The sequence below is a fragment of the Malus sylvestris genome, chromosome 3 (genome assembly GCF_916048215.2).
Source record: "Malus sylvestris chromosome 3, drMalSylv7.2, whole genome shotgun sequence".
Lineage (NCBI taxonomy): Eukaryota > Viridiplantae > Streptophyta > Magnoliopsida > Rosales > Rosaceae > Malus > Malus sylvestris.
In genome coordinates, this window is record NC_062262.1 from 27038529 (window position 1) to 27150261 (window position 111733).

The window sequence follows — 111733 nt, forward strand, 5'->3', positions numbered from 1 at the left end:
TGACCCTCACTGGCTTGCAGCTATGCATTCTGAGCTTGACGCACTTGAAGCCAATCACACCTGGACTTTGGTTCCTTTACCCCTCCACCAACGCCCCATTGGATGTAAATGGGTCTTCAAAATCAAGTATCATTCCGACGGTACCATCGAACGCTACAAGGCTCGCCTCGTTGCCAAAGGGTTCACGCAGCGCGAAGGTATTGATTACAAAGAGACGTTCGCCCCCGTTGCTAAGCTCATTACTGTCCGCTGTCTCTTAACCATTGCTGCTGTTCGCAGCTGGTCTCTTCACCAAATGGATGTCCAAAACGCTTTCCTTCACGGTGCACTCCATGAGGAAGTATATATGTTACCCCCTCCTGGTTATCGTCGACAGGGGGAGACTATGGTTTGTCGACTTCACAAGTCATTATACGGACTCAAGCAGGCATCTCGCAGCTGGTTCCAACGTTTTTCATCAACCATTCAAGAAGTTGGCTTTCAACAGTCTCATGCAGACTACTCATTATTCACTAAAGTTTGTGGACACTCCATTACTGTAGTATTGCTCTACGTTGACGACATGATCATTGCAGGAAATAATGAGGAAGCTATCAGTCAACTCAAGCAATTTCTTAGTGGATGTTTTCGAATTAAAGACCTCGGACCATTAAAATATTTTCTGGGTGTCGAAGTTGCACGGTCCAAAGCTGGGATCTCCATTTGCCAACGAAAGTATACTCTGGACATATTGGAAGAAGCTGGCTTGCTTGGCGTAAAACCTGCCAAGGTACCTATGGAACCCGATTTAGTGTTGACAACAACAGGTGGTGATGCCCTCAAGGATCCGACTCGATATCGACGTCTGGTTGGAAAATTAATATACCTTACCATCACTAGGCCAGATATTACGTATGCAGTGAATAATCTCAGTCAGTTCATGCAAGAACCAACACTCCATCACCTTAAAGCAGCACATCGTCTCCTCCAATATCTGAAAGAAGCACCAGGACAAGGGTTACTATTCCCTACGGAGAACCAACTTAATTTGGTTGGCTACTGTGATGCGGATTGGGCTAGATGTCCGATCACACGACGATCAGTGACAGGTTTTTGCATCTTCCTTGGTAAATCACTTGTATCGTGGAAAAGTAAAAAGCAAGTCACGGTGGCAAGATCTTCAGCAGAAGCCGAGTATCGCTCCATGGCTGCAACGACTTGTGAGCTTACTTGGCTGAGGAATTTGTTGAAAGATTTGCGTGTAAATCATCCTGAGCCGGCAAGGTTGTTTTGTGACAATCAAGCTGCTCTACATATTGCAGCGAACCCTGTGTATCATGAACAAACCAAACACATAGAGCTGGATTGTCATACTGTCCGTGAAAGGATTCAGAGGGGAGAGATCGAGACGTCTCATGTGCAGACGGGACGTCAAATAGCAGACATATTTACAAAGCCACTGAGAGCACCTACCTTCCATTCACATCTTGGCAAGTTGGGTGTTATTGATATCCACACTCCTACTTGAGGGGGAGTGTTAAAGGTGCTCTACTCTGATGCTAGACAGAAGGAATATGATCATTCCTTCACAGCTAGGATAGCATGTGTGGATGCACTATTAACGTGGACAGCAAGGCCACTGCATGTGGTTACTGACTGCTTCAACAAGGACAGCATGGATGCCACTTTCTGTCCTTTGTTTATTGCATGCCTCTGTAAAAACCTTGTATATAAGTTCTACTGCAATTGTAGCAGAACATTCATTCAAATATATTGGATCCAAACTTTCATAGTACCAACAGATACAAAACAACAAAGCATTATGCTTTTATATCACTGCACTACGAACAGCTAAAACTTATCTTCCAAGCCAAACCAACCATCTTGATTTTTGCATTGTTATCTCCAGACCTCCCTTTACTGGACTCCTATTTATATCGAATTCAATTGCCTTTGATCCGTCACTCACTCTCTTGCACAACAAAAGCCACCCGAATCATGGATGCCCTTGTCCTCACAGTTTTCCTCTTCCTCATCCCCGTCTTCTTTCTCCTTACAAGAAGAAAAAAATCATCAGAACGGCTTCCTCCCGGCTCATTGGGACTACCCATTATAGGTCAAAGCCTTGGTTTTCTTGGAGCCCTGCGTGCCAACACTGCCGAAAAGTGGCTTGAACAAAGAATCGCAAAGTACGGTCCAGTTTCAAAGATGAGTCTCTTTGGCAAGCCAACAGTCTTCATTCATGGACAGGCTGCCAACAAGTTTGTATTCAACAATGATGGCACATCATTTACCAGTCAACAACCTGAGTCTACTCGTATGATTTTGGGCGACCGGAATATACTGGAACTGAGCGGCGAGGATCACAAGCGTGTCAGAAGTGCTCTTATGCTTTTCTTGAAGCCCGAGTCACTGAAGCGATATGTTGGAAAAATGGATGAAGAAATCAGGAATCATCTTGAGATGCACTGGCATGGCAAGCAAAAAATAACAGTAAGTTAGCGTCCTCGGCAACTTTTGGGAAAAATATACCATGACCTTGTATAGTTTGGCAACAGGTCATGTTTTTGCAGATTTCTGTCGTGTTCGTGTTTTTTGCAGATTTCTGTCATGCGGTTCAAATTTACTAGGTTTTTAAATTTTTGATAGGTTTTGCCCCTCATGAAGAACCTCACATTCAACATAATATGCTCTCTACTTTTTGGGGTTGAACGAGGACCTCGCAGAGACGAACTCATTGAGTGTTTCCGACATATGATAGAAGGAATCTGGTCGGTCCCTGTTAATTTGCCCTTCACGCGTTACAACCAAAGCCTCAAGGCGAGCAAGAAGGTTCAAAAAATGCTCAAGGAACTCGTATGTGAAAAGAGGGTACAACTTGAGCAAAAAACTACTTCTCCACTCCAAGACCTTATAACCTGCTTGCTTAACATTCGAAACATTGACAACGAAGAAGAATTAACGGAAAATGAGATCCTACACAATATCATGGTAGTTATGATCGCAGGATATGACACTTCATCTGTTGTGATTACTTTTCTTTTGCGGCTTCTAGCGAATGAACCTGCTATCCATGCAGCCGTTCTTCAAGGTATGCATAACGCATCCCGTGCCTACAACCTCCCACATAACTATTTAACGCAAATCTAGTATCGAAATTGAAGTGTTCGATTTACCTTATTCGGTCTGATCACTAACAAGTTGGCATATTCGTGATAGGGCATATTAATAGAGTTGTCAACAATATCCAAAAAAAACAAAAAGACTGATGCAATGTTTTAATTTTTGCTTTTGCAGAACAAGAGGAAATAGCTAGGAGCAAGTCCTCAGGAGAATTTCTAACATGGGAAGACCTTTCCAAGATGAAATACACATGGAGAGTGACAATGGAAATTCTGAGGACGACTCCGCCCGTCTTCGGCGGCATGAGGACGGCTATCAAAGATACCGAGTATGGAGGATTCCTCATCCCGAAAGGGTGGCAAGTAAGTTAAGATTTAATATATCATGCAGTATGCACATCTACAGATTTCACATTCCCATTTCTTTCTTTTTTTAAATTACAGAACTAGTCATGAAATTTCTAACTATATATCCAATATTGTTAGGTATTCTGGGCCATTCCTATGACACACAATGACGGTAGTATATTCCCGGAGCCATCAAATTTTGATCCAAGTAGGTTCGAGAACCAAGCATCAGTTCCGCCTTACAGCTTCGTTGCATTTGGAGGAGGATCTCGAATATGTCCAGGATACGAGTTTGCCAGGATTGAAATCCTTGTTGCAATCCATTATATGGTAACTCAGTTCACGTGGAAGCTTTGCGCAGACAACAAATTCAGCAGGGTTCCCATGCCGGTGCCTACACAAGGACTGCCTATTGAAATCATGCCAAGGAAACCAATGAATTAAGTAGAGGTCGATTTGATATTATGATTGCGATTTGAGATAAATGTGCACTGGAGTAAGAGCTCGCAGTTTGTTAAATAAATAAAGAAACCCACAATAATTCACGATTTTCATTTATTAAAATATAAAAAAAAAAATTGTAACATATACATAAACCACTCGCCTCGATCGGTAACTGAAACCTCAGCATGACAAGCTATCTACCGAATCCCACCAAGACAGCCAACTACTTTCTGTTCTTTCTTTTCCACTCTCTTTATTTCTTTTCCCTCCCCTCACTCTCTGCGTAAGCACTCTTACATTTCATGCATTGCATACTGGTTCACTCTTACTTGGTAACAGTAGGAACTACACATAGGGAAATGATGGCGGCAATACTAGATAAGTCTGCTAGTTTGAATGGATAAGATTCAGCTAGAAAATCATTAATTGGTGTTGATGTAGAGCTTGTTTAAAAGTACGTTTAAAAGTACTAAAAATGCTTCAGAAAAAATATTCACGTGTTTCCTTTAAGAAGCACTTTTTAGTGTTTTTTTTTTTTATGATTTACTTGCATTTTTACTAAGGATTGGTTCCAAAAATATTTTCATCAAAAATATTTCAGCCATTTTAAAAGCACTTCCAAACGAGCTCATAGTTGTTGCTTAACTTGTAGATGGCTCGTTTGGATGTGCTTTTAAAATGACTAAAAGCGCTTTTAGAGAAAATGTTTTTAGATTCCAAAAGCACCTAAAGTGCTTTCTACAAGAAGCACCAGTTATGTGCTTCTAAAAGCGCTTTTAGAGAAAATGTTTTTAGATTCCAAAAGCACCTAAAGTGCTTTCTACAAGAAGCACCAGTTATGTGCTTCCTGGAGGAAGCACCTTAAGTGCTTTTCTAGGGTTTACTATCTTTATTAAAGATTGGTTCTAAAAAAAATTCACCAAAAGTGCTTTCAGTCATTTTAAAAGCACATCCAAACAAGCTTTATGTAGTTTGGTTGGTCCAACATAAAGTAATAATGTATATGTCCTGATAAAGTTTACAACTCCATGCAATGTAGGGTTGACATATCAAACTCTATAGATGAATTGCTCCAAACAAACCACGACTAAATACTAGCATCCAATACTCAACCTTGCTCACAAGGCATATATATTGAAGACATTTTGGAGGTGATAAGAGGTGAAAGAAGTCATTAGCAATTGACAAGGGATATGAGTTGTAGATTATTTAATCATATTTGGTCGGCCATGCAAGTAATAAAATGGGCTACAAATTGGCTGGGCTTAAGATTGTAGTTAGGGGTGGTTTGGGAGTGAGGTGCTTAAAAAAAAGCACCCATGAAAAAAAGCTGTGAGGGTTTTAGGTGTTTGGTAAACTGAAAAAAAAAAGGCTTATTTTGGAAGCTACTGTGAGAATAAGCTGAAATCAAAGGAAAAAGCTGAAGCTGCTATTTGCAGCTTTGGAAAACTGGCTTATTTTCAAAGCACACGGAACTACAATGCTGCTTTAATGAAAAGACTCACTATCAGACTGCTTTTTTTTCCAAAAGTAATTTTACAAAAAAGTTTACCAAACACTCTGCCGATTTATTTCACAGCCGCTTATTCTCACAGCACAGCAATACCAAACCAGCCCTTAGTGTCCAACTTAATTAAAAGGTTAAACAATCTAAAATAAGTTCTATGTGACTCCCTGCAAAAATAACTAATAAATAATTCTAAAAGTATAGATTCTCACGACACACCCGCTGCCCTATCTTTTGAATGTGGATTGCGAGGATCTCAGGAATTTTCGTCAGGTACTTTTTGTGTTCAATTTTAAATAAAACAATTTAAATGATTTTTGACCACACGATATACGAACACAATTAAAGAATCCTCGGGATCCTTTAATCATGTTCATTCATCGTACATTGTGCGGTCAATTTTCGTCAAGTACTTTTCGTGTTCAATTTTAAATAAAAAAATTAAAATGATTTCTGACCACACGATGTACAATGAACGGACATGATTAAAAAATTGTCGGGATCCTCACAAAGAGAATCCGAACAGGATCCTCATTCCTATCTTTTATTTTACAAATAACTAGAAGATGAGCACACACTCTGTGTGTGTGAACAATTTTATTTTATTTTTTGTTTTTGATTAAGGAGTGTGATTAGTGTGTGTGGACAATTTTATTTTATTTTTTGTTTTTGATTAAGGAGTGATTAGTTTTTAAAATTTAAAAAAAAAAAAGTATGAGACAATGATGATGAGACAATTTCTCTTAATAAGGGCATTTTTTTAATGGAAAGGGATCCTCTCTAGATCCCTTCCTCCTAATCCACCAAAGTCCGGGGATCCGGGCTGTTGAAATTTGATTCAACTGCTACAAACAGGAGCTTAATTTAAAAGTTATAATAACTTAAGGGGAATGGATCCGGAGAGGATCCCTTTTCTTTTTTAATATTGGGTAAAATATGACAAATAGGGATATAATTATCATTTTCTCAAAAGGTACATAATTACTGTATTGTCCTTCTTATGTAAACATTGTGTATCAAAAATGAGGGTAAAATAGAAAAAATAAGGATATAATTATCATTTTCTCAAAAAAATGATATGGAGGGTTTTCTGAATAATAGTATAGACTAGCAACGGTGCCCCCGCGCGATGTTGCGGGTTTAAAATTGTAGATGTTCAAATCTATTACAACTGTTACCAATTTGAATGAGATGTACAAAGAATTTGTGCAAGCTGGACACATGGAATATCAATAGTGACATAATTTTTTCTTAAGACATTGGAAAAACTAAGTTAAAACTTGTAATCACACGACTCTTCAATCACATGACACAAAACACAACTACTGTTCACAAACATGTATTAGCCAAGAATGGAAAATCACCAACGATGAAATGTGGTAACAAATCAATAACCTCACTTATATAGCTTTAGGATTAACTATGCTAATTTGTTTATGTAAGTGATCTGTCTGCCCACATTTTTCCTTTTTTTTAGCAAACAATAGACATATTTTGTTTTTTTTAAATGTGCGATGACATATAATACTGTAACAGAATGATGAAACGAAACAGGTTAATTTTTTAGCACAACATGGGTTAAAATTACCTACATTTTACATATGCAGATTAAGGGAAGTGGTGGCAAACCTTGTAATTTGTGCAAGTTGATCATCTGCAATATCAACAGTGACATAATTTGTTGTTAAGGCACTGGAAAAATTATATTAGAACCTGTAATTACATGACACTCGAATCACGTGATAGAAAACCACAGAGAATAGAAATTGAAAAAAAAGAAGTTGATAGAAATTGAAAAAAAAAAGAAGTTGAACACATTAAGTCTTCACAAAACTCCCAAGAATGAAAAATAAGCAAAAATACAGATTACCAATGAAGAAATGAGGAAACCTATCAGCAACCTAAATTGTACGCTCATTTTAAATAAGTATGATAGAGAGTTAACATTATAATCAAATTTGATGAGCCCAACTGGAGCAAATTGAATACTAACATTCAAAGTGGATTAAAAAGATGAGAATATGCTTTAAATAAGTATTAAGTCTGTATTTATGTGTAGTACAATTGTGTGGGATTAGAAATTGAATATACTATCTTATAACTGAATGATCATGCAAGGAAAATTACCGTGAGATTGTAAGGAGCATGGAAAAGTAATCTAAACAATTAACATTACTGATTAGTAGTTAACTTCTTAGCATTTTCATTGTAAAAATTAAATATAAGGGTGTAAAAAGATGGATCAGATTTAGTTGGTTTGGTAATTTTCCAAGTTATTTCAGTCTTCATCATTTGGAGGAATAACATCACTTCCATCTTTCAACTGTTACTAATTTATACACAGACTTTCTTCTTTTGACCTATTCTAAATGCATGATTAATCACTTGACTATACACTGAGTGGTTTAAGATGGACATCCACAAGTATAAACAGAGATGCTACCACCAAAGATGCACCCTCTCCACATGCTTTAGCCAAATAACACGTTAGGAGTGGGGGTACTATTAAATCTAATTAATGAGTGATGGGAATGGTTTATGGATAGATTTAACAATTCCACCATTACTAAGGTGTTCTTTGGCTTAATTAAAGCTTGTGGAGAGGGTATATCTCTGGTGGGGACATCTATAGTCATACTTTTGGATGTCCAACTTAACCCCTTAGTGAGCAGGCAAGCAATTAGCCATGTATTGAGACCAGGTGAAAATAGGATAGTATGTATGTGTGTGTGTGTGTGTACATATATTGGTAGTGGTTAACTCCCCCAAAGAGAAACAATAGCAAACATTGAATTTAAACGCAAAATGCCAACGAAAGAAAACCAAGAAAATCTAAAAAATTTCCCATACCATTGGATCCTTGCGAAACCTATTTGTTGAAGCTGCAGCTTGGTTGTTGACTTTGTGATTTCTTCTCTCTTTTTTTAGTGTGTAATTGTTAGACAAAGCTTGTAACATCTTATTCCATACCTAGACACTAATCATACAAACTTCATTCATTAGAATATGACTGATCTTTCTGAAATTCCATGAATTGTAATTTTTAACCAAAAAATTTGACAGAGGTCAATATCACACTCTCAACCAAACATTAAAAAAGTGGAGGGACAAAACAAACAGGTTTTAGTCCTCACTATAGTTAAAATAGTTATGTTATTTGACAATTAAATAGCAGTGATAAGTATCATCTGGATTAAGAAAATTAGTCATTGAAGAATCTCCAAGAAATTATCAAAGTGGATTGAAATTTATAAAATTTTTATTAAAATAAACTAAAAAAAGTAATAGAAATCAAGCTAACCTGTGTTTGGTATATGGAAGATACTGGATCTCCTTTTGGCCTTTGTAAATGACATGTTGTTCATTGTGTACAAAGCTAAAAAAACACAGTAAAAATGTTAATCTAGGCCAGAAAAAGTATATATAGAGTGTATTATGTAAACATTTTCATATAAAGTAAGAATATTTAAAACAATTAATTGCAAAAAAATAAAATTTCAAAGATAAGTCAGAGAAATCTTTGAAGCAGAGAAATATAACAAAAGTTTTTCCAATTGTAGCCATGCATAAACCACTAAAAAAAGCCAAGTATATTGACATAGCTGGAATGCTAACCATAAGACATTAGGTTACGTGGATAAAAATGGATTCAAATAGAATTGAAAAAGGGTAGAAACAAATTTTTCGGATTGAAATTGACACATGTATAGCAAAGAACATTAAGTTTTAACTTTTAAGCATATCAACTCATGAAGCATCCCAACATATATATGGAAAAAGAATGATACAAATACCAGCATACACATGGAAAAGCAATTATTAACACAACTAACAAACATTTGTAAATTAAAAATTTTGCACTATTTAACAGCCCGACTCACCTTTCCCCTTTTTTTTCTCAATTTGACCAAGAACACTTTGCAGCTCATATAAAGTGCTTCCATACCAATCTGCAGCAAAAAGTGAAATTACAAATTAAACACACACAAAACAGTAAAAGTAAAGTATTTTTCTTTCCATTCAAAGCAATGCATAACTGAAAAAACCATAATTGTAAAAAAGATTAAACTTTTTTTTTCAAAGCATATACAGTCTAAAACCCAACGTTTATAAACAGTCGCATTTTTTTTGTCAAAATTGTATTTGCTTTACCTCCATAAGTTTGATTTCTTTTCAGTGTTTTTTAGAGCTTGACGAAACCATGAAGAGACAAACAACAGCACTCAACTGTTTTTGCAACCCTGTAACCAGTTACACAAATAAGAATGCAGCATTTCTATTAAAGCATGTAATTCTCCTCTTCCTATATTCTTCCCCTTTCTCTAGCTAAATAAAAATTTCCAAAACTATGTACCAAAAGCTCAAAAGTGGGATTCAAAGAGTCAAAATGTTCAAATGCTATATTTTTATTAGGACTTCATAGTCTATTTAACACTTGGTTTCTCGAGTAGTAAGTTTCCCATTCTTTGTCTAGTTAATTTCACACGCCTACAACAAATAAAATAGTTGAATAATTTCAGTATAATTACCAAATTTTGACCATTCAACGCTGAATCTCCTTTTTTATGTACCTACTAAAGTACACATATGAATATCAAAACAAAAACCTCCAATTATCATAGCATTCCCTTTCTATCTTTATTTTTGAAAAAGAAAACACAAATGGAAGAAAAAATTCCACAATTTGAACTTGTAACTCATAACCACAGAGAGTCAAAAGCACTTCAATTATGTAAGAAGGGAAAGGGGGTGCAAATAAGTGATGCTCAATTGAAATCACTGCCTGGTTGTCAACTCTTTAGTGAGTTTATCCCAATCAGCAACACTTTAACACATCACCTTCCAAAAACTATGCATGTATACCACGGAATGAAAACACTTTATACTCCAACCAACTTAACCCAGATAACATATGAAGTCATCCAACAGTTGCAGGGGGGGAATGAAAACTGTATCTAATGGCACAACAACATAAAGTTATTTGTGGCAAATCTTACCATCATATGCGTCTCGAACCATTTGATATCTGACGAATCCTGAAAAAAAAAGTCAGCCGAAATCATGAAACCAAAAAATCAGAATGTTTACAGAGTATTCCTTGAAGCAAAAGCATGCGCGGGACATTCACTTAAAAAAATGAAAAGCTTTCAGTACCCAAATAGCTAAAAGCCGAGAACAAAAAAAAAACAGTACCTTTGCGGGTTTGGAGCTCTTTTCTTATAAATATTATAGTATTGGTGTGGCGCCTCAATTCGTGGTGTTTCCGTCGATAACAATCGAAGGTGGGGCAGCTGGTTTAGGTGAAGAAGAAGAGGAGGATCCAAACCTACAAACAGAATCACAAAAAACAAACATAAACACAAAACCCATCTGCAAACGATCGGATCGGAATCGAAACGAAAGAGATAGAGAGATCTAAACAAAGGCAAACGCAGACGGAGAGAGAGGAGAAAAGAAGAGGAAAGGGAAATGCCCAGATCAGAAAACCACCACAAAGAAAAAAAAGGCGGAAGTTGAGTAGAATACTCTCGAAGCGAATAGATCAACGATGAAAGACACGTGGCCAACATGGGTAAAAGAGACTTTCCACTGCACAAAAAAGGAATCAATGCTTTGAGCCATGAAAAAACAAAGGGCATTTCCGACCAAACACTGTTCACGAACAGTGAAAAACAGTACCGGGTAAACTGAGTTTTAGTATAGATAAAATATTCGCAATCTTTCACAGAAATATTATTGCAATATAAGATTAAGTGACATTAATAATTGCATAATTTTTTAAACTAATGATTCTTTCAAGCAACAACATTTGTTAGGTAGGTTTTTGGTTCCCCAGATGTGGTTTCCGGCATATTTGACTTGCAGGCACATGAGATCCCCTCTCAGAAGCCAACAAAACTCCCACTCTTCAGTACTCTCTACTCTGTATACTCACCTACACGGACAAAGCCTGCATTGAAAAAAGTTGATATTTCACCGTACAAATAATTGACAATATGAGAAATAACTCAATTTATTTACAAGTTTATGCAAAGTCTTTCCTCCCATCAACGTGAGATTCATTCTCAACAGGCTCTTCACGTAAGGCGAATTTTCAAGCCTAATACGTAGACAATGGAATGGGATAACGTGGAGCGCGTGCATGTGACCGTTGACTTCACAGTTTACACGTGGGATAACTTGCTCTGATACCGCGAAGAAAGTTGTTTCACCATAAAAATTAATTGGTAATATGAAGAGTAGTCAATTACTTATAACACATACAAATTCCTCATTTCTCTAAAGTGGTATTCAACTCTCAACACACCCCCTCACATGTAGTGAATTTTCAAACCTAACATGTCCCCAACGATTTAACTACTACTCAATTGTATATCATATTACAACTACAAGTCGTACTTTGCAAGCAACAAAAATCCATGGAGATTTTGTTTACCAAGTTCTTAATGGAATAGTTTACTTAATTATAGGCATATATGAGATAATCCAGCTTAGGGGTCAACAGTTGGCACGCGACCGGAGGATCGATCCTACCTCCCAGATAAGGCAACAAAAACATGTTTTAGCTTCGATTAAACTCCTCCTCATCACTCACTCCACAAACAAAGCATTTCACAAATCATGAATACCCTTTTCCTCACAGTTTTCCTTTTCCTCATCCCCATCTTGCTTCTCTTTGCAAGGAGAAAAAGATCACCAAAAAGGGTTCCTCCAGGCTCATTAGGATTACCCATAATCGGCCAAAGCCTCGGTCTTCTCCGAGCCATGCGTGCCAACACCGCCGAAAAATGGCTTCAACAAAGAATCGAAAAGTACGGCCCAGTTTCAAAGCTTAGTCTCTTTGGCAAACCAACGGTCTTCATTCATGGACCTGCTGCAAACAAGTTCATATTCGCCAGTGATGACAGCACCATTTCCAGTCAACAAGTTGAGTCTATCCGTCTACTTTTGGGTGACCGGAATATACTGGAGCTGAGCGGCGACGATCACAAGCGCGTCAGAAGTGCTCTTATGTTGTTCTTGAAGCCCGAGTCACTCAAGCAGTATGTGGGAAAGATGGACCAAGAAATCAGGAGGCACCTTGAGATGCATTGGCATGGCAAGCAACAAATAACTGTAAGCCCAAGTGGTGTTTGCAACAAAACTATTTTAAAAGAGCAACTTTCGGTGAAGGAAAATGATTTCTGCACTCTACTTTTCACCTTCTGCATTCGTCTGTTTAATTGTGTCCCTTTATTCTCCAATAATTTCTTCAATCCAGTGACAAAGAAAAAAAGAGTTCAATACACACTTTATTGATCCATTTTCTCTGCCTCCTCTAGAACTTCTTCAGTATTATTGCATTAGGCACCGTTTTCTCTTGTCATATTATGAATAAAATAAAAAATGAACTCGAATTTAGTAACAAACGAAGATCAATGTTAACTAACAAAGTTCTTCTGTTTGATAGGTCTTGCCCCTGATGAAAAACCTCACATTCAACATAATATGCTCCCTACTTTTTAGGCTTGAACGGGGAACTCGCAGAGATGAACTCTTGGAGTGTTTCCAAAAAATGATAGAAGGAATGTGGTCAGTCCCGGTTAAATTGCCCTTCACGCGTTACAGCCAGAGCCTCAAGGGAAGCAAGAAGGTCCAAGACATAATCAAGGAACTCATATCGGAAAAGAGGGTAGAACTTGAGCGAAAAACTGCTTCTCCACTCCAAGACCTTATCACTTGCTTGCTTAGCAGTCGAAGTGATGACAATGGAGAGGTTATGACTGAAAAGGAGATCCTGCACAATGTTATGTTAGTGATGGTCGCAGGTCATGACACTTCATCTGTTGTGCTTACTTTTCTATTGCGGCTTCTCGCTAATGACCCTGTTGTACACGCAACCGTTCTTCAAGGTGTGCATAGTGCCAAACAGGTTTAGGGTTTTTATTTACTTCTAGGCTGCTAGCATTAATTAGATTAATTATTAGAGGCAAGATTTTAAACTTTCCTTGAATTTTTGAGTAATAGAGCAAGAAGAAATAGCTAGAAGCAAATCCTCGGAAGAGTTGACATGGAAAGACCTTGCCAAGATGAAGTACACATGGAGAGTTGTTATGGAAACGATGAGAATAACTCCTCCGATCTTTGGTGGCTTCCGGAGTGCATTGAAAGACATCGAGTTTGATGGATTTCTCATCCCCAAAGGGTGGCAAGTATGTTCAGTTCACCTGCATAAATTAATTAGTTATTGCATTTTCATTCTCTCATTGTCTTCCAAAAATATATAGACCAGATGAAAATCCTAACATACAATATTTTCAGATATTCTGGGCTATGCCTATGACTCATATGGACGATAACATATTTCCGGAGCCATCCAAGTTTGATCCGAAAAGGTTTGAGAACCAAGCATCAACTCCACCTTACAGCTTTGTTCCATTTGGAGGAGGACCTCGAAAATGTCCGGGATATGAGTTCGCCCGGATCGAAATCCTTGTTGCAATCCATTATATTGTAACTCAGTTCACATGGAAGCTATGTGCAGACAACAACTTCAGTAGAGATCCGATGCCAGTACCCACTCAAGGACTACCCATAAAAATCATCCCAAGAAAGCTTGTTAACTAATAAGAGTTGTTGGCCCATTCTCTAACAGGTTAAGACTTTGGACCCTGTTGTTATCCAATGGTGTTATCCAACTTAAATATTTATAATGCTTGTCTAGAATATTGCAAAAATAAAGGACCCATATCATGTCTTAGTAGTACAACTCTATTAGCCGTGAATGAACATTTGAAATATGTAAAATTCTACCACTCAATATATTTTGAGAAATTGTATGTTAACTTAAGCGACTGCTGGAACAAAAATTATCGGTTATGCAGCAAATAATGTTCTTAGGTAAAAGAAGATCAAGAAAATCTTGATTCAGCATAAGCAAGGAGAGAGGCCTTTGCCACGCCTGATTCGACTCACGATTTATTAGGTCTTCTTTGTCTGCGCAAAGGATCTGGATTAGCTCATTCCCTCCTAAACTCATTCAGCATTTGGGGACCAAGAAAGTCCTCGGGATGCAATCGCCATGGAAATCAATCATCCAAGGACTGAAAGACTCAAAACTAGTCAAGAAGGCTTAACTAGAGCAATCACCCAAGAGAATAAAGGATTTTCGCTTTGGTTGAGAAGGGCAAACCATCTTTGCTATAGGGAGTAGGAAGTACATGTTAAAAACATTTGAGGTTAGTAGGAGTTTAAGATGCAGTGCAGTAAAAAAAAAGGTAGAATCAAGAGGGATAAGTTTTATTTCAAGAATAAATAAAATGGCAAGTGCACTCTTGCCATGACTTTGTATATGTACTAATTAACATCAATATAATTTTGTCTTCATACATTTTAGGTTCTAATTAAGTTTACATGGTGAAAAGATCAGTTGTCTTCATATATTTGACAGCACCGATGCGGATACCTGACATGAAGCTAATAATCTTAACAAACATAAGCTTTCATTAGTTTCTGATTAAACAAACAGAACAAACCCCACTTAGGATGAGGAATCGGTCAGACTTGTTTCCTTAGAATCCAGTGGGTTGGGGCCTGAACAAGCCCAACACATGTTTTCGGTCGAACACATTGTTCTGCATTGTAGTTTTGATTTTCTGATCCCTTTGCTCTGCAGTTTCTTGATTTGATTTCAATTTTATCGTCTCTCTTTTTAAGGATACTGAAATCAAATTTTTAGTGCACTGTTTGATTCAAAATCATTTTTCACATGGTTGTTGCTTCTTGTATCAATTTTTTGTTTTTCAAAACTGTTGTTTTGCATTTCACTTTAGAAATCTCAGCGTACGTTGAATCTGCATATTTCACATATCATACAAATCTGAGCATGTGTTGAATAGTGATGTATTTTATGTATAAATCCTAGTTAACTCTATGTATTTATTGATTATGAGCGTATCTCGAGATCATAGTGTAATAAATGCTTGATATAGGTCGATATTGTTTGATCTTGATATGGATGTTGATCAAATTTACTATATTTTTTTGTTGAGAATTATTGATTAAATTTACTATATTTGAATTTAGTTTCAGTTTCTTCTCGGCAAACTCATGAAAAAAGTGTACTTTTCGATCGATTTAATAATTAATTAGGGAATTTATTTCAATTTTCTTGAAGTCTAGGTTCCTTATATTGGGGATCAAATTTATTTGATTTTTTTCCTAATTTTATATTTTTCTTCTCTTATAATTAAATTCCTCCAAAATGAAGAAGAGTAAGACATTTTAGCAACCCATAATGCACTTGAATTGTCTCAAGAACAAGACATAAGCCTTTCACAAATCATGGATACCCTTCTCACAGTTTTCCTCTTCCTCATTCCCATCTTGCTTCTCCTTGCAACAAGAAAAAAAAAACAACAAAAAAGGTTCCTCCGGGCTCATTTGGACTCCCGTAATCAGCCAAAGCCTCGCTCTCCTCCGAGCAATGCGTGCCAACACCGCAGAAACATGGCTTCAACAAAGAATCGCAAAGTATGGTCCAGTTTCGAAGATGAGTCTCTTTGGAAGGCCAACAGTTTTCATCCATGCACAGGCTGCAAACAAGTTTCTATTCACCACAGGTGGAGCACCTTTCCAATCAACAAAATGACGAGTCCATTCATACGATTTTGGGTGACCGGATATATTGGAGCTGAGTGGCAACGATCACAAGTGCATTAGAAACGCTCTTACATTGTTCTTGAAGCCTGATCAGTGAAGCAGTGTGTGGGAAAATGGACCAAGACATCAGGAAGCACCTTGAGATGCATGCGCATGGCAAGCAACAAATAACATTAAATTTAGTCCTATTAACAAATTTCTCAAGAGTCTTTCTCAATATACAATGAAAGTTTAAAAAAAAAAATAATTGATGAAGCTGAACTCAAATAAACAAACGAAAATCAATTCGAACTAAACAAGGTTTTCCGTCGTTTGATAGGTATTGCCCCTGATGAAGAACCTCACGTTCAACATAACGTGCTCTCTGCTTTTCGGGCTTGAACAAGGAACTCGCAGAGACAAACTCATGGAGTGTTTCGAAAAAATGATAGCAGGAAAGTGGTCAGTCCCCCCAGTTAACTTGCCCTTCACACCTTACAACCGTAGCATCAAGGAAAGCAAGAAGGTTCAACACATGATTAAGGAATTCATATCTGAAAAGAGGGCAGAACTCGAGCAAAAAAACGCTTCTCCTTTACAAGCCCTTGTCGCTTGCTGGCGTAACATCCGAAATGATGACAATGAAGAAGCTTTAACAGAAATGACAACTTGCACAATTTCATTCTAGTCATGTTCGCAGAGCATGACACTCCCATCCGTTGTGATAACTTTTCTTCTGCGGGCTCTAGCTAATGAACCTGCTGTTTATGCAGCCCTTCCTCAAGGTATATTTACATTTGCTGAAGAATGTAAAGTCCCGCATCGAAAAAACCTGAATTTCCACTATTAATTACGAGGTTTTTTGTATAAGACCCCACACATTGATGTTGATTAGTAGTGAGCCACTCAACGCTCTTCGAAACTTTGGCATGCATATCCCAAACAATCGTTTTTATAATTTTTTATCAAGCCAAGATTTTGAAATTTTCTTTCATAAAAGGCACTGATGCAATGCGACTGTTGAGATGCTTCATGGCATACTGCCATGGCATGCAAGAAGTGACAGTAAACTTTTTAAATCCTAGATGGTGTGTATGTAGCACAGAAAGGCAAAGAAAAACAAAGAGCACCACCACTGTAACATGGATTCGGAGCATTGGGAAATTATATGCGAAACGAGGGCATAACTGCAAGACCATTGCATGCATAGCATCATCAACCCCTGTCGCAACGAATTAGCGACTGAGAGAGATCTTGCACAAAGTCATCTGTTCTCATCAATAATGTTGTGGCACCCAATTACAGAGCTGTTCGGAATGACAATACGAAGCAAAAGAAAAAACACGTTCCGGAAAATGATGAAATGCAATACCCTTTCGCATACAATTGGCAAACTAACACCGCCTCCATTTGTACCCGACAGATGAACATATTTACAAGAAACGATAGGCGTAACAAATTTGTAAACGCAACAAATTGAAGACTTAGCAATTCCGTGGCCGGGAGTACTTGGGGGGCAGCGATGGGCACCTTTCGTTCATATGGGGGTACGGTTCCATAGTGTTGTATAAAGGTAATTCCATTCGATACTTCCCTTTAATTTGACAGAAAGGAAGCTTCACAGTGTCCCCATCATTGCACCACTTTGGCAGGCGGCTTGAATTATTTTCAAAGATATTGAGCATGTAAGCATCTTTTATCTGCATTAATGACAGAAAAAAGTTGATTAATACGAACCAACATGTAGATCAACTTCATTACAACGTACCACAATCGAATGACTTTCTCAATTGAGAGCTACATTAACCTATTAGCAAGTAAAAACATTACTATTATATCAATTCATGTTGAAGAGGGAACAAAAGATATTCGTCATTCATCTCGTCCCTCCCTAGAACTATTATCAATTCTCCTCCTTCCCAGTCAGTGGATTAATTTTGGAGATGATGCAAAAAGATGGCCTCGTTATTCAAGGCAAACAGATTAAATTTTGTTCACGATAAACTCACCGTAAATTCAGTGACCTGGATAGAACCTGCAATTGGATCAAACAGTCCTGCCTCCTTATACATTTCAAGAATGAAGGCCACACACGATGTTGACTTCCCATCACTGTATACCCAATCATCCTGTTCGGGAATTGTCAGCAGTTGATCAAAAGAAGATCCACTCTTTTCAACTTCAACTAGAATATCGGGAAAACTGAGGTTCTGCATGAAATGCAAGGGGTACATCAGAAACTCAAATGGATATTAGCCACTCCACAATATTGACTAATTGCTTAACTTCAAACCAAAAATAAAAATCTTAACCAATTGATATTGCAATGCCAGGAAAAAGTTTAAAACACCTGTGTTCCAAGTCTCTTGTTCAATGCTTCATTCCACATGTTTGCAGCATATGCAGGCTGTATTCGATTCCAAACAGTCATAACAGAAGCCACCTGCATAATTATAGAGCTAATGATCAGGAAAAATGTTTAAGAAAACATCTTGAAGCTCACAGAAGCATCCACAAGCAGAGAGATAGAGAGAGAGAGAGAACCTAACTATGAACCTAAAAAGGCATTTCTTTCTACCCTTATCCCCATCACAGACCCCTTTTAGTCAGCTACGAAACAATCGTATTATATCTGCATCAGCACTTTGATATAAATACATCCGTACCCATCATGTTTATGAAAGTGGTTGTGGGAAAGCCAGTAGTTATTAATCATAAAGAGAAAGATTGGGGTAAAGCATCTAACAGTTGCCTTTTCACTTCCTCTATGGAATCCCAGGACTCAACCCAGACGGGTAATGGAAACCACCAAGTTCAATATAATCACTAAATAAGAAATAAATAATCATGCCAAAAGAAATACTAGGAGATTAGTTTCGATTCTAGCATTTACTAATACCGTAACGTAGCTTGATAATGAAATCTTAAATGCAGTTAAAATATGGTACCAGGTGAGCATCCAAAGGGGGTGGATAGTTGTCTTCTATAGTATCTATCCAGCTGAATATCATGTTATGATAACCATAAGGCTGGCCTTCCATGCTCCTTGCATACTCCCAGGCAGCAGTCTCATTAAACTTTGCTCGTATATCAGGATGCAAGGGAAGCAATGCAATATGGGGATTGGAATCATCTTTATTTAGCTCAAATTCCCACCACTCATCCCATGGCAGCACAGCAATAATATCTTCTCCCTACAACATGAAAAGAAAAGGCGCCACTTCAACAATAACTTTACCAAAAGCAACCCGTTCAACATTAACAGATTGAATTATGGGTAAACATATGTATAACACGATATAATATTTGATAAACTTTGCAGCTCACCTTCTCATTTTCGTGTCCTGATTCTCCAACCCATAGCTTTCCTTCAGAATCCTTTAAACAAACAGCAGAATGACCAGCATAAGCTCCACTCACCCACTTCTCTAGAGTCTCAAATCCACCCCACCGCCCACGAATCTTGGATATTGCTAGGAAATCTCCAGAGTGAATATCATCAATGCTAATATTTGTTACCCAAGGTTGAGGACGCTGATCAAAGGAAGCACCCATGTGCTTCTCGAGAAACCCAATATTGGAATTCTCACCCCATCCAGTATTTGTAAACAATGGGAAGACATCCCACAACGCTTCAAGGGTACCTAACATCCCTGCTTGCATAAGGAAAATAGAAACTCCCCTGTTTTTCACCTGTAAAGGTAAGATTAAAGACCACATTAAACCCAACTTTTCCTTTCAAAGAAAATCGAAACATCAAATAATATCTGAATTAGAAAGTGACAACTCACATATTCAAACTCATCTTTTCCTTGCCACTCTTTAAACTCAAGTGTATGCTCCCGAGATAGGAAATAGTAATCCCACGTGACAGTATATGGAGTTGCAAAGACATAAATATCCATACATGTCCAACTGTGAGCCTTACTAACCTGCACACAAACACAAACACAGATTCAGTTTTTAATAGTTAAAATACAAGTATGGAAAACCCACTATCAAACTAAAACGTAAGATCATACATATCCTAAATTTGGTATTTTCTTTACTATAGAATCAAACAATCATATGAAGTTCAAATTCATAAAAACAGAATTAATGATACCTATATCCACACACCTGATACCTATTACCTGAATATTCCAAAACACTAAGCCAACATGACATGTTTTGGATCATAAAACCCGTAAAACAGTCTAAAGAAATACCAGAAGCTCAACTCGAAAGTAATTATCTTAGGTCGGTTTGATAACCATTTCAGTTTCGGTTTTCAATTTGTTATTTTTACTTTTATTTCTACTTTCAGTTTTCATTTATGGAGTGAATGAAAACCGAAAACTGAAATCAAAATGGTCATCAACGGCCTTTAGTATCCAACTTCCCCAACTCTGATGTGTCCAATAAATTTACCAATTGGTTCACTGAACCTGAGAAAAAACCAACAGCAGTAAACGCACAAGCCTAAGCTCCCACTATATAGTCAACAACTTCAATACCCACAAAACCGTCCAAATTTCTACTAATTCACCTGATAGCAAACTAAAATCCCTATAAGTAAATCATAAATTACTTCTTATTCACACTAGAAACCGCCTTAAATTTTTCAAATTTAGTGTCCTGATAACCATAACTTCAAAGTTCCACAAACCCAGCTAAAGAATCTCAATACCCAACAATCCAAATACTCAAAAACTCAAAATTTCCAAAAACCAAACTCGAAAACGAAATTTAAAAAATGCCCAGAGCTTGATTCGAGACCTTGAGATGAAGAGTTCCGCCGCCGAATTCGCTGCCAGTCTTGTTGTGGAACTCCATCCACGCTGTGTTTTGGTAAAAGCACGCGCCTTTCCACTCCACGATGTGGTTGGGGGACGACGCCGAGCCGACGAAAGTGGGCAGGAGGTCGACCGCGCTGTGCAGAGAGTTGAGGATTGGCCATGAAATCTGTCTGGGCAGGAGAGGGAGGACGTCGCGGGGGTGAAATGGTAGTTTGACGGAGTGTGCGGAGAGCAAAGTGAGGGCGGTTATGGCGGCTGCGAAGAGTAGGGAGGGAGAGGAAGCCATGGCTGTCTCTGCGTGCGAGTCTGTCAGAGCCAGAGGAGAGGGAGATCCCCCAGGTAGTTGAACTTCAACCCGTTTCGGTAGAGATAGAAACGTTTTCTACTAATTAATTTCGAATCTCCATTTCCAACGACGAGTTTGTATTTATTTTTATTTTCCCTTTTCCCTCGTTTTTCGAATGATTTCTACCATGTTTAATTTATTTTCTTCGAGAGCATAGAATTTTATTAAATGGAAAACGGCCCAATTTAAGCTATATGATAAAAAGCCGAATAAAAGCTCAGGATAGCTAAATAGTTCATTTAACGATAAGACAAAAACATAAAAGGAAAACAATTAACCCTAATCTCCATCAAGGAGTATACCGTCACCACTGTAACCACTTCGCCGACAGTTACAAGCGTAACACCCTAAGAAAATCAACTCCGCATTGAATTCAATGAAGGTATTGCAGCACAAAAGTTTTCAACCCGCAACAAGAAAGTATTTCCAAACAAACTTCATCATCAAAACGGACGCACCAAAGAACTTCATCATCAAGTGGAACAAAAAACTGAAACAAAAAGAAAAGGGATAGAGGCTAAGGGGGCATCTAAAACACCATCGCTTTAGTTTTCCGGTATACAAGTCCGATGCAGAGCCATGAAGGGATATAGATCTGAGGGCCAAAACAAGTCAGACACAATTGGCTTTGATGGATGGTGGTTGTAGGATAGAGATTCATTAAGTGATTTTATCACTTTACCTGTTATATGAACTGATATACCACATATCATATTACAATTGGAGAGAAACTGAGAATGTATGTAATCTCTTCACTCATATCATGTCATGACACATAATGCACTGAACCTCGTTTCAAATACACTGAAAAATCGTTATGATTTATTCACCAAGAAAACTAATGCTCTAATTTTATTTTGTTTTTCAAATTTGAGATGTTAAATACTTGCAGGAAAAAAATGAATTAGACTAGTTGGCTAGTCTACATTAGTGTGTTTATCGTCTTGCATTGAAGTTTCAGATCTTAGGTTTAATTCTTGTCAAATGCGAATTTGAACCACATTATTGTTAGCTCATTATGAGTCTTAGCTCACTCTCTACCCTTTAGTATATATAACATCATTTGTTCCAAAAAATAAAATAAAATAAAAAAGGCATTTCAAGTATTTTTCAAGTAAATACTTTATTTTTGTAATTCGAAATTAGTTTTTAAGTTATTTTAAAAATATTTTTCAAACATGCACATAAAGTATGAAGATTATAAAACAGTATATAAGAGCTCAAGCAAGATAACAATAATAAAGCCAATCCGAGTCGGCTATATAAAGATATAAAACCAGAACAGTGAAAAGTTAATAGGAATAAAGCCAATCCGACGACATACACACGCACAAAAGTTTCTACTTTTTTGTATTCAGCTTCAACGCAACTGATCGCTTTCACGTCATACTTTGGAACATCAAATTATATTGCTTTGCTGAGGAAAACTCCATTATTCTTATCCAAATTTAATTTAATTATCAAACTTAATAAAAACAATGGTTTCTAAACAAAAAATTCAAAATATTAGTCTATGAACTAATACAAGGTGTAGTATGTTGGAGAATATGATTCCATCATATGACGAAATAATATATAATTATTATATAAGGGTTTTTATTCTTAATAATAAGTGGTTAAGTTGAGACAATATCGATAATATTAATTGTAGACCTACATGGATCTACAAAGTTTATCATAGCAATGGTTATCAGGTAACTTTGTTAGAATTTGTGTTGCTCTACACTATGGCAAATTTAAGAATCAAGAATAATGAATTTTGAATTTTAGGATCAAAACTCCAACTGAGCCAAAATTTAGGACCAATAATGCTCTAATCTTTTATAATTTTAAAATTGATGAGCAATTATTGTAATATTGACAAGAAATTCATTTGAAGGATGCCGTATATGCTGTTCTTATTAGAGAATCTTGCTAGATGGTTTTGAGGACTTGAATGACATCATCAACTACTTGACGAGTGTGTCATTATCATTGCTTGAAATCCGTGTATTCTAATCTACTTTATCTTATAAGAAACATTTGAACTTAGATACAAGAATAAATATACATTACTCTGCCTAACGAACTTATATTTAAAAATAACGAAATTCAGAAAGGTAATATCATGTGTTAAAAAATATAAAAAAATAAAAACCGAAAACAGTCCCATTTTAGGGTCGGGCTTATGCCTATGGGCCCTATCCCCTTTAGTGACCCAATTGTTTTTTAGCACAATTGGTCATGAAGTGTTTTTGTGGAAAATTTCCTTCATATTTTTGTAGAATCAAGTATTGTTCTTTAGTTTGGAACAATGGAATACACAGTTCGATTTAGCCGGTTCACCTCTAAACTGGTTAGTAAGTTGGTATAGAAGAGAATGCTATTTTGGAATAATTGTATATTTTATTCATCTCTTAATGAGGGATTTATAAGATGTTACAATCCTATCAATAAGGGAAGAAATAATTTACATAAAAACATATTAAAGTAAGAATCCCTCGATTACAGGAATATACACAAAAAGTCAACATTCCCCTTCAAGTTGGTGCATGTATGTCACACATGCCCAACTTGTGTAGGAAACTTGAAAACTTATAACTTGAAACAACTTTTGTGAGGATATCTGCCAACTGATCTTCCGTTCTTATTGATAGTACCTCAATTATCTTTCCTTCCAATTTTTCTTTGATGAAGAACCGGTCAACCTCAACATGCTTTATTCTATCGTGATGTACTAGATTATGTGCAATGTCACGAGCAGCTTTATTATCACAAAACAATTTCATAGGCTGATTATATTTTATACCCAAATCTCTTAGCAGAAGCTTAAGCCATAAAATTTCACAAATCCCTACGACTATACATTTGTATTCAGCTTCTGCACTAGATCGGGCAATCACATTTTGTTTCTTACTCCTCCATGTAACCAAGTTACCCCCAACGAATGTAAAGTAACTTGACGTTAAGCGCCTGTCATCTGTTGATCCTGCCCAATCTGCATCAGTATAACCTTCAACTGTAAGATGATTATTCCTTTTAAACAATATTCCTTTGCTTGGGCTTCCCTTCAAATATCTCAAAATCCTCATCACTGCATTCATATGGTATTCTCCAGGATCATGCATGTATTGACTCACTGCACTCAAAACATATGCAAGGTCTGGTCTTATGTGTGCTAAGTACATTAAACGGCCTACTAACCTTTGGTATCTCCCTTTGTCAACTGGTACTTGATTAGGATCAACACTAAGTTTCAATCCTTCCTTTAATGATGTAGCTACTGGCTGACAAGCTGGCTGACATGCCGGTTTCGTGTAGTAAATCAATAATATACTTTCTCTGAAACAAGTAAATTTCAGAATTGCTTCTCGACACCTCAATCCCTAGAAAATATTTTAGGGATCCAAGATCTTTCATCTCAAATTTTGTAGACAAGTATCTTTGCAAGATTGCACGTTCTTTCGGATCATTCCCTGTTACAACCATATCATCTACATACACAATGCGTGCAGTAAGCTTCCCATTTCGTCTTTTCAAAAACAGAGTATGATCGGAATTACTTTGTGTAACCAAATGCTCTCATAGATTTTGTGAATCTTCCAAACCATGCTTGAGGAGATTGCTTCAAACCATACAAGGATTTCTTCAACCTGTATACCTTTCTTTTGTATTTATCCGGAGCACTACATCCTAGTGGAAGATCCATATAAATTTCTTCTGGCAAATCTCCATGCAAAAAAGCATTCTTCATATCAAACTGCTGTAAAGGCCAATTAAGATTCGCAGCCAAGGACAACAAAACACGAACTGTGTTAATCTTGGCCACATGGGCAAATGTATCTGTATAATCGATTACATATTTTTTAGTGTACCCTTTTGCTACCAGTCTTGCCTTGAAATGATCCACTCTCCCATCAGCTTTGTAATTGACAGTATAGACCCATTTACATCCCACAGGCTTCTTGCTAGCTGGCAAGTCCGTGATTTCTCAGGTAGCATTCTTCTTCAACGACTTCAATTATTCATTCATTGCTGCTTGCTAACGTGGATCAGCTAAAGCCTCATGCACACTGTTAGGAATAGATATAGTAGATAATTGAAACACAAATGACTTATTTGATTCCGATAGGTGGCTGGTAGACACATAATTACCTAAAGGGTATAACACATTAGATTCTTCGTTAGGTCTATTCATCGGGTACCTAGTTTTTCATTTAGGGTTAACTTCATAAGTAAGTTTAGGAATACCTTCATTGACACAGTTAGGGAGACGATGTGGTGGTGGTGTATCCAGGATCAAAGACGATTGACTAGGTAATTGGGGCTCAAGGGTGGTGAGACCGACTATGAGGTAGTTGGTGACAATGAGTTGTCCAATGGTGAGGAGGTTGGCAGTGAATTTTCCGACGGTGTCGGCTCATCAACATTGTTTTCATGTGAATGATCACCTCTTAACTCCAAGGCATTACCACTTAATTCCAAGTCATTCACATCATTATTTTCTTGTGAATCATCACCACTCGTTTCCAATACATCACCACCTAAGTCCAAATGATTCACATCATTATGTTTTTGTGAATCATCACCACTTGTTTCCAATACATCACCACTTAAACCCAAATGATTCACATCAGGAATATTATAATCAAGAGTTTGAACTTCTGTCTGATTCTCCCCCAGAAATGCAGACTCAGAATGGGCAAAGTGCATATCGTTTTCATGAAATGCAACATCCACAGTGACAAACAACTTTTTTATCGGAGGATGATAGCAGCAATATCCTTTCTGATTAGAAGCATACCCCACAAACACGCATCGTAAGGCTCGAGGTTCAAGCTTACTCCTATACTGTTTATGGAGATGAACAAAAGCCACACAGCCAAACACGTGAGGTGGAAGATTTGGAACTGCAGGAGCATCAACATGGGAGGAGAGAGCCTGAAGAGGCGTCTGAAAATCAACGGATCGGGATGGAACACGATTAATGAGATACGCAGCCGAGATTAGAGTTTCTCCCCAATAGGATAACAGGAGACGCCCATCGAGTAAGGAAGCATGGACAACCTCCAAAAGTTGACGGTTTTTATGCTCTGCAGCTCCATTTTGTTGTGGAGTGTATGGACATGTCGTTTGATGAACAATACCATGATGATCCAGAAAGGCACGAAGGTCAGAGTTCGTATACTCGCCACCATTATCACTCCTGAGAACCTGTATTTGTGACTTATACTGTACTTGCACCATATTGTGAAATTGCTAGAACAAGGAAGGAACTTCACTTTTTGACTTCATCAAACAAACCCAAGTCTTACGTGTGCAATCATCAACAAAAGTAACGAACCAATAAGCACCACCAAATGTAGCAGTTTTAGATGGTCCCCAAACATCAGAATGAATTATCATAAACGGAACAGAACTTTTTGTCAAACTGGACAAAAATGAAGTACGATGACTTTTAGCTAGTTCACAAACACCACATTTAAAGCTAGAAACGTCATTCTTAATAAATAGGCTAAGAAACAACCTCTGTAAATAACGGAAAGAAGCATGTCCAAGTCGACAATGCCACAACCAAACGTCTGAAGCTTTATTCCGCTCCCCTGAGATCCTCTCACAGTAAGAGCGTGAGTCAACATCTAGGTACTGTTCGATGTCAGCTCCAAGTGGTAAGGCCTTCCTTTTCTGATACCATAACCAATCGTCTTGCGTGTCCGAATATCCTTAAAAACACAAAAAAAAGCCAAAAAATAACAAGACAATGTAAGGCAATAGTTATTTGAGCAACATATAATAAATTATAATCAAGTGAATGAACAACAAGCACGGTATCAAGATTAAGGGTATCTGAAAAGGAGACAGCACCTTCCCCAATAATAGGGGCAGGATTACCATTGGCAAGACTGACAACAGTTTTGGTGGATGGTTTTAGGGTTTGTACCTATCTAGAATCACAAGTCATATGTTCAGTAGCACCGGAATCAATTATCCATGTATTATTCGTAACAGATGCAAAAACCTTTAAAGCCTTACCATCGTTAACTGTATGTTCAGAATGTACCTTAGTTTAAGCAATTAATGAACGCGGCTTATTACACCAGGGATCACGAGTCTTATCCTAATTAACAGGATAGCCAATAAGTTTGAAACAACGATTTTTGGAATGTCCTCTCCAACCACAATAAGGACAATTGTTGGATGGATGATAGCAAGAAGCACCGAGCAGTAATGATTTCATCGCGAGCCATTTTAATTGTAGCATGTGGGCCACAAAAAAAAAACAAACTGCAATTCAGAAACAAAACAATGATTTTCCCTTTTTTTTCCTTTTTCTTTTTTTTTCCTTTTTTTCCTGTTGTTTCCTTTTTTTTTTTCTTTTTCTTTTCTTCTTTTTCTTTTTTCTTTTTCTTTTCTTCTTTTTCTTTTCTTCTTTTTCTTTTCTTCTTTTTCATTTTTCTTTTCCTTTTCTTTTTTTCCAACACAGCAATGCTTCTGCTTTTTCTCCCTTTTTAATTGTTTCCTTTCTTTAGTCCGCGCAAATACTAAGGGATTGCAGCGGATGGGATTTGTGCAAGCAAACGAAAACTTGCAGCAACTGGTTCGTGGACTAGTGCGATGGTGGGTGCGAGCAAGTTCAATGGCGGATCTGGTTGGTTCATGCAAGGTTGGGTTCGGATTTTGGATTGCAGCATGCGACAGCCAACAGTGGCAGATATGGAGATCTGAGTTCTGGGCTTCAACACAATATGTATACTCTGGTGCAGCGAAGCAAACGAACAGAAGGGATCGATCCAACAACGACAGCGTCGCTCGTTAGTTATACGGTGCACAGCACAACTGGCGGTGCGGCTAATGATCGGACGACACGCTACACAATTTGGCGTGCGGCTTGGTGATCTGGATTCTGCACACAGCAGCGGGGTTTTTTTTTTCCCTTAACCTAGGCTCTGGTGTCAAGAAGAGAATGTTATTTTGGAATAATTGTATATTTTATTCATCTCTCAATGAGGGATTTATAAGATGTTACAATCCTATCAATAAGGGAAGAAATAATTTACATAAAAACATATTAAAGTAAGAATCCCAAGATTACAGGAATATACACAAAAAGTCAACAGGTATTTGGCTTTGAAAAATATTTAAGGCTTGTTTGGTGGGCTGGATAGGATTGGGTCTTGGTAAGATAAGAGTTGTAACCCATGTATAAGAGCATCCTCAATTGGGGCTTTATCCTCATGAGGTTACTACATTTAAAGTCTTAGTGAGAAATTTTATCCCCAATAAACCGGAAAATGAAACTAGATCCACCATATTGGCTAGCAACTTTCTTTATTGGGTAACATAAATTTGGGTTGCATCTAGCCCTAAAAAACAATGGATCCCACGAGAAAAGTAGCAACCCATGTGAGCCAAATTCTTTCACTCTCCTTTCACTTGCGAATACACTTATACTCTCCTTTTATTCTTTTTTTTATTCTTTTTTCTTACATATTTTTGTTCAAGAGATCCTCCTACATTTTGTTTGTATGTTTAATGTTTAAGACTTAAAATGATATAAGTTGTTTGTACCATACTTGACCAATCCTGAAACTACCGAACACCAGTCAACGTTATACCTTCAAGGACCCAGAAGAGTTTCCCTCCAATCAGGAGGCCAATCACATCGCGACACGTGTCGACATCAGAAGCCAATCATAGCACGACACATGTCAACATCGGAAGCCAATCACAACACGACACGTGTCAATGTCAGATCAAAGCTAGAAACTCTCTTCTATAAAAGGAGAACATTCTTCCACAATATTTCCTAATATCATTTGTACTAAATCATTCACTAATACTCAATAAATGAGAGCTTGAACCTATGTACTTGTGTAAACTCTTTACAATTAATGAGAACTCCTCTACTTCGTGGACGTAGCCAATCTGGGTGAACCACGTACATCTTGTGTTTGCTTCCCTGTCTCTATTCATTTGCATACTTACCCACACTAGTGACCGGAGCAATCTAGCAAAGGTCACAAACTTAACATTTTCTGTTGTACCAAAGTCCCCACTGATTTTTTGCATCAACATAAGCTATTATAGTAAAAAGGCTCACTTGCATAATACTAATTTACCAATTGGTGCTAGGTAAATGGTTGTGTTGTACGTGAAAATCAAATTATTACCGAGGATGAAGTGGGGGTCTATATCTTTCAACGGATGAGATTGAGATAAATGAATCTAATCCAATGAACGGTTCATAAGTGATGAAATCTAACTATGTCAGAATTTTGAACCTTTTTAGGTTGAAAATTTCATTAAAAAAATAGAAGATAATACGTCCAAATATCAACTTAAGAAAAGTTAACACAAAAAAAATATCGCATAATCAAATTACCACATAAATAAATATATACAGCCTCATATAGAGCCCGAAAGAAATAGCGCCCCCCCCCCCGGCATTGAGAAAGGTTCTTTTATAAAACCCTAAAGATTTCTCAGAACTCTAAAATTGGCTATATCCACCACTTTTTCAGCCATATATATAGAGCCTTTCATTGGGAATGCTCTAAGAATATGTTAGATAACTCACTCTATTGTAGATTCATAACACATTATATCCAGTCATGTCCATCTCAAATTTTGAAACAACAAACAATGGATTAGACTTAAGTCTATTTTAATTGATCACAACCTATCGTATCTAGCTCATCAAACGGGACCTTGGGTTTTGAGTTGCGATAGAGGAATGGTTGGTTGAGCTTATAGAATGAAGCCTAATAATTTAAAAAAATAAAATTAATGAACACATTCACCCCTACTAGTACTACGGTTTAGTAGTATTCCTCTTTATTGGTAAGTGAGAGGTCTTAGGTTCGATTCTAGCTAAAGACGGATTTTAACCACATTATTACTAGCTCATTATAAGGCTCAGCCCACTTCTCCACCCCTTATATAGATAATATAGTTTGTTAAAAAGAAAAAAAAGCACACATTCACTCCCAGTTTGGTTTGAACCGGATTTTTGAAAGCAAAAACTAGAAACTGAACTGTTTTAGGCCGCTTTGTTCCGGTTTTGGTTTTGGTCAACTAGGTTAATTTCGGCTAATTGACTCGGTTTGTTTCGGTTCTCAATTCACCGGTTTTTTCTTCTCGCCCATAATTTGAATGATGCTGGAGGACTAATATTCACAGCCGAGTACTTTTAGTCCTGTAATTTACAAGAAGCATTCTCAAGGAGAAACGAAGAATTCCACCACCCCATCTCAAACCTTGCTAATGACCACACGATTAAACAGCTGACATGTTTCCACGTTTGTAATTTGCCATATGAAAGGCCATTGACTGTTCAACTGAGTTTTTTGCGTGGTCTAGTTGAATACAAAAACATGTCCACTAGTATTGTCAAAGCTCAAGCTGTCTGAGAAGCATGCCATGAATTTTCATTTTCATCACCATATAAAGAAAAAGATAATGTTCTCTTGTTAATGAGGCGTTGCCAAGCTGCTAATAGCTTGCGTTTTTAATTACTTAAGCTACAAATTATTTGAATTTGTATTCAAATACACAATTTAATATAATATATCTAACTATTACACGACATTCACCTCTTTCAGACCCTGCGTAAAGCGGGAGTCTTGTACACTGGGTACGACCTTTTTAACTATTACACGACAAAGAAAAATCATCATAGCAATATTTGAGTATTTTATATGGGGGAGGGGAGGGTGACATTTTAAGTCCAAAAGAACATTATCTGTGACAAAGTAACAAGAAGGAGATTGAGGAGTTGATAACCCCACGCTACCCTATGCCTGCCACAATATTTTCTCCTTAGCTTCTCATCACCACAAACAAATGTTATATATATATATTGCCTCCAGTTAGCCTCTTATACTCTTTTCTCATTAGCACCCTCCAATGGCTATCTTAACCCAAACCAAGTTCCTCCCAAGTCCCAAAAACCAACTCCACACTTCCCACACTCCAATCCTCCGCACTCGAGTGCATTGCTCCGCCACCAACACCACTACCAAGGCGAACCCCAGCCCGGAAAAGCTAGTCATCAAACCGCCACTACAGTGGCTCGAGCCCTCACCCTCACCCTCACCCTCACCCTCACCCTCACCCGCCCTACTCAGAGACACTCACACCACCATCCGTCCTCCACGACCCAATGACCCAAGTTTGCTATCCACATGGTCTCACCGTACATGGGTGGCAAGTGGGTGCACTACTGTCCTTGTTTCTCTAGCCAAGTCCATAACTTGTGCAGCTGATTCACACATATGGCTCGAGCCCATTTTGGCAGGCTTGGTTGGGTATGTGCTGGCAGACCTTGGGTCCGGAGTGTACCATTGGGGCATTGACAATTATGGCGATGCCTCGACTCCAATTTTTGGCGTCCAGATCGAAGCGTTCCAAGGCCATCATAAGTGGCCTTGGACAATCACTAAGCGCCAATTTGCCAACAATTTACATGCCTTAGCTCGCGTGGTGACTTTCATTGTGCTTCCTATAAACCTTGTGTGTGATGATCCGGTTGTTAATGGGTTTGTTGCAATGTGCTCCGGCTCCATTATGTTTAGCCAACAGTTTCATGCTTGGGCTCACGGCACTAAAAGCCGCCTGCCACCGCTCGTGGTGGCGTTGCAAGATTTAGGAGTCTTGGTATCCCGGTCGCAACATGCAGCACACCATCGGCAGCCTTATAACAACAATTACTGCATTGTAAGTGGGATTTGGAATGAGCTTTTGGATCAGCACAAGGTTTTCGAGGCATTGGAGATGATCTTGTATTTTAACCTAGGGTTAAGACCCAGGTCTTGGAGTGAGCCTACCTCTGAATGGACTGAAGAAATTGAGACTGCTTCACAACTTCCAGCCCAATGAACCTTTTTGTTCTTTTGGGGATTTTAATTAAAGCGGGTGATTTCCACACTCACATTTTCAATTCCAACAGTCCTCGATTCTATCTACCCAGTACATTGAATAATTCATAGGAGAATGAACGACGGAACTAAAGAGAGGAGTGTCGGAGGTGAATAGGGAAGGGCAGAAAGTGCGGAAATCACTTCCCGTAATTGATTACCCACCATTTCTTCAGTTCACAGAATTATTTACTCACTGCATATGTATAATGCAGTATTTCTTTCAAAAGATTAGTTGATGTCTATGTATGTGATCACCAGTTATTGTATCAGCTTCATCTAGTTCAAGATTCATGTATCAAGAAAACACGCAACTTTCAAATGCAAACGTCTTCTTTATACCATGAAATACATTATCCAGCAGCAGTCTGTTGAACCAACTAGTATTACAAAAGGAAAATACAAATAAATCACAAATGTTTGGGTATGCACCTATAACCCTTTTGAACTCCATTATGTTGAGAAATTTCGTGTTTGTTAACTGTCGGCTCCTAGTGGAGTGGAGATGGAAGATACACAGGGGAACCAATATCGGCGTACACCATCTTTGTGACCATCATCAATCATTGCAAGACCCTCCTGAGAAAATCAATGGTTTATTGAGCCCCGGGAGTCCTACTATACATATAAAATAGACTAAAGGGCAAGAGTGAGGATACTAATATGAGTAGATTAGTAAATGTCATCAACTTACATCTAATAAAGTGTCAAAGGCATCGATTGCACGGCCAGTGGTCCAAGATAGCCGTCTCTCCACCTCAGGGACGGTCACAAAGCCTTGAGCCTAATAGAACAGAAGCGGAGCATAACCATAAATAATCAATCTATGATAAAATTTCCATGTAAAGTTAGGAGGAAGATAAAACAAAAGATTGGAACCTGGGCTAGCTCTAAAATTTCATTATGGTCTTTGTTCAACTCAGTTGGAACAGAACGAACAAGCTTTCTCTTTCCAACAGAAATAACCTCATAACCATTACCTAATACCTGGAATCAAGTAATACATGTAAGTACAATGCGTCACTTAGTAAAAAATCATGCTAGTATGGTACATCGTACTGCAGGGATACGATATGATGCATTGCTTAAGAGAGAGTATATGAAATGCTTAAGAGTCAATAACGTGATAACGCGATTCCAGATCATGAAACACAGAATTTGAGATGAGGTCAAAATAAGAAGGAATTGTAAGCTTTGACGTGTACTAAACGAATTGCGTAATGTGGCATGAAGTCAGTAGAGAAAGTTATACTATTTGCTATTCATACAGTTGCAGTGACAAACTCACTTAAAGTCAACTCTTCCTCAAGATGAGATTATACTCTAACAATTATTACCATCATCGACAATGATAACAATACTTAATATCCCTTCCAGCAATCACCAGGCAGTGTTGTCAGTCCCATGACAAAAATGTGGCATGAATTCACGGTGAACCTCTTCTAGTAAAACCATAGAAGCAAACAATCCACTACTCTTACTCTCAGTCTGGGTGGAAATCACTTGACTAAGGTCTCCCAAACAAAGTGCCTTGTTCGCATCAACTCTGAAGGAAACTTGTACATGTAATGTATGGAAAAGCTAAAACAAATTACCTTGAGCTTGCTTATAGCACGCAGGCAATCATCCTCGGAAACAGCTTCACGGTCACTCTTCCGCCTCTGACGAAGCAGACTGCAGAGTTCCTGCAGGTTGATCAAACCCCCATTGTGGGGTCTTGTTGCCAAGCAAATGTCAACAATTTGCACCCCTGTCTAACCAAATTCGCTCCCTTTTAGATCACACATATATATCCGAACAATCTTGGCAACAACCAAATCAATTCATACCCAATTAAAGGCATGCAATGATATTAAGATGGGTACCAACCAAGTTCATAGTAGAAATCACCAATCCCCAAAAGCTCTGCCCAGAAACCCTTATTGGATGCCAAGGGATCTACTCCGACCTTCGTGCACATGTTGTGAAATTGTGATCTGAAAGCTGGGTTCTTTCGAATGTCATTCTGCATCATCCATATCAAACAGTCGATATAAACTTTGTACCACGAAGCGATATTCCTAGTCTTACGGAAGGAAGGGGAGGGTTTGAACCCGAAACGCAATGGATTAAGAGGAACAATCTATCCGCCAGGACAATCTACCACTTGCCAAACAGTAAACTTTTTTGACATAATTTGGTACTGAAATTGATTGATTGAGAAGAAAAATGGGACCTTGTGCTTTCGAGCGAAATCTTCCAACTGCGTTCGGAAAGTGGTGAGCTGCTCCTTCATGAGATCGGTTCTGATCTTGGCAACATTCTCGCCCAGCAGACGATATTGGTCCTGCAAATAAAGGACAGATTTGGGTAATCGGATTCCAGGAATTGGCGGCCGAAATCAAGGGCGGAGAAGAAGAAAAATCACAAACCCTAGAGGCAGCGGCGTTCTGCAAGCCGCCGATTCCAGGTCTCCTCCTCATCGTTGTTCTTCTTCCGCGACCCGCTTCAGTGGAGTTGAGGACGATGAGGTAGCACGGGAAGCCAACTCCCAACCATTAACTAGGCAAAATCTCAATTTTCAATAAATAGTTTTGTGGGAGTTGAATTCTTAACAATCAGAGTGGCGCAGCGGAAGCGTGGTGGGCCCATAACCCACAGGTCCCAGGATCGAAACCTGGCTCTGATATATAAACCTTTTTTTTTCGGTTTTGCTGAGCGAAACCGCAAATTTAGAGAACTCTAAGTTCCAAAATGTTGACACTTTGAAGAAAGGGAAGTGGTTCGCAGAGACCCTTTATACACTGCACAATCTTGCAAATAAAATGAGAATCAAAGGACGTTAATACACGAGTTATTATAAAGGTGGATGACCCACTTGAAGAAAAGTCACAACAGCTAACAAATATTGAAGTTGTGCTGTCTACTTTTACATTTCTTAACTTTAAAAAAGAAGATATAGTTTCTCTATATAAAGACCTATCAACTTACAAATATGATAGAGAAGCATAAATACAATGTATTGTTTCCATTACTTTGTAATTTCAGTATGATAATTGAGAGAGACCACTTCTACTATCCTGAGGATGTAGGCACACTTTCCAAACCTCGTAAATATTGTGTCTCATTTACTTTATGTTCCACTGCACACATACCGTCGGTTTCACAACACGTTATCAGCATAAGAAGCTTTCGTGTCAGTGGAAAACACAACACCATTAATCCGGTGAAGTGCTACTTACCTTTCACCTCTGTCGGCTGAAATCTCATAGATAAGAAAATCCTTTTACTTTACCTTCATACCTTAGTACGACTAATTTTCTTAAAGCTAGTATGTAGCTTGTTGTATGAATGTATATTATTATTAGCATAAGCAAAGAAAGGTACGGACATGTGTCCAGAGCCTAGGGATCAAGAAAATTGGGCCTTTGATTGTGTGAAAAAAAAGAAAGAAAAGAATCAGAGTTATTGGTTTGTGTGAGATGGGTCAGCGGAATGAGGTAATGAGAACTGTCGGGTTCAATTTGTGCGTGGTCCAGATTTTTTTATCCCTAGGCTCTAGACACTAAGGTTCAGAGTGGATCCAATTCCCTATTTTAGGGATTTTTTTTCTTTACACTAGAAACATGCTTAGGGCACCATTCTAAGCACACCAGCTTAAATTGGTATCCATATAAAGATTGTTTGCACTATTGGGACTCATTTGGAAATGCTTTTAAATGATTAAAAGCACTTTTGGTGTAAATGTTTTTGAAACCAATCTCATACTAAAAATCCAAATAGATCATGAAAGTGCTTCATGCAAGAAAATATATTTAGTGCTTCTTCCAAAAAGTATTCAAATGCTATTACAACCCAAAATCGATTTTATCAAAAACAATTTCAATTTTTTTAAAAACATTTCCAAACAGTAATATTGGTGGCCTTCGTATTTGTCATGCCGACAAACGGAGGCAATGTAACAGTCTGAAAAATCTAACCAATTATTTTGCTTTCCAACCAAAGAAAGAAACTAATTATTTTTGTTCTTATATCTATCTTAAAATTTTAACTATTGGAAACTAAGCCATTCTCATTGCGGCGCCCAACTCCTGGTAGAGGAAATCGAGCCTTGATTCTTAATTGTTCTTTGCTCGAGAGCAACCAAACCAAAAGCCCAATAAAAAATTCATGAGTGCTCTGGAGTACATGGTACTCTGAATGTTTTAACCGTCATATCTTGATTTTTTCACATATCACATATATATAAATTCCGCGTAGTAAATTGGAAATGTGTCATTCACAAGTTTCTACAACTTCAAAATCCAGTGTGCATCTGTAAAGAACTCTCAATTCGAGAAGATCTCGCAAAAGATATATATTCGATTCTTTTTCACTAACTATGAAATCCTCTACCGTATTAGACAAATGACAAATTTGAACCTACGCCGATAACCCTGTAGCTTCCTTTGGTATCAAAAACAGAAAGCCAATCGGGATGAAAGTGCAGAGAATTTGAATGGCAATTCCCAAAGGAAGGTTGTCAAAAGAACCTGAAGAGATGTTCAGAACTGATGCAACGCCAGCGCCGACAAATGACCCCAACGTAGATCCTAAGTTGTTTATTGACATAAAGAGGGCAAACAGAGTCCCTTCAATTCCCGGTGGGCATAGCTGCCCAGATAAGATCAGGAACGGCATAAACCTGCAGTTCACGGGATCTTTCTTGTTAGTAAGACGGATTAAGTGATGAATAAAGATTTACTATGAGAAAGTATGCACATACTTGAATTGATTGATCGCGTCACTGAGAGCTGAGCCAAAAAGAACCATAATTTTGTCCGATATTCCGTATGAAAGATTTACTCGAGTGACTAAAACCAGATCTAGGAGTGTCAAGATCGACAAACCAAGATGAGACAACCTGCATGGATCAAGACCAATACACCATCAACAAAATAATCTCAACAGAAAGGGATAGAATATTAACAGAAGATCATTGTACTTACATCAGTATTCTTCTTAATTTCATCGTCTTTAAGTAACGATTATAGACAAAGGTTCCAAGCATGAGGCCTAACCATCCCACAACACGTGCAGTGCCCAAAAAGGATGCATCCAAGCTCAAATACTCTGTCTGATAATAAAACATAACAGTCGAGAGGTTCGGAATGGAAACGTGTGCTAGGAAAAACCAAGCCATTGGTCTGATCAGACAAAGTAAAATCAAATGTAAGCAAGATTAAAATTCAAAATATATCCACATCCTGAGAAAAATAGCAAATTATATCTCCAGGAAAAAAAAAACATTTAGATTGACATCAGGACCAAGTAGCAACGATGGAAAGAAACATTTAATTTAGACTCCCTAGATCTCTCTAGAGTTTCCCCATAAATTCTAGACTCTTGGAACTTTTTATTCACGGACCAGATCATTGTGTGTTACTGTAACAATGGCAACAGATCTAGAGAGGGAAAATCTCAACGTGTTCCTTCAACTGGCATGGAAAGAAACTCAAGTAAGGTCGTACCCAGTGCACAAGGCTCCCGCTTTACGCAGGGTCTGGGAGAGGTGAATGTCGGCTAGCCTTACCCCCATTTATGGAGAGGCTGCTCCCAAGTCTCGAACCCGAGACCTACCGCTCATGGGCGAAGGCACTTGCCATCGCACCAAGTGCGACCTCTATGGAAAGAAACTCAAGTAAATAAACAAAAATTGAATTACCTCAAAATTAGTGGTTGTTTAAATGCGTGGCACAAACTATAAGTGGCTGCTTTGAGAGAGTGAAACCACCGTGAAGCCAATGAGTCTTCTTTTCCAGCAAACTCGAGTTTACCAGAAACTGATTTCTTTTGCTTGCCCTTATTGCTCTTCTTCCTCCTTGACATGGTGGTATTGGATTTCTCTGAGAAATTATCATCATCCAGAAAACTACTATTCCCATTCGCTCCATCGGAGCTTCTTGAATCAGAAGATTCAAGCAAAACTTTACTATCTACAGATTTCTCCTCAACCAAGCCACATGACAACAACTGTATGGATGGTAGAACAGAAAAAAGCAGAAAAATTGTGTGTATCTGTAAGTTGGTCAGTGCATATCCTCCTAATAAACTCCCGCATATGCCACCAAAAGCCATTGCAAACCATGATATCGACTGGAGGTCTCCAGCAAATGAGGCCCTGATAAAGGTAATTTTAAGATATCAAGTTGTATCCTTTAACACATTAACAAGGGAACAAAGATCCATGATGAACTAGACAAAATTTCAGCAGAAATAAGGGGGAATGAAATATGCACATCTTCATTTGGGGCAATACAAGACATTTACAGGGGAGCCTACTGTAGGGCCAGTTACAATCATGCTAATTCCCGAAATTAAGGCATGAAACGTAAGCAGTTCATCTGATTGCATGCCAATAGATCTTTATGTTGGCAAAGTAAGTTTGCAGGGTACTTGATATGCAACTCAAACTGCATTGCAAATAAATTGAAAGAATCTCAGTTTTGTACGTACTTTTCATGTCTTACTGCCTCAGCAATCATTGCATCAACTACTACATCTGCCATCGCTGAGCCCAGGTTCTGGACTGTTAAGAAGGTCATGAGTTGCCAACTGGAATTCCTCAATGTCGCATTCAGGCCAAGAACAAGCCATGGCACAAGAGAGAGCACAGTTGCAATCACTAAGTAGGGAACCCTTTTTCTTCCTTTTATTGGAATACAATCAGACACAATTCTGCATAAAAGACACGCAAAATCAGGTTCGAAAGAACTAATAAGAAAATGCAAATACAAAAAAGGTAGCTTTAATGCTTGGACTGCAAACTCAGGAACTGCAAGCTAGCCCCTTTTTTTTCCTTTGGGCACTCAAAGATAATCGCCATTGAGATGTGTAACTCTATGTCTAACTAACTGTATTTGCTCATGCACTCGCATGAAATGTATTAATACGTGGGCACATTGCGAAAGACAAAAAAGCATGTCCCCCATTCCGACTCTCTGAGCTACAACATAAATTCAATGCTTAGGACGACAGTACCCTTATGATAATAAGCAAAAGAATCAAGCACATCTTTTGTCACATTACATGATGATTTCTTTTTCATTAAATTACTCCAGATTTGTTTCTAAATGACTTCACTACGAAGACTAATTTGTGCTTTGAATTCAAATAAAAAAGGATGCAAACAAGCAGCACATAAAGGTTATGGAAGCTGCTATACAGAAGAAAGCCTTTTAATGCTTACATACTTAAGAACACATCTAAATTATCTAAAACATCCAAAACGTGCACGTTCCTTGTGTGTACTGAGTAACAGAAGATCCATACCCGTATAGCGGTTTAACGCTCCATGGAAAGAAAGCTATCGAAAACGCGAACTGGGAAGACGATGGAGACAACTTAAGCCTATCTTTCAGCTGGTAAGACACTGCCGTCCATACAAAGGATCTGAAACCCTACCATACATCAAACAGGCACTTATCAATCACCATACAGATTCTTCTTAAAACCAACATCCAAGAAACAATTTCACATCAATCGTGTTTAATTTCGATAATTTGAAAGATAAAAAATTTCACATGCCTCCTAATATAATATCATTCCCAACTTCTACATAAGGACACTTTCAAATACAGATCTCTCTCAAAAATCACCCAAATCAATAAAAACACAAAACCCAGCAACCCAAAACCTTAGAATCGCAATCTCCACCTCCTAGAAATGCTAAAAACCTCATTCCGCAACGCCCCAGAAAATTAATTTCCTCAAAAATCAAGAAACTAATTAAACAGCGAGATTCAAAGTACACCAGGATCAACAAAAAAGATATAATTCTAGAGAGAGAGAGAGAGAGAGAGAGAGAGAGAGAGAACCTGGGTGAAGTAAATCAAGCAAACGAGCCAGATGAACGAGGCGCCAAATGCAGCTCTCAACCTCGTCAGCCATTGTATCATTTTTTCTCTGGGAGCTTTGAGTTCGAGCTTATTCTGCGTTTGTCTATCGAACGCAGACAACTCAATGTTTTTTCGGTTTCTTCTTTGGAGTCTTCCAACGGTTTTCCTTTCGGCGTTAATTTGTCCGATGGACAATTTTACCCCCTATTTCGTATCTCGCTTTGTAGACTTGTAGTGGAAAGTTGCCTTTCATGGGGGAGGGGGGGGGAGAGTTTCGACATTTTGGGTGCAAATAGTTAATGGATTACACGGTTGCTGGCCACGTCCAGAGATCCTCCCATTTCTTGACACCTCAGCGCCCTGGCCCACATATAGTTAATAGATTACATGGCCGCTGGCCACGTCCAGAGGTCCTCCCATTTCTTGACACCTCAGCGCCGGGGCCCACAGTAAGTCCACGAGTCCTCACATTAATCAGAGAAGATCTTTTCCGGATTCTTTTAGTGAGGATTCTAGGGATCCATAAATCATATCTGTGAATCGTAATCAGTTTTTATCAAGTACTGTCATGATCTAAAATATCGATGATATCGTAAATATCAATAGTTTAAAAACACGAAAATTGTAAGAAAAACTTGGAAATTTTTATTGAAACTTTGCAAGATGTTTATTTAGTCAATTGTCTATTAGTTTATCACAAAAAATGGAAGGAAATGCATTGCATGATGGATTTAACTGATTTAAATTGATTATATAGCAAGCTGACAAACATTGTGAGTAGAAAATATGTAGTAATTAATGAAAGAAGTTTAAACACACCATAATCATTTATAAATAATGAATTAGTACAATATTTCACACTTTGTACATTGCATAGTAAAATACATGAGTGACTTAGTACCACATAAAGTTCCTATAAGGTTAAAAAATTTCACTATCTTCATCATCTCTATGTGTAAAGTAAGTGTATTGTGAAGAGTAGTCAGCAACCATGACAATGGCTTTCAAGAACCAAAACCCAAAAGTCAATAGAAAACCGAATACTTCGGTATTTTTCAGGATTTCGGGATTACCAAACAAATGGGATTTGGAAACCAATCCCATATTGAAAATGTCGGTATTTTTCGGAATAGTTTTGGTTTGGGATTTTTCGGTTTGGGTTTGGGACTTTTTCAGTTTGGTTTGGGATTTTCAGGAATTTTTTCCAACCCTACATGTAAGTGACCAAATAAAAAATAGAAAAATTAAAAACCACATGTCATTGACTAAGTAATTAATTGACACAATTTAAAATATACTACCACAAAAAATTTGGACTATGTGCAAATTTGTTTCTTGCAAAAAGAATTCAAAACAAAACCATATATATAAATATTTTAGCATATTTTCACAAAAACATAAGTGATATGGTGTTCAAGGTGTTGAAGGAGTCAAATGGGAGGGGTTCGAATCCTTCTATGCGCAAGATTGAGACTTTTCAGAAATTTTCAAGTATTTTTGGGTTGCATCTCGCAATAATATTGATATTTCGCCGATATTATCTATATTTTGGTCCATGAGTACTGTTTATATTTATTTTTAAATAAAATATTTAAAATGATTTCTGATTACACGATGTACGATAAACGGACACCATTCCCATATCCCTCAGCACCCGGGCCCGGAGATTTTCGACATTTTGGGGTGTATATAGTTAATAAATTACACGGCTGCTGGCCACGTCCAGAGGTCCTCCCATTTCTTGACACCTCAGCACCCGGGTCCACATATAGTTAATAGATTACATGGCTGTTGGCCACGTCCAGATGAGATTGAGACTTTTCAGAAATTTTCAAGTATTTTTGGGTTGCATCTCGCAATAATATTGATATTTCGCCGATATTATCTATATTTTGGTCCATGAGTACTGTTTATATTTATTTTTAAATAAAATATTTAAAATGATTTCTGATTACACGATGTACGATAAACGGACACCATTCCCATATCCCTCAGCACCCGGGCCCGGAGATTTTCGACATTTTGGGGTGTATATAGTTAATAGATTACACGGCTGCTGGCCACGTCCAGAGGTCCTCCCATTTCTTGACACCTCAGCACCCGGGTCCACATATAGTTAATAGATTACATGGCTGTTGGCCACGTCCAGAGGTCCTCCCATTTCTTGACACCTCAGCGCCATGGCCCACAGTAAGTCCACGAGTCCTCACATTAATCAGAGAAGATCTTCTCCAGATCATTTTAGTGAGGATTCTAGGGATCCGTGAATCGTATCTGTTCATCGTAATCAGTTTTTGTCAAGTACTGTTTATATTTATTTTTAAATAAAAATATTTAAAATGATTTCTGATTACATGATGTACGATAAACAAACACCATTCACGAATCCCCTGGAATCCCTACAAAGAGGATCCGATGAGGATCCGAACTCCACATTAATGGACCATGAACTACAAGTTGGCTAACTGATAATGGTTTAATATTATTATTCAACTTATGTGGTTTTTAGATTCGAATTTTGTGGCGAATTCGAAAGCTTATAATTTTTACAAGGGAGAAATGACAAGGAGACTCTTTTAAAATGTAATTTTTTATAATTTTTTTGTCATTTTATAATTTAACGTTAATTTCTATATCAATATTATGAAATATTGTGTCAAAAATATAAGGTAGCATAGAATTTATGAAGAGTCTCCATAGCTCTTTTTATAAGGATAATATTAGCATTCTCTCTTTGGGGGAGGAGCTTATTCATTCACTTGCAATTACTGTTTCTTCATCATAAAAATTGCCCAATTGACAATTCTTAATCTTCATTTAGAATAAACCAACAAAATATCATTCGAACCAGAGATCGTTTAGTCATTAAAATATATCAAATAAATCAATAATGTAGGTATCAAATAGCATATTTATAATGAACGTTGACTTATTTGATATATTTGGATGACTAAATGATCTCCAATTTGAATGATTTTTCGTAGCAATGAAAGTAACAGATTAAACGGTTCTGATCATGAAATTTTTATGGTAAAAATACGTTATTTGTAAGTGGTGGAATGAGTTCATCCTTGCATAAATAAAATAGCATTATCCCCTTTATAATACTTTGAGCTCTAAGTTAATTGGTATTTTTCTTCTTCTAATGGTAAAAAGATGTTTCGAATTTGGCAATTTGACTGTTTCAATGATTCTACAATTTTCGGTTGCCAAAAAATTATAGGCCTATTGAAAAATGGGTATATACGTGCTATATATAATAAGTTTATAGCAAGATTTATTTTTGGATTGCCAGTTTAGAGTTAAATTGGCTTCGGCTGAGAAATGAAGATAATCCAAATTCATAACTTAGGGCATCGAAAAAGAACTTTGGCTAAAGAGAGATGCTTCTAAGTGCTTTTACAACCTAAGAAACTTTTGTTTCGAACATTTTCATAATTCATAAACAAGAAAATTGTAGCAATGATCATTTAACTTTAATTCAATAGGAGCAATAGTCCTTCAAGTGAAAATCAATGACCATTGGTCTCTTAACTTATCAAAATATGCAGCTATGGTCATTTTTGTTAATTCCGTCAGAAATTCGTCAAAATGAGTTATGTTAGAAGGATCATTGCTACAATTGGGTTAAAGTTGAGGGACCATTGCTCCAACTGGGTTTCAGTTGAAGTTGAGAGACCATTGCTCCAATTGGATTAAAGTTGAGAGATCATTGCTCCAATTGAATTAAAGTTGATGAATCATTGCTATAATTTCCTCTTCATAAACGTTCTTTATTTATTATGTGAAAGGACTTTTTTGAAAAGCACTCCCAAACAGCTGTAGAATTTTCCAGGTCAACGAACCGAGGGCCCACTCCAACAACACCGATACTGTTCCCACTTTACCACCCAGTCAATCCTCAGGTGTGAGATTTTATTACAAAACGTCTCGGTATTAATTAGAGTAAGATAATTCTATTTAAATTGCTTTCTCTTTGGCACTCATACCCAGTGTCATATTAGAGCAGTTCCAACGGGGGTGAGAAAGGCCAACACCCAGCCAAAAAACCAGCCTGGCACCCAGTGAAACCACTCCAGGTGCCGAATGCCAACGAGATAGCTTTTGTAGGCAACAAAACCATACTGAAATTGGACAAGGATTGTCTACCCTCCCACTTCCGGTGCCCTCCCGTGCCTTCCTGTTTGTGTGGTCACGGTTAAGCCACGTCAACATTTTATATTACTATTCATTTTTGTCTTATTATCTGTATAAAAAACAATATAAAATGTTAACGTGACTTAACCGTGACCACACAAAATAAGAGGGAGCCGGAAGTGGGAGCAGTGACAGAGCCAGGATTTCGGGTTAGGAGGGGCCGCTCACAAATATTAAAAAAAAAATTAAATCGATAGTAGTTACAAAATTGTTAACCAAAACATCATAGTATATAGAAAAGTAACCAAAATTCAAAATAACTTAGCATCGATAATATTACATATTTCCAATAATTAAAATAATTATCCTCGACGAGTTTTCATAATTTGAAACCGTTGCATAGTATATATATGCTAATTTTACAAACTAAAACAAATTAGGCAAATAATTAAGAGAAATTGCAAGACATCAATTTAATCATAATTTATAAACAAAAAATTGTACGAGAAATTGAGAGTAAAATACATACTTTGGGTTGTTGATCAATTAAATAAACTTCAATGTCTTTTCTTTGATGGAATGATGGAATAATGAAATTCTTCTTTAATCTATTAAAATATATATATATATATATATATATATTATTTGTTAAATTAATTTACAATTGTAGATGACAACATATATGAATTAGCAAATTGCAAAAAAATTGAAAATGACAACTTTGGAGATTTGAAGTTCATACCTTTGAGGATCATGGAAATTGAATATTGATTGAAAAGTAATACATAAATATCATGTAAGATCCCACATCGCCTAGGGAATGGATCATGTAAGCCTTATATGTATATTCTCATCTCTACATAGCACGAGGCTTTTTGGGAGCTCACTAGCTTCAGGTTCCATCGGAACTCCGAAGTTAAGCGAGTTCGCTCGAGAGCAATCCCAGGATGGGTGACCCATTGGGAAGTTGCTCGTGAGTTCCCAGAAACAAAACCGTGAGGGCGTGGTCGGGGCCCAAAGCGGACAATATCGTGCTATGGTGGAGTCGAGCCTGAGATGTGATAGGGGCCCAAGCCGAGATGTGTCAATTTGGTATCAAAGCCAATCCCCGGCCGGAAATGTGCCGACAAGCACGTCCGGCCCCTAAGGGGGGTGGATTGTAAGATCCCACATCGCGCCAGGGAGTGGATCATGTACACCTTATATGTATATTCTCATCTCTACCTAGCACGAGGCCTTTTGGGAGCTCACTAGCTTCGGGTTCCATCGGAATTCCGAAGTTAAGCGAGTTCGCGCGAGAGCAATTCTAGGATGGGTGACCCACTGGGAAGTTGCTCGTGAGTTCCCAGAAATAAAACCGTGAGGGCGTGGTCAAGGTCCAAAGCGGACAATATCGTGCTATGACGAAGTCGAGCTCGGGATGTGACATATCAACCTTAACCCAGACTGGCAGACTGCAGTCGACTAGAAACTTGGAGAATAATAAAATACTAATTTTTAGTATTGGGAAAATGAATAGAAGTGTTGGAAGTTGGAATAGATAGGCTTTAGGGTTAGACTAGATTACATAAAGGGAAATTTTATTTGAACTCACCTTTTGTATCTCAACACCTAGCTTACTTTTTATACCCACATTTTACATTATCTCTTTACAACCAACGTTATTTTCGAAACCGCCCTTACTTATCAAAACTCAACTCAATCAAACTTCTTTTTACACCCAACTCAATCTACTTAAAAATAAAAAATAAAACCCTAACCAGCCCATCATCTCCATGGAGCAAAGCCCCTTCTCTCTCTCTTTAAAAAATCCTTCCATCTCCCATGGTTGTCATTCTACACCCCCATCTACTCATCCGTAGTCATCCAAACCTCTTCCTCTTCCTTTTCTTCATCATTTGACATCTCTAAATTTCTAGAGCACTAATTAGCTTAATAATTGGTATGTGTTTGATCGATTGGTTCAATTTTTACGTATTGATTCCTTTTTCTTTTCAATTAAATGAGCTTCTGGTTAGAGTGTTTAATGAGTTTGGTATGTTTCAATTAAATGAGAATCTTCTAGACTCTATATTCCTATCTGTGGTAGAAAAATGGGTACATCCATGATAACTTTTGGTAGATCAATGAATATTTTTAAGCGTGGATATATATATATATTTTTTTGTCGAAACCGTGGATATTTATTAGATACAAAAGTTGCAGACATCAATTTACATTACATTGAATTGTGGCTAAAAAGTATATCACCCTTGCACGTTTTAAAGGCGAACTCATAGCTAAGCAGTTTTTATTGTGGATCAAAACTTCGGGAATTGATCTAACCTGGATGTGTAATTGAGTTTATGCATTTTAATGATTAAACTAATAAATATTTCAACCACATATGAATTTAATATCGTAGTATCTTTTAGCCTCTATATGCTACAAAAGTTGCGGACAAAAATTCACAATACATAGAATTGTGGTAAAAAAGTATATTGCCCTTACACATTTTATAGGTAAACTCACAGGTAAGCAATTTTTATTGTTGACCAAAACTTCGGGAATTGATCTAACTTGAATGTATAATTGAGCTTATGCATTTTAATGATTAAATTCATAAATATCTTGACCGCATATGAATTTAACATCGTAGTGTCTTTTAGCCTTTATATTGGTATCTGTGGCAAAAAAATGGGTATCTCCATGAGAAAATATTGTAGATCAATGAATATTTTCAATCTGAATATTTATTAGATACCAAAAATTGTAAGTCTATTTGTGAAATTCTAATTCAATGCCACGTACAATATTTGTTATGATATATGTTGATGCACAAAACCGGAGAGATCTTGGAATAACGTAAATCCGACCGTGAATATGCAAGAAAGTAAATAACACAAGATGTATCGTGGTTCACCCCAATGTTTGGGCTACATCCACACTGATTGTATTTCTCTGTAAGAGCTTGATTGTGAAGGAGAGAGCATGAGATAGCTTAGAGCTTAGGGGATGTGAGGAGGCTTCTGAGGGTGAGAGTGAGGCTCTCTCCAATTGTGAGGGTGAGGGGTCCTTTTATAGAATAAGGGCTCCTCACTTATTACATATTTGCCCCTTTCTTTATTACATAATTACATTTAAGTCCCCCGAGTATTTATACGAGGTCTAAATACGGAAGCCCTAAGTATGGTACAAACAGTAGTCCCCCAAGTCTTCAGTCAAGAGAGTCTTTTGGCTGGAAACCTGAAATTTAGTCCATGTGTGAGCCGAAGTAACTAGATGTCATCTAGAACTGATACTCGATATGAGGTGGTGCCCAATCTGAAATGATGCTCAACTAGAAGTAGCACATGTTGCGAGGCTGCTTTGCTTGTGGCTTATGATGCCTTGGTTGGCTCGGCTGGTGGCGTTGAAGGTGAGGGAATCACTTTTATAGAATAAAGGCTCGCTTCTCAATACATAAATGATGGGCTAGAGTCGATGCTCGCGGCGAGTCGGTTGCTCAGCAGGTGGCGATGTTCTCTAATGGTGGTGAGGAAGTCCCTTTTATAAAATAAGGGTTCGCTCCTCAATACATAAATGATGGGCTATGTGTGATGCTCGCGGCGAGGCGGTTGCTCAGCAGGCGGCGATGCTCTCTAAAGAAGGTGAGAGAGTCATTTTTATAAAATAAGGGCTCGCTCCTTAGTACATGAATAATGCGTTAGAAGTAATGCTAGCGGCGATGCGGTTGCTCAGCAGGCGGCGATGCGGTTGCTCAGGAGGCGGCGATGCTCTCTAATAAAGGTGAGGGAATCCCTTTTATAAAATAAGGACTCGCTCCTCAGTACATGAATAATGGGTTAGGAATGATGCTCGCGGCAAGGCGGTTGCTCAGCAGGCGGCGTTGCTCTATAATGATGGTGATGGAGTCCCTTTTATAAAATAAGGGTTCGCTCCTCAATACATAAATAATGGGCTAAGTCCCTCAAGTATTTTTCATGAGGCCCAGTTGAGGCCCAATATATGGTACATAATGTAGTCCCCCAAGTCTTCGGTCAATAGAGGTTGTTGGCTGGAGACTTCAAATTCAATCCATGTATAGGCCGAAATGGCGGTTGTTCGGAGGCGGTCTTTGTAGACCATGCACTGAAGCTTTGTAGGTGAAGCTTTGCAAGTTGAAGTAGAGCTCTGTAAATGAAACTTTTGAAGCTGGAACTTTTGTAAATGAAGCTTTTGAAGCTAGAGCTATGTAAATGAAGCGTTTGAAGCTAGAGCTCTGTAAATGAAGCTTTGGAAGCTGATTGACATGAGTGATGCTCATGAATGTTTATGTTGATTGACATGAGTGATGCTTATGGATGTTGACATGAGTGATGCTCATGAATGTTGACATGAATGATGGTCATGAATGTTTATGTATGATTGTCATGAGTGATGCTCATGAATGTTTATGTATGAATGACATGAGTGGTGCTCATGTATAGTTTTGGAGTACTGGACGTACTTTTGATCACCTAGTGGGTGATAATAGCGGCAGGCTGCCGAATAATTTTAGAGTACTGGGCGTACTTTTGATCACCTGGTTGGTGATAATAGCGGCAGGTTGCTAAATAATTTTGGAGTACTGAGCGTAATTTTGATTACCTGGTTGGTGATAATAGCGGCAGGTTGCCGAATAATTTTGAAGTACTGTGCGTACTTTTGATCACCTAGTTGGTGATAATAGCGATAGGTTGCCGAATAATTTTGAAGTACTGGGCGTACTTTTGATCACCTGGTTAGTGATAATAGAGGGTCTGGCTCTTTTGGGCATATGGGCCTTTGCCCTCCACATAATATTCCAGCCCATTATTTTGGGCTTGCCTTTTTTTATTTTATTTTAATTACCCTCTGATGGGGTTTATACAGATGTCTCCGAAAGATAAGAAAAATAAATCACATCATACAAAAACAAGAAAAGTAAATCACATCATTCTGGTAGGGTGTTTATTCCTTGCTTTTGCTTTCTCTTTTACTTTCTCTTTTGATTTTGCTTTTGTTTTCTCCTTTCTTTTTGCTTTTGTTTCTCCCACTCCTGTTCTTTCTCTTTTCTCTTTTGGCAGATGGCAGACAACGCCAAAGTGGAATAATGGTATTGTTGTAAGACAGCTTATCTGTATCTCTACTTTCATTATTGGCAGCGGACGGTGATTTCATCTTTTGCTTTTCTTGGTATCTCCATCAGCATCTGTTGAAGGTTTGGAGGAGGAAGTCCGGCCTTAATGTGCTTCGCTGGCCACAGAGGCGGAAAGGGTCGGCGGAAAAACCGGCTGAGGGTGGAAATGGCGCTCTCGCTCCGCGACGGGGACGACTTCTTGAGGTAATGGGCAGGGCTGGGATTGTAAAAGGAGTAGAAGACTTCGGCCCGCGACTGTCGACTGTGGGATTGCCACGGCTTTGATATGAACGTAATGATTATTTTAGTGGTCCCTACTGTTTGCCCGCTTCACTTGGAATTGTGCAAACTCGCTCGTACGATCATGTGCGGAGAATTGGAGAATCTGATGAATGTTGTTTTCTTGATCAAGCATGTAGCGCAAGTACCTGTTGTTTTTGTTTGATTTCAGCACAAAAGCGGTTCCAAGTTGACGACTGTGTACACATCCATATCGTTGTGGAGGTTGGGGGTGTTTCTCTCTGCAAAGAGGCACTGGTTGAAGTCGTTAACAGTGAATGGCGTCACAAAGTGCCCGAGTTGCACCTGGAGTAATTGGAAGACTGCCTTGTTGTCTGAATGGACAACCACAGGCTCGAATAATGTGCAAGACCAATGTTTTTTATCTTCCTCTGGTTCATTAGCTTAAGCGACAATCCAATACTGGTGATCGTTCGCCCTTCTTAAGTACTTGTTGTTGAAACAGCATTTGATATGCACGAGTCCTCCGTAACCGCTATCTGCCACTCCATTTGGAACTTTGCGTACTCGCTCTTAACATCCGCTTCGGATAGTTGCACAAGCCCATCAAGATTCTCGATACGTTGATGTATGTAGCACAAGTATTTTTTGTTGTTGTTTGATTTCAGTGCAAAAGACCTTGGTAGTATTGTTGCCTCTGTGATCGGTCCCCTAGTTTCTTCTCGATGGTGGGATTGCCAATGCTGTCGAATAATTTGGCTAGTCTTGACGCTCTCAATGACAGAGAACGCGCCGCCGATCAACGCCACCAGGAAGCAAGACCTTTTTTTGCTGAAGGTGCATAAATCTCTACTTAGATCAACTGAGCTTTTAGAGGTTATGAGAAATTTGAGGGTGGTTTTCTTGTTATTTTAGCTGCAGAGAGATCTGGAAATTGTAGTCGGCGCGCTTGCGCTCGTCGATTAGGATCTGGTAGGCCTCGGAGACCTGCTTGAATCTGACGGTGACTCTGTCTCTCTTCGCCTTGAGGGAGGTGGAGTGCTTGTCTAGGTGCAGCTTCACCGCCAGCTTCCTGAAACCCGGCCTGGAACCCGGCTTGTCTCGGGTTAACTTTGTCTTCCGCCACCTAGAACCCGGCCTTGATCAGGTCCTTGGCGTCGGTGCTGTCACCCGCCACCTTCTATAGGCTGCTCTGGCAGGTTTCTTTGTAGGTTGTGGGCTAGCATATGGTCTCGATGGTTTCTTTGTATTGCACTTGTCATAGGGTTCATTACTTTTGCCAATCTTTGAAAAATCATTGACCGTCCGATCCGACAAGAAACCCATCAATTCGGATTTCCAATCATACAAAAATCGAACGGATTGCGATGCATGCAGAGAATCTGAAAGCTTTTGTTTTAGGGCGAAAGGGATCAGAGATTTCCAGGAGATTGAATCAGGGCCATGGATGATGGATCTGATGATTGATTCTTTTTTTTTTTTGGAGCTTTTGGTTTTGTGTTTTTATAGATTTTGCAGATTTTGCGGTAGAGGTGAAAAAATGAAAGAGAACCGACATAATTTTTTGCAAAAACACAAAACCAAAAGCTCCAAAAAAAAAAGAATCAATCATCAGATCCACCGTCCACGACCCTGATTTAATCTCCTGGAAATCTTCGATCCTTTTCGCCCCAAAACAAAAGCTTTCAGATTCTCTACATGCATCGCAATCCGTTCGATTTTTGTATGATTGGAAATCTGAATTGATGGGTTTCTTGTCGGATCGAACGGTCAACGATTCTTCAAAGATTGGCAAAAGTAATGAACCCTATGCCAAGTGCAATACAAAGAAACCATCGAGACCATATGCCAGCCCACAACCTACAAAGAAACCTGCCATAGCAGCCTCGAGAAGGTGGCGAGTGACAGCACAGACGCCAAGAACCTGATCAAGGTCGGGTTCCAGGTGGCGGAAGACAAAGTTAACCCGAGACAAGCCGGGTTTCAGGAAGCTGGCGGTGAAGCTGCACCCAGACAAGCACTCTGCCTCCCCCAAAGCGGATGGAGACAGAGCCACCGTCAGATTCAAGCAGGTCTCCGAGGACTACCAGATCCTCATCGACGAGCGCAAGCGCGCCGACTACAATTTCCAGATCTCTCTGCAGCTGAAACAACAAAAAAACCACCCTCAAATTTCCCACAGACGCCGCCAAATGTTGATGCACAAAACCGGAGAGGTCTTGGAACAACGTAAATCCGACCGTGAATCTGCAAGAAAGTAAATAACACAAGAAGTATCGTGGTTCACCCCAATGTTTGGGCTACGTCCACACTGATTGTATTTCTCTGTAAGAGCTTGATTGTGAGGGAGAGAGCATGAGAGAGCTTAGAGCTTAGGGGATGTGAGGAGGCTTCTGAGGGTGAGAGTGAGGCTCTCTCCAATTGTGAGGGTGAGGGGTCCTTTTATAGAATAAGGGCTCCTCACTTATTACATATTTGCCCATTCCTTTATTATATAATTACATTTAAGTCCCCCGAGTGTTTATACGAGGTCTAAATACGGAGACCCTAAGTATGGTACAAACAATACATTTAGGGAACTGTTATTAGCACTCCAAAAATCTTATTCTATACTTTACACATGTGTATTTTTCTTTCTAATTATAGAAAGTTTGGAGTGCCAAATGAGATTTTTGGAGTGCTAATAACAATTTTCTATATTTATATACATTTTATTTTAGTTTGGAAGTCAACTTCCTTTTTCTTTCTTTCTTTCTTTATCAAGTTGGGAGTATCACTGACTGTGACCCTGTGCAACTAGTTGTTGATTCATTTTGAATAATCAACATTATTTCTTACAATGTCTTAGACGTATGAATAACAGAAAGAAAACGGTCATGATACAAGCTAAATAAGAGTAGTACTAATTAGTAAACAACTTGTGCATGATGTTTGCTTATAACCAAGTGGCATGAAGGGACAAATATGTATGTTTCATGTATGACTTGGAATAGTATTAGTAAAGTCACATAGGCCAATCAACTTGTTGGTGAGTGGCCCTTTACCACAGTGGTGAAAAAGTGTTGTGCTCTTGCATGACGGTGTGGATTTGAATTGTGTTGGTGACTAATCTAACATCTAACTTACTAATGCTATCGATGTCCCTTCATACCACTTGGTTATAAGCAAACATCATGCATTTACTAATACTATTCCAAGTCATGCATGAAACATACACATTTGTCCCTTCATGCCAAGTCATGCAAAAATTATGAAAGCAAAAGAAATGAAAAACTTACTGTGAGATGAAGAGAACAAAAAGATTGAAGATGAAGAGAAGAAAATGATTGAAGATTGAAGATGAAGATTGAAGATTGAAGATTGAAGATGAAGATGAAGATTGTGGGTTGAAGATGAAGAAGAGAATGAAATCTGAAACTAAAAAACTTTTGGCATAAAAATAATAAACTAGTAAATTTTTGTCGGTTTTAACCGACAAAAAACTAAAATAATAACCGCCAAAATACTAAAATAATAAACTAGTAAATTTTTGTCGGTTATAACAGCTACCATGAACTTCAAAACCGCCAAAATATTAAAAAATATATTTTTTAAAAATATTCAAAATTCCTGGCGGTTATAAAAATTTTGTGTCGGTTTAATCAGACAGTAAATATCCGCAAGTAATTACTGTCGGTTATATGCGACAGAAATTTACTTTTATCCGACACTAACTAAATTATGTGTCGGATATCTTTTATCCTACAGAAGTACTCGTTAACCGCCACCATCATCCGACACTTAAAACTAATATTGTAATAGTATCCCTTACATAAATATCCTTAAAATATTTAAAGAGGGCTAAATCTTTTGTCTAGAAAATTGAAATGGTTTAAGTGAAAAAATCTTGAAAAAGTGAGTAAAAAAAAAAGTAGTATTAATTTTTTTTTTATAAACAAAAGCAGGTGGGCCTAGAACTATTGTGGTTCTATAGTCCCTCTACCGTTGCTTGGAGGGCAGACAATCCTTGTCCACTGAAATTCTTCAAGAATTGTAGGCTAATTAGGTAAAACAACATATTCAAATGATAATTGACAGAAAAATGTCTCTTTGTATTCCATATAACAGTGTTACAAATTTAAAACTATGAAATATAAAAGAATAAATGAATCCACACAAAATAATAAATTGACAACCAAAAGTCTTAAACACCCCCACTCTACATAAAAATTGCCCAATTGACAATTCTTAATCTTCATTTAGAATAAACCAACAAAATATCATTCGAACCAGAGATCGTTTAGTCATTAAAATATATCAAATAAATCAATAATGTAAGTATCAAAAAGCATATTTATAATGAACGTTGACTTATTTGATACATTTGAATGATTAAATGATCTCCAATTTGAATGATTTTTCGTAGCGACGAAAGTAACAGATTAAACGGTTTTGATCATGAAATTTTTATGGTAAAAATACGTTATTTGTAAGTGGTGGAATGAGCTCATCCTTGCATAAATAAAATAGCATTATCCTTTTTATAATACTTTGAGCTCTAAGTTAATTGGTATTTTTCTTCTTCTAATGGTAAAAAGATGTTTCGAATTTGGCAATTCGATTGTTCTAATGATTCTACAATTTTCGGTTGCCAAACAATTATAGGCCTATTGAAAAATGGGTATATACGTGCTATATATAATAAGTTTATAGCAAGATTTATTTTTGGATTGCCGGTTTAGAGTTAAATTGGCTTCGGCTGAGAAATGAAAATAATCCAAGTTCATAACTTAGGGCATCGAAAAAGCACTTTGGCTAAAGAGAGATGCTTCTAAGTGCTTTTACTACCTAAGAAACTTTTGTTTCGAACATTTTCATAATTCATAAACAAGAAAATTGTAGCAATGATGATTTAACTTTAATTCAATTGGAGTAATAGTCTTTCAAGTGAAAATCAATGACCATTGGTCTCTTAACTTATCAAAACGTGTAATTATAGTCATTTTTGTTAATTCCGTTAGAAATTCGTCAAAATGAGTTTTGTTGAAATGACCATTGCTACACTTGGGTTAAAGTTGAGGGACCATTGCTCCAACTGAGTTTAAGTTGAAGTTGAGAGATCATTGCTTTAATTGGATTAAAGTTGAGAGGTTATTGCTCTAATTGGATTAAAGTTGATGAACCATTATTATAATTTCCTCTTCATAAACGTTCTTTATTTATTATGTGAAAGGACTTTTTTGAAAAGCACTCCCAAACAGCTTTAGAATTTTCCAGGTCGACGGACGGACGGACCGAGGATCCACTCCAACAACATCGATATTATTTCCACTTTACCACCTAGTCAATCCTCATGTGTAAGATTTTATTACAAAAAGCCTTGCTATTAATTATAGTAAGATAATTCTATTTAGGGTAAAAGACTGTTTACCACCCTCATGTTTCATGGTTTTCAACATTTAGTACATCAAGTTTTTTTCGTTCCAGAGTCATACATAAAGTGTAAATTTTGGGACAATCTCATACATCTGTTAGTCAAACTGTTAGTTCTCCTGTTAAGTGATGACGTGGCGCCCTGATTGGACGCCACGTGTCATTAAAAAAATAAAAAATGTATTTAAATAAAAATAATATTAAAATATATTAAAATATTAAAATATTAAAATAATAATAAAATATTTTTTTTCTTCTTCTCTTAATAAAATATATATTTTTTCTTCTTCTCTTTTTTTTTTTTTTTTCTTCTTCTTCTTCTTCTGGGTTCGGTTTTTTTTTTTTTTTTTTTTTTCCTTCTTTCTCCTCCTCCTCCTCCTCCTTTTTCTTCCTTCTCCTTCCTCCTCCTTCTTCTTCTCCTTCTTCTTCTTCTTCTGGGTTCGGTTTCTCTCTTCTTCTTCTTTTCTTCTTCTTCTTCTTCCTCCTCTTTCTCCTTCTTCCTTCTCTTTCCTCCTCCTTCTTCTTCTCCTTCTTCTTCTTCTGGGTTCAGTTTCTCTTTTTTTTTTTTTTTTTTCCTTCTTCCTCCTCCTTCTCCTTCTTCTTCCTTCTCATTCCTCCTCCTTCTTCTTCTTCCTTCTCCTTCCTTCTCATTCTTCTTCTCCTTCTTCTTCCTTCTTCTTCCTCTTCTTTTCTGGGTTCGGTTTTTTTTTTTTTCTATTTTTTTCCTTCTCCTTCATTCTTAAGAAGGAAGAAGAAGGAGAAGAAGAATGAGGAGGAAGGAGAAGGAAGAAGAAGGAAGAAGAAGAAAAAAAAAAAAAAAAAAAAGAGAACCGAACCCAGAAGAAGAAGAAAAAAAAAGAAGAGAAGAAGGAAAAAAAATATTTTTTTATTTAAATATTTATTTAAATATTTTTTAATATTATTTTTATTTAAATAAATTTTTTTTTAATGACACGTGGCGTCCAATCAGGGCGCCACGTCATCACTTAATTGGAGAACTAACAGTTTGACTAACAAATATATGAGACTGTCCCAAAATTTACACTTTAGGTATGACTCTGTGACGAAAAAAACTTGATGTACAAAAGGTTGAAAATCACGAAACACGAACGAGGGTAGTAAACAGTCTTTTACCTTTCTATTTAAATTGCTTTCTCTTGGGCACTCGTACCCAGTGTCCTATTAGCCAATTACAGAGGTGACAACAGCTGGTGCCGAATGCCAACGAGATAGCTTTGTAGGCAACAAAACCATACTGAAATTCTTCAAGAATTGTAGGCTAATTAGGTAAAACAACATATTCAAATGATAATTGACAGATAAAATGTCTCCTTGTATTCCATATAACAGTGTTACAAATTTAAAACTATGAAATATAAAAGAATAAATGAATCCACACAAAATAATAAATTGACAACCAAAAGTCTTAAACACCCCCACTCTACATAACAATGACTGCAGCGAAAACCCCAACGGCTAGAGCTCCGGCGGCGGAGAACTGATTCAAAACGGCACCATTGGCAGGAACTGGAGCCTCGGAGGGAGATCCAGAAACTGAAGAGGGAACAGTCGCCGGGGACGACGATGGGAGAGAAGGTGGGGAGTCGGCGACGGGAGATGAGGAAGGCGAAGCCGATGGTGCAATGCTCGATGGAGAAGGAGCGGCGGCCGTAGGTGGAGTGCTCGAAGGAGAAGGAGCGGCGGCCATAGGTGGAGTGCTCGACGGAGAAGGAGCGGCGGGAGCTTGTTTGGGAGAAAGCGCAGGAGACTTGGCCGGAGACGATGCAGGGGATTGCGCCCCCGTCGAGGCCAGCAAGAGGGAAGCCGTTAGGACCAAAACGACGCCGCTGAATCGGGCCATTTGTAGAGAGAGAAACTTGAACAGAGATTTAGAGAGAGAGACAGAGAGAGAGGAATCTAGTGAGGGTCTGAGAGTTGAGAGGCGAGTTGCTGATGGGATTTAAGGAGTGGAGATCGGGGGTTTATATAGAGGGAGGGGGAGGAGACGCGTGGCGTGTAGAATACCGTTGGACGGTGGAGATTTTCTTGCTGTGATGATTGAAAGTCGGTAAAGAGAACGTGTGACCAACTCGGAGGCGTGGTTGTTTAGAGGACTGGTCTGGTTTTTTTTTAATGGCCGTTGGATGTACGCTTTACAGCGTGTAACGGTTAATTTTCCGACGGTGCAGATGGTAGGTTATCTGGGAGATTTGCTTCTTTTTTTTCTTTTTACTTTATGTTTGTCGGACTTTTCTTTTTACTTTTGAAATCTTTTTTCTTTTCTTTTCTTTTCTGGCACTCCCAGATTGTTTTATTAAAGCAAACGGATCCTTTCTTTCAATTTCAAGTGCTAGCCACGGTCCACATCAAGTGGTCCAGCAGTAAGGATGTGTATACTGCGGTTCTTTAAAAAACAAAAAAAATGTGAAAAGTTTCGAGTTCAATGCTTCCAGTTGGTGAGTTTGCTTAATTATGGCTATGGATAAAGTAAAATTTCACATAGCTTCTTTGGACCGGAAAGAGGTGAATAATCGTTATTTACCATCGATTGTCTTGTTTTTTTAACAAAAAAAAAATCAATTTCAAGTGCCAGAGTGGACAATTGGAGATAGGGCGTGTTGGCTAAGATTATAATTTTTTTATCGTACCAAATTGTAATTTTATTGTATATAAAAAAAATAAACGGTTAAATAATTTTGAATTTGTTTGGTTTATGTAAAATTAAAATGAACCGTTTTTACAATTAAGCAAATATATCACTTTGAGGTAACTAGGGATAGTTTGATATTGTTGTGCTTTGAAAAAAAACCGATTATGTTGTGCTGTGAGAATAAGCAACTGTGAAATAAAGCAACAGAGTGTTTGGTAAACATTTTTGTAAAAGTGTATTATAGTGTTTGGTAAACTTTGATGTAAAACAATTATGATTGTGTGAAATGACCAAAAAGGGTATAATACTAGATATGTCATTAATTTAATTTTCTTAACAAATAAAGGTGAATTACTAAATGTACTTTATTTTTATCTTAAATATTAATTAGTATGATAAACTACTTCAATTGAAATATTTACTGTTTGGACCCAAATTTACATCATCGGCCTGTGTAATCAAGGCCGTTGAGGGAGTATAGTTCTTAACCTTTGGATGGAAAAGTGGAGATAATTTTTGTTATTGTTAAAGGATAATATTATGATTTTTATCATAATAATTATATTTTAATAAGAATTATCTTAGCATCTTTTTCAACCAGATAAATAGGATGCGAATTATATCCCAAACAAGCAGTAGAGTTCGAATTGATTTGGGATGTCTGACGGCACTTGGAAGCTAAAAATGAATTTGAAATTCATTTAGATAGGTTCAAGATGCATGCGACAATAAAGATGATGGATTTGGATGATGATGAGATAAGCCTAGGTAGACTAGGCCTTTTTGCATAATGATGATGTTGTCATATGGGTTTAAAAGCCACTGATGGAGTTTTGATGATGAGATAAGAAGCCTAGGTGAGTTAGGCCTCTAATGTGATGTGACCAAGCTTAGATAGGCTTTATTTTGTTTGAAAAGTCATGAAATCTGAAGGTTCACATGGATCAATTTCAGTTTCATAAAGTTAGAGTTGCAGTTAGACTCTACAAAGCTTTCAGGCTGTGCCAGGCAAAGGACAGCCACTATAAATACAGAGTCGCATGCAACATTGAAGGCCCCCAACTCAACACAAAAACTGCCCTGCGCAAACTCTCACTCTACGCGAAACCTCTCAACAACCTTGAGATTTTTATTTTCTTTTTCGCTAACATGCTTTCAGTTTGGATAAACAACACTGTGAATGCAACTGGCGAACACCTTTAGTTTGGATAAACATCATTGTTGCCGTAGAATCAGCTAACCGCGAAGCACCTTCAGTTTGGATAAACAACACTGCGTCGAGGCCGACTGATTATCTATCCAAGTCTTTGTCAAGAAGGATTTCCGAATCCTTATTGGCAGAGGTCATCTCATTAGCCTTCTCGGCGAAGTGAGGTGTTACAGGTTACTACATTCGGCATGTTGAAAGCCAAATTTGATATTGAACTTCACGGAACTAGTAGCCTTGTTTTCAGGCTCTAGAACTCGAAGGCCGAGACGTGTTCTTTTCTCGGCCGCAGTCGCAAGATCAAGAAGTCAGCAGTGCGCTCAACACAACATCAACTCATTTAACTCACCGGTCGAGCTTGACCGTCAAGTTGCCTCGCACACAACCAAATGACGTAGTTAGCTCATTAGTTATTCGGCCTACGCGTCACGTAGGTTTGGTAGTTTTTAGGGTCAACATTTACACACTCAATGATGAGTGTTGAAGTCCTATTAGATTAGGAACGTGATTGTGTTAATCCTAGTAGATATAGGAATATCTCTTATATTCCTATTAGGAGTTGATTACCTATTAAGAGTTGTAATCCTAAAAGGGTAAGAATTTTACCTATCCTACTACTATAAATAAAAGCACAATGCGATGAAATATAACACACCTGACAATTACACATCTCTCTTTCTCTCTACAATTGCCGCATCATCCTTCTCTCTAAGGCTCCATAATTGTTTAGTAAATTAAGCCTACAACAATATCACAATTTTTTATTATTTTTATTATGTAATATAACAATATTTTTTATTTTTACTTTATTTATAATCTGAATCTTTCTAGAACTCTCCTCTCCCTCAATTCCTCCGACTTGTTTTCCGTCTACTTCATCTTCATTTACCAAAAAAATGGCATCTTTCATTTACCCAGAATGTTAATTCTTCATTCCCTCCATCCGCAATATAGAAATGGCGAATTCTCTAACTAAAAATTGGGTTTTGGGTGAGGTTCGGTGGGATGGGGAGGTCATGCCACTCCAACCCCAATTCCTTCATCATTACGTGTCTCTCCCAAGCAACCATCCTCCCTGTCTCTCCCCACCCACTCTCTCTATCCTGCAACACTAGGGGTGGGCACTGTCCGGTTCGGCCCGGTTTCACCCTCAAAATGGAACCGAAATCAGAAAATTTCAACGGTTCAGTTTGGTGCGGTTTCATTTAAATTTATTACTTAAACCATACAGTTCAGTTCATGCCGGTTTACGGTTCTAATCAAAATTATATATATGTTTTTTCTAATTTTCTACTTCTAATACCAAACACATATTTCAACCACAAATTCAAGTAATTTTGAGTTTCCAATACTAGATCTACAAGTTTTGTGATCGGAAGATAGAAAGTGTGCATATAAATATAAATCAAAAGATAGAAAGGCTCATATCAAGATCAAAGTGTAGATCTTAAACTAAAACTAAAATGTTCATAATGCATAATATACTGGAAAATAATGGAGAAAAATAATGTAGGGGGAGAAAAGTGATAAAACAACAAAGGAGGGGGGGGAGAAGTGAAGAAAAATATTGGGCTTATGCACATGGTCTTCTTGGAAAAATGTCTTATCTCTACTAATTAATAAAACTCTCTTTGTCAACCAAAAGATGGTGAAAAGACAAATTAGTCATCTATCACAAAAAATAATAATAATAATAATAATGGGCAATAATGTAATTTCACAAGTCCAAATTTTACTATTTTTTATTGAAACTTCACCTACATGTGATGTTAAAATACCTCTATTATTAGAAAAAAAAAAACTAAAAACAAAAACCTTTCACTCCCCCACGTTCTTTATCTCTCCCTTTCTCCTTCTCATTTTCTCTAAAAAATGTGTTCATACACACAAACTGTGTAGGCAAATGCTAATTTATATAAAAATAATAATAAAACAATCATTTATATTAAAAGCGGTTCGGTTTTTGTTCCAGTTTTGACTTTTTTGATCAACGCGGTTTTTTACCATTTTTTTTGTCACTGTTCAATTCGGTTTTCCGGTTTGGAGGTTTTTATGCCCACCCCTATGCAACATACTGAACCAAATTCAATTTGTTACCAACCCTTTATCCTTTCCCTACTTAATACAAAAACAGAAACCTAATTCAAATACTTCATTGTCGCAGCTCTTTCTCGGCACATTCGTTAAAATTTAGATAAGTTCAATTGTGGGTATTTGAAATATATCAATATTTAGCTTGAATTTATCGAATTGGATTCTGGGTACCTCAACTTTTCAGCTATGCTAGGTTTAGGAGGAGATTGGGTCAAGAGGATAGGTCGGGGTTCAAAAAGGGATTGAAATCAAATTATATAGGAGTTTTGATGTGGCAAGAGGTGGAGGCTTTAGCTGGGAATGAAGTTTCAAGTTGGGGATTGGGTTTGGGGCGTCGAGTTGGGAGTGAATGAGTGAGACGAGAGGGAGAGAACCAGTGAGATGGCAGAGCAAGGAAGAGGACAACGCGAGAGGTGAGGGTAGGATCGGCATTTGCAAACTTTCATTAAACATTAATGTTCACCCGTGTTTCTAAGATAAAAAGTTGGTTTTTGAAAGCAGCAAATAGCTGTTTCTCGCAGCAATTTTGAAACAAGTGTTTTATTGCTGAGTTACCAAACACAATATTGAGCTCAACTTTTTTTCATCCCTGCTTTTAAAAAAATTTAAGCACTACCAGGCTTTAGCCCAAGTGAGATAAAAGAAAAAAAAAACGAGTAGTAATTCAATTGTGAGAAGACTCAGTGCTTCACATGTTTCACTTAGTTTAGGGGTTTAAATTAGGGTATTGTTGACCTATTTTACATATTTTCATTAGTTTATATCGTATTTTTTATGTCTATTGTTTATGTTCGTTTCTTGTTTTTGTTGTATTTTTTTTTTATAAATTTTAACGGAAAGGGACTACGTTTATTCTGTCATTTCTTACCAATTTTTTTTTATTCAAAAGCTAGTTTTAGGATGCGGCAAAGATAGTGGCAAAAACTCCCTAGCACAACCAAACTGGGCGGCATAAGATCGGTGCGAAGGATTAAAACCTTCTCGGCCTCAATTCACTATGTACATATGGTTCCAATTTGAAATTAACATGCAGTTTCGATTAGGCTCAAGAAGTTCCTCGAACACACAGTCAAAAACAGAAGTTACTTGGATGAATCATGAATGTAGGGATAATTTGGTGATAACACACTGAAATAATAATCGGAAAAATGTATCTTTATATATTCTCATATAACAGCGCTACAAATTTATAAATTGTGAAACATAAATGAATAAATGAATTTAGTACAATAATAAATGGAAATTCAAAAGTCCATAAACACCCCCACTCTACATAACAATGAGTGCAGCGAAAACTCCAACAGCTAGAGCTCCGGCGGCGGAGAACCGATTCAAAACGGCACCGTTAGCAGGAGCGGGAGCCTCGGAGGGAGATCCAGAACCTGAAGAGGGAACAGTCGCCGCCGCGGGAGACGACGGTGGGGGAGAAGGTGGAGAGTCGGCGACGGGAGATGTGGAAGGAGAAGCCGATGGTGAAGTGGTCGATGGAGAAGGAGCGGCCGTAGGTGGAGTGCTCGACGGAGAAGGGGCGGCGGGAGATTTTTTGGGAGAAAGTGCGGGAGACTTGGCTGGTGACGATGCAGGGGATTGCGCCCCGGTCGAGGCCAGCAGGAGAGAAGCCATTAGCACCATAACGACGCCGCTGAATCGAGCCATTGTAGAGAGAGAAAGAGAGAACTCAAACAAAGACTTAGAGAGAGAGAGAGGAAGTAAGTGAGGGTTTGGGAATTGAGAGACGACCGAGTGAATGATGGGTTTAAGCAGAAGGGTTGGGGGTTTATATATAGGAGGGCGGAGGACACGTGGCTTGAAGAATACCGTTGGACGGTGGAGATGTTCTGGCTGTGATGATTGAAAAGTCGGGTTGGAAAACGTGTTAACAAACTGAGAGCCAAAACGCGCTTTGTTTTATCGGGCTGGTGTTTTGACCGTTGGATGTGTACGTTAGCCGACAACGGTTAGATTTTCTACGGTGGAGGTGGTAGGTAATCTGCCGGATTCGCTTTTTTACTTTCTTTTCTGGCAGCACAGATTATAATTGAAGTGCAGAGATTCGAAAATTGGAAGCTAAGAAACGGGTATTGACTGCTACAATTGTTATTTTTATTTTGTACATTAAGAAATAAAATTTGTTTATTTAGTTATGGGATTTAATTGGATGCACACGATCAATGAATTCGATTTATTTAAATTCATTCACTATATTTTTGTACTACATTTAATAACGTATGATGTGATGTACTTAATTGATATCAAACATAATGAAATAGAATTCTTGATTAAATTATAAATCACTTGTCATATCGTGTGATTTAAAAATGCTATCTAACTAGTAGTAGTGTTATATTTGTAGAAGAACAATGTTTGGCTACTCAAAAGACGAGTAGGAGTTCTTACTCAAAATTGTTCGTTGTTGTTTAAAAAAAATTTGTGTATATGATCTGAACCGTTTATATTATAAATCACTCTACAAAGATCGTCTATGCATAAAATCAATTAAAACTAAAGTTCCTTAGTCATTGAATTGTATAAAAATAAATGAACGGTACTCGTAAAAGCATTACTGACTCTGTGTATTTGCAACAATATATTGACTAAACGACCTTAGTTTTAATTCATTTTTTTACATAAATGATTTTTACAAAGTGACTTATAATATGAACGGTTCTTATCATGAACACAAAGCTTTGTAACTCGAACACGAATAATTTTGAATCATTCCCGCAGGAGGTCCAACTCCCTTTTTTTTTTTCTTCTGATTCTACGATAAAAAGATTCATTCTCTTCATAAAAAAATAGGAGGTAAAACCAATAACTATTTCTTAAGGAGTTCCTACTCATCTTTATGTAGCCAAGCATTATTTTTTTGTAAAATATGTAGTGTCGGAGCATGAAAGAAAAATTAAAATTGTTTGAGTAGAGAATAAAATCTGCTCTATTTGACCCGCCGAATAACCAGGCCTTCATGGGTGGACTTGAGCCTAATGATTGAATGCTTTGGATGAAGAAATGCATCAGGCTTATGTCAAGTTGAATGTGGATGACAGTAGGAAGAGTGGCAAGGGGTGCTCTAGTGCTGGTGGGATTTTACGTGCTGCTGTAGGTGTGTGGATTGTTGGTTTCAGTATAAATATTGGTGTGGGGAGTGTGCTTAATGCTGAGTTATGGGGTCTTTTTCATGGCCTGACTCATGCTTGGAGATTGGGTTAAAGAAAAGTGCTTGTTGAATTGGACTTCGTTGTGACTGTTACTTTAATAATGGATTTTAATTCCTCTATGCACCCTCTTGCTCATCTCATTTTGCCGGGAGTTATTGCGCAGGGATTGTATTCGCTCGGTTTCACATGTTTATCGTGAGAAGAATAGAGTGGCTGATGGTATGGCAGATTTAGGCCATAAGTTTGACATTGGTCTTCATGTTTTTTAAGAGCCTTCTCCTCTTGTGGATAGGTTGATCTTTGAGGATGCCGTTGGGTTTCCTCATACCCGTTTTGTTAATAGTTAGTTGTTTTTCTTGGGTTTTTGACCCCCAATCTTACCAAAAAAAAGAAATGCATCAGGCTTAGGCCGGCCCAATCATAAAATGTAAATGACTGTAACAATGGGGGGATGAAAACTGCATTTTCGATATATATCGTTTGTATTCCTTTTTCTAAATCTCTAGAATTTTGCATCCGGGCGATGACTTGATGAACACGAAACCTGTTACAACTTACAATCGATCGGAGTTCCTGCAAGAGTGTCATGACTCGTAAGATGCTTAACTCGAATCGATGAAAGCTAGTTTCCAACAGAAGTGTATCTGTAAGCTATTCCAATCAAGGATTGGGCTTTAATACTAACAGGAACGATGTTTAGCACAAACTACATGACACCATTAACCTCACACAAGCCCTCTAATAATTACATAATCTCTTTTCTCCTTCCTTTCAGTTGAAGCAAAGTTCATACTGCAACTACGGAATAAAGATGTACATCGATCCTAGAATTCTCAAATGCAGTATGCCGGTACAATTGCTGGTCGATAGACGAAAGTTTTAACGGTGTGAGAATAGCCGGATGGGTGACTGTAAGTGAACTTTACGCCTGAGCTACCACCCCCGAGATGAGTGCAGTGCTCATGGAAGCTGCTGATAGGTCGTGCCAGGCATGCATCCCACCTGTCACTCTCGGGCATTGTCTCCGCCACCGTATATACCCCCTTATCATTCGTGAATGCCTGGTAATTTAGAACTTCCCCTGATTTTGTAATGCACAGTACAGCTACCTCAGCACCTGCACCATAATGAATCAAAGCTCAAAATTATTCACTTCACCCTTCAACGTTGTAAATGCACCCCAGATGACGGTTAAAAGCTTAAACGCCCACTATACCATTTTAACTTCATTACCAGATTCAAATGATAAAAATCACCGAAAGATCTTGTGGATGTGGACTTATCACAGTTCATGTAGCAGGTGGACACAAAAACTAATAGACGGAATCACCCAACAAAAAGGTTTTAGAAAAGCACATTCGGACGAATAAACTACATCTTGTTTTCATGGTTTATAGATTAAAAGTTGCTTTCTAAAATATAAACTGTATCAGAGTCATGAAAAGAAAAAACCCGACTTGTAAGTTGTGTTTGTGAGGATATCCTAATGCTTTAAAGGGTCGAACTTCATCCAACAAGATCAACCTCAAGATCAAGTGTAAAATGCAGGCATGAACATGATGAAATAGCAGTTATGTCAAGTTTTTTTCTACTAATTGGACGACCAATTGAGCAAGTTTCTATGTAGAAAGGTAGAGAGGTCCCCACAAATCGCTTAAATCTCATGTTCGACCATTGGAAATGGAACCTAGAATCCATGTACCAGGATGTCAAAACATTTTCTATTAGATTGCTACTGAAATTTTTCAACCACAATATTTTCTCTAAAGATAAGCAAGGCTTTAACATGTTTCCAACTGAGCAAAATATTCGCCAATTCCAATAAAAATTCAAATATCATGGTCGTCCTACCTATTTAGCAAATGTTAAATGCAATTTTGGATTTCTAGGCAATTTTTATGCCTTTTTTAAGTACATGAATCACCACGTCTTGATTATCACACGGTATTCTTGATGAAGTAGGAATGCATAGAAATCAAATTGTTCAAGTATAAGAATGGTATGAGAGCGATTTTGGAATGGTACAAGACCTGGTTGAAATTGGTGATGGAACACATACTCTCAACGTGCGATCCACCTACTTTTTCATTCTTTGTGTGTTAGTAAATGCATGATATGTCAGGACTCAGGAATGAGAATGATACCATCCCTTTCATTCCCATTTCTAGGAAGTAAACATGCCATTAGGCGACGAATTCAAATTGGAATATGAAAAGACTTTGTGCAGTAAAATGACAGAAATCATTGTTCTACTCGGTGTGATCTAAATTTACTTGTAAAGATTTGCTATCGTTCTAAGGACTAGGCGAAAACCTGAAATTCTTATACATCTTCGTATCTAGGATGCGAAAAGTATTCCAAACCCGTTAATCATACAGCTCAAACTAAGACCATTAAAAACACAAACCAATGCAGAACAATACAATTACAAAAAATCAGACTGGCAAAATAATCAAACAACAATACCAAGCAATTTTCAATTTTTCAAAATTCTCAGAAAAATCATGTCACTGTAATCTAATAACGCTCTTAAACAAGCTGGCAAAACACATCCGAAAAACATCAATTGGAAAAATGAACCATTTATATGATCGCCCACAACCCATCAAAATTACAGCCTAATTACTCAAACAGATGAACGAGAAATGATCAAAAACTACCAACCCATAAAAATCACAAGCGAAAGATAAAAACCCAGCTCAGAATTTTCACAAATAACAAATAATCATAAAAATAAATAAATGGGTAATCGGCGGGTTGAGCAAAGAGAGTGAGAAGCTGACCTTCTAGAACATGATCTTCGGGTCCGATGGCGGAGTCGCCACAGACATCGCAAACAACTCTGCCGTGGATTTCACCAGTCCAGGCTCCGACGCCGGAGATCAAGACTGTGAAGAGAACAAGTGCCACGGCCACCGCCAGCTCCTTCTTCATCGTCTGCGCTTCCATGGCTCTGCTATCTCTCCTCTTTCGGGTTCGAAACGCCCACAACTCACTGTTTCTTCGAAATATGCGTACGCAAATGTGCGAGTACTCTTTGACTCTGTCCCACTGGGCCCGACTTCTCTGTTGTTGCGGGACCTACTGTTCCTTTTGCTTTGTTTGGCTTTAGTGTCGGTAGAGTTTGGAACTGAAGGTAGGTGTATTGGTCTCCTTCATTTGTTTATCAAAGGGTCCGTTTGATACCGTGTATTCAATTGAGATTCTGGGAGAGTTTCAGGGAATTAATAATTCTAGGGGTATTCAATTAGGAATTTAAAAGACTTCATAAAAGTTTAGGTGTATTCAATTGAGAATTCTAAACACTTTTTAAAAGTCTCTAGAAATATAGGTGTATTCAATTGAGATTTCTAGAGACTTTTTAAAAATTCCTATAAATCTAGGTGTATTCAATTGTGATTTTTTCAAAGTCTCTAAAAATTTAGGTGTATTGGAAAACGAATTGAATTTGAAGGAATTTGTGAATTGGTGGATTTTGGAGGATTTCAAGGTGAAACCTATAAATACCAAAGAGCCTGTGAAATCTCACCTCACCCCTAGAAATTTTGAGCGACTTTGTGGGTTGCTCATTCTCTCTAGAGACGGCGCCTGCTCCAAAAACAAGCTTGAAGGTAAACTGTTCACCTTGTACATGTTTTCTTCAGATTTTTCTTGTTTGGATACTGTGTAATCTCGTTCTAGGGTTAGGGTTTTCTAGTCTAGGATTTATCAGGATTTGAATATGGGTTTGGGTTTATGATTTCGTGCTTTGTTGAATATGCATGTGGGTTTACGACTTGCTGTTGGATGTCGAAAATCTATCCAAAAAAAAAATCTGTGGGTTGTTGAATTAATTTTTTCACCTTGTACTTGCTTTTGATTGTAAAAAATATCAACTGGAATCCACAAAGATGGTTTTGGGATCCATTGACTGTGGGGTTCATTATGTGTTTGGTTATCATGTTTTTAGCATCCGTTGATTTTTTGTCAAATAAGGGTGAGATAGCTTTCGGTCAAAATGTCAATGTAACTAGGGTGATACTTGACTGGTCTGTTGTTCAATTTCTTTTGTTCAATTTGTCTTATTTGCAATCCTATGCATGTAGTTCAGTTTTTATTATGTGCATTGATTCATTGTATAATTATGATGTATCATCTAAAAGATCATAAATGGGAGATTCACAACAAGAAAAGGGAAAAGGAAACTATAATCAATGGTCCGTGGAAGAGAGCAGCATGTTGTTGCAACTACTTGTTGAGGCCTAAAAAATGGATGGCGTGATGCTAATGGCATAATAAGCAAGCAGACTATAGAAGCCAAAATTGTTCTTGTGCTCAATGAAAAACTTGGGTGTCAAAAAACTCAAGATCATGTTAAGAACCGTGTGAAAACATTGAGGGGTCGATATCAATCAATATGTCAACTTTTTAGGCATAGTTCGGGATTTGGTTGGGACCCCATCACAAAGAAGTTCACGGCTAGTGATGAAGTATGGGAAGGCTTCCTTAGGGTGAGTTCTTTTTCTTATCGAATGTATTATTTACATGATGATCTTTCATTTTTATTGATTTTGTATTTTAACATTTATTATGTTTTTCTTTTTTGCTAGTCCCACCCAAAGAGTCAAGGTATTCGCAAAGAGACATTTACGGACTATGAAGATTTGATGACTGTATTTGGCGATGGAACAGCTAAAGGAAATAACTCAATTGGATTGGGTGATGATACTGATGCCACAACATATACAGTCGAAGAAAGTAGGCCAATTAGAGTAAACGAATTTCCTTCACCTGATGAGAGCTTTGAGCAACTTGATCCATTATTTCAAAATCCATCATATGCATCATCTTTCCTAAATGCAAATTTGGAGGGTTCCGCTCCAACACCCGTACAAAAGCTACTTCCAAGGAAAAGATCTCGACCTGAGTCTGAGCTAAAATCAAATGGGACCACCCCTCACATCGTTCTTATAGAAAAAGTTTCCCTTGGAATGGATTCGATTGCTGCAATTGCTACTGAAATTCAAGGAATTCATAGCATAATGGAGAAAAGAGAAAAAGCTAGAGAAAAAATGGAAAAGGAGAAAAAAGAAGAAGAGAAAAACAACAATCTTTGGGATGCTATCAAAGAGACTCCAAACTTGGATCCTCCCGTTCGTTACAAAGCAATTGCATTGGTTCAACAGTTGGGAATGAAAAAAGAGTTCTTGAAAATGACACCAGAAGAACGCTCAGAGTGGATAAAATACAATATGAATTGAATGTGGTTATTTCGGATTTGTTACATCTTGGAATATTTACTTTGTTTGATAATATGTTGACTTTAGTTCCGTTATTTAAAATTTGATATTGGAGCATTTACATAGTTTGATAATATGTTGAGTTTGGTTCGGTAATTCATTTTGACCTTGGAATATGTACTTTGTTTAATAATATGTTGACTTTGGTTTGAATGACAGAAGAAGTAGTTTGCTTCCTTACCTTTGTTTCTTTTATGCTCTAATGGATACATTTTTTATTTTTAGGTGATTCTCTCTCTCTCTCTCTCTATATAATGTCTGAAAACATGTATGAAGAGGAAATGGAAAGAGAAGAAGTAGATGAAGAAATGGACGAAGAAAGAGAAGAAGAAGAAGAATATCACGAAGCCATTAAGTTACTATTGATGGCATTACAAGCAATAGTTCAAGTTCTAAATGCGTTAATGGTTATCATACATGATGATCATATTGAACGTCCATTGGCTCGACGACCAATTAGTAGAATTGGTTATAATTATATTCACAAGGTATTGAATGAGGATCCTCAAGAATTTCGAGTACTATATAGAATGTATCCTGATGTTTTCCTAAAGCTATGCGACATCATTACGGAGAAGACGCATTTGAAGGGTACAAGATTTATTTGTATTGAAGAAATGGTTGCTACATTTCTACTTACCGTTGGTCAAAATTCTCGATATTGCCAAAGTCGGGACACATTTCGGCGGTCACATTTTACAAGCAAAAATTTCAACATCGTTTTGAAAGCCTTGAACACAATTGCACAAGATTTGATGGTCAAACCTGGGTCCACGGTGCCAACTAAAATAAGAGAAAGTACCCTTATTTTAAGGTTAGTAAGTAATATTATTATAGTAATTGTTATTTCAATTTCATAAGCATATACATAGCTATGTATTACGTAAAAGGTTTTGCCCTTATTTTAAGTTTTTTAATTAACTCTAGTACATATTTTAGGATTCCATTGGAGCTATTGACGGAACACATATACCAGCCATGGTATCAGGACCCGAAGTAGCTAGCTATCGTGATCGTCATGGAAAAATAACACAAAATGTATTAGCTGCTTGTAACTTTGATTTGGAATTCCTATATGTTCTTAGCGGATGGGAGGGTTCAGCTCATGACTCCAAAGTGTTAGATGATGCTGTATCAAGGACGAACGGACTTAAAGTGCCAGAAGGTTCTTATTCATTCATTTATTTGTTGTTTTTTATTCTAGGAATTACTAGACATATAATTTTATTTGTTCTTATTTTAGGTAAATTTTTTCTAGTGGATTGTGGATTTGCCAATCGTCGTCAATTTTTAGCTCCGTTTCGAGGTGTTCGGTATCATCTCCAAGATTTTGCTGGTAACAATCGTGACCCTGTAAATGCAAATGAGTTGTTCAATCTTCGACATGCTTCCTTGAGAAATGTAGTGGAGAGGATATTTGGTGTATTTAAATCTCGATTCACAATTTTTAAGTCAGCACCTCCATTTCCAATTAAAACACAAGCAGAGTTAGTGTTAGCTTGTGCAGGATTGCACAACTTTCTTCGCAAGGAGTGTCGTTCTGATGAATTTCCAATTGAATCTGAAGACGATGAATCTGATGATGAAGAAAATGATGATGAACCAGGTAATCAAACCCAAGAGCAACAACGACAGATTGCTAATGCATGGAGAGCTGGCATAGCTACAAATATGTGGACAGATGCTGTGAATGATAGGATTCAAAGATGAGAAATAGAGGGGATTATTTGATTTTATGGATTTTTTTTTTAATTTCTATTCTTGATCCCTCGGATTTTAGGATAGTGGTAGAATAAAAGGCTTGAGGACCATTGGCATATGTTGAGTTTGAAAAATGTTTCTTTTTCGTGTTCAAAAGAACTGTTTGGTACATTCCATTAGTGTTTTTATTGATTGAGTTGAGCACAATTTGCAGGTTGGTCTCTGTTTCTTACATGTAAGTCAATTAGGAATGACTGCGAAGGTGGCCTAAAACCGGGAGAGCCATTCAAAGTAACCTTCAGCCAACCACCTTCTATGCACTTTGCAAAATTATGTGAGACTTGAAGTGGGCAAATGCAATCACAAGCTTCCGCTTATTAAGTGAATTGTCAAGGAGATACCTTGCATATTCATTTACACTCACGAAACGAACCTTAACTTGATCTAAAAGCCATTTCTCCAATGTCCCCTTCCTAGAGCAAGACTGGATAGCTTCCTGTGTAGTTTTTGGCATAAAGCGAAGCCTACCGGCAGGTAGAAACTTGTTGTTCCAATCAATCAGCCATGAGACATGATCAGAATCACTGGATATGTAAATCTTACTATCACCATTCTGTATTGCACTTATGCGGCACAAAGATTCCGTTCCATAACCTGAACATTATATTAGTGGTACTTTCTTGATGTTGGTCTGGAAATTTTTCTCCCTGATATAGTTGCCTATAAATGGATTGGTCAAAATTCAAGAAGTACATCAGAGTTTTTCTTTTGCCTTCTGGGACAACCCAATTTTACCAATCAATTTGGCTTTTCTTGAAATAAAATAATCATTGTGATTTCATGGGAATTCAAACAAATCTCTTGAAATTCATGAATAAACTCTCTGAAATTCTCTAAGCCCATGCAAAGAATTCTCTCACAATCCATGTGAATTCTATGAAACTTTAACTCAAAATCCCTGGAAAGTGATTTTTTTTCACTCAAATTCCCTCAAATTCCATGGAATTAGATTCTCTGAAACTCTCTCAAAATCTCAATTGATTACACCCCCCTAAACTTAAAAAAAAAATTCGTTTAATAATTATTTTGATTTTTAAAAAATAAAAATTATAAATTAAAGAGTAAAAATAAAAAAATAAAAAAAATTGAAAAGATAAAGAAAGTGATTTCACTTTTGGTTTGAAAACTAAAAACTTAGAGTAATTATCAAATGATTTTCAATTTTTTTTAAAACAATTTTCAATTTATGAAAATTGAAAACAAATGGTTTTCAAATGGCCCATAAAAGAAATGAGATTGCAAGATTTAGCATAATGTTTACATCCTGAAATTGCAATGAATGAGATTTTACATTGAGCAAATTTGAAAGTAATAATAATAATTGTATCTCTTCATTGGGGAAGCACATATTCCACCTCTTGTGAATAATGTGTTTTTACCGTATAAATTTTGGGACCATTTTTGCTCACCGCCATAAACTATGATGTATGCTCACCATACACCTAATCAATTGACATGTGTTCTTTCATCTAACTCTAGTTAACTTTCACATTAAATGTTAGTTTTTCAATTTTGAAAAAAATTAACCAAGATTAAGTGAAAGAACACGTGTCAATTGATTAGGTGTATGGTGAGCATACACCATAGTTTATGGTGGTGAGCAAAAATGCTCCCATAAATTTTATAAGAAAAAGCGTTCAAATTCTTAATCTTCATTTGAAGATCATTCAAATCAGATATAGTTTAGTCATTTAAATGTAGGAAACAAATAGTCAATGTGGATATTAAATAACATATTCATGACGAACCTGTTGAAATTTGTTAGTTTATTTAGGAAATTAACTAGCTAGAGAATTGATTTGATTTTGTAAAGGGTATATTTGGTATTTGCGCATTAGGAAAAGACGCTGGTTTGAGTTGTGTTGATTTTATTTCTTATGAATGTTGATATAATCGGATTAATTCTAAACCGGTGATCCTCTCCACAAAATCACTTCAGGTGATTTTATGGTGGTATACTTCCCAAGCCAATGTGCATTGTTGTGTGGAGGTGTGATTAGTGCTTTACTTCTACACAGCAGTTGCGGAAGAAATGGCGAATGGATGCCAGGCCGGAAACAGGTGCGCGATTCTTTGAACTGTTGGGATGTGATGAATCCGACGAGTTGTTCAAGTTGAGGACATGTTTAAGCATACTAACAAACCGTGAGTTGGCGGCGGGTTGCATGCATGAAAATGGTCAAACAAGTGAGAGCAAACGAAGAAGAAGAAGATGATGTTAGACAAACCACATTGTCAGTTTGTTCACTAAGAAACTAATTTCAGAACCTATTGATATATGTAGGCTTTGACAGACAGGTTAAGTAGTTACCAATACATTCCAGCCGCAATGTATAAGCAATGCATGGAACATCTACGAAGTTTCTGATATTCCCAGAGTTCGACTCTCTTACTCCATTTTCTTCTGCACACAAAAAACAGAAGGACAAAACTTCAAAACTCACGGTTTCAAGAAGTCATTGCTATGTTGAATAGCAGAAACAAACTGCAAGTGTTTTCTACATAATTTGTATTTGTAATAAAGTAACAGAGCGTCGACTTCTTGAAAAATGAAACTAAAATTGCGTGTCTGCTAGCTTGTGAGCGGTAATTCAAGTTTTTAGAATGTTGTTATTGCTTAAAAAGTCGCTGTATTGTTAAAAAAAATCAAGTTACTTTGTATGTTTAACCTTACTCCACTACAAACTAAAAGAATTCCAGATTCAGACAACGATATGTGTTCATCACTTGTGATATTGAAGCGAAAACACAGTAGTAAAAGCAAGGTTTTGGACATACCAACTGAAATACGGCCTTCGTTTTAAAGCTTTACTACGATGTACATCCCTCTAACTTACCTTCCATTCTTTCAAGCCTTGTACTGTTGCACACCCAGCTTTAAGCTCCAACAGCTTTTTCTCAAATAAAGAGGTACTGCTAGCACATCCATCGCCTGCGATTCTCACAAAGCCCTCATCGGACTTCATGGTATTAACACAACATTCTTCTGCAACTGGAGATACCATTTTATGAACTTGACCCGATAATTTCTCACGGTCACTACTTTGTCTAATCCCACTACTTTCATGCTTCTTTCTACATTTCCGAAATTCTGATATAGTTAGTTTATCTTCTTCATCCATTTGTTCTTCAGCTTCTGTTCGTTTATGTTCGGAAGGAAAACCAGAAGGAACAGAAGGGTGGTTCGCCCTCAATAGTAGCAATTTCATACTCTTTGATCTCTCTGATATCTCTTTCCGTGGCACAGCTGCTTCACACTCATCTTTGGAACCTGACACTGATTGGTTCCACCACTTCAATTAATTTGTGCGGACATCGGCCTCGAAAAGCCAAGATGGGATACAGTATTACCTTCTTGGTTTCCTTGGTGTAATACCTCTTGTGCTTCAGTTGAGTAAAGGAAGAGCTTGATCGTATCCAAATTGCATAGCTACCCGATGCGGAAAGTAATGCTCTATAGTACCTCAAGCATCTAACAAATGACTGTAGTTCATCACCCGAATCAGGTCCAACCGAAACCCACTTTTCCTTTTGTGGATAGTATTCAGGCAAATGCCAGTTCTCAACGACATCCAATGCATAAGGCCGCCACAAGAACTCTTCTCCAGCTGAGTCTAAAGCCTTTCTCAAGTTTTCAACTCCCCGACCAACCATCTACTGTTGGTATATGGTCCAGCCCATGACCAATGTTCTAGATTATTCTAGTAAGCAAGAGAGGTGGCTGGAGCATGCTAGACAATTCTAGCATGTTATTAAGTTGATGGAAGAAGCTAGAGAGTACTAGCTTCCTTGGTTGCAAATGGAAAGATCTAGAAGCTACAATTATGTGGCTAGTCTAAAATTTTCTATACTAGAGGTTTGAAGAAGGAACTAGAAACTAGTAGAATGCCAAGCCCTCACCTATAAATATGGGTGTGATGTAACCAATTAAAAACCAAGTGTGAGTAGCAAAAGATCAAGTCCAAAGCTAGAGTTCCACTCCAAGAGTGAGAGTGAGAGTGTTCCACTACACATTGTGAGTGAAGTTTAGAGTGATAGAAAGTGTGTGTCATACTTTCTTGTATCCATCAAGCCTTGTCTTTGGCTTGGTAAGACTACTCTTGTTGTACTCATCTTTTTCATATAGTGAAGATTGATCCTTGTTTTGTGGACGTAGGCATAAATTGCCGAACTACATAAATTCTTGGTGTCCATTTTCTACTTTACTTTGAGCATTCTTTATCTTGTAGTACCAACATTCCTAACATCTACTTTGTCCCATCTTGCCATTCTTGGCTCGCCATTGTTGAGATGATTGGGGTTTTCTGGCCTAAGGTCCGAGAATCGTTCCCATGCCCAAACCTGAACTAACTGAAATGGTGATCGAATGACGAGGTCTGAAACAGCACCACAACTACTTTCTAATTGGTTAGAGTCTACGATTGCCTTTTTCAACACACCCAAATCTCTATAAATGCTGGTAAGAACAGCCGGTGTAAGGGCGATACGAGTCCCCCTAGCTAAATGAATTGCTACGGAGATAACATCGTTATATATCATACTACGATTACAAACAAAAACATAGTTGCGTAGCCAAAAAACACGAAATGCTTTATGCTCGATTTCATTACCACTGTTCATGAACTTTCTCTGCCAATGTTGTGTGGTAACTGTTCCTCTATTTGCACCAATTTCTCTTTTCTCTTTTCTCTGCACGTAGTTTCTCATAGATTTCTTTCAGTTGTGAACTCTCCAGAGGGCATAAAATAGAGTCCCCTAAAACCGAAAAACCGCCTAAAACCATGACATCTTCCAACGTGATTGTTGCTTCACCCCATGAAAAAATGAAAGTATTAACACTATTTCTCAGCAAACCAGAAAACCAAATCAGTTTGTCACTTGATTTGGTATGTCGAACTGAAGATCACTTCGTATATGCCAGCCTTCTTCCAAGTAGATTGGTGCTCAGAAGCCATTTGATGAACCCAGTTTTCCAATGATTACTTTCTCGTGGAAGCCATCCACGAAAATTGACCTTCAAAGGCCATTTCTTTGGCTTGAAATGTGATGGAAGGGAGGAGAAAAAAGGTGGAAGCTTGAAAAGGGGTATATCAATGGAGGAATTCTGCGAAGTGGGTTTTAGAAAGTAGGCTTTTTTGAGAAATGGGTTGCCACCAGATGGTGGTACCCTTACCTCTTCGCTCTCTTCCACCATGAGCATGGATTCTTCTGCCTTCTCCATCCAAGGCTTCTGAGCTAAGAAGAAAATGGGGATACTCTCTCTCCTAAGAAAGTTCTGAACTTTTTGGGGGTTTTCGGAAATGCGATTTTCTGGGCCACTGTGAATTGGGTTTTTTTTGAATTTTGTGATGAGAATCGAAAATGGTTTTGCCTAATTTCTAATTTCCAATTTCCATTGATGGAATTAATAAAACAGTCTCTCTTTGTGTGTGACAGTGTCAGTAAGAAACAGTTTGTTCTGGTTGGTTTGAAAATTTGGTACGAGGGCTGCTCTATCCTTCTACATTAATGCTCAGATAGGAGGTGAAGGTCCAATCATGATCCTCCACCTTTTAGCACAATTCTGCCTTCCGTACAAGAAACACTTAAATGCCGGTTCACTCTTCTTTAAAAAAGAATCGAGATATTCTCTGGATCTCATATTCCAATGCCGATGGATCGAAAAATTTGGGTCATTAATTTTAAATCTTTAACCTTTTTTACTGGCTCACCTCACACAAATCAAGAGTTTGAATCTCTTTCTCGCTCTCTTAAACGATCTAAATTTCTTAATCCATCGATTTTGGATTGCGAGATTCGAAGAGGATTTGAATTCATTCAAGCAATGCTAGGTGGGAGGGAAGAGAAAATAATTTAAAAATTGATAGAAAATTATAATAATAAAAAAAAAAGATACGTGTCATCCAGAGCCTTTAGATAGTCAATTTCATATTCCATAAGTAAAAAATAAGCTTTACTTTATTAATGTGTTTGTACTTTTAATAATTAGAATTTTGTACTAAATGGAGTTTGTGAAGGGGTTTGATAGCTTGAAGGAGAATATTAGGACCTTTGGGGTGTGTTTAGACAAAAAAAAAATACAAAAAGATTTTTTAAAAACCTTATGCAATCGAAATAATCATTACATATTGGAGCAAGCAAGTCAGCTAACAACATGAGAAACGTGCCAAATTACATTAGGTGTTTTTTACTAACCAAATTACGTTAGTTAAAATAGAATAAACCCAAACCGAAAAACTTCAATATTTCATGTCTTAGAGGCCAACATCACGGAAAAATAAAACATATTAGAATGTGAATATCCGACCCAAACCAAATTGCCAAATGGCTAAAGGGCTTTGACCTCCAATATGGGATACTCAAACGCTATCTAGGCTGGAAAAAAGTTCACCCAAACCGGATTCAAAAAGGCATAATATCAAAACCATATTCCACATTTTAACCGTTGAAAGTGGGGACTTCAATTTACACCCTTTCTATTTGCCAGAAAATTTAATATTTTCATGTACAAGCTTAAAAGATACTGTCATACAAATTCCATTAAACATAAAGAGCAAATGTTTAACTCCACAAGTTCAACAGAGAATTGATAAATTAAACGGAATCACGAATTTTGTTCTTCATGGTCAGAATATATGGTTAAAAAAGCAATTAACTTCTTTGATCTTAACAAATTTGCAGGCTTTGATCAAAAGGTTAAGTATTCACCAATACATATTAGCTGCAATATACTAGCAAAGCATTTTTCTGATATTTCCACAGTTCTATTCTCTTCCTGAAATTTCGCTGCACCAAAAAAAAAAAAAAAAAAAAAAACGAAAAAATTTATCTCACGATCTCAAGAGGTCGAAACCATATTGCATAACAGAAACAAAATGCAAAGTGTTTTACGAAAAGTAATAAGAGGTAAGTACTGATCGGAAAAACAAAGTAGTAATATTGATTTTATACTTCAGTTTATACACGTCATATTTCTCTCTCTAAACTCTTTGTGTTCATCTTTTTTCTGTTCATCTTTCTTCTTGATTTTCTCTTCAATTCTCAAATATTTCAATGTAGTTAACAAATTCAGATGTCTACATATACAATGTTTACAGCATACAGAGTTTTAGGATAAGACCAGTTACAATCTACCTAACTACCCTGGCTTATGGATTATGTCTAAATGTGAGTCTTGTTCCGTCAGTATCGTAGCTTCTTTGGGCATAGTTAGTACAAGAAAGAAAAATGTCTTTAAATTAGTAAAAAGATGAAATTAATTTATATGTTCGACCATCTCATTCGGCTAACAATAGCATCCACATTCAGACAGCAAACAAAACAAAAATAAAGTCAAATGAAGAGAAAGAAGAGTGTTCATCACTAAGCAAAAGCACAGTAATAAAAGCCAGTGGACATACCAACTAAAGAAAGGCTTCTTTCAAAAGCTTGTCCAAAAGTTGCTTCTCTCAAATGAATCTGCTTTTAACTCCATGACCATACTTTCAAGCCTTGTACACCTCGTTTTAAGTTCCCGCAGCTGTTGGTCAAATAAGGAGCTACTGCTAGCACATCCATTGCCTACGATGCTCACAATTCCCTCATCCGATGTCATCATATTAATAGAACTTTCTTCTGCAACTGGAGATGCCGAATGAGCTTGACCTGATAATTTCTCAAGGTCACTACTTTGTCTAATCCCACCACTTTCATGCTTCTTCCTATATTTCAGGACTTCTGATATAGTTAGTTTATCTTCTTCATCCATCGGTTCTTCAGCTTCCATTCCTTTATGCTTGTGAGGAAACCCAGGAGGAACAGAAGGGTGGTTAGTCCACAATAGTAGCGATTTCCTACGCTTTGTTGTCTTTGATCTCTTTTTTCGTGGCACAGCTGCTTTACATGCATCTTTGTGACCTGACACTGATTGGTTCCACCACTTCAAGTAATTTGTGCTGACATCCGCCTCGAAAAGCCTAGATGGAAGATACAGTTTTACCTTCTTGGTTTCCTCGATGTAATGCTTCCAGTCTGTATTTGAATTGTGCCTCAGTTCAGTACGAGAACAAGGAAGATCTTGATCGTATCCAAATTGCATAGCTACCCGATGTGGAAGGTATTGCTCTATAGCACCATTTAGTCCAACGAGTTCACTCATCCTCAAGCATCTAACAAATGACTGTAGTTCATCATCCGAAGCAGGTCCAACCGAAACCCACTTTTCCTTTTGTGGATAGTATTCAGGCAAATGCCAGTTCTCAACGACATCCAATGCATAAGGCCGCCACAGGAACTCTTCTCTTGCTGAGTCTAAAACCTTTCCCAAGTTCTCAACTTTTTGACCATTTAATGTATCCCATCTAGCCATTCTTGGCTCACCACAATTGAGACGATTGGGGTTTTCCGGCCTAAGGTCCGAGAAACGTTCCCATGCCCAAACTTGAACTAACTGAAATGGTGACCGAATGACGAGCTCTGAAACATCATTACTACTTATTTCCAATTTGTTTGAATCTACGATTGCCATTTTCAACACACCCAAATCTCTATAAATGCTGGCAAGAACAGCTGGTGCAAGCGCAATTCGAGTCCCCCTAGCTAAATGAATTGCTACGGAGAATACATCGTTGTGGATCCTATAACGACCACTAACAAAAACATAGCTGCACAACCAAAAGACAAGAAATGCTTCGTGCTCGATTTCACTCCCACAGTTCATGAACTTCTTCTGCCAAATTTGTGTGGTAACATTTCCCTTGTTCCGAACAATTTGTCTTCTCTGTGCAAGTAGTTTCTCATGGATTTCTTTCAGTTGTGAACTCTCAAGAGGACATAAAACAGAGTCACCCAAAACCGAAAAACCGCCTAAAACCATGACATCTTCTAACGTGATTGTTGATTCACCCCATGGAAAAGAAAAACTACTGGTTTCTGAACACCATTTCTCAGCAAACCCAAAAACCAAATCGGTTTGTCTTCGTATTTTGTACGTCGAATTAATGATTGCTTCGTAAATGCCAGCCTTCTTCCAGGTAGATCGGTGCACAGATGCCATTTGGTCGATCCATGTTTTCCAATCTTTTTGGCCGTAAGTCCATCCATGAAATTCAACCTTCAAAGGCCATTTCTGCAGCTCGAAATGTGATGGGAAAGAAGAGGAAAAAGGTGGGAGCTTGGAAAGGGGTTCATCCATGGAGGAATTTTGCAAAGGGGGTTTTAGAAAGTAGGCTTTTTTGAGAAATGGGTTTCCACCAGATGGTGGAACCATCAACTCCTCTCTCTCTTCCACCATGGATTCTTCTGGGTCCTCCATCATCCAAGGCTTCCAAGCTCGAGAAGAAGAAAATGGAAGTATTTTCTCTCTTTTTCCTGAGAAAATTTTGGTTTTTTTGGAGGATTTTGGATTGAATGGGGTTGTTTTCTTCTGCGGCCGCTGTGAAATGAGCATTCAAAAATCAAACTCAAAAATCATTTGAGGATAACGGATCTAATTTTCCATTGATGGAATAAAACAGCCATGAGTAAGAAACAGGTTCTTCTGGTTGGTCCGAAAATATGATTCGAGGGTTGCTCCTCTAGGAGGGTGAATGTCCAATCATATTCCTCCACCTTCTACGGCCATTCTGCCTTTTCTTCAACCAAAAAAAAATATTTCACTAATTAAATAAATGGAACTTTAACGAAAAGCACCAAGTACTGTTCACTTTAACGAAAAACCATATTTTTACACTAAAAAGTCAATCCTGGTACTATTCACTTTACCCTTTATTTTGTCCTTATTATTAAAACTTAAAGTTTTCAAGCCATTTTCATTAGTTTTCCTTTAAATAAAAGGGTAAATTACATTTTACTAATTAGGTTTGAGGTCGATTTCAATTCCTTACAATATCTTTAAAACATATCACTTTCATACCTTAAGTACTATTTTATTTCAATTTCATACGTCCGTTAGAAAATCTGTTAAATAAATCGTTAAGTGATGACGTGGCAAATAAGGGGTCCCTATTTGTGTTGACGTGGCTACTATATTTGTGACATGTGGCTAAACGCTTAATAAAAAATTTAAAAATTTAAAATAATTAATTAAAAAAAGAAAAGAAAAGAAAAAGCCAAAACCTAGTTCGTCTTCCCCACCCGAGCACACCCCCAACCCAGAATCCCCTTCACGCTCACACTCCTCACCGTCAACGCCTTCCTCATCACACTCACACTCTTCACCACCCTCACCGAAGCTCACAACATCACACGCCGACCCTCCTCCACTCTCCTCGCTCTCTCTCTCAAACCCTAAACCCCCCAAAATCCCCAGATCCAAAATCCTCAGTTCTCGACATTCAACCACTACCTCACCCTCACCCACCTTACCGCCGACATCATGACCGCACCACCATCACCTTCTGCGCCGTCGACAATTGGGGAATGTCGGCCCTTCTCTCCAAGCCTGGTTGAAAAAGCACTGGTGGATTTATTTTTATTTTTTGCAGGTTTCATACAAATAATCTGGGTTATTTTTTAGGGGAGGTGGTGGGGTGGGGTGGGGTGGGGTGGGATGGGGGATTTGGATTGCAGGGAAGGGGTGGGTTTTATTGGATAGGAGGGGCGGTGAAGAGAGCAGAGGAGAGGAAGAAAGGATCGGGGAAGATGATTTCAGGTTTTTTTTTTAATAGGGTAAATGATTATAATATTTTTAATGCATAAATTTTTTTTTTGCAACGTGACATAAATTTGGCAGCCACATCAGCACAAATGTGACAGCCACGTCAGCTTTTAACAAACTAATAGATGAAAAATGTAATGGATGAATTATATTGAAATAAAATAGTACTTGATGTATGAAAGTGAAATGTTTTAAAAATATTGTAAGGAATTGAAATCGACCCCAAACCTGAGAGGGTAAAATATAATTTACACTAAATAAAATGTTAAACATCAACCATACAATTTAATAATTACAAACGCATCAGAATACAAAATAGAAATATTCATTTTTCCTTTTAGTTGTGAGTGATTCACATAGAACTAGTTCACTGTTTCAAAGCATTCTAATCCAATAATATATTGTCATGTATAAATTTTTTTTTCCATGGCAATACGTTATTGGACCAGGACACCATAGTGACAGTAAAATTGTTCTATGTAAGTTACTCTACCAGCTCGTTTGAATGTGCTTTTAAAATGAATAAAAGCGTTTTTGGTTAAAATATTTTTAGAAACAATTCTTAGTAAAAATGTAAGTAAATCTTGAAAAAGCACTTAAAATGCTTCATGTAAGAAGCACATAACTGGTGCTTCTTGTAGAAAACACTTGATTAATTGGAGCCCAAAAACAATTTCTCCAAAAGTATTTTCAGTCATTTTAAAAACATATCCAAACGAATCCCAAGTCTAGTATTATTTTTTGGGCGGGGCAATGCCTAGTGCTTCTTGTCTTCCGCACAAGAAACAGTAAATGTTGCATGACTCTTCATTCAAATAATGTTTGGCCCATTTGGTTCACGTGTTAGAAGTTTGAGAACGGAGTTAAATTTAAAGGTAAAAAGAGCATTTCCAGTGAGGGGCTTTATATAGGATTGGAAAAGTAGTTGATATAGCCCATTTAAGAGCTCTAAGGGATCTTTAAGGCTTTATAAAAGAATCTTTCCTAATGAGAGACTATTCCCTCCGGGCTTTGTATGGGGCTTTATATATTTATTTATGTAATAATTTGATTATGCGATAAATTTTTTTGAGTTAACTTTTCTTAAGTTGATTTTTGGACGTGTTATCTTAATTTTTTTATGAACCTTCCAACCCAAAAAAGATCAAATTCTGACAAAGTTAGATTTCATCTGTTCAAACCCTCACATCGCCCTCTGAAATAATTTGATTTTCACGTATAACAATAATTTACCTAGCACCAATTGGTAAATTAGTATCATACAATTTTGAAAAGAAAAAAAATTTATTTGAAAATTTCACTCAACAATGCTCATGAACGTTAAATCAATTTTGAAATTTTAATTCTTATGGAATATAAAACAATCATTAATTAGCCAAATTCCAAGAAAAATATGTAAAAAAAAAAAAAGGAACTAAAAAAAAAAAAGAATAAAAGGAGAGTATAAGTGTATTCGCAAGTGGGGGGAGAGTAATAGAATTTTGCTCACATTGGTTGCTACTTTTTTTGTGGAACCCACTATTTTTTTAGGGCTAGATTGAGCCCAATTTTATGGTACCTAAGAAAGGAAGTTGTTATCTCAAGTGGTGGATTTAGCCCCATTTTTCGACTCATTGAGGATGAAATTTCTCACTAAGGCTTGAAATGTAGTAGCCTTATAGAGAATAAAGCCCCTATTGGGAATGCTCTAATAAGTTAAAATCATGAAAAATTAAATCTTAATTGTTAAACTGATAAGGTTAACATCTTCAACATACAATCAAATATCTAAGGTATAATATAGGTATCCAATTTCGATGACAGTTGGTTATTTCTAAATCAATATCTAAAGATCATGATAATGTTAATCCAACGATTAACAATTTTTTATTTGGTTGATTTTTTGCAGAGGTCATGGTCCACGAAATAAACGATTTTATCAAGTAACGTTGTAGGATCGTTAAAAAAAGGAGGAGGTAAAACGTGAAGGTACAAAAGGAAGGGTACCTAGCATTCTTGAAAATATTCTTATGTTAGGCAAAAATCTTATATATGGTACTAAATACTAGGGGTGGGTTCGGTACGGTTACCGTACCAAAACCCTTGTACTAATTACTGTACCAAACTTTTGGTTTGGTAAAATCTATTACCATTACCGTACCAAACTTTCGGTATACCGAAGTTCAGTATTGTCAAAAGTTCGGTTGGCATGGTATGACAATGGTAATTGCCATTTTGTTTTGGGACAAAATCTGTTTTTGTTTTTTTAACCCAATTCAAGGGCAAAACTTTTTTTTTTGGTATCTTTATCTCATACATTATAGATTAAATTAATCTATTATTCATCATTCATAATTCACATACATAATAATGCAAATGATGCATCAAGATTCATCATGAAAATTAAGCTTACAATCCAAATAGAAGTTACGAATCAAAACAAATAGAAGTCAACAATTCAAATAGAAATTAAAGTTTCAAACCAAATGAAAATTGGAAGTAAACTTCAAAAAGGAGAATTCATTGATCAATTATTAAGCTTGAGATGTCGAAACTTTTGGAGGAGGCATTGAATTTGTAGAAGATTGAGTTTGTGTCAAGCCTACATTACAAACAAAGAAAACATATTAACTAGTAGCAAGAAGAATTAAAGTTGAAAACCATTTAATAACAAATTTACTAAAAAAATTAAAGCATATATTTCTTGTTTTCTCTTCTTCCATTTCCTTGTAAAATTGAAGCATGTCTTCCGTTGGTTCCTTGTAGAAGTTTACTTCATCTGCCCTAAGCCAACCACTAGTACGCACTAGTGACTCCATTATTTTAGAGGTCAAGGATACCCTAAAAGGGTCCACAACCCTTCTCCCTAGGCTAAATGCATTTTCACTAGCAACAGTAGAAGTGGGGGTTACAAGGATATTTTGGCTATTTGTAAAAGAATTAGGAACTCTTTTGTGTTTGATTTCCACAATTTTAAGAGATCAATCATCAAAGTCACCAACAACAATGCTAATATAAGTAGGGTTTTCTTTTGAAATTATTGGAATATTATAAAAATGTGTTATATAATTATCTATTATATAATTTATAAATTATAAATTATATTGTATTTTCGGTATGGTACGGTAATACCGTGGTAATGATATCCATTACCAATACCGTACCATGAGATGATAATAATGTGATTCAAATTCGCATTTAGTAAGAATCGAAAAAAAAAAAACGGTTAATTTAAATATTTTTACATTTGAACACGTTTCAATAATTTGTTAAATTGTAGGTTTTTTTATATGAAACCTTGTATGGAGTGCCTAAAACAAAACGTATATTACATAGAACTCACTACTTTTCAATCCTTACATGGAAAGACAAAAAACCACAACACACTAAACCCACCCTTATTCGCCTGTCAAATTGTTATTTGACAAATCTAGTAGCTGGAGGCTACTCAAATTGCCTAGAACCTGGTATTATACACGACAAATCCGGAAAACAGCCCCAAAAACATAACTTCACAAGTTCAAAAGACGGTTGATAAATCATGTTGAATAACAGAAATAAACTTGAACTGATATCAGTTGCATTCTGTTGAATAAGTGGCCAAGTGGACAACAAAACAAAACAACTTTCGGCTAATAAACAAACCAAAAGAAAAAAAAGTGAAAGACAAATGATTATGTTTGTTGAAAAGAAAAAAGGAAAGTCATGATGATGTTTGTAAAGTAATCATTATGTCTTTACTTTGGTTTTGTTTATTGGGTGTTTAGAATGGATGAATGTGTGCATACGGAAGTAAGAGAGAGGAAGGAAGTGTGCACCATTTTTCTGTTTTAGTAGCCCATCTTTGAGAGAGCAAAGTGAGCTGCAGAGAGCAGAAAATTGAGAGCAGAAAAGAAGAAGAAGGTGATCTTCTATTTGGTTAGTAATCATTCACCAAAGTAGTTGTTGTTGTAATAGCTTTGAGCTATATGTATAGAGAAGAAATTATTCGTTATATTTCTTTCTCTATTTGTTTATGTAGTGTGTGAGAGTTATTGGGTGTATTGGGTTATTTGGGTTGTGAGATTGCCAACACTTTGTAAACTCCCATTTGGTTGATAGTGGATTCTTGGGTGAGCTCCTACTGCTCCGAGGACGTACTCCAATTACACTGACTGTTGAGGAACCTCGTTAAAATCTTGGTGTCTTTAATATTTTGTTCTTGCATTTTCATTCGATATATTTCCTGTGGGTTAGCTTGAGTTGATTCCATAAGGTTTGGTGCTGTCATAGCACAACAATTGGTATCAGAGCACTAGTTGCTCTTGGGTACTGTCTAGTTGCCAAAGATGTCAGACGGGCAAGATGAGAATCCTTTTGGAAGCAGCTCCGAGTTTGCAAGAACTACGGTGCAAAATGCAAAGTTTGAAGTGGAAAAGTTTGATGACACAAACAACTTCGGGATGTGGCAATGTGAGGTCAAAGATGTGTTGGCTCAACAAGATCTACTTGCCGCTTTGGGAGAGAAGCCGGAAGTTATGTCGAAGCTGGAATGGGAGAAATTAAATTTGTGGGCTTGCTCTTCAATTTGGTTGTGCCTTGCAAAAACTCAAAAGTATTTTGTGATGCGGGAGACATTAGCAAGTGTGTTGTGGCAAAAATTGGAAGACAAGTATATGACGAAGAGTGCAGAGAACCGGCTACACTTGAAGAAAAAGCTCTACCGCTTCCAATACAAAGAAGGTACAAAAATGATTAGACACCTTGATGCTTTTAATAAGTTGATTGCCGACTTGTTAAATTTAGATGAGGATATTAAGGATGAAGATAATGCCTTAATATTGTTGAATTCATTGCTGGACTCTTATGAGCATTTTGTTACTACTATTATGCATGGTAAAGAAACTGTGAAATTTGAAGATGTGTCAAATGCCTTGATGAATTATGAAATGATGCATAGAGATAAAAATCATGATAGTACCTCTAAAGCTTTATTTGTTAGAGGTAGATCATCGGAGAGAAGATCATCTTCTAGTAGGAAAAAATCACAGTCTCGACCTAGAGGAAACTCTAAAGGTAGAAAACCTTTGGAAATGGATGAATGTGCCTTTTGTCATAATAAGGGCCATTGGAAGAAAGATTGTCCTAGGCTGAAAACCAAAGGCAAAGAAAGTTCTGAAGCTAATGTTGCTGAGGTTGAAACATATTTTTCTGATTTTGCTTTAACCACTTCCTCATCATTTGATTGTGCTACTAAGTGGGTGTTGGATACGGGTTGTACTCATCATATGACTCCTCACAAGGATTGGTTTTCAAGCTTGAAAGAGTTTGATGGTGGTGTTGTGTTCATGGGAGATGACAATCCTTGCACAACAAAAGGGATTGGTACAGTTCGTTTGAAGTTGCATGATGACATGGTTAAAGAGTTGACAGGTGTTCGGTATGTACCGAATTTGAAGAAAAATCTTATTTCTTTGGGTACTTTGGAATCCAAAGGCTTCAGGTTTCATTCAGATGGACAGACATTGAAAGTTACTTATGGTGCACTTGTTGTGATGAAAGCTTCTCGATGTGGCCATTTGTATTTATTGCAGGGAAGCACTGTGACAGGTGAAGCATCTGTAGTCTCTGAAAATATGGGCACATCTGATTCAGATACTACTAGACTGTGACATATGAGATTAGGCCATGCCGGTGAGAAAGCTCTACAAGGGCTTGTAAAAAAAGGTCTTCTAAAAGATGCCACGACTTGTAAGCTTGATTTCTGCGAGTATTGTGTCTTGGGGAAGCAAACTAGAGTGAAGTTTGGTACTGTTGTACATCAGACGAATGACATTCTTGATTATGTGCATTCGGATGTTTGGGGTCTTACAAAGACTCCCTCTTTGAGTGGTAGACATTGGTTCGTGACCTTTGTTGATGATTATTCAAGAAGGTCTTGGGTCTACACTATGAAGCACAAGAGTGAGGTGTTAAGCATTTTCTTGGGTTGGAAGAAAATGGTTGAGAACCAGACTGGGAGAAAGATTAAAATTTTGATATTGGATAATGGTGGTGAATACACATCCGATACTTTCTTTAAAGTTTCCTAAGAGGAAGGAATTGTGAGACATTTCAGTGTTCGGGGAACTCCACAACAAAATGGAGTTGCACAAAGATTGAATCGAACCTTGCTTGAAAAGGTTAGATGTATGTTGTCTCAGTCGGGTTTAAGCAAGTCATTTTGGGTAGAGGCAGTTAATTATGCATGTCACATCATCAACCGGTTACCCTCAGCTGCTGTTCAGGGTAAGACACCAATGGAGGTATGGACTGGAAAACCTTCTTCTGATTATGACTATATCCGTATTTTTGGTTCACCTGCTTATTTTCATGTGACTGAAAATAAACTTGATCCTAGAGCCAAAAAGGCTATCTTTCTTGGTTTTAGTAGTGGTGTCAAAGGTTACAGGTTGTGGTGCCCAGAGATGAAAAAACTTGTAATCAGCAGAGATGTGACATTTGATGAAGAAAGTATGAACAAAGTCTCTGAGAAGAATGTGAAAGATGTCCAACATGTGGAGCTTGAGAAAGTTGCCTCTGGTACTTCAAATCCTATTTCTGCTGATGTCGAAGCCACTACAAGTGAAGAAGTTGGAGACCATGAGGATGTTGAAGAAGTTGAACTTGAAGATTCTATTCAAGTTGAAGAGCAAGTTTCACCTCAAGAGTCTATTGTCAAGAACAGAGGAAAAAGACAAATTACCAAGCCAGCTCGGTATAGTGACTATGTTGCTTTTGCTCTTCCTATTATCATTGATGATATTCCATCCAATTTCGAGAAAGCCATTGAGAGTGAGGAGAAGAAGAGGTGGTGCAATGCCATGGGTGATGAGATGAATTCTCTCTTGAAGAACAAGACTTGGGAGTTAGCTAAATTGCCTAAGGGTAAAAAAGCTATTGGTTGCAAATGGGTGTATGCCAAGAAGGAAGATGCTGATGAGAAAAGCAATGTGAGATTCAAAGCAAGATTAGTTGCTAAAGGGTATGCACAAAAGGAGGGCATTGACTACAATGAAATCTTTTCTCCGGTTGTGAAGCACTCCTCAATTCGCATTATGTTAGCTCTTGTTGCACAGTATGATCTTGAGCTTGTGCAACTTGATGTGAAGACGGCTTTCCTACATGGTGATTTGAATGAAGAGATTTATATGTGTCAACCGGATGGGTATATAGTGAAAGGGAAGGAGAACTTGTTTTGCAAATTGAAGAAATCACTATATGGCTTGAAGCAATCTCCAAGGCAATGGTATTTGAGGTTTGATAAATTTATGAGAGGCCAAAATTATTCTAGAAGTCAATATGATCATTGTGTGTACTTCAAGAAGTTGCAAGATGGGTCTTTCATTTATTTGTTGATATATGTTGATGATATGTTGATTGCCTCAAAGAATGTCGAAGAGATTGAGAAATTGAAGAAGCAAATGAAGAATGAGTTTGAGATGAAGGATCTTGGTGAAGCGAAGAAGATCCTTGGCATGGAGATCACTAGAGATAGAGAGAAGGGTTTGGTCAGTTTGAATCAAAGACAATACCTTGAGAAGTTGATTCGGAAGTTTGGAGTTCAAGATTCAACCAAACCGGTTAGTACCCTTTTGGCTCCTCATTTTAAATTGAGTTCTCTACAGTGTCCTAAAACTGATAAAGAGAAGCTGCAAATGAAAAATATACCATATGCAAATTTGGTTGGTAGTTTGATGTATGCAATGGTATGCTCTAGACCGGATATTGCTCATGCAGTTGGCATGGTGAGTTGATATATGCATAATCCAGGTAAAGAGCATTGGCAAGCAGCTAAGTGGATATTGAGATATCTCCATGGTACTCGAGATATTGGTTTATGCTTTGAGAGAGATGACTCTGGTATTGGTCATTTTGCAGTTGGTTATGTTGATTCAGATTATGCAGGTGATCTGGATGGAAGGAAGTCTACTACAAGCTATGTGTTTACTATGGCTAAATGACCAGTTTGTTGGAGGTCCATTTTGCAGTCGTCTGTTGCCTTGTCTACTACAGAGGCTGAATATATGGCAGTTGCTGAAGCTATAAAGGAGGTCATTTGGATACATGGGCTGATTAAAGATTTGGGGGGTTGATTAGAAGCAGGTGGAGGTACATTGTGATAGTCAGAGTGCCATTTATTTGGCTAAGTATCAGGTTCATCATGCGAGGACCAAGCACATAGATGTGCATTATCACTTTGTTCGTGAAATTGTTGGTGAAGGGGAAATCATTCTCCAGAAGATTCCAACTAAAGACAATCCTGCTGATATGTTGACTAAGGTTGTTGGTGTCGCCAAGTTTGTTCATTGCTTGAACTTGGCTCACATTTTGCCTATATAAAGAAGGCATTGAGCAGTAGGAGTTTTGAAGCATTTGGCTCGGCATGAGTTGTTCTCTTGCTAGTGTTTGGGAGTGATGTTGTGTGTTAATTGTGTTGGTTGGCTTATCATGGCGTTTTTTGGAACTTGGTCAAGGTGGAGATTGTTGAATAAGTGGCCAAGTGGCCAAGTGGACAACAAAACAAAACAACTTTCGGCTAATAAACAAACCAAAAGAAAAAAAAGTGAAAGACAAATGATTATGTTTGTTGAAAAGAAAAAAGGAAAGTCATGATGATGTTTGTAAAGTAATCATTATGTCTTTACTTTGGTTTTGTTTATTGGGTGTTTAGAATGGATGAATGTGTGCATATGGAAGTAAGAGAGAGGAAGGAAGTGTGCACCATTTTTCTATTTTAGAAGCCCATCTTTGAGAGAGCAAAGTGAGCTGCAGAGAGCAGAAAATTGAGAGCAGAAAAGAAGAAGAGGGTGCTCTTCTATTTGGTTAGTAATCATTCACCAAAGTAGTTGTTGTTGTAATAGCTTTGAGCTATATGTATAGAGAAGAAATTATTCGTTATATTTCTTTCTCTATTTGTTGATGTGGTGTGTGAGAGCTATTGGGTGTATTGGGTTATTTGGGTTGTGAGATTGCCAACACTTTGTAAACTCCCATTTGGTTGATAGTGGATTCTTGGGTGAGCTCCTACTGCTCCGAGGACGTACTCCAGTTACACTGACTGTTGAGAAACCTCGTTAAAATCTTGGTGTCTTTAATATTTTGTTCTTGCATTTTCATTTGATATATTTCCTGTGGGTTAGCTTGAGTTGGTTCCATAAGGTTTGGTTCTGTCATAGCACAACACATTCAAGATCAGAGGAGTCCTGAATTCGATTTTCACCATCAGAATGTATGGTTAAACATAGCGCGCCCGTCATGATATGTTTTCCGGGCAAGAGCCTTAAAAAAACACTTCACTTCTTTGATAAGCAAACCACATTGTTAGTTTGTTCAGTAAGATTATAACTACATAACCTATTGGCATATGTAGGTTTAAGGATTTGATCAACATTGTCAAGTAGTTGCGAAAAGACTCCAGCAGCAATATCTCCATTTTCCCAGCACCAAAGACATGAAACCCCCAAATCACGATATGAAGAGGTCGATACCATGTTGAACAGAAGATATAAAAATGAAAAGGAATGGTAAATACCGAAAGGAAGAACGATATGTATAGTTTGCCTTTATAACGAGCACACAGATACAAAGACGGAGTCATTCAGCTAACAAGCAAACAGAATATCCAAATTCAGGCAGCAAGGACGTAAATAAAAATCGAGTTGCATATCATGCAAGACATTACAAGGACGAAAAGTATTACTTTATTACAATTTTAGAAACACAGTTACATAAGTAATGAAGGAAAAAAAGACGAATGTGTTCATATCAAAGATATTGAAGCAAAAACACGGTAATAAAAGCCAGGTTTTGGACATACCAAACATAAACAAGCGCTTCTTTTAAAAGCTTTCCCAAAAGTTGCACCCAAATGAATGTGCTTCTAACTCGCTGACCAAACTTTCAAGCCTCGTGCACCTAGAATTAAGCTCCCACAATCGTTTCTCAAATAAAGTGCTACTGCTAGCACATCCGTTGTCTACAGTGCTTACAATATCCTCACCCAACTTCATGGTATTGACAGAACTTTCTTCTGCAACTGGACATGCCAATTTCTGATCTTGACCTGATAATTTCACACTCTCACTACTTTGTCTAATCCCAAAACTTTCATCCTTCTTACTGTATTTCAAAAGTTCCGATATAGTTAGTTTATCTTCATCCACTGGATCCTTCGAAAGCTCTAATATAGTTTGTTCATCTTCATCCATAAGATCGTCAGTTTCTGTTGCACCTTTGGGAGGGAAACCAGGAGTTACGTGTTGAATTATAAGTCTCTAGCTGATTAAGTATTAGAAATAAGATGAGTTTTAATGTGTGTATTCATTTGAGCATATATGCCAAGTGTAAGGTTAAATGATGTAAGGCCATGAGTGCCATGTGGTGTTTGATCCATGTAATTAGGTTGATGAGTGACTAAGATTAAAAGTAGTGTTTAGTGTGGTCCTAAAGCTAAGGCCATCAGTTAAATGTAAAGCAGTGTGAGTGCTCATTTTTCTGAGTAGTACAAAATATTCCTCTGCAATATTTTTGCAGTAGAGAACAAGAAAGAAAAAAAACTATTTTTCGGTTCATCTTCCATCTTTGCTTTTGCTTCTGTTCAGTATTCTAAAAACAAATCCAGCTAAATTAGAGTAACACTAACATGGCCTCAGAGCCTTGTTTCGATTAGATCTGGGCGTGTTTCTGTGAGCTCAAACGTCACCGTCTCTGGACTTGGTGAAGTTTGCCGGAGCTTATCTGTGATCTAAGAACTACGTGTTTCTGGGTTCACACAAGCTCACGATGGCTGGACCTGGGAGTGCTGAAGTGAGGACCCCGATCTTCTCCGGTGAGAACTACGAGTTCTGGAGAATCAAAATGGTTACCATTTTCAAGTCGTATGGACTGTGGAATCTGGTGGAAAAAGGGATTCCGGTTCCTGATTCGAAGAAGAAGGAAGCTAAGACTGATGAACATACAGAGGTTGATGTTGACGATGATGAGAAAATGGCTGCAATCTTCATGAAAGATGCAAAAGCTCTCGGAATCATTCAAAGCGCAGTCTCCGATCAGATTTTCCCTCGAATCGCAAACGCAGACTCAGCAAAAATGGCATGGGATCTGTTATATGGCGAATATCACGGTGGGGATCAGGTAAGATCTGTGAAACTCCAGAATCTTAGACGAGAATTTGAATACACTAGAATGCGTGATGATGAATCTTTGACTGGGTATCTTACTCGTTTAAATGATCTGATTAATCAAATGAAGACGTTTGGTGAAACTATGTCAAATGAGAGATTAGTTCAGAAGGTGTTAATCAGTCTCACTAAGATATATGATCCTATATGCTTAGTGATAGAAAACACTAAATGTTTAGAATCTGTTGAACTGCAAGAGGTATTAGCTATATTGAAGAGTCAAGAGCAGAGGTTTGATTTGCATTCCTCAGATGCAACTGAGAGAGCATTTTCTTCTCTTACTGTTAGTTCAAAAGGGCAGAATCGAAGTTATGCTCAGTCTAGTACCTTTAAACCACAGAGAAATTGGAATCAAAAGGGCAAGAAATGGGAGTCAAAACCAAAGTTTCAGCAAAAATCATACACAAGTGTTGCACAGAATAGTACTTCCTCACAGGGTATGGGTCAAGAGAGTGTAAAACCTCAATGTAAGGTGTGTTCAAAGTTTCATTATGGTGAATGTAGGTATAAGGGGAAATCTAAGTGCTATAACTGTGACAGATTTGGGCACTGGGCAAAAGAATGTACTGTTGGAAAGTCTGTTCAAAAGGCAAACTGTGCCAGTCAAATGGAAGTAACAGGGAACTTGTTTTATGCAAATTGTGCAGTTGCTGAGACTAAGGTTAATGGAGATTGGTACATAGATAGCGGCTGCAGTAATCATATGACAGGAAATGTTGATCTTCTTGTTGATGTGAATACGAATGTTGCAGGGAAGGTTCAAATGCCAACAGGAGGATTAGTTAATGTGGCAGGAATTGGATCACTGGAAATTGAGACTAACAGAGGAAGAAAATACATTCGAGAAGTCATGTACCTACCTGGCTTGAAAGAGAATCTACTTAGTGTAGGACAAATGGATGAGCACGGATACTATCTTGTGTTTGGTGGAGGTATGTGTACTGTCTTTGATGGCCCTTCTCTGGAATGTCAAATTATCAGTGTAAAGATGAGAGGAAACAGATGCTATCCTCTATCTCTAAGTTCTGAAAAGCAACTTGTGTTGAAGCTCAGTTTTGCTAACTGTGCCCGGACTTGGCACAGAAGACTTGGCCACCTAAACTTTGGTGGAATCAAAAAATTGAAGGAGAAAGATATGGTTCATGGATTACCAGATCTAGAAGAGAATGATAGAGTCTGTGAAGGTTGTCAATATGGTAAACAGCACAGAGAAAGTTTCCCTAGTGGTCAAACACAAAGAGCTGGTGTTTCACTCGAATTGATCCATGTTGATCTATGTGGACCAATGAGAAATGAATCCACTGGAGGAAACAAATACTTTATGCTGCTTTTGGATGATGCAACACGAATGATCTGGGTATACTTTCTTAAATATAAATCTGAGGCCTTCTCCTGCTTCAAGAAATTCAAAGCAATGACTGAGTTACAAACTGGTTTAAGGGTGAAATGTCTGAGGAGTGACAGAGGAGGGGAGTTCTTGTCTACTGAGTTCAATCAGTTCTGTGATACAGAAGGCATTCAAAGGCAACTTTCTCTTGCATACACTCCACAGCAAAATGGAGTGGTGGAAAGGAAAAACAGAACCGTGGTTGAAATGGCTAAGTCTATGCTACACGATAAAGGAATGCCCTATTATATGTGGGCAGAAGCTGTGCATACTGCTGTGTACATTCTGAATCGATGTCCTACCAGGTCTCTTGATAACATAACCCCCTTTGAAGCTTACAGTGGAAGGAAACCGGGTATTGCACATTTGAAGATTTTTGGCTCAGTTTGTTATGTTCATATCCCAGCTGAATTAAGGCACAAATTAGAAGCTAAGAGTCTAAAGGGAGTTTTTATTGGCTATGCAAGGTGTGAGAAAGGTTATAGGGTCTTTGATCCATTTTCTAAAAGGGTAATACTGTCAAGAGACGTTGTGTTTGATGAAGATTCAAGTTGGAATTGGCAGGAAAGCACAGAGAAACATGTGTCTATGTTCAATTATGAAGGGCAGTCTGGTGAGTCACCAAGCAGTGCATTCACAGAGGTTGAGACCCCAGCCTCTAATACTTTGCCATCTAGAAGTTTGACAGAAATAACAAGTGATACTGATAATGCACCGGTTACTCCTCAAGTCCAATCTACTGAATCCTCTAGTAGATCTTGTGAAAGTACAAGAGATTCACAAGTGATTGATCATACTCCATTAAAATGGAGAAGGCTGGATGATGTACTTGCTAAATGTAATCTGTGCATTATGGAACCAGAGAGATATGAAGATGCAAGTAAGGATGAATCTTGGATGAATGCTATGAAGGATGAGCTTTCAATGATTGAAAAAAATGCAACCTGGGAGTTAGTGGACAGGCCAAGTAACAAGCCTATAATTGGAGTAAAATGGGTGTTTAAAACCAAGCTCAACTTGGATGGAACTGTGCAAAAGAACAAGGCAAGGCTTGTTGCAAAGGGATATGCCCAGAAACCAGGAATAGATTACAACGAGACCTTTGCTCCTGTTGCCCGTTTAGATACAATCAGAACTCTTATAGCATTGGCTGCACAAAAGTGTTGGAAACTCTATCAACTTGATGTCAAATTGGCTTTTCTGAATGGTGTTCTAGAGGAGGAGGTTTATGTGGAGCAGCCTGATGGTTTTGTAGCTAAAGGGGAGGAAGACAGGGTATACAAACTTCACAAAGCCTTGTATGGTCTAAAACAGGCACCACGGGCCTGGTATGGAGAAATAGATACCTATTTCTCACAATGTGGTTTCACAAGAAGCTTAAGTGAACCAACACTGTACATCAAGACAGAAGAGGAAGGCATTTTGATTGTGTCGATCTATGTGGATGACATAATCTATACTGGGAGCAACAAACAAATGCTTGAAGAATTCAAGGAAGACATGAAACGAAAGTATGAGATGACTGATTTGGGCCTTCTACATCATTTTCTTGGAATGGGAATAATTCAGACCACTTCAAGCATTTTCATCCACCAAAAGAAATATGCAAGCTCTTTGTTAGACAAATTTGGTCTAAAAGAGTGCAAACCTGTGCTTACTCCATTAGTTGCAACTGAGAAGTTAACCACGAATGATGGAAGTGGTGCTGCAAGTGAAGAGTTATACAGAAGTTTTGTGGGAAGTCTCTTATATCTCACTGCAACCAGGCCTGATATTATGTATGCATCCAGTCTGTTAGCCAGATTTATGCACTGCCCTACCAGTAAGCATGTTGGAACTGCTAAAAGAGTGCTAAGATACATTAAGGGTACACTTGATTATGGTCTGGAATATGTGAAGGGTAAGAACTCAATGTTAATTGGGTTCTGTGACAGTGACTGGAGTGGATCAATTGAGGACAGTAAAAGTACTTCTGGTTATGCTTTCTCCTTTGGCAGTGGAGTATTCTCTTGGGCATCTGTGAAGCAAAATTGCGTTGCTCTTTCCACTGCAGAAGCAGAGTACATCAGTGCTTCAGAAGCAACTACTCAAGCCATTTGGTTGAGATTTGTGCTTGAAGACTTTGGTGAATTTCAAACCGAAGCCACTCCAGTGCACTGTGACAACACCTCAGCAATTGCAATCACCAAGAATTCTGTGTTTCATCAAAAGACCAAACACATTAACAGAAGATACCATTTCATCAAGGATGCACTGAAGGATGGTATCATTGATCTGGTGTACTGTCCAACTAATGAACAACTTGCTGATATCTTCACAAAACCTCTGCCTAAAGATCGGTTTAATTATCTCAGGAACATGCTAGGAGTGAAATCAGCTCAAGACTTAAAGGGGAGTGTTGAATTATAAGTCTCTAGCTGATTAAGTATTAGAAATAAGATGAGTTTTAATGTGTGTATTCATTTGAGCATATATGCCAAGTGTAAGGTTAAATGATGTAAGGCCATGAGTGCCATGTGGTGTTTGATCCATGTAATTAGGTTGATGAGTGACTAAGATTAAAAGTAGTGTTTAGTGTGGTCCTAAAGCTAAGGCCATCAGTTAAATGTAAAGCAGTGTGAGTGCTCATTTTTCTGAGTAGTACAAAATATTCCTCTGCAATATTTTTGCAGTAGAGAACAAGAAAGAAAAAAAACTATTTTTCGGTTCATCTTCCATCTTTGCTTTTGCTTCTGTTCAGTATTCTAAAAACAAATCCAGCTAAATTAGAGTAACACTAACATTACGGAGGGGTAGTTAGCCCTCAATAGAAACCATTGCTTACTCTTTGTTCTCTTCGATCTTTTTTTCTGTGGCACAGCTGCTTCACATGCATCCTTGGGACCTGCCACGGATTGCTTCCACCACTTCAAGTACCTTGTGCTAACATCTGCTTCCGAAAGCCTAGATGGAAGATACAATTTTACGTTCTTTATTTTCTTGATGTAATGCTTCCAGGCTCTATAGGGATCTTGATTAAATTGAGTAATAGAACAAGGAAGGTCTTGATCGTAACCAAATTGTAGAGATACCCGATGCGGAAGATAATTCTCTGTAGTACCACCAAATACAACTAGCTCACAGACGCTCAAGCATCTAACAAATGACAGTAACTCATCATCCAAATCAGGACCAACCAAAACCCACTTTTCCTCTTGTGGATAGTATTTGGGTAAACACCAGTTCTCAACGACATCCAATGCATAAGGGCGCCACAAGAAGTCTTCTCCGGCGGAGTCTAAAACCTTTCTCAAGTTTCCAACTTCCAGACCATCTACTTCATCCCATCTTGCCATTCTTGGCTCACCATATTTAAGAGGATTGGGGTTTTCTGGCCTAAGGTCCGAGAATCGTTCCCATGCCCATACCTGCACTAACTGCAACGGTGACTTGAGGGTTTGGTCTAAAACAGCATCACTACTTCTATCTAATCTGTTCGATTCGACAATTGCCTTCTTCAACACACCCAAATCTCTATAAATGCTGGCAAGAACAGCCGGTGCAAGCGCAATTCGGGTCCCCCTAGCTAAATGAATTGCTATAGAGAAAACAGTGTTATGTATCCGATATGGAGGATTTAGAAAAACATACCTGCACAACCAAAACACGAGAAACGCTTCGTGCTCGATTTCACTCCCACTGTTCATGAACTTGTTCTGCCATATCTGTGTGGTAACCTGTCCATTATTCCAGTAAATTTCTTTTCTCCCTTCAACTAATTTCTTGTTGATTTCCCTGACTTCTGTGGTTTTCAAAGGGCTGAAAACAGAGTCCCCTAAAACCGAGTAACCGCCTAGAACCATAGCATCCTCCAATGTGATTGTTGCTTCACCCCACGGAAAAATGAACGTATTCGTCTCAGAACACCATTTCTCACCAAACCCGAAAACCAAACCCTTCTGTCTTCGTATTTGGTACGTCGAATTGAGGACTGCTTCATAAATACCAGCCTTCTTCCACGTAGATTGGTGCACATATGCCATACGATGCACCCAAGTTTTCCAACTATTTCTCTCTAGTTGCGGCCATCCCGGGAAATTGACCTTCAAAGGCCATGTATCTGGCTCAAAACGGGATGGGAGGGAGGAGATTAAAGCTTGGAGCTTGAAATGGAGTTCATCAATGGAGGAATTTTGCGAAGTGGGTTTTAAAAAGTAGGATTTTTTGAGAAATGGGTTGCCACCAGGTGGTGAAACCATCAACTCTTCTCTCTCTTCCACCATTGATTCTTCTGGGATCTCCATCACCAAAGCTTCCAAGCTAAGAAGAAGAAAATACGTGTTTTTGTTTTCCTTTCCCGATAAAGTTTTGGACTTTTGGTGGGTTAGGAAGAACTGCGATTGGGTTCTGTGGCTTTTGAGAAATGGGGTTTGGAAATGTTTCGATTAAGATAGCATTCAAAGTCGGTTTGAAGAAAAGGGGACTGATTTCCATAGAAGGAATAAAACAGAGTTTGTGTGAGTAAGAAACTGCCTAAATCTTGGTGGTCCGAAACAATGAACTTTGACTGCTCTGTTCTTCTACATTAATGGAGAGATTTTTCAATGTGACCGTCATATAAAGTGGTGCATCACGTGTCTTTATATAAATGATGATATATGTGTGTTAAAAAGTTAATAACTTAAAAATTAAAATTTTCCACCATTTATATAAAAACAAGTGATGTATCATCCGTGTTCCGTCACAACTAAAAATTTCTCACATTAATGGTCAATTAGAAGGCGAACGTCCAATCGTAATAGTCCACGTACAACGTTTAGGGCAGTTCTGCCTTCTGCACCAAAGAAAATAGGGGTTTCAAATATGCTGGGTTTACCACTTACAGGTAAGGTTCTAAGACCCACTCCACCTTAGGCTAACACCTATAATTCCCCATCAGTGGGACCCCACCCATATGAGCATGTTTTTCAGAATTTATTGAATTGAACGGTTGAAATCGAATATAATCAAATATAACGGTAAAAAAAAAAATTTAACGACCCAAATTTAAATTCAATGATTAAAATAATTAAAAAAAATTATTTAACTTAAAATTCACCCAAATTGAGTGATTTTTCAATATTTATCGAAATTTAAATATTTTTAGGTTAAAATGTTCATAAAATTAAATTATGATAGTGTACATAATTTTTTGTTAAAAAATTACTTTAAAAGAAAAAATTAGCCTAAATTTATTCTTTAATAATCTTGGGCTAAAAAATTTAGGCCAAAAGGGTTGGAGCAGAAAAGTTGTTTATGGGCTAAAACCTAAATTTTCTGGGCTAAAAATTTTAGGTTTTAGCTCAAGGGTTGGAGATGGTTAAAAGATGCTAGACGCTAGTCGAGCGGCGGGCTGGGCCTAGCGCCTAGACGGGGTCTAAGCGGGCGCCTAGGCGGATTAGGCGGATTTAATTAAATCTATTATATGTCGTGTAAATAAGTGTCTATTTATACTTAAATTATATATAATTTCATTATAAACTACAAAATAGAATGACATATATATTATGAGCTATTGGAACATAATGAAAACATAGGAAACAAGCATATAATGTATGTTGAATATAATGAAAACATGGAAAATAAACATATAATGTGTGTTCATTTAAGTATTCAACAAGTCTCTTACAATTTATTGAAAAAATAAAATAAAATGCAAAATGAAAGTCATCTATTTTTTGTCTAAGTGAGTCGCAACCTAGGCGGGTCTTGGCAGGCTAGGCGGGTGCCTCAGTAGGTCTAGGTGCTCTTTATTAATTTTCAAACGCCTATGCATTAATTGGGACGGTGACCAACCTTCACAAAAGTTAATCAAGAACCTCATATGGGGTTAATGGGAACATCCTTCACAAACTAGTACCAAATTATATCCATTTGAATACTATTAACCGTTGCGGCCATGGAAGTTCTTTAATTAAAACAAAAAATTACAAAAGAATGTTACTGAAAGAGTTGCATATTTTCAAACCACAAAACCATTCAAGCTCTAAACTGTACAAACCATAGTTTCAATCGATTGTTCCGAAACGCGAAGAACAGTTGAAGAACTACTCAAAAAGTTAAAAGCTATAAATTTCTATGGTTAACAACCCACATTGTTACAAAATCTATTGGCTCGCGGAGATTCAAAACTTCGATGATGACCAAGGCAAGAAGTTACCAAAAATTTCAGCTGCATTGTAAACAGTCCATCAAATATCTACGACTAGAAGGTACCCAAGTTTCTGCTGTTCCAAAGTGCTATTCATGTCCTCCATTTTCCCTGCACCATGAACAAGAACACAAAAAATGAAGACCGTTACTAACGATTTCAAGAGGTTGGTACCATATTGAATAACAAAACACTAACAACGAAAAAATAGATATATTTCAAGTTGACATAAATGTCTACTGGATATACTGATAGCTAGAACGTAACCGGTAAAGAATTACAAAAAATTATGAAAACAGAAAATCAAGTCAAATGTATATGTACAGCAAATCACACAGGACAATAGATGGATGAAATAATTGAATACAAATTTCAAAAAAATTGGGAATTTATCAAATAAGGAAAAAGAATGCACTCGTCACTGAGATTATTTGACAGTAATACTGAGGTTTGAAAAATGGGAGTTTTAACAAAACACTTCCGTTTAATGAAAAATCACATTTTTACTTTTAACTAGCACTATTCACTATACCTTTAAAAAAAGCTTTTAGTTAAAAGAGAAGTTTTTTTGAACTTTTCATTTGTTTTCCTTTGAAAATACCTACTGAAAAGCGCATTTTCTTTCATTAAGCTTTTCCTAAAACTTGCTCTGCACCGTATCTGCATTTAACTCATCAAACATGATTTCAAGCCTCTCAATCCTAGTTTTAATCTCCAAAGCTCGTCTCCCAAACAAAGAGCTACTGCTAGCACATTCATTGCCAACAACGCTTTCTATGTCCTTGTCCGACTTCTTGGTACAAAAAGAACGTTCTCCGGCAATTTTAGATTCCAAATTTGGATCCTGACCTGATAATTTTTCACTGTCACCATCTTCTATAATCTCAACATTTTCATGCTTCTTATATTTTCTCAAAAATTCTGATATAGTGAGCTTATCATCCTCATCCATAGGATCTCCAGCTTCCATATTGTTGCATTTTGCAGGACACCCGGGACGTACAGGGGGGTGGTTAGCCATCAATACTAACCGATCATCAACGATACTCTGTGCCTTCTTTTTCTGTGGACTAGCAGCTTCACTTGCATCTTTGAGACCAGACAATGATTTCTTCCACCACCTTATGCACTTTGTGCTAACATCTGTCAACAATAGCTGCTAAATATTATTGGTATAGACAATAAACTTGTAATTATTCCTCTAGTTAGCCATCATTACTTTACTTTATAGCTAGCCATAATTACTTTACTTTATAGCTAGTCATCATTACTTTGATTTGCTTTCCTTTTCTCCTTATTTTCCTTTTCGGTGTTTTCCTCATGTAATCATCATTTAACTTGTCCACTTGTTAGGACTAGTTGTGTAGTTTTTGGTCCTTTAAAAGAGAGGACTTCCCACTTGTAAACAAATGATAATGAAGTATATTACAATTTCTGAGATGGTATCATAGCAGTCGATCATGACTGACTCTTGAACCTCAAAAACAGAAAAAAGCTTCCGCCATATCATATCTCAATCATCATATCAGTTTAATTTTTATTTCAACTTCATTGATCTTAAGCCTATACAATGGCTAGTGATGATGAAGTATCAGACCCACCAATTCAGTCATTCACAGCAGGTGAATCGAACTCCACCACACAAGTGGTCACCATTCAAAATGACATTTCCAATTTCTCTGCAGGAATTAAACTTGATGAGAACAACTATTCTCTATAGCATCAAGTTATAGAGATGAAAATTGCTGGTCGAGAAAAATATGGGCATCTTTCCGGTGATACCAAGCAGCCTGCAATCACATACCCACTGTATAACAAGTGGTGAGTTGAAAATTGCCAAGTCAAAAGTTGGTTATTTGATGCTATGACACCCAATCAGATGAAGTGGTTCATCCGTTACGACACAGCCATGCAGGTATGGGATGCCATAAAAAAGACTTACTCTGGCTCTGATGAAGCCAAAATTTATGATCTTCATAAAAGGTCATTTACCATGAAGCAAAATGGAGCTCCTATTGCTAACTATTACAGCAATCTCACCGAGATTTTTCAAGAACTTGATTAACTTAGTCCTACTAACATGAATGACCCATATGATATCTTATCAAGGCAGCAAGAATTGAGTGACTTCGAGTCTATATTTTTCTTGCAGGATTAGACAACAAGTTTGATCAAATTCGTGGTGAGATTTTGAGGATGGAGCCTAAACCTGGTCTTGAAGAAGCATACTCTCATGTCAAACATGAAAGCAATTGACAAGGAACCATGTCAGAAAGTGCCACCATGCCTGAAGCTACTGTGCTCTTTACCACAAATTCTCAATATCCACAAGGACTTCGACTTCAAAACATAAACTCCTCAACAGCTGATCGATTTCGTAATCGACCACCTATGCAGTGCACCAAATGCGGATTGAAAAATTATACTATTCAAGGTTGTTATAAGATTATTGGCTATCCAGAAAGATGGGTTCACAAAGGACGAAATAAGGAATCCAGCAGAGCATCATTCACCACCTCTGAGTCTTCTCAAGATGTTAGCTCATCTGACCATGTCCCAAAAGCCTTGAACGCCTCAGGTATATCTAATTCTACATCCGCTAATACTTGTAATAGATCGTAGATTATTGATACAGGTGCCACATATCATATGACATTTGATGCTAACATTCTTCACTCACTAAAAACAGCCAACCAGACATTCATTACCAGTGCCAATGGTTCAATCTCTCCAGTTACTGGAGAAGGCTCCCTTTCACTAATTTCCTCACTCAATCTTGATCATGTCCTAGTTGTCCATCCCTAGATTACGATCTTTTATCTATTTCTCAAATTATTGACTCCCTTAATTGTTCTGTTTCTTTTTTGCCACTATATTATCTTTTCCAGGATCTGCTCACCAGGGCCGTGATTGGTTGTGATACTAGAATGGGCAAACTATATTATTTGGACTTAACAGAAGAATGCAGCAATAGATTGAGTCAAGTGCATCATGTAAGTAGAGACGAATCAACTCGAATGAAGAAGATTTGGTTATGGCACAGGCGATTAGGACATCCCTTATTTGGTTATCTTAAACTTTTATTCCCTGAACTTTTTCCCCAATTCAAAGAATCCGATTTCCATTGTGAAATTTGTATTTTGGCCAAAAGTCATCATGTTTCCTATCCATTAAGATTAAATAAAAGTTCTGTGCCATTCATGGTCGTTCATTCTGACGTTTGGGGTCCTGCCAGAATTCTTACAACTTCTGGATTTAGATGGTTTGTGGCATTTATAGATGACTGTATTAGAATGACCTGGGTGTTTCCAATGAAGCACAAGAGTAAAGTTCCTACCAAGTTCAATATTTTTCATCAATATGTTGCAACTCAATTTGACAAGAAAATTCAGACACTCAGGTCTGATAATGGAGGAGAATATGTCAATCATGCTCTGCATAACTATTTGCAAGAGCATGGTATTGTTCATCAAACCACATGTGCCTATACACCTCAACAAAGCAGTGTAGTAGAAAGGAAGAATCGACATCTCTTAGAAGTGGTTCGTGCATCTTTATATGGTGCCAATATGCATCACAAGTTTTGGGGGAGGCACTGTGTTCTGCAACATATCTCATAAATTGAACAGCATCCAGTACTCTCCAATATCAAACACCATTCCAAACACTTAACCACCTTCTCACCATTCCATCTATCCCAAACTTAGAACCACGTGTCTTTGGGTGTGTGGCTTATGTACAGGTTTATTCACATCAACGGGGGAAGTTTGATCCATGTGCCCTCCGGTGTGTATTCTTAGGTTATTCTGATACAAATAAGGGGTACAAATGTTTTCATCCTCCTACCCAAACTCTATACATCACTGCAGATGTCCAATTTCTAGAAGGAGAAACATATTTTTCAAATGGAGACATTGAGTATCCCCTTCAGGAGGAGAATAGTATGTTTAAAGAGGATACCCAAGACATTAGCAACATTAAAATTGTTACAGAAATTTCGGAAACTGAGATAAATGTTGATCAAGCAGACGACTGTAATCAAACAATACATGCAGAAACAGAATCATCGACTCCAACATCAAACACAGAAGTACATCCAACAACGTTAAGTCCAGATGGCTTGGGATTGCCTTCTTCGACAGTACCACATGATCAATCAGCCCCTGAACACAATCAACAGGTAACTGATCAATCTAATTCTATTGAGATCGGATTTGAGTCAAGTCAAATTGAGTCCACTAATTATCAACTTCCCCTTCAAAAATCTCGAGGGATTCCTAAACAGTTATATGATCTTGATCCTAGAGCCAAGGTTAAATACCCAATTACTTACCATGTGTCCTTCCATAGGCTATCTACATCATGTGAGGCATTTGTAAATCAATTATCCACTGTATCTATTCCTTGCAATGTAGAGGATGCTATGAAAGATCCTAGGTGGACTCGTGCAATGAATGAAGAAATGAAGGCACTCCAGAAAAAATTCCACTTGGGAGTTAACTAACCTACCCAAGGGGAAGAAATCAGTTGGTTGCAGGTGGATATACACTGTAAAATTCAATGCAGATGACATTATTGAGCGATAAAGATTAGTGGCAAAAGGCTACACGCAGACATATGACATTGACTACGGAGAGACTTTTTCCCCTGTAGCTAAGATAAGCATTATTCGTGTACTCTTATCCCTAGCAGCAAACCTTGATTGGCCTTTGCAACAATTCGATGTCAAAAATGCTTTCCTGCATGGAGATTTAGAAGAAGATGTTTATATGGAGCTTCCCCTAGGATGCAAGTTGGATCCTAATCAGACCAACAACGTTTGTAAACTAAAAAAAGTCATTGTATGGTTTAAAGCAATCACTGAGAGCTTGGTTTGGGAGATTTACCAAATCGATGAAATTTTTCGGATACAAGCAAAGCAACTCGGATCATACTCTTTTCTTAAAGCATAAGAAAGGTAAAATCACTGCTCTTATTTTATATGTGGATGACATGGTGGTTACAGGAAATGATCCAGAAGAGAAGGCAGCACTGTAAAAGTATCTAGCAAGTGAATTTGAGATGAAAGATCTCGGTGCTTTAAAGTATTTCTTGGGCATTAAGGTGGCCTGCTCATAACAAGGAATATTTCTATCATAACAGAAATATGTTCTTGATATTTTGATGAAAGCTGGGATGCTAGCATGCAAACCAGTAGATACCCCAATTGAATTGAATCACAAACTTGGTGAGTATCCTGATCAGATACCTACCAACAAAGAGAGATATCAACGAATTGTTGGTAAGCTAATATATCTTGCACATATTAGACCAGATATAGCATATGCAATCAGCATGGTAAGCCAGTTTATGCATGCACTAAGTGAAACACACATGGATGCTGTAAACCGTATCTTGAGGTATTTAAAGTCAGCTTCTGGGAAATGATTAATGTTTTCAAACATGGTCATCTAGATGTTAAAGGCTACACTGATGCTGATTGGGCTAGTGATGTAACTAACAGACGATCAACATCAGGATACTTTATTATTGTTGGAGGAAATCTAGTCTCTTGGCGTAGTAAGAAACAAAAGGTTGTTGCTAAATCAAGTGCTGAAGCAGAATATCAGAGCATGGCACATGGAGTATGTGAACTGCTTTGGGTGAAGAATTTACTGAGAGATTTGGGATTTAGGCCCAAGCATGCTATGCGTCTACATTATGACAACAAGGCTGCAATTGACATTGCTCACAATCCGGTTTAACATGATCGAACCAAACATGTGGAGGTGGATAGACATTTTATTAAAGAAAAAATTGAGGCAAGACTTATTGAAGTTCCATTCGTTAAATCTGAAGATCAATTAGCAGACATGCTCACCAAAGCAGTCACAAGTTTAGTATTTCATAACTCACTAAGTAAGTTGGGCATTCATGACATCTGTGCACTAACTTGAGGGGGAATGTCAACAATAGTTGCTAAACATTATTGGTATAGACAATAGACTTGTAATTATTCATCTAGCTAGCCATCATTACTTTACTTTATAGCTAGCCATCATCATTACTTTACTTTATAGCTAGCCATCATTACCTTGCTTTGCTTTCCTTTTCTCCTTATTTTCCTCTTCGGTGTTTTCCTGATGTAATCATCATTTGGCTTGTCCACTTGTTAGTACTAGTTATGTAGTTTTTGGCCCTCTATAAGAGAGGACTTCCCTCTTGTAAACAAATGATAATGAAGTATATTACAATTTCTGAGAACATCCGCCTCAGAAAGCCTACACGGAAGATACAATTTCACATTTCTTATTTCTTTCATGTAATGCTTCCATGCTATATCAGAAATGTTATCGGGTTGCGTCATAGAACATGGAAGATCATAATCGTATCCAAATTGCATGGCTACCCGATGCGGAAAGTAAAGCTCTATAGTACCAAGAAGTCCAACTAGCTTACTGAACCTCAAGCATCTAAGAAATGACTGTAGTTCATCAATCAAATCAGGTCCAACTGAAACCCACATTTCCTTTGGTGGATAGTAGGTAAATGCCAGTTCTCAACGACATCCAATGGATAAGGCCACCACAAGAACCCTTCTCCGGCTAAGTTTAAAACCTTTCTCTAGTTTTCAACTCCCAAACTATCTACTTTATCCCATCTTGCCATTCTTGGCTCACCATTATTGAGATGATTGGGGTTTTCAGGCCTAAGGTTCGAGGATCGTTCCCATGCCCAAACCTGAACTAACTGAAATGGTGATCGAATGGCGAGGTCTGAAACAGCAACACAACTACTTTCCAATTGGTTCGAATCAACAGTTGCCGTTTTCAATACACCCAAATCATTATAAACACTAGAAAGAATTGCAGGTGCAAGTGCGATTCTAGTCCCCCTAGCTAAATGAATTGCTATGGAGAAAACAGGCCTATGTATTATACCACCATCGTTGAAAACATACCTTGACAACCAGTACACAAGAAAAACTTCATGTTTGAGTTCATGCCCACCATTGATGAACCTATTTAACCACGAGCTTGTGGTAGCCTTCTTCGCACGACTCTTTATAATGTCCTTTCTCTGTGCCACTAGTTTATCTTCGATTTCGTTCAGTTCTGCGGTGTCCAGAGGGCTTAAAACAGAGTCCCTAAAACTGAAAAACCACCTAAAACCATGACGTCCTCCAATGTGATGGTTGCTTCACCCCCATGGGAATACGAAGGTATTGGTTTCAGAACACCATTTCTCTGCAAACTCGAAAACCAAACCAGTTTGCCTTTTGATTTGGTATGTTGAACTAAAGATCACTTCATATATACCAGCCTTCTTCCAGGTAGATCGGTGCACAACAGCCATTTCATGAACCCAAGATTTCCAATTACTTTTGTTTTGTTGCGGCCATCCCTGGAAATCAACCTTCAAAGCACATGTATCTGGCTCGAAACGGGATGGAAGGGAGGAGAAAGAAGGTGGTAGGTTGAAAAGAGGTTCATCAATGGAGGAATTTATTAAAGTGGGTTTCAAAAAGTAGGATTTTTTGAGAAATGGTTTGCCACCAGATGGTGAAATCATCATATCTTCTCTCTCTTCCACCATTGATTCTTCTGACTTCTCCATCGCTCTCAAGGCTTCCGAGCTCAAGAAGAAGGAAATGGTGTGATTGGTGTTTCAAGTTGAAATAAAACAGAGACTGTCGGAGTTGAACTGTTGGAAACGAATACGAGGGTTGCTCTGTTCCGCTAATTAATGCTTAGCTCGGAGGTGAATGTCAAATCAAAATCCTATGCGTCCACCTTTTATGTAGCTTTTTCCTTCTTTCTTGGCTGCTTGGGTCAGAATAAGTAAATTGATAGTTTGATAGTTGCAAATTATGATAAGGAGACAAATTGCAGTTTGACATGAACGTCAAGGACTTCTTTTGTCTGAATGTTCGTGTTTGTGTTTGTATGTTGAACAATGTTTGGGTATTGACTGGTTAAGATCTTATTAGCGGAGAGGCTAATTTATTAGTTGATGGGTTGTTTCCCACGAAAACTTATTCAAATTTTAGTTTATGACTTTTGTTTTGAGTATTAACGATTGACGACGCTTTGCGTGTATAATACTGTTTTTAACACATAATAAGATAATCTATGTTAAACTTATCTAAACTAGGGAGAGTGGAGATGTTAATCTAGTTATTTTCAATTCTCTTAGGCTCATTTGGTTCACAAAATGAAAGAAAAAAGGAAAGTATTTTATGTGTCTTACAAGGGATAAAACATAATCCTTCGCATTATAGTATTTGGCAAAATTAGGAAAATTATTTACAAATAAAGGGTAAATATTGATATTTTCAATTCTTAATGGCTAAACATATTAACACCCCACAAATTGTTGAATAAACCCCACATACTTAATACACCCTATATTTGCTTTTTCACTTAAAAATTATCTTAATACACCCCACATACTTTCCCATAATACCCCCACACCCCACATTCTCAATATACATCTTATATTTTGTACATACACCCCACATTTTCTTTACACCTCACATTTCTCAAATCTTATAACACTCATTTTTAATTTTCAGGGATTGAATCTAACCATTTGAACGTTTAATTTGTCGAAATATTTCAAATCATCTGAACGTTTAGTTTACAGAATGATTTCAAAATGATGATTTGAAATCATCTTAGTATAGTTTGAAATCATCTTATTCAACTTCTAAAAAGCCTTAAAAAATGACCCGTGGTGCTAAGTCTTTCCGAGTAAAAAAAAAAAAAAAAGAAAAGAAAAAAAGACTCTCGTTACTGCTAACAAATAATGCTTCTATATATATTTCACAAGTCTTTAGACTTAGTCTTGAACAAAATAAATAAAGACCCTCTCTCTGCTAATGATCCATGTGTAGAAGTTAATTAATAAATCAAAACTGAATCGGTCTCAGATTTGTTTAAATACAGGCCATGTCTCTCCTCATTTTCCACTGATCATCTCCCAGTGACAAGAAAAGAAGAAGCAAAAAGAAAGAAAAACTCACGATGAGAAACGTACGTCAATCAAACGGCTAAAGATTGAGAGTAGGAGTTCATGTGGAGAATGGTTATCCTCAATGTGTAAAAGTAGTATATGACTCTAGCACTAATACGACTCATGTTACTGGGTACACAAGATTAATATGAACCCTAAAAGATGAATATGAATATAGAAGTTTAAATAATGCAGCAAACGCAAGATTAAATAATTATCGATGTCATCGAAATCACTAAACAATGAAAAATGTGAAGTCTTATCTCATGTAAAGCTTCAGAAACATCGATTTTGTATTCCATTCGTCAAAAACAATTTTTCTCAATCAATATGTTTGTAGTTTCATTGGTTAGAGTTTTATTCAACAATGGAGGATGAGAGGGTTTTGATAGTTGAGAAAATAAATAATACGTTAAAAGTGATTTTGGGTGTATTTATAAATTTTTATTTTTTTTAAAACCTAATAAGGTCAAAATTGTCATTGCATAGTGGAGTAAATAAGTCATTTAATATTAAATTTTAATATGGGGTGCATTCAACATTTTGTAGGATGCTAATATAAAAAACCTTCTTAATAAGCTTATTGCTTTTCAGTATTTAATGAGGACAATTGTGTTCTAAATATATATATATATATATATATATATATATATATATATATATATATGAAGCCTTTATGGGGAGGGATCCTCATTTTTCAAAAAAAAAAATGGGGACACTCTCTTAATCTTTATATTTAGCTTTAATGAAATTCTGTGGTTGAGATTCTGTGGCATGTGATTTAATCTCAACCACATAATTTCATTAAAGCCAAATCTAATGGTCAAGAGGGTGTCTGCATTTAAAAAAAAATGGGGATCCATTCCCTTAAAGGGCCTGTGTGTGTATATATATATATATATTAAATGGTGGAAAAAGAGGTGAGATTGTTGTTTCCTTTTTTCCTAACATTTATTACAAAAATATCCCATCCTTAGAATTACCAAACATTAGAAAGAAAATTATTTATTATTTCCAAATTCCTTTACCCACCAAGGCACCAACCAAGACCTAGCGTTACTTGTACTACTCAACCATTTAGTCACTGATATAGAGTCACTCAATAAATGTGAGAAAATGAAAGAAAAAGGAAAAGTAATCTTATTTGTTTTATAAGAGAGAGAAATGCATCCTTCTTATTATAGTATTTGGTAAAATTAGGAAAATCATTTAGAAATAGAAGGTCAAAAATGATATTTTCATTTCTTAATAGGGGTATTCTTTTTCAATATCAATCTTGTTCTAGATATTTTGTGCCCATATTTTTTAAACTTTTATTTGCCTCACCCTTGTTTTAAATTGACGTGTCACATCCAATCATGTAATAACAGTTGTCAACGAAAATTAGTAGAAGTTTACTTGTTAGTCCAAATCCAAATTTGATAGCGAGTAAATTGTAGTAATAGTTTCTCAACTTTAATCAAATTGGAGCAATGATCCATCAACTAAAAATCCATTACCACTGGTCTCTTAACTCATCAAAATATGTAGTTATGGTCATTTTCGTCAACTTCATTAGAATTTTGTCAAAATAAGTTATATTGGAAGAACCATTGCTACAATTGAGGTCCCTCAACTCATCAAAACATGTAGCTATTGTCCTTTTGTCAACTTCGTCAGAATTTTGTCAAAATGAGTTATATTGGAATGACCATTGTTACAATTGAGTTAAAGTTAAGCGACTATTGCTTCAATTGGGTTAAAATTGAGGGATTATTTCTTTGGTTGGATTAAAGTTGAGGGACCAATAGTAATAGATTTTTAGTTGATGGACCATATTTGCACGTTTTGATGAGTTGAGAGACTAATGGTAATGGATTTTTAGTTGAATGACTATTGCTCCAACTGAGTTAAAGTTAAGGAACCATTGCTACAATTTACTCTTTGATAGTTGTCTAAAAGCGACACAAGCCCGAATATTTTGTGAATATTTTATGTGTCATTGCCAATCAGCAAATACCACGTGTCTTACACATAATCCTTGGTAATACTATGTAAATGGTGCTGTAGGGAGGTTTCACATTCACATTCAGACTTCGTCTCAAATCACTACGCATTGCAATTTTTAATACTTATTTATAACCATTCTTATTCTTTATTTTCATATTAGATGTTTCTATTTATTTCGAATGAAATACTACCTACAAGTTGATGTCAAGATCTACAATACCAATCGAATCCATGATTTACTAGAACACTCGGCCATTGCACCTTTCTCGACCATTATGCCATAAAGGTTAGTAATTCTGACTGCCTATTACGTGACTTAATTGAACTTTTCCCTTTTTTTAGTATAAAAATATCGATGTACTTGAAAAAAAAAAAAAAAAAAAGTTAGCAATCCTTTTTCATTTCGCTTCACTCGCAGCATAAAAG

The 111733-nt window shown here is 37.4% G+C and overlaps 11 protein-coding genes, 1 non-coding gene and 6 pseudogenes across 13 annotated transcripts; 7 read left to right on the plus strand and 11 right to left on the minus strand.

Moving 5' to 3' along the window:
• The first annotated feature begins 1793 nt into the window (after positions 1–1793).
• Positions 1794–4159, plus strand: LOC126615666 (cytochrome P450 716B1-like). The gene is made up of 4 exons (XM_050283531.1): positions 1794–2472; positions 2629–3070; positions 3277–3464; positions 3588–4159. The coding sequence occupies exons 1-4, from the start codon at positions 1978–1980 to the stop codon at positions 3891–3893; spliced, it is 1431 nt and encodes a 476-aa protein (XP_050139488.1). The 5' UTR covers positions 1794–1977; the 3' UTR covers positions 3894–4159.
• Positions 4160–6436: 2277 nt separating this feature from the next.
• LOC126617114 (uncharacterized) lies at positions 6437–11252 on the minus strand (annotated as a pseudogene).
• Positions 11253–11887: 635 nt separating this feature from the next.
• LOC126615669 (cytochrome P450 716B1-like) lies at positions 11888–14225 on the plus strand. The gene is made up of 4 exons (XM_050283538.1): positions 11888–12516; positions 12851–13292; positions 13408–13592; positions 13702–14225. Exons 1-4 carry the CDS (start codon positions 12022–12024, stop codon positions 14005–14007), a joined length of 1428 nt encoding a protein of 475 aa, XP_050139495.1. The 5' UTR covers positions 11888–12021; the 3' UTR covers positions 14008–14225.
• A 1498-nt stretch (positions 14226–15723) lies between these two features.
• LOC126615670 (taxadiene 5-alpha hydroxylase-like) lies at positions 15724–17011 on the plus strand (annotated as a pseudogene).
• A 193-nt stretch (positions 17012–17204) lies between these two features.
• On the minus strand, positions 17205–21737 carry LOC126615668 (uncharacterized). Its single transcript, XM_050283537.1, has 7 exons — positions 20779–21737; positions 19812–19952; positions 19348–19713; positions 18969–19214; positions 18371–18463; positions 18030–18230; positions 17205–17720 (listed from the first exon to the last, which is right to left on the minus strand). The coding sequence occupies exons 1-7, from the start codon at positions 21082–21084 to the stop codon at positions 17505–17507; spliced, it is 1569 nt and encodes a 522-aa protein (XP_050139494.1). The 5' UTR covers positions 21085–21737; the 3' UTR covers positions 17205–17504.
• A 9247-nt stretch (positions 21738–30984) lies between these two features.
• Positions 30985–32388, plus strand: LOC126616521 (fatty acid desaturase 4, chloroplastic-like). Its single transcript, XM_050284596.1, has one exon. The coding sequence runs from the start codon at positions 31030–31032 to the stop codon at positions 31999–32001; it is 972 nt and encodes a 323-aa protein (XP_050140553.1). The 5' UTR covers positions 30985–31029; the 3' UTR covers positions 32002–32388.
• LOC126616522 (vacuolar protein sorting-associated protein 22 homolog 1-like) lies at positions 32355–34614 on the minus strand. The gene is made up of 7 exons (XM_050284597.1): positions 34451–34614; positions 34255–34365; positions 33909–34044; positions 33635–33789; positions 32919–33026; positions 32734–32823; positions 32355–32618 (listed from the first exon to the last, which is right to left on the minus strand). Exons 1-7 carry the CDS (start codon positions 34499–34501, stop codon positions 32517–32519), a joined length of 753 nt encoding a protein of 250 aa, XP_050140554.1. The 5' UTR covers positions 34502–34614; the 3' UTR covers positions 32355–32516.
• A 21-nt stretch (positions 34615–34635) lies between these two features.
• On the plus strand, positions 34636–34707 carry TRNAM-CAU (transfer RNA methionine (anticodon CAU)). Its single transcript has one exon. It is a non-coding gene; the product is annotated as a tRNA-Met (tRNA).
• Positions 34708–36219: 1512 nt separating this feature from the next.
• LOC126617475 (probable folate-biopterin transporter 4) lies at positions 36220–40101 on the minus strand. Its single transcript, XM_050285557.1, has 7 exons — positions 39875–40101; positions 39330–39457; positions 38514–38735; positions 37723–38178; positions 37007–37204; positions 36784–36921; positions 36220–36702 (listed from the first exon to the last, which is right to left on the minus strand). Exons 1-7 carry the CDS (start codon positions 39953–39955, stop codon positions 36441–36443), a joined length of 1485 nt encoding a protein of 494 aa, XP_050141514.1. The 5' UTR covers positions 39956–40101; the 3' UTR covers positions 36220–36440.
• A 16014-nt stretch (positions 40102–56115) lies between these two features.
• LOC126614284 (classical arabinogalactan protein 1-like) lies at positions 56116–56774 on the minus strand. 2 transcript variants are annotated; one of them, XM_050281867.1, is made up of 2 exons: positions 56514–56774; positions 56116–56477 (listed from the first exon to the last, which is right to left on the minus strand). In XM_050281867.1, exons 1-2 carry the CDS (start codon positions 56662–56664, stop codon positions 56245–56247), a joined length of 384 nt encoding a protein of 127 aa, XP_050137824.1. In that variant the 5' UTR covers positions 56665–56774; the 3' UTR covers positions 56116–56244. The 2 variants fall into 2 exon arrangements, with proteins under 2 accessions (XP_050137824.1, XP_050137823.1); XM_050281866.1 differs by having other exon boundaries at positions 56116–56774.
• Positions 56775–61888: 5114 nt separating this feature from the next.
• LOC126615641 (classical arabinogalactan protein 1-like) lies at positions 61889–62509 on the minus strand. Its single transcript, XM_050283502.1, has one exon. It carries the CDS (start codon positions 62408–62410, stop codon positions 62024–62026), a length of 387 nt encoding a protein of 128 aa, XP_050139459.1. The 5' UTR covers positions 62411–62509; the 3' UTR covers positions 61889–62023.
• A 2029-nt stretch (positions 62510–64538) lies between these two features.
• On the minus strand, positions 64539–66929 carry LOC126615642 (uncharacterized). The gene is made up of 2 exons (XM_050283503.1): positions 66696–66929; positions 64539–65029 (listed from the first exon to the last, which is right to left on the minus strand). Exons 1-2 carry the CDS (start codon positions 66859–66861, stop codon positions 64746–64748), a joined length of 450 nt encoding a protein of 149 aa, XP_050139460.1. The 5' UTR covers positions 66862–66929; the 3' UTR covers positions 64539–64745.
• Positions 66930–67926: 997 nt separating this feature from the next.
• On the plus strand, positions 67927–69371 carry LOC126615643 (uncharacterized protein At2g29880-like; annotated as a pseudogene).
• Positions 69372–69457: 86 nt separating this feature from the next.
• LOC126617115 (uncharacterized) lies at positions 69458–70901 on the plus strand. Its single transcript, XM_050285171.1, has 3 exons — positions 69458–69679; positions 70131–70356; positions 70450–70901. The coding sequence occupies exons 1-3, from the start codon at positions 69458–69460 to the stop codon at positions 70899–70901; spliced, it is 900 nt and encodes a 299-aa protein (XP_050141128.1).
• Positions 70902–71205: 304 nt separating this feature from the next.
• On the minus strand, positions 71206–78159 carry LOC126617116 (uncharacterized; annotated as a pseudogene).
• Positions 77466–80521, minus strand: LOC126615644 (uncharacterized). Its single transcript, XM_050283504.1, has 2 exons — positions 78353–80521; positions 77466–77738 (listed from the first exon to the last, which is right to left on the minus strand). The coding sequence occupies exon 1, from the start codon at positions 80377–80379 to the stop codon at positions 78373–78375; it is 2007 nt and encodes a 668-aa protein (XP_050139461.1). The 5' UTR covers positions 80380–80521; the 3' UTR covers positions 77466–77738; positions 78353–78372.
• A 10711-nt stretch (positions 80522–91232) lies between these two features.
• LOC126614297 (uncharacterized) lies at positions 91233–98675 on the minus strand (annotated as a pseudogene).
• A 2286-nt stretch (positions 98676–100961) lies between these two features.
• Positions 100962–107920, minus strand: LOC126617117 (uncharacterized; annotated as a pseudogene).
• Between the last annotated feature and the right edge of the window lie 3813 nt (positions 107921–111733).

Coding starts and splice junctions, on each gene's coding strand:
- LOC126615666 (XM_050283531.1), top strand. CDS start 1,978: ATGGATGCCCTTGTCCTCACAGTTTTCCTCTTCCTCATCCCCGTCTTC. Junction 3,071..3,276: donor CCATGCAGCCGTTCTTCAAG/GTATGCATAACG, acceptor TTGCTTTTGCAG/AACAAGAGGAAATAGCTAGG. Junction 3,465..3,587: donor TCATCCCGAAAGGGTGGCAA/GTAAGTTAAGAT, acceptor CAATATTGTTAG/GTATTCTGGGCCATTCCTAT.
- LOC126615669 (XM_050283538.1), top strand. CDS start 12,022: ATGAATACCCTTTTCCTCACAGTTTTCCTTTTCCTCATCCCCATCTTG. Junction 12,517..12,850: donor ATGGCAAGCAACAAATAACT/GTAAGCCCAAGT, acceptor TCTGTTTGATAG/GTCTTGCCCCTGATGAAAAA. Junction 13,593..13,701: donor TCATCCCCAAAGGGTGGCAA/GTATGTTCAGTT, acceptor CAATATTTTCAG/ATATTCTGGGCTATGCCTAT.
- LOC126615668 (XM_050283537.1), bottom strand. CDS start 21,084: ATGGCTTCCTCTCCCTCCCTACTCTTCGCAGCCGCCATAACCGCCCTC. Junction 19,953..20,778: donor GCGGAACTCTTCATCTCAAG/GTCTCGAATCAA, acceptor GTTTGTGTGCAG/GTTAGTAAGGCTCACAGTTG. Junction 19,714..19,811: donor GAAAAGATGAGTTTGAATAT/GTGAGTTGTCAC, acceptor TTACCTTTACAG/GTGAAAAACAGGGGAGTTTC.
- LOC126616521 (XM_050284596.1), top strand. CDS start 31,030: ATGGCTATCTTAACCCAAACCAAGTTCCTCCCAAGTCCCAAAAACCAA.
- LOC126616522 (XM_050284597.1), bottom strand. CDS start 34,501: ATGAGGAGGAGACCTGGAATCGGCGGCTTGCAGAACGCCGCTGCCTCT. Junction 32,824..32,918: donor AAATTTTAGAGCTAGCCCAG/GTTCCAATCTTT, acceptor CTGTTCTATTAG/GCTCAAGGCTTTGTGACCGT. Junction 32,619..32,733: donor CCTTTGACACTTTATTAGAT/GTAAGTTGATGA, acceptor TGATTTTCTCAG/GAGGGTCTTGCAATGATTGA.
- LOC126617475 (XM_050285557.1), bottom strand. CDS start 39,955: ATGATACAATGGCTGACGAGGTTGAGAGCTGCATTTGGCGCCTCGTTC. Junction 37,205..37,722: donor AAACAACCACTAATTTTGAG/GTAATTCAATTT, acceptor TTGTCTGATCAG/ACCAATGGCTTGGTTTTTCC. Junction 36,703..36,783: donor GACGCGATCAATCAATTCAA/GTATGTGCATAC, acceptor CGTGAACTGCAG/GTTTATGCCGTTCCTGATCT.
- LOC126614284 (XM_050281866.1), bottom strand. CDS start 56,664: ATGGCCCGATTCAGCGGCGTCGTTTTGGTCCTAACGGCTTCCCTCTTG.
- LOC126615641 (XM_050283502.1), bottom strand. CDS start 62,410: ATGGCTCGATTCAGCGGCGTCGTTATGGTGCTAATGGCTTCTCTCCTG.
- LOC126615642 (XM_050283503.1), bottom strand. CDS start 66,861: ATGGAAGCGCAGACGATGAAGAAGGAGCTGGCGGTGGCCGTGGCACTT. Junction 65,030..66,695: donor CGAAGATCATGTTCTAGAAG/GTCAGCTTCTCA, acceptor ATTATGGTGCAG/GTGCTGAGGTAGCTGTACTG.
- LOC126617115 (XM_050285171.1), top strand. CDS start 69,458: ATGTATGAAGAGGAAATGGAAAGAGAAGAAGTAGATGAAGAAATGGAC. Junction 69,680..70,130: donor GTTATAATTATATTCACAAG/GTATTGAATGAG, acceptor TACATATTTTAG/GATTCCATTGGAGCTATTGA. Junction 70,357..70,449: donor CGGACTTAAAGTGCCAGAAG/GTTCTTATTCAT, acceptor AATTTTTTCTAG/TGGATTGTGGATTTGCCAAT.
- LOC126615644 (XM_050283504.1), bottom strand. CDS start 80,379: ATGCTCATTTCACAGCGGCCGCAGAAGAAAACAACCCCATTCAATCCA.